This window comes from Harpia harpyja, chromosome 14, assembly GCF_026419915.1.
Source record: "Harpia harpyja isolate bHarHar1 chromosome 14, bHarHar1 primary haplotype, whole genome shotgun sequence".
NCBI classification, from domain to species: Eukaryota; Metazoa; Chordata; class Aves; order Accipitriformes; family Accipitridae; genus Harpia; species Harpia harpyja.
Window position 1 is genome coordinate 35,385,306 of NC_068953.1, and position 141,814 is coordinate 35,527,119.

Consider the following 141,814-nt stretch of genomic DNA (forward strand, 5'->3'; position numbering starts at 1 on the left):
TCAAACAGAGCTGAAATTCTAGAGAAATACTTAATCAGTAGGAGTATCTGTAAGAAACACTTACCCAGAAGACAAATAAAGAAAATAATTTCACTATTGCATCTTTACAACTTAGAGGTATTTAATGGCATGACACTGTAATATTCTGGTATTTCATTAACTCATTCCTAAAGGAATGGAATTCCTAAAGGAATTCCTAAGTAGGACCCTTATGCACTACAAAGTAAGGAACAAAACTGGAAGCACAGACAGGAAAGACAAACAGCAGTCGTAACAGAGCATTTGCAACTTGGAAAGGAGATTGCTGGGCTGAACAAACTTGATTGTGATGTGGAAATTGGGATGTTGACACAATTCCTACCTTGGATACACAACTGGTGAAAAAACACCAGTTTCATATATTGCTGACAAGCCAAAACAAGGTAGGAATTCTATAGAGTCACATTACTAACCAAAGACCTTCTCTTAATGCCAGCTCTCTGAGCACTCTGTGATGAAAGATCTATCTCTGCAGATGCAACACCTAACAGATTTTTCAAGTAGCTACAAGATGTCAAAGCAGGTTTGCATCTGTCTACATATTATTTATGCCTTTTTGCCAGTTTTCTATCAGGACTGTTTGGGGGGGCTGGGTGGGGCAGTGGTGGTGTGGGTTTTGTGGTTTTTTACTTTACAGAGCTAAAAAGGGCCTTGGAACACTCTCCCACTTGGTTTCTTTGCCTATTTGTGTACAAATACTCCGAGTCCTATTGCTTTGCTCTTCCCCTCCTTGAATGGGGTTATTTGTTCGTGACATGGTAAAACTTGAACACAGTTATGTTGATAAATTTTTTCAGCATCAATAATAAATTTTCTTAGCAATCCAATTTGTAAATTCAGTATATAATGATTACATTTTACTTACAGTATTATGTAAGGACAGAAGCATGTTAACAGTTTTCTTTAGTTCCAAGCCATTTGAGTTCCATCGAAGTTCTCTTAACATTACTGAAACATTTTTTTACTCTTCACAGACCCTAACTCTAACGTACCAGGTATAGAGGGAGGAAGGCTTGTTATCTGTCATTTTATGAAAGTACTAAAAGAAAGGTGAAGTAAACCAAGATGCCTACTTGGAAGCTGCATCAGGTTATCAGTTGAAAGTGGCAAACAAGACTTCATTATCAAAAGTTTGTGTCTTTTCCTACACAATAGGGGAAAAGCAACATCCAGAAGACCCTTCAGATTTCCACTGTGACAGCATAGCTCAGCTTGGCAAAAGGAAGTTAAGCAAAGTCCTGCAGCACAGTAAAACTGCTTACTTACCAGCAGCGGTATTTTTTTGCTGTTAAACTTCCATCACCCAGCCAAAAGGGCTAAATGACAGATCTAAATCAAACTTCCAGACCTGACCTGATCACTCGTTCACCTATTCTCTAGAGAATACTACTGTTCAAGAACACATTCTGCTCTTACTGGTCCCCTCTCAGCATGACAGGCATGCATTCCACCTACTGCTACCTTCCAGCTCTGTCAGATGAACCAACAGTACTACTGCTAGCTCCAGAAAGAGTGAGGCTTCAGCCAGTTAAAAGTAACTTGCCTACCTCTAGTCTCAGTGACTGGCTGTTTATCTTCTCTCTGTTGTAGCATGCCTACCTGTTTCAAAGGGCTATCCAGCTGTCTGATAGCCCAAAAGGCTAGGGGGGAGTGGGAAAAAGTGACTGGAAATACCAGAGGTGGTGGAGAAGAAATTACCTAATCCCAGGGTAAAAACAGGATGAGAAACAGGTATTATGGGCTTCATGAAGCAACAGCCTTATAAACCAGAGAGAGTGAGTGCTTCTTGAGAGTTACTTGAGGTGTAAGGAAAAGTTTAGGTACTACTCATGTACAGCAAAAAGTAAGCTGTTTTTCTCTAGTTATGCTTAGACTTTGACACTTCTAAGCTTACTGTGCCTCCATATCTCATATTAATTTGAAATGGGTCTAGATAAACACATTGTCACACACCTGTTCTTACCTCTGACATGCATTTGTTACCACTGATACTCCCTGCTTCAGTCATACACGTCCCATCCAATGCTGAAAGGTGGAAAGGAAATGAGGTATGACATTTGGAAATCGCTTGCAGTCCACCTTGCTACAGCCAACTCTGCCTAATGCAACAACGCTGCCACTGGAAGGTTTGCTACAAGATTGAGTTGCCTATTTTTTTCTTTAAATAACTGCACATATGACCTACTTATACTACAGAATGCAGACATACGCTAGTAATATTTATTCCCCTTTCTATATAGGGAGAGGTTTGCATACATAAAATACCCTTAAACTGACAAAGTCGGAACTTTCTCAGATGGTCGGTCTCCAACAGTAGGACATAATCGGTGCTGTACATTATATATCTTCACATGCAATTACGTATAAGAAGCATTATATAAGAAACTTGAACATGATTCCAGTCTCAGATGCCTCAGCAACAGAAAAATGTCAATCAGCAGGTTAAAAGGAATGTATGCACAATGTAATTATGGTGAAAAAAACCAGTAGAATAAAATAAAAATAATTAAGCACTTGGTAGTTTTAATGATGCTAAGATAGAATATTCAAAGGGCAAGCACAATCAATAAAAAAGTCTCAAATAAAGCAATCAAGCACAATCCTTTAATCAACATCAATATTCACCAGTATCAACATCCTCTTTCACTTTACTGTAAACTGCCTCCAAAAAGACGCTCATTATCCAAGAAGCCAACTGCATAGTCCATGCAAAACTGTAGGCACAGTTCTATTATTTTCTGTGCCTGATTTAAACAGACTGACAAATTAGTAGCACTAATTCAGACACATAAATGAAGTCTAGTATGCAATAATATAGGACTTCATATAGCAGTTTCCCCTTTTATTTGTAACCTTTTATTTTTTTATGTATTACACCTATAAATTTAGACCAAGATGTGAATATATTCCCCCACAACATAGTGATGGGACACCAAAATCTTCCAATTTGGAACCATAATAATGAGGCAGGAGACTAAGTCTGCATGATTTCAGAGCCCTGAGTCCCTCCTCCCAACACTGCTGAAAGCCCCCCTCTAGATGTTTCATGTTGCAGTCTGGTTCTTGGTCGTAGCTCAAGAACCTTTTGCCTTTTTCATGAGTCAACAACTAATCCTAACTGGAAGAACTTCACCAGACAAAACCCGGATCTGCAAATTTTTACAGCTTATCAAGTCAGCCCTTTGACCACTATTAACTGGCAGCAATATACCAGTTCCGTCTTGAACAACCGGGAAGTTTCCCTATCAATCCCTGCTAACATACAACAATCACATGAGGGAAAACAATACGAATTTCTACCCTCTTCTCCAGACTCTGACAGACCAGTCTTGTCCCAGGTGAGATCAAGTTAATAAATGTTCTCGCTAGTCCTCAGGTCCCACAGCATCCTTACCAAGGAGTTCAGTCAGAATGAGGTGGGGAAAAAAATCAGGGCAGAGCAGCAGTGACTTACCGGGGGACAGACTACCCTTTTCCTCAGCCTAGGTAAATCCTGCTTCTGAACACCAAGCAGCATTTGTAGTTTGACACAAATCATGTTTTTGATAGAGACACTGGGGAATTATCTATTCTTCAGCACTTCCCTAAGACACAGAACAAAAATTTCTTTGTACAGTACATTACTGTCCTAACCAAATATGAACATTACAGTGTAAGCCCCACCCTGCTGATCATAATACAATTACAACCGCAACGAAATGAGACCAAACACATGACATTTACTAAACCCAAAACTAAGAACTTATATAAAATCCATAGCCTTGACTACTACCCTGTCACTTTAATTTTTTGGTACTCTGTCCAGGAATCAACTATATCAATCTGTATATTAAAAAGGATTTTTTTTTTTTCTTTTTACAAAAGACTTAAAGGTTTCTGAGCCAAGGTGGCAGTTTGTTATTATTGTCAACAACTACTACTCTGGAGGAGAAAAATGTTTAAATGAAAATCAAGAAGGAACCAAGTACAATGTTAACTTGTATTGAAGTACGAGGAATAAATAGTGGTATACCCGAAAAAGCCAGTACCTCAAAGACATTAAGAATGCAGAGCACAGTACTACACATCAGATTCGTTGAAGATAAAACATTTTAAGATGCTTCAAATGTCACGTCCTGTCTAAACACTGTAATACTAGTTTCCTGAGACAAAATAGAAAAGTATGAAGACTGAGTAAACCAATCACAGTTCACAAATGCATACAAGCAACCAATTCTTGAATTTGCTTTATTTTTCTCTGCATAAGGAACCCTGCACAGGCAATTCAAATTAAAACAAAATAAATATGTGAATATTCATGTAAAACTGTCCTTGCTAATGAACAATTATACACAATGTACAACTCTTCATGTTCACTGGGAGGGCTTACAAATGTACTATTCCCAACAAAAATGCACCAAAATGTCTCCATGCAAACTTATCAAAAGTGACCAAAAAAGGAGAAAAAACTTACTGATCATACTTTTTTTGTATTCTTTTTCATTTTTTTCTTTTTTACAATCACAAAAAAATAAAAACGTCTAATTTTTTGTTACATTTAGAGTAACTAAAATGTGGCCACTGTCTATTAACATCTGGTTTTATGCTCCTAAAACATCTATGGTTACTGTAAAATTATGTCAACAACGAATTGGACTTAGGGCACTATTTGTAGTAAAAGGAAGATGATTTTGTTCACAGAATGTTAATAATCTGTGTCTGAGCCCTCTGCATTGTCCACATTCCGTGAGAGCATATAATTGTCCATATCTATAGACCTGCAATTATTGATTGCATAGCGCAAACGCTCTGCCATGATTAGTTGACTGGAGTAAGGTGGGAGCCTCAGTTGAAAGAAACAAGTCTGTGAGGTAGGCAAGCTGTCGTAAGGCTGTGGAAATGGATAAAAGGTGGGACACTGTTAAGTTGTGAATGAAGCGTAAAATGCAACATATCTATATTTCATTGCTCCCTCCCTTCCTTGCCTCTATCATTCAGCGTTTTCACATTCTATCTCCAAATTCCTTTTAAGCAGCAGACTGTCCTCCCTTGTTTACATCACTTGTTTCATCCTTGAGTATGTGCAAAACCACTGCTGTATGACCTGCTCTGTAAATAATTCATTTGAAAAGTTGATCGCACTACTATTTATCAACCCACTAGAAGATACCAAGCAACATTCAAATTACATACCATAGTGTGCCTTAACATGAGGCAATTTGAGAAACACCTAAACAAAGATGACAGTCAAACCACTGTTATCTTAGATTTTGCCAAGTTTTTGATTCATGTAGTTCACAGAGAATGTGCTTTCACTGCACAAAAAACAAAAGTAATGCCAAAGGAATGCATCCTGTATGTAAAGTAACATACTGTAAACTCATTACAGTGGTTTTAAGACCGTAGAGTTCACTAGTGGTCATATGTTGCCACTTAAACAGATTTAAAACTTAAAAAAAAAAAAAAAAGAATGAAAATTATCAAAGGAAAAAAGAGATTGGAACAGAAAATTGACTGTGGACAAGTTACAATACAAGACGATTTGTTTCTTGTGCAAGAACTTGTCTTGACTTCCAATCATGTAACTATAGTAAATGCACCAAATGAATTAAGATGCAATTCATGCAATGTATGTCATTCTACACAATTAAAATGTTTGGTTTTAACAGCTCAGAGCATATCCCATCCTATACTTCCTCTGTAAATTTACAATTATTGAAACCTGTCTCCTATTGCCAAAGGACAGATTATACTAGGCAGGAATTAAAAACAACCAAATGAAAAAGAAAAAAAAAAAAAAAGAAAAGAAAACAGGATCTTACCCTATCAACCTTCATTATTTGGAATCGCTGAGAGATATCAGCTGTGTTGGCTGGCAATCGAGATCTTCCTGACACAAACCTCATGAAAAGGACTCTCTCCTCATTTGAAAATTCCTCAAGGGTGTGCCAGAACCACTGTACTAGCTGATGCTGCTCATCAACTTCTCTGTATCGCACAACTTTCTTCAGAACTTCAACTGATATTTCTGGCATTCCACAGACCATTTGCTCCAACTGCTTGGCAGTCAGAAGAGACAACAAAGGAACTGGAACAATCCAAGACATTCCTTCTCTTACAGCAGCCACCTATTGCCCCAAAAAGAAGAGACATTTGAAGTGCAATTGTCTTACCTCTGCTACTTACTGTACCACCCAAATGCAAAAGTAACGTATCAGCTGAGAAATGGGATAAAGAGATAGAATTATAGAACATCTGCCAAGAACAACCTCCCACACATGCATCCCCCGCAAGGGCTGTATCCTTTCTCAAAATCCTGGAGAATAAATATTACAGGTATTTTTAATTGTAATTGCACATTGAAGAACATGTTTTGATACAAAACAGAACTTAAAAAAGTACAAGTTAGCAGCACAAATGATGATGGCTAAACCAAAAAACTGTGTAAATACCATACATCTAAGCTGGCACAAAGTCACGTTTGTAAGAAGTCCATACTTGTTCTAGAATACTTAGGATTTGGTACCTCTGATGAGAAAGTTACTTTTCTAATGCAGAAAATATCATGCATGCATCTGTATCTTGAGAAAAAGGAATTTTCCTAGCATGTGATTAGTATACTGCTTTCACAAGATTCACTATACAAATGACAAAATACAAAAGTATGCAAATAGGTAATTAACACTTCTCAAAACATATAATGAAATATTTGTAGTTTCTGTGCTAAAGGAGAAGAGAAATAGTTTTAAATGTTTGTCAATAATATTTACTTTCGCTAGTCTCCATGTTGCTATAATGTCTAATTACAGTGCACAGCATGCACCATTGCAGGTTATTTTCTCAAGTGGGGCTGACAGTTGCAGCGGGGCGACTCTAATGAAAGACGAGTTCTGATTTCTACACTCTTTCGTCAACTGAGCAATTACTAAGAAAAATAGGACTAATTTAAAACAAAACCCCAAAACAGTTGTGGGGTGGGAAGCCACAGGGACCCAGGCAAGAGGCAGAAAGCCGAGCTTTCCTTATTCCCAAATAAATTGTAATGGAAACTTGCATAAATCAAAAACGCTGTTTGCATTAACAACAGGGATAGGGTCACAATGAGATTCTTACCTGACGGTCCATTTCATGAAGTCTGTACTCAATTGCCCTCTCCACATATTCTTTCCTGTTTGAAAAGGTAAGTGGGATACTGTTCCCTCCAGGAATTATGGGAACCATTTTGCCATCAGCACTTTGGCCAACAAAAGAATCTAAAGGAATCATCTGTTATGCAAAACAGGAAATGTTCAGCGTAAGTCACTCTAGTGATCCAAGTTTAATATTTTACTATCAGTCACCTGGAGCTATAATAAGATCACAACTATTTCAAATGCATATGAAGTGCTTGTTATCCCAGTAACAGGAGACATTGAATTATATAAACACTGAAGTTAAGGTCAATCTGATAAAGTAACTGCTTTCAGAATAAAGCTAAAAGCTCCAACTTTCATATCTCACCTCATGGAAATTTTCTTCAGTAATCCCACTGTCTTCAATGTGAAGAATGCTGTTGAGGGTCTGCACATAGAGCAGATCTACCTCCTCCAAATCCTCCAAGATGAGTGGGATACAACAAAGTTGCTTCCAGACCATTGGAGCCAAATGAAGATCTAATGGCTTTTTTGTACGAATAGCTACACCCATGAGAATGCCCAAGAACTTAAACTGCATCAGATGTTCATCTAAACATGCTGAAGGGTTAAAGAGAAACCTGAAAGAACAAAGAATCAGTGAAAATACTCTAGTTATTATTTCTATGCTACTTCATTAGAAGTAAAAAACAAAACATTTCTAAGCACAGCATAGTAATTGTCAACACAATTATCAGCAAGGGGTGTCCAAATAAGAAGATTATTGTTCTCTTTAGCTGTTACAATAATGGAGGCTGAGATGGGCAGAACTAATTCTGACCACAAAGGCTGGCATTCTTGATGTTACTCTGAATTCTGCCATCAGCAATCCAGCAAGTTCATACTAAAATCGTGCCCTCTCCTCCACAATAAAGTAACATCACAACCTGAAGGAAAAAGTATACTAGAGACAATCGTGAAGTCTCATAATTAGATAAAAAACAGTTAATAGAAGATTTTAATTTTCACCCACTAACATCTGCAATAAAAGCAAATCCTGGACAACTTACCTATCCCTGTTGTAGCCTACTTCAGCTGTAGCATTTGGGGAAGGAATAAGCAGGTCTACTATTCCAGTTTCCAGTTCCTTAAAAATCAACAACAACAAAGCCTTCTCAGACACAAGGATAACAAACCTATTACAGAAATATTATGACATTACAGCACTACAAGACAGATTATTCCATTATAGTGGTGATTACTACTTACAAATTAATAGGAAACCTTTAAGAAAAAGTAAACATGCAAGGGATGATTTTTAGTAATAAAAATATGTTTATTTCAAGACCCGCCCTTACATCAGACTGTAATGGTTATTTTACTGTGACTGCTCTGTGATACATTCCTGGTACCTGTTTCAGAAATAATCAGAAGCCATAAGCTATGCACCCTACCGGTGCGGCTTTTCAAGAACCAAAAATGAAGCAAATTTTTCAGTAAGTTCTGTTCTGAACCCTCATCGCACCTCATATTTAATGTAAACTGCCTAGGAAAGAACCCCAAAATTATACCTCAAGTCCTTACCTGAATCAACCCTACTCTAGTCTTACAGGCTTCAGAAATTCCATTAATAAATGGAGTTCTTCAGTTTCTTCCATCCGGTATCCTAACTCTAATGCCAGCTCCAGGCCTATCTGTAGCTGTTGCCCTGTCCCAGACTAAGCAGATATACTAATTATCCTCACTAATCCTCATTCTTTGGGTTTTGAGGCTCCTGGAAGATTAAGGAACAACCAAACTTCTCCAGCCAGCATTGCCTTGAATCCTTCTCCTGGCTACAATCATAGTTGTGTCACAGGGCCAAGACACATCTTTAAAATTATAAGCAGTACACATTAGCATTGACCAGTTTCATCTTAGTGCTGGTAGTCTGAAGCCTTCAGTTCCCAGGGGAATCTAAAAAGACAGCTGTTGACAACAGCAACAATATCCTGGTTACAGACAGGCAAAAATGTGCACTTTCTTCCACTGATCTCCTTTCCAGCACTGAATCTGAGAGGTGACACGTATCTTCGGGTATGTGAGAAACACCTGCCTGAGGTGTTTCTGTATTGTATGCATGGAATGTACTGTAATCACGGAATGCAGTACAACTTCTCTTATAGAAGGTATTGGCTGGACAGAATGGGGGGGCTGCAAAATGCTTCCACACTGTGTAGGGGCCATCTCAGAATCCCAGAGGGGCTACTGTAAACACTAGTTATAGTGTGGCCTTATGGCATCTCCTTGCCACAATCTAGGAAGATTTCTTTATCCTCAGAGACATCCCTAGGTAGGCAGCTCTAGTGTTGTGGGCTCAGGACTGAAGCACAAGTATTTGCTATGCTGCACAACAGAAATTTGAAAATTAGTAAAAGACACCACAGAGAACAAAACCTCAACCCAGGCGTTTTGAAGTAATAGACTTTTCATACCTGACACATTTCTGTAATAGTGTCATCAAACACACCACCTGCATCATCAGCTCCTTCTCCAACCAGCTTCACTTTCCAGGCACGTGAAGGTAGGCGAAGGTCTGATGCATTCAGCTTTACCACTTGTCTTGCTATCTGTACAAAAATGGGCTTGCATTTCCGACCTCTTTCAAAATATAAAAAAAAAAAAGACACAGCCACACAATGTAACTCATAAACACGTAAAGGCTACCGAAGTCACTTGATTAACAAAGTTGTATAGAGAGAGCTCAGTATGCCAAAAGTTATGGAAAAAGGATGAATATCAGTATTCATTTGCAGTCTAATACAACGCCTGTGAATACAATACTGACCTGGTTGATATCCTTTTCACAGTGATCTGTGGCCCATAATTTTTCCCCTGAACCATAGTTTTCCCTATAGAGCGTACCATGGGGAGCGTATATACTCGTGGTGCTAGCAAGGGCCTTAGCTGTCCTTGAACTATTCCCCATGTTCCAGCATTGTAATGAGATGTACTGTTCTGCAATAAAGCAGTATGAGAATAAACATATTAATACAGGATATTAGTTCCACTCTTCACAGAATAAAAACCTTCATAGTAATCACTAGCACTTCAATGTTTCAGGAAACAGGTTAGCACTTTTTGTTTTTAGCTTTGAGGCTAATAAGCTTTTGGAAACTGAAACATTGACATGTCAATGTTAGCACAAGCGAAAATATGTAACAATACTTTGACAGAGTTTGGTTTAATCCAGGTTTATATATTTTTTATTTATTATGAAAAACCTATAGAATCTATTACTAAGATCCATCTTGATCTGGTCAGAAACTCTCTATTGACATGGCATAACACAACACAGCTGAGCTGGTTTTTTTTTTTCAAATGGAATTTTACCTGGTTATTGGGACTGAGGTTAAGTAATCTCCATGAAGAGTACATGAGGTCAGAAAAATGGTACAGCAGTCTGAGCCTTGCTCTTACTGTATGAATGCTCACTTCTTTCAGTGCCCCATACTGTGGTGGAATGGCATCAGGTAAACCAAGCTGTAAAGGCACTGAAACACCTACCACAGAAAAAGAAAAAAAGTGTTATTACATAAAGGATAGCTACAACTGCTTTTGGCTGGGATGGAATTGATTTTCTATGCAGTGCTTAGCTGCCTACTGGAGTTAAACCATGACAGCAGCAAAATTAAGAGACTAAGATAATTTGAAAACCTGCATCAATATAAAACAAAACAAATTTTGCTCCAAATCTTCAGAAGTACTTGTTGCAGTCATCCCCCAGGAAGCACAAAGACTAAATCAAATGACCATACAATCTCAGTTCTTTACCTGGAGCTCTTGGTGGAACAGGTGGAGCTGTCCAGGCAGCACTGTGGCAACGTCCTGCTGAAATTTGTCGAACGTTCTTTCCTTGCAGGACTGTTATTAGGGTTGGTTCTCTGACATGGTTGGTATGGCCCAGTCCAAGCTGACAATTTATAACAGATGTAAAAGGGACAAAGAAGAATTAACAACTGTGATGATATTTCTAAAACTCTCTAAGCAAAAATTCAGAGCAAATGGTAAGAAATAGTATTTATCTACAGCATATACTGGGATAAAAAATATTTACTGTATACATCTTTTATTATGCTAGCATTCACCTTTTATTTCGATAGAATATTGCATCCATATTCAGTGGCAGTAGCAGATCTAGGTGTCAAAGAGACTGTCGTGGTTTAACCCCAGCCAGCAACTAAACACCACGCAGCCGCTCACTCACTCCCCCTCACCCAGTGGGATGGGGGAGAAAATTGGGAAAAGAAGCAAAACCCGTGGGTTGAGATAAGAACGGTTTAATAGAACAGAAAAGAAGAAACTAATAATGATAATGATAACACTAATAAAATGACAACAGCAATAATGAAAGGATTGGAATGTACAAATGATACGCAGTGCAATTGCTCACCACCCGCCGACCGACACCCAGCCAGTCCCCCGAGCGGCGAATCCCTGCCCCCCACTTCCCCGTTTCTGTACTGGATGGGACGTCACATGGTATGGAATACCCCGTTGGCCAGTTTGGGTCAGGTGCCCTGGCTGTGTCCTGTGCCAACTCCTTGTGCCCCTCCAGCTTTCTCACTGGCTGGGCATGAGAAGCTGAAAAATCCTTGACATTAGTCTAAACACTACTGAGCAACAACTGAAAACATCAGTGTTATCAACATTCTTCGCTCTGAACTCAAAACATAGCACTGTACCAGCTACTAGGAAGACAGTTAACTCTATCCCAGCTGAAACCAGGACAGAGACCTTAAAACAGCTAGAGATTTTTTTGCAAGCTCTTTTGCAGACTGAGGAACTAATCTATGCTGCTAAGTCATCTATGTTGCATGGTCTTCCTCATGCATAGACAACATAGCTCACATGTCTCTTCTGTGCCGTTTAAATACCATTTTTGTTTTAGCATGTAAATTCCTAAAACAGTTTATGAAAACACAATCTGTGTAAAGAGAAAATTTACTGAAGCTGTTTTAACTTTGTACTGATAGTTTCATATCACATTCTAATTTTATATTCTAAAAGTGAAAATTTCATTTCATTCAGTGTATAATTTTTTTTTACCACCTCATATAAAAAAATTTTTTTGCACTGCAAGGAAAATCATATAAAACAGGTTTTCAGAATGAAGTTTCTCTAAATTTTTTACCCTGAGAATTTTTTCTCTTCCAGAAACACAAAGTAAGCACCCTATAAAAAGAAAACCCCAAAAACCGAAGAGGTTCCGCTTAGAAATTATTCTAAACAACTTGCTCAACATCCCTTCTCAAAAACTCAATCTTGAAATACCAGAGAACAAACTTTGCCAAAACTTCCTGAAACACCAACAGCTAACATATCAAGAAGCTCTTTCTTATACTTGTAGCACACAAAACTGTCAAAAAGCTGAAGTCCTTTCAAAAATTTGACTTGTACATGGGGTGAGGGAGAATGGACTTTTAAGGGCAGGGATAAAATTAGAGCCCCAAAGAAAAGCGAGAATTTATTATTTACTAATTTTTTTCTGACTTTAGCAATTATTCTCTAAAAAAAAGTTAATTTCTATTTTCTTTATGAAAGGCATCTAAAGAGTTCACAAATCTGACTGACACCAACCATAAATTTTACTATGTTGAAAAAATTGATGATAGCTCAAGAATTAGGTAAAAATCTGTGATTTTTTCAAAAAGCTTCGATTAAAATAATTTGGGTAGAATGTTTTAAGTGCTTTCCCAAACTGATACCATGTAAGAGCACAGGATATAAAAAATAAAATAACGGAAATGCCTAAAATGCCTGTTGGGGGGGGAGGGATAAAAACATAAAGCTTTTTTTCCCACCAAAATAAAGGTATTCCAACCACATCTGTAAAGTACAATTATAGCCTTATAAAGGTTAGAAATAAACATACCTGCCCTTCAGAGTTGCTACCCCAAGCATATACATCCCCTGTAGATGATAAAGCTAGTGTATGCTCTGCTCCTACAGCTATGTCTTCAATGAAGATTCCCGACAGTACTGGAACTTGTTGGGGTCTGTTGTGATTTCGAGCACGACCTTCTGGCAAACCTATCAGGCGATCTAAAATTGCAAGCACATGTCTATATATGTAAAGAACATTAAAAAGCTAATTTTACTTGCATGCAGAAGTCAGGGAGGGACAAAAAGCAATTCTACATACTCTTGGAGCTGGGACACAAGTGCAATAGGTTAAGGAGAAATCTAGTGTATGTTTCCTACAAACAGTGCTTCCTACAGTACTCATTAATACTGCTAAAGCTGTTATTTTAACTTTAGGTCTGAAACAAGATCAAATTCTATTAAAACAAGACTTCTAGATCTACATGTATGGTTTTTATAATACAAATGAATTAACTGACTTGAGAAGTTTAAACACGTTTAATTCAGTGCACTTGGAAATTCTCCTGTCCAGATTTTTAAACAACTTGTGTAGGCATATGCTTTATTAGACAAAGTAAACTTTTAAGTAAGCCAATATTTTTGGACATGTGAAATTCTATAAAGTTTTAGAAAAATGCTTTTTAAAAAGTAAATTAGTAAACTGAAAGGCTATTCTGAGATCAAACTAGACAGAGCTACAAATCTGGATTTTAGGCATATGCTAAAATTGCATTGTTGAAGCTGCAAAATTCAGATTAAGTCAGCACAAATCTAAAAAGTAGCATTAGGTCAGTGTTATAAAGATGTCTTAATATTCTTCCTTTTCACTTGCAATACACACGAACCTATAGATGGAAAGGTCCAAATACCAGATTGTCCTACCTTGTCCAAAAGTATATACATGACCATCTTTTGTCAGTGCAACAGAGAACTGGGTTCCACAAGCAACTTTTTTTATTCCAATTCCACAAAGAATATCCACTTTCTAAGGGGTAAGTGAAAGGAAAAAGAGCTATGGTATTATGAGGATATAAACAGAAAGCAGACATGAACTTCACCTGTAACTCCTGCTTCCAAAAAGAAATTTTATAATTCCCGCTGTGCGATGCATACATTGTAATTATTCTAATTACTGCTTGTAAATTAAGAGAGGAAACCGAGACAGTTTTCTCTTTTTCTTTAATGGAACTAACACCTTATTCTATGTACAATGATTCAAAACACCCTTTTTTATTGGGAGTGAGCAGAGAGTGGCATGGCAAGAAGTAGATGAGTCTGTAAACAACCCTCCCCCCAGATTCCAAAATAAGAAAGCTCTCTTCTTTAAGCTAATCCTAAGATTTTCACTATTTGTATTGCCACTGAGATAAGGTCAATATTATTTACGTGAAATCCTTGAAAGTATCAGGCTCAGCACAATGTATCATCAGAATTATTTATGCCAGATTGTATTAGAACAGTTTAGTAGATGGAATTAATAATTTAACTTCTGAAAATTACACACTGAACACTGTGCAACAAGTTTAACACCACTGAAAATTTATGCAAAGAATAATTTCTCTATAAATTCTAACCTGTGGTGAGGATTTTGCAGTGGAATTTCCCAAACCAAGTTTACCATAATCTCCATCTCCAAAAGCCCAAACCATTGAGCCATCTGTTGACACAGCTACAGTGTGATTGAGTCCACAGGCCACCTGGTTGAGAGAATTATGTTATTACCACAGTTTTTGCTAACTTACTACTAACTCAAACACCCCAACTACCTTTAAGAGAAGAAAAATCATGTTTTAAAAAATAAGTACCCTTTTAAAACTATTAAAACTTCAATTGCTTATTACAGTGTTTTAAAGACATTTACGACCACAGTAGTGTTTTTTAGGTAGTTGCTTCCTCTCAGCTCCTAGAACCAAAGGATAGTATTATGCTACACATACTCGTTGTTTTAAGAATATAAAATAGCTCATGAATTCATGCTTAAAAATGCCTAAATCTCAAAAAGTTAAAATGTTAAAAAACGTGGGCAGTTTTGCAGAAAGAGAATCCTTCAGGATCTTTCAGAGTCAGGAAAGTAATTATTTAAAAAATTATGCATAGTCAAATTCTGCCATCATAATAAAAAGCAAAGCCAAGGTTAAGAAAAACAGAACACTTAAATACGTTGAAAACATCAGCTTTAAACAAAGATACATTGCTAGTTTTAGATGAACCATGCCTGTCCAATCTGGTAACCTTCCAGCGCCGTCACTCTTTCTGGTAGTTTCTTATTGGAAGTATTTCCAAGTCCTAATCGACCATAATCACCGTTTCCAAATGTAAAAAGTTTGCCATCTGCTGTCACCACAGCTGAGTGTTTGAAGCCACATGACATCTGGAAACAAAATAAACATAATTTTTACACACATTTTAAATTTTGGGGAAAAAATTGTATTAGCTATTACATGTAAATATCTAATACCTCTTCCTCCCCTAAACTATATTCGCTTTATGAAGAGCTAAAATACAGATGTTTTAGTATTAATGATTTCTCCAACAACCTATCTCTTGCTCTTCTCAGTGGTAACATTGAGGAGGAGGAGGACAGGTGGATATTTGCATGAAGAAAGGCTTTCAGGTGTTTTATTTATTTATTTATTTTTACCAACTACTGTTTTCTGCAAGCAGATTGCTTTTGTTGTACAAATATTTTGTATTTTTATATGAAAACTCCAGTCAAAGCTTAATGGTTTGTTGCATTGCTATAATGCACACTTAGTACGTAGGAGGTGGTCTCGGTAACTAGTTTTGTAGGTCAAAGTCACTTGACAAGGACCAGCAGAAACTTCTAAGTCATGTCTGTATTTTGACAATCTTTTGATCATCCCTCTCTTCCATGCTCTTTCTAATTTTTAGTCTTCTCCAGTAACAACTGTCAATTAACATCACACATCAACAATGAGCTCTCTGATACTAACATCCTTCAACTGGAAATTATCAACTTGGTTCATAACGCTCAGAGAAGTAACAAGTTGCCTGTTTTCATTCAGTATATCAACTCAAACTGTCAAGACAGACAATGGTTCTGGAATGTTCCTAGCACTAGGTTACCACACCACAGTTTGTAGAAGACAAAAAGTATTTTGTAACCTGCACCACTTCTTCTCCTTGCAAAGCCTCTATTTGTCTAGGCCTGCGCTGCCTGTCGCTGTTCCCATGTCCCAGTTTGCCATAATCTCCATCTCCCCAGCTAAAGACTTCCCCACTTTCTGTTAAAGCCATGGAATGTCCATCAGATCCACAAGAGGTCACCAGCTGTGTTACAACAAAGCCTGTTAAAGAAAAACGAGAAAACAAAGTTTAGAATAAATTATAATAAACTCTTAAACATATGTTTATCCAAGTGCCCCTAGTAGTAGACAATTAAGTCTGGGGAAGGGAACCAACCACAATAACAGTTTTCTTGTTACAGCAATTTATTTATTTTTATTCTGAACAAAACCTTTGTCTTCTCACGTACAATGTATACTTTCTGGCCTGCCATTAGTTTTGAAATGAGATGTTCCTATCTTAAGCAAACACTTTTCCCTTTTTGAAGCCTTCAAAATTAAGGAATTTTAACATTCTACTACTTAATTCTTCAGGAAAAATGAACATCTAGTTTACTTGTTCGATTTTTTAATTAAAGACTACAATATTTTAATGTGTAAATCTGAAAAAATAGCATCAACACAAATGATTGTATTAACTACCAAAATACTTATTTGTGCTCTATCAATTGACTCATTTCGAGCCCAACAATTTTACCTTGCAGTGCTGAAATGACTGTTAACACATGAAGATCATCAGAATTGCCTTGTCCCAGTCGCCCATAGCTCCCTTCTCCACAAGCCAAAACGGTGCCATTAGCTTGAATGACAAAAGTACAGTTCTGACCACAAACAACCTAGTTTAAAAAGACATAAAGGAGTTTTAATGATTTTTGTGTTAGATGCAGCAACGTTGTAATACCTGCATTACAATGTACAATATCCTTTAAAATTTTTTTTCTTTGTAACTATATCAAGACAACAGACTCTTGTCACACTGCAAAATACTTTGTGACAACCCTATTAACATTAAGACTTCACTCACCTCATGTTTAACAGAGTTTTGTTACCCAATCACATCACAATAAAAATTACTTCATTGAAACTTGCCACTAGTCTTGGTAAACCTTCTTCCAGTGACAGAAATCGCAATATACTCCCACCTGAGATTTAGTTTTGATGTTCCCATCCAGAACGTCAATGTTATTTCAGAAAACAAAATTGGCACATGTATTACGTTAAAGCTGTGCAGGTATTTTCAAATCATGTTTATATCAAACAATTCTGTTTTGTCAGATTTCAGCGGCTTCTTGGTTTGAATTTGTCAAATAATTAAAGATTTCCTCTTTAGTGAAAACAGATGTTTTGGGGGTACTTCATAGTCAATTCAAACAACAAATTGAAAAGACATTTAGAGAGAAATTTTTACAAACTGTACAAACAATGCGTGGTAAATCATTAAATCATGACTCTTTTTAAGTGGTCACCTGCTGAGCCTGAGAGAATGAAGGCGCTGCTACTGGTATCATGACATTTCTACCAGCTTCTGCTAACTGTCCATGTCTTCCTGCTCCCCACAGATAAACGTCACATTTGCCTCCCAAGTGCCAATCCTATGGAATAGCATGAAAGAATGCTTTAGAACAAGAGTGCTTTCAATAGCTTGCAATGTTTAAAAAGAATAAAATAAAAAAAAAGAAAAAAACCAAAACCCAAACTATCAATTTTACTAACCTCTGGCCTTGATGTTGCCCAAGACATTATCTGTTCATCCATACCATTGATCCATTTACTGTTATCCTACACAAAAGCCACAGTTACCACATTCAGTTCAAGAGATGCACATTATTTTTCTGTTATGCAATACATATTTTCCTTTCTGAGAACAGTATTGACATTCAAATTATTCTAAATGGTATAGCAATAAGAATGAATGTGTGCAGACTCAAATACTTTAATTTTGTCCGTAGGCCAAGTTTATTTCCTTACTACACCTATCTAGCAATGACACTGCTATCCATGACTTGCAATCTAAATCAAAAAAAAGAAAAACAAACAAAAGTCATGATGAAGTAATCTTTTCCTATTTACTGATCCTTAGTGCTTTTTGAAGTTTTAATTGCAAACACTGGCTTAAAATGTTATAAGCTTGCTGATAAAAAATTCTTATTTTCGTTTATGTATCATAACAAGTTATAAGAACAATTGACACTAGCAAAATAATATGGTGTAGAAATGTACCAAAATGTTACTCTAAAAGTAGCATTGTAAAGGTCTACATTTCTTGGTTCTATCACATATGAAAACTACTGTCACACTTTCGGGTTGTTTTGGTTTTTAATATGCAGCTGATTTGCACTCATTACACACACAGAGAGCAATCTTTACAGTATATTCTAACCAGTTAATTAAAAAATAAACTTACACTTATTGCTGGTGCTTATGTTAATGAATATAAATCTTTACAGTTCAGAGATATTAACTGCATCATACCATATGCTCAATAACAACACGCTTCACTGCTGAGACAATATAGCACATTTTACCATTAGGAGAGTTAGCTCATCCTCTGGAACAGGCTCCAGGTCTGGAACAGTAAAAGATTCTGGGAACTCTGCTCCTTTGGCCAGGGCTTCAGCAGCTTTTATGGTAGTAGAGAAACACTCTAGCCAGGCCCATTCTGTGGGATTCCAGGCTGAAGGATCAGGGAGGCAGTTCTGGTGATGAGGTGGTACTGGAGGATTGCACAAGAGCTGATCTAGGTGAAGGCCCACAGCGAGTGATGCCAAGCACTGCATATAAGGACTATGAACAAGCTGGTCTCCACAAACAACATGGGGCTAAAAGTGAGGGGAGTGGGAGAGAGAAATTGAACATGCAAAGTTAGAAATATGTATTAATCAATTCAGAAATAGGAGTCCTTGAAAGCTAGTCCTGTAGAAAAACACTTTCCTCCATGCTTAATCAAAGTTTTTCTAATATTTGAAATGCTCTCAAATTAGGAGACTACTACCTTTGAGAATACTGAAAGACGTTTGCAAATAGGATGTAGGAAAGTATTCTGGGTTCTCTGTGGTGAAAGACTGAAATCAGCTGAGATTCAAAAAGCAACCTCACATCAGACATGAATTTTAAATATTCGCATTAGGTCTTCTTACCTTTTCGTAAGCGTACTGTTCCTGAAGCATTATTGGCAAACGTTCCAAGAAAGCTCGCATGCAAGGAGCCATATTTAATCCTAGAACTCCTTGCTGCTTCAGTGCAGTCCTACATGTTGCAAGGACGTGATTGGAAGATATCCACTCTGATGTACAGTTCGCTACCAACACATCCTGTTTAATAGCAGTCACAAGACACATTAGAAATTAAAAATTCATAAAGCAGGATTCCACTGCTCCACTGATTTATCACCAATCATCTTAGTTTCCATAGGGGCCAGAAAACACACAAGCTTGAACATTTTTGTCTCTGTTGGTGCTAACAAATGCTACACAGTAGCCATCTCCATTTGCCACTTCCTCACATTCCCATGGCAACACTACAATTATCACCCCAATGAAGAATGCAAACATGGTAATAAGCAGAGTTCATTTCAGTGAATGCTGTAACCTTAGTTTAGGATTTAGTTTAGGTGTAACCTCAGTTTAGGATTTGCCTTGTAATATGACCTTCGATATTTGGTCTGAATTCAGAGAAGACTTTCACGGAATCCCAAAATACTTAGAACCACATGCAGCATGACTTTACTAACAGGAGTCATAACTTGTGCCATATTTATCTTCACTCACACAAAATACCATCTTTTGGAATAATCAACTGTTATGAAACTTCTGTTCAGATGCCAGCAGTTCCTGACACAGCAAACACTGAAGTAAATTCTGTTGCTCCTTAAAAATTTCTGAGATTGAGGCTGTTTTAAATTAAGTTATATCACTGAAGCATCTTATTTGCTAGGGGAAATGAAACATTTCTTCATGCTGCATAAAGGGCAGTGGGGGGGTATAAAATCTGTCTTCTGCCTATCTTTATTGTCCACTTACAGCTGCTGCCATTAAACAGAGAAGCTGATGTAACCAGTGTGCAACATCCTTTATAACCACTGGCTCAGAAGGATTCCACCCTGCACCCCCAAATTAAACATGGGATACTATTAAAAAAACAACCAGTCTTTTTAGGGTCAGGTGATAGCTGAAAGCCAAAACAATGTGTCTTGAAAATATAACAGTTAGATAGATATTTCTATCTGTGTATTTAAAAAAAAAAAAAAAAAGAAAAAAAAAGAAAAATACAGACAGACAAATGGCATTTTCTTTTAGTAAAAAATTTGAAAGAACGTTATTTTAACACATAGTGTCACCTTGGATCTGTTAGAGCAAGCAGCTACTCCAACTTCAGGTATCCATACTGCAGTCTGAATAGCTCCAGAACCTATCACAACACTCTGTAATACTGAACCATCCTAAGGAAAGAAGTGTTTTGAGTCAGTGTGTATACACAGCTACTTTTCTGTTTAAATGCATACAATCACATTCCTAAGGGATGATATTCTCCTAAGCTGTTCAATAAGTATTTAAAAACTGAAATGTTTATACTAAAAGCAAAAAAAATCTGGCATTTTTATCTTATTAAGGAGATAACTAAGGATTTAGAATTGTTTAATAATCCACATTATCTGACTCTTGGAAAAGTTCTTGCAGTAAGAGAATATTGTTCCCAACTATAAAGACAGAGTGGCTGGTTCTGCAAAACCTAACTAACATGACCAAGCCTACAGAATGAATCAATAATAGAACCATAAAATATAAAATACTTCAATGTTAAGTAAAATTTCAATTTGTATTTTATTATTTATAATTTCATACCATTATTTTATACCATGCTTTCTCTGATGTTTCTAATGTACTGAGGGAGGGGGGAAGCTAGTCTGATGCCTTGACCATTTTAGATACACTAAAAAAAGATTTATGGGACGTCAAAGATGATCTTACCCGTAAAGACCAAATATTCATGAGACCACCAAGTCCACCAGATACTAATGCCAGTCCATCAGGACTGAATGCAACAGTCCGAACAGGAGTAATATGTCCTCTCAGTTGAAAAACACACTTGACTTCGACTGCTTTTCTGTATCCATCCTGCAAATTATTTCATAGTTATGGAATACTGAACTATTTACAGACAACAGAGTAGTGTAACAGCTTCTGTATTCTGCAATAAATACTGATCATCTGTAGAGATGGGGTATTTTCCAGAAGATAATAAAAAAGACCAGTACTATAATAATAATATCTTTGTCACGTTATCATCTCTTCTCCCCTTACAAAAGGCTGTCAACATTAAAGACCACATTGCAATTTATGTAGGAGAAATTAATCTTGACTTAATTTTATCTAGAAAAAATTTTAAACTCTTACTAAATTTTAGTATAAATTTATCAACTTTAAAAAAAATGAAACCAGATCAAAATATGATCTTTAGCCAAATAAAATTCATTTAAACCTTTGATTTTTCATTTCCTGGTCTGAAAATGCCTACGCATATACAAATGCAATATAAACATTTTTTAGCAAATCTCTTCTCTCAGGAAATGTTGAGATTTGAGTAACTTGCTCACATTCTTCTCCTCCCCCAATTTCAGAATGAGCAAAGAGAATTTCTTAAACACCAACTTTACTCCTTTTACCTTGGCACTTGTTTCTTGGTCCCACCATCCTTCTGAGCAAGTTGAGCTGGATTGCAATGTGATTACTATGTCCTGGGGAACAGTCCAGACACATACCAAACCATTGTGGCATCCTCTAAAGGAAGTCAGGATAAATCAGAAAAAAAACTAAAGGTTGGTAGGCATCAGTAGCCTGGTGTTACCTTAAAATATCAGTAGTCTTCATCACCTCCCTATAAAACTACATTGCAACAATTAATCTAATGGGGAAAAGGCATGCTCCTAACGGGTAAATGCATTTTTTCCTATTCTTCCCCCACTGTAGCTTTTCAATTTTTCCTAACAACATATTCTCAGAAAAAATATTTGGATGAAGCAAAAGAATTCCAAGCAGGACCACCACACACAGGTCTCATGGCATGGAGAAAACAGTCAGTAACATGACCAGAGCCACACTTTCCATTTGAGTTCTGAAGCCTCATGGATCTCATGGCAGCTGGCTTACTGAATCTGTGTTATTAAAAAAAAAGACAAAACTTTACTTTGCTCTGGACACTAAAGACTGGTAGAAAATACCTGCAAAAGAGCTATAGAAACAATAAAAAAAAATTACATACGTAGCTAGTAAAAGCTGCAACTTGGGTCCTTTCCCTGGAAGAGCACACCAGGCAATGCCATTCACAAGAGCTGGATGGGCCAGTGAATGCAGACGTCTCCAACATCCTCCCATATATCCCCAGAGTTTCACTGTTTCTTCTTTGGCACATGTCAGGAGAATCTTACCAGTTGGATCCCACTTCATACTAACAATCATATCCTATTGGATTTTAAAAAATTAAAAGTTGGTATGAAGTAACATGGTAAGAACAGAGAAAATTTAACTCTCAGAGCTAACGTAATGTTTAATTATTAATAACAAAGAACATTTTATTCTCAAATAAATTGTTGCAGAGACAGTGAGCTGCAGTTATTAAAAGCATAATGGTACTTTTCAGAACTATCAAATTAAAATAAAATCCTAGGTTCCTGAGAAAAACTAAAGGGAACACATAGAAAAAAAATGTTCTCTTTTCATTGCACACCTTCCTTGATTATTTTTTTTCCCCAAAGAAGTAGACAATTTTTCCTTCTTTTTCTATATTATGAAATTGTAGTATAAATTACATTAAAGGTATATGGCTCATAAACATATTAGGCAATGGGCCAGATGTAGCTTTGAGTCTGAGGGAGGAAAGGAGAACAGCCCATAGTGGAAAAGACAAATTTAGTTTTATTGTCACAGCTTGCTCACTTCTGTGACTACCATGCTCCAAATACCAATACCAGTTCATGGAAGCACTCAAGATGCTTTTACTACGCCTAACACTTGAGGAATTCTCCTCTTAGCCTAACAAATCATTTATGGACTATTAATGACTTATTATTACATACTAGTCAAGCAAAGGTTCTAAACCTTTGCAGCTGCATATTTAGAAAAACGTCTTTTGCTTTGCACAGTAACTTAAGCTTTAAAAAAAAAAAAGCGACATAACCAAAATTAGAATTTATTATGAGCACTTTTGCAAATTAAAATAACTTCAGTCTTTTAAATCCAGACATGCATAGCCGTGTCCTTAATACACTTCTGTCAATGTATGTATATACACTTCACAATCTGTAAGAGCAAAAAAGGCTATAAAATTTATTTTTCCTTGTTTTTTTTTTTTAATTTGGTAGACTGTTCCTTTAAAATATATTGTGTTTAATATGTGTATTAGAAATAAGTACGTGTTCTTAAAATAACCTGCACTTGACTTTATAAGTAGCTTTCAAATACAGAAAATAACTTTAACAGATCTTTACCTACGAAAATTATACATTAGTTCTAAAAGGACTAACTCTACCTTATGTGCATCAACTAGAACGATTCCTCCTTTTTCAAGTGGCTCCTTTGTTCCTATTAGCAGTTTTCCATCTGAATAGCCAACTGCAAATGGTCTGTCTTCACTGAACCAGGCAAGGCATGCAACAGACACTATGTAAACAGACAACACAAAAATTAATTAAATTTCACTCTGGCCAAAGAGGTTTTTGCAGTGCAATTGTCTAAAATATGAAGCGCATAACAACTTCTCCCACCACCAAGCTTACTTAACATATCTGTGGTCTGAAAATTTTCCTGAATTTATACGGTAGAGATAAAACTGAGTACCACTGTAATGACAGCTGTTGAGATTCTTTTGTAACAGTTTTTTCATTCTTCTTCTTTTTATTAAAATAACTGAATTTATATTCCTGACATGGCAAAAAGAACTAGGCTAGGAGAAAAAGTAGACTGAATCCTATACATGTATCTGAGATAGGGATGCTTCTAAGAAAAGCACTGAAAACAACTTGAGCCTTTCTTAGCACGTAGATATTACCTCACTTGATTCTGCTAAAAAAATCGGCAAATTTCCTGAAGCAGCAATATGCAAAACAACACAATGCTACCAAAGGTGTGCTACTTGATGTCCCCTGGGACTGGAACTATAAAGGAAAAATGGCAGTAATTCAGTAATTCAAATGACACTAACTACATGCTATCTGTAGACAAAGCAGACCCTGCAGGGAATCTATATTGATTTTGCAAGGAACATCAAGATTTGACTAGGTTGCTGCAAACTTTTTGCCTCTGCTGTAGGGGAATCAGGGTACAGATGGAGATCCCACAGACCTCACAGACTTTTCTCCTCCCATGAACGTAAGTGAATGACGCTTGCAGGTAAGGTACAAGAAGTCATATCCCATGAACAATAATACAAAATTGATATTATATACTTGCTTAATAAAAAAAACCTGGGGGAAATGCATAATTTTAATTTCTACTTAAATACTGATACAGTCACCTACCATCCTTTCTGTAGCAGTGTTCCAGTTCTAGCCGGTGCATGGTTGAAATATCTACAACTTCAATAAGACCAAGAGATCCATCCATACGACCAATTAATAATAATTCTGGAGCATCTCCTGTCCACGCTGCAGCTGGCCCTTCTTCTGGCCAAGCTAGAGCAGATACCCAGTGAGGCTGAAGATCTAATAATCCTTTTCCTCCTAGGAGCCCAAAAAGTCTTTTAAAACTACTTCATCTTCATAAAGAAAAGAAAACAACACAACAAAAATACTTTCCACAGGAAAATATCAAAAGATCCCATTTAGAGCTAGGACATACTACAAATTCACGTAAGTTACAAGACTACGAAGCAAGGGTCCACTCATCTACAAAAGACACAAAATCTAGCTAACAAATCTCAATTATCAGTCAAGTTACATAGTTTTGTCAAGGAAGGAAGCTAAATTCTTCAGTACTAAGTAAATTTATACTTTTCCTGTAGACTGTCTATTAACACGGGCAGCATAACTGGTGATTTTTGTACCAGCAAAACAACAGAATGAAGTTTCAAAGATTACAAATGACAAAGTGATTAACAGTCAATAGTCTTCCTCTCAAAGGAGTTCTAAAGGTATGCTGGATTAGTCAACTGCAGCACAAATGACACTGAAAACGTAAGAGAATCCACTCAACGGTGCTTGCAAACTGAACCATGGAATTGGAAAGGGCCTTCCCTGGATCAGATTCAGTCCCCTCTATCACTATGCAATCTCATAAATTTATCTAATTAATTTTATAGTATTTCTTCCCCAATTGTCACTCCTCCTTATAAAATACGAGATGACAATCTTTTGAACATTAGAGACTTTCTTGAAGTTATTTATTTACATTTCTTCTCGTGTCAACACTATCCATTTACTTACATAGCTGCTTTTTCTCCCTGAGCTTCTCCTAGAGTTTATCTTCCCAATGTATTTATTTATAAGCTTCTTCCTCCAAGACTCTTTTGTTCAAATGAACAAACAAAGCTCACTCATTCTACTCTCATTAGAAGACATTCCATCTAGCTGATCACTCTGGAAATCTTTTCCTTCACCCATTTCAGTCAATTTTCACATTCTCCCTATTGCATGTAGAAAGGTAATTTTTGCAGGCAATAGGAAGATAGATTTTAGACAAAAACTGCCAAGCGACCAAGCCTCACACCTAAACACTTCTGATTCAACAAGGACTTATATGCTGCTCAGTTTTCTACCGAATTAATTGTAAACCAAACATCCATTTGTGGTTAGTGCCTTCCTCTAATTGAATAGGTTCACAAGACATTATGGAAGATGATAGGAATTTAAATCAGAGAGCACACACAGTTAAATACTTGGGTAAACAAATACTCAATAACTTAGCAGCTTCCCGAGAAATACATTGTATCATAAAGTGTTCACAGGTAGTTAAGAGCATACCATTGACTTGCCATATGTTCACCATCTTTTCTGTAGCTCCAGCCAGATACTTGCCACTGATGCTCCAACAGACAAGAGACAAACTAAGGTCACTGGGAGACCCCAGACTTTCTTCAGAATCACCTTCCCTATAATAGAATGAAATAATGTGATTAAAAAAGGGCATTTCCTTTAAGCAGACAGGAAAACATAGAGTTCATGAAATAGCCGAGTTAAAATCTGGAGTCCTCTTGCCATCACTGCAGATTTACATATTAAATCTTTCCTGCTCATAGTTCTATATTCTATTTAAAACCACTTCAAATTACGTAATGAGATACTAGTTATTTCCACGGTAAGAAATTTGAAGTTAGGTTTCAATTAGAAAAGTACATTTGATTATCTTTAATTTTACCTATTTATGTCTCAAATTTAACATCTTTGGTGAGGGCAAAACTTTCTGGGAAGTCATGAAATGAAACAGAATAACTTGGACAAAAGAAATGAAAGAGGTACATCTTGCTCTCAATTCTAGTTTAAACTCTTCCTCCTGTTACAATGTTGTTACACTGTTCCAAAATTCTATTTTAAAGTTTGCTTTGACTAACTGTAACAGGACCACTGGTATATTTTACTGCCCTTAAGGTCATACACAACAGGCACAGTTTTTACTCATTTTAGTAACAAGAAAATGAAGGCTATAGTATTGCCAGGATGTATATTGTAGGCCAAATACTGTATCACCCCTGTATTTTTGAAGATAACGGGAGGCATACCTTTGGTGTGTTCTTGCTTAAGCAGGAGACATTTAATTTGTGAACAAAGCAGGTAATGGGATGTTCTATTATTAACAACACTAACTTACTAACACATGTAACAGTATTAACATAAAAACTTAACATAACAGGTCGTAATACTGTATCAGGGAATAGTAATCTAGTAGCATTTAAATAATGTTCCTCCAAACTCAGAAAAATGAAATGTATTCTCACAGAAAGAGGAGATAATTCTATCAAAAAGAAGGGATAATGCCTTTTCATCTGGTCATCTCTAAGGGCTAAAAAAATAATTCTACCTTTAAAGAAGAACTTGCACTTACCCACTGCAATAAAGAATACAAATAGAATTGTGTTGCATTTGTATTTAAAGTCATCATTGAGATTGTTAGCAAAGAAGCCCAGGAAAGTACCGAATTCTTAATCTGCTATACACGAAGCATACTTTTCTGCCACACAAATAATAGAAGATCTCTGTAAAAGGAAGATGCTGCCCTCATTACTATCTTCTGAAGTCAAGTCACGTCATTCCGTTTATTCTGTTTAAGGCAGCATCTAACAGTAGCAAGCAAACAAGAACTAAAACGACCACTAAGAAATCATCATGAAACAACCTTCTAGTTCACTACTGTTTCTTCATTGTCCCAAGTTAAACTACACCTAAGCTGTACTAAAGAATTAAGATTTTAATCTTTCCTTTTTCTTTCTTCTTTTTTGGACACATCCAAATGATACAAAAGTACTTCCCAGACCCTCTCATGATGAAGAATTGAGCTCAGTTACTCAATCCCAGAAGTCACAAATTCTTTTTTCACACTTGACTCAAAGGACCACACTCGTAATTATCGTTGGAACTTGTTACACATTGGAACTGTCCACTGGAACCCACTGAAGGGATATTCGCATTTTTTTTTTATATGACAGTCCCTAACAGTTTTTATTTTACCCATTTCTCATTATATGAATTAATGAAAAATATTTTTAAACAGCTTTAACACAATCTCTTTATACCGACTCTTATCAGCTCGGTATTTAAGTTCTGTTTTCAGTCTTAAGCTATTTACATTGCATGCCATAAATACAGGAACAGTCCCAGAGAAAAAATGAGAGAATGTCAGTGCAGGAGATATGGCAGGGTTGGCTCTTTTCATTATCTTGCATGATTACAGCTTAAATTAAGTATCTTGACTATTATAAAGAATCAACTTACAGCTTGTTGAGCACACAGGTTTGTTGCAATGAATACTGCTTCTTTGTAACATTCCACACTCTTATGGTGCCATCATTTCCACTAGTTGCCAAAAGTCCCTTTTTATTGCACCAAACACATGTCATGACCTACAAATACCAAAGAAACCATGGCAAAAATGGAATTTAAATCTAAAGCTTAGGTATGTTTGTTCACTAATATTAAGCAAACATGAACCAATGGGACAGAGCATTAGCTATATTACTGAAATACACAGTTAACAATCAAGATATATTTTTCTACTTCTATAGTATTGTGTACTGTAATTAAGCATGCTTTATAAGGATGCTACACTTCATTCAGACCCATGCTCCACAGGCCACTATTACACAGAATGCTGGACAAAGAGGTTAACTACTATGAGAGAAAAATTAGTGCAAATTAAGATCTAGCCTAAGAAAAGATTTAGGTGATTCTGCTGACTTTCATGTCCCCTTTAATTGAAGCTTCAAAGAAGCTAAGCATTTTTCTGCGTCAGAGGTACCCTCAAGCAATAACTTAATCACCAAAAAATTACTTCTTGTGGGAAATAATTTCAGTCACTATATTTGTAAAATAATAGTATTTTACTTTTTCTGTATTCTACAGAAGACATTATTAAAATTCATGCAATTTGGGGAGAAATGCTTACCCTGTTCTGATGAGCCTCTAATTTTATGAAGGAACATTTTCGTAAGTCTCCCCCCATATCAGCGAGGGTCTGAGGAATAGTTTGATTATCTCGATCATGTGCTGCAAGAGTTCGCACCAGCTGCTGAGCAGCCCACTGCCTATGCTGTGAAGATAACCTTGAAGAGAGGCAGCAAGCTGCTAGTGCATTAGCCAGCTCCAGAGGGCCTACAGCAGAAGGATCATAGGAAGGATGGGCATACAAATGGGCAATTAAACCTGCTTAAACAAAACAATGAGATGATGCCTAGATGAGTACCAAACAGAATTACAGAGATGAACACAGCATTAGCCATAATTTCCAGAAAAAGAAAGAGATTAACAAACATCTTGTAAGAACGTTGCAATCATGTTAACTATTAGAAAAAACACCCTTCTGATACTAAAAGAAAAATAACTCCCTTTAAAATTTCACAAAAACCCCTTAAGAATAGAATTATGAATAGCCTTATTCCCACCATATGGAAAACAGTTGTTCAAAGTGCAAGTGCCTTCTGAACAGGAAAATGCCTCCTCTTACAGAGATAAGCTGTTGCCACTGCTATGTCCTTCCCTCCCTTTAACGCAGCAACAGCCTGGTGTTGAGGCACAGCAGCCGGTTTTTGGCTCCCTGACCACTCACAGCGGAGGCAGCACAACTTTCTGCGTCAGAGACAGAACAGTACTTTGGTGGTGGTAAGCAACTGTTACTCCCCTTAACTTCATTAGGTGGCACAACTGAGGCTGAATGTCTTAGATATATGGCTTTGAATACACACCCGTTCACATTTTTTTTTAGAGTGGCAAAAGATGTAATTATGTAATAAGATCATATTTCTAAGTAAAATTTGTGTACTAAACTATAAGATTACTTTGATTAAAACAAGCTTTGTACATTTTTGAAAGTATATTTATTTATACATTATTCTAGCTAGTCTCTCCTTAAATATAAGTGAGGAATTGAAGATTTAATAATTAACATTTAAAAACAAAGCTGTATCGTACCTTTCTTTTCAATTTCTGCTTTATCATAGTTTGGCCTCAGTTTGGCCCCTTTGTCTGCCAGCAATGCTACGAGCGCTTGAGTAACCACAAAATTCGGAGATGTGACAAGTTTGTTTTCTTCTGCAATTCCTCTTAAAAAACTTGGCAAAAATTTTCGCTGAATTGGATCATCAACTGTTGTCAAGTTTACACCAGTTGCTGCAGAAATCAAATTCTAAAAATAAATAATTAAAGACAATAAATAACCAGAACAAACAGATCAATTTTGGAAAACATTTTTAGTTGAACAAATTATGCAGAGTTTTAAAGATTTTCGTATTTTTTTTTCAGAAATTCTCAGCTCCCAACCGCTTTTATTTTAACAAGTGAAGATCATGTACAATATGGAATTTAAGTCCTGTGCCCTGGGGAATACCTGGTCTTAATGGAACCAACTATTCAGATCCAGGGATTAAAAAAGAAAAAGAAAAAAAAAAAGTATCGAGTAACCAAGAATACCAGCAAGAACTAAGGAGCTTATAGAAGAACTTTTTATAAAGTTATGCACCTGGTAGTAGGATAAAAAGCAGTAACACATAATGAACTCCATCACTCCATCCAACACTCGTATTTCTGCACAATTATACTTCAAACTCAGAAGAACAGAACAATTACTCTGCTTAGAAGTTTCCCAATACATATGAAATCTACTGCATGTCCACAGCTGTAGATCATCTTTCTAAATATAAATAATCTGTGCTCCACATAGAGTTGATTAAATTAAAAAACCCAAAACTTTAACAGAAAAACCCTGTCAATACAAAAAGCACATCCATTTTTCTCCACTTGAAAAGAGTACTCAGCAAAAAAATGTAAAGTTACTTGATTTTTACCTACAATAAAACATACCCTTGTGTAAAGCCATAAACAAAAACTCTTAAGGAGATCCTCAAACTGAGGGCAGTCTCATCACAGTTCAGAAGCTAAAAGCACAAATTATCAATATGTACAAAATGGATTGCTGCTTCTCATATGTAAGTAGTATAATATAAATATTTATGTTGAAATAATAGTCCTACCTGTGTACATAACTGTACCAGCAGTTTTGCAGCACTAGGAGTGTTTGATGCCAAACAGCCTACTGCTGTACTCAGATAGGCAAGGCAAGATATAGGCTTGCTTGTTTTGCTGTGTATTCCTCTAGATCGCTCTGTTGAACTTGACACAGTGGATGGACTTGTGGAGAGGCCTGCTCTCCCTGCTGCAGCGAGGCACATTAAACGAACCAAAGTTCTGATATCTGTTAATCCCAATGATTCAAGACCAGCTGCCAGGCTACAACTGGAACCACTGTCAAAAACAAACGTAAGTGCTCTTGGTTTTGTTGGTACATTTTAAAAGAAAGTTATGTTTGGATAACACTATTCCCAAACCGTAAGTGAACACTGCCTGTTTGATTAGCTGAACATTGTTACCATGCATGGGGAAGGGGAAGAAACAGAAATGAAGCTGCAGCCCCTCCACCCCTTTTCTTTTAAACTGAAGACAAAAACACATTATAGACTTGCCCTAGCAAACATCCATGAGTTTACCTGGAATCACTTATAAACAAAGTTATATGGATAATTCATGTTTAGAGTTATACTATGACAACATACACATGTACATGTCAGATGTCTGTGATGTCTTCATAGTTGCACAGGTATCTTCTACAAGGCCAGTTTTTAAATCCTCATATCCCATCAACTCCTGCACTTCATCTTTGTTCCTCTAATGTTTACCTCTAAGTTCTAATACTTGCCTTGAACAAAAACTCACTGACAAACACAGCATCTTTACGTTCTGAATGGCTGATACTACTGGAGTCCACTTTCCACATAAGATGTATAAGTTTCTTTCAAAAAGGTTGAAGATAGGGTTCAAAAGAACAAAATTAACAGAATTTTTTCTCTTAATAGTATGATGTAAGTAAATAAATGAGAATCGCTTTCTCAAATAGCTTAAAACTGCATCCCTATTGAACATAACTTGATAACTGGTTTCAAATGGAAAGGTGGAAGTGTTGCCAAGGATGCCACAAACCTGACAGACAAAAGTGAGAGCGCTCTCATAACCATAGTTCTTGCAAGGAGGACTTGGGCAGCAGCTGTCACTCTTCTTAGAGCCATAACACGGTCATGTGGATTTACTAGGGCAGCTGCTTGTTCTCCTAAGGTTATCCTGCCAGAAGAACTTTTTTCTATAGAGCCGTGACAGCCTTGGAAATAATGATGATTTGCATTAGTGTTTAAAAAAACCCAAAACATTATCACATAGTAATAAGAACAGAAGCAAATTTGGCCTAAGTTTGCAAATTACTCATTAATTTTTCAACATTTCATGCATACAGAACTATAGTGATAATGACTGAAAGGAAAATACACTCCTGAAATACACTCTATAATTCAATTATTCCTCATTTTCAAAGATAGATAGATGAGCACAACTTGACAATACTCAAGTTAATGTTAATTTCTGTTTCCCTTTTCCATTAGAGGGGCCTACAAACTTAAATATTGATCCTGCATTTCAATAGCCTGGTCATTAAGTTGCAAATTAAATCCATGAATCCATCTTTGAGTTCTGCAAAACATGCTACTGGCATTCATTGCAGGACTACGGTCGCAGTTTTGTTAGTAAATCAAAGCTTCAAGCCTTCTGCCAATACGAATGCCTCACACTCCTCTCTCTAACTCCCCTATAATAAAATGACAATTTAGAACCTGTCTTCACTTCCTCATGGTGGGAGGCAGGAAAGACCGTCAAAATATTTCTGCATTGCCCCTATAAAATCACACCAAAGGGGAGGTATTTGTTCTTCAAATGAAACTCATTTAAAATTTACCTATTTGCATCAGTGTTTCTTCCATACTGTTGGTGGCTGTCACCATTGCAACTGAAGCACCCAGAGGGTCACTGTCAGGGAACTGTACAGGTTCAGGTACAATACGTCGATCATTTAACCCAAGAGGTCCAGCCAGTAATTCAAACTCCTCTTCTCCTGTCAGCTTTTCATCTTCATCTACATCTAACATATCCCAGTCTTCTACAATTGGAGAAATATAATTAGACTTGGTTACAAAAGGTAAAATATTAAATAATTTCAATTAATTAAAAAACCGAGTATAAAATGTGGATTCTAATCTGCAACATAGTAGTCTTAAAAACTCATCTTCTGATGTTGACATAGACACAACATAGTAAATCAGAAAAACAAAATCCCGCTCTCCATTAAATTTGATCTTTACTTCTACTGCAGAGAAGTTTCATGGAAGATTCTCTGAAGTATCAAACTAGCTGGTTTTTTAAAACACAGAAATGAGAGGTCATCACATCTAGCACAAGACAACTCCAAAACCTGGGATATAGTGAAAAGTGTAGACATACAGTTGTGCTTTAAATCATGGTAACAGGTGCATATTCCGAAGGACTGAATAGTAAGGACAGACACTAGAAATTTCTGGTCTTCATAGTTATCAAAAAAGTATGCATGAGTTCTTAGGTCATAACTGTATACCCAGGCTTTTGCTTTTCCTTCCATGGGGGGAGGGGGCAGAAAAAGCACTATAATTGCAATGAAGTTATGCATTCCATTCATTTCCCAATCATTTACACAGAAGTCAACTTATATTTAGGATCCCTCCTGCTCTATCTCACTCCCCATACAGTAGAATCTGAACACCTTTTATCTATTGAAAAATGGACTTGCCATTAAGTTCCGGAGCACTCATTTAGTCTTAAATAGACAAATGTGGTAAATCATACAATTGCGATCATACAAGCTACAGAAAGGCCCAGAATCAAAGAATCATCAGGGAAAGGTTTTCTACGGTCACTAGAAATAATCTGTTTAAAGTGAAAGCCATCCTCAGGACGCTCTCAGCTAGCACAAAGGTAGAAAAAGCAGGAATAAGCCTAATGGCAGACTTTTGAGACTCTAACTTATGTTAATTCACTCCTCCCACAAAGGCATCTGAAGAAATGTATTTGAACATAAGGCTTTGTACGTGCAGTTCTGGATATAACATCTACCCACAATACCTTATCACGCAAAGTTAGGTATTTGCCATTTCAGCTACTTGGATGAAAGACACGGGGAAAAAAGGTCACTGATTTTTTTTCCCATGTGAACTAAAAAAAATATTAAAATACTACATCTAGTCTGAAGAAGATTTTAAAGTATACCTTTGTGTGCAGTTTCATGACAGGTTTTTTTGCGTGGAAGTACCTTTATTGAAAAACAAAACTTGCACTATGCAAGTGCGAAGTATTTAATATCTTCAGCAACTTAAAAACATACCTTCATAGACACTGTCTTGTTTACCTATTAAATCAGGAGCCTGGCCTTTGTACCTGTATGAAAAAATAACAAAGAAAACAACTGAATGGCTCTAATATTTTACATATATACATAATAATTTTAAACATTAGGTCAATATATATATGATTTCTGGAAATAGTTAGTAACAGAGAAATAAATAAAAGGACTCATAAAAGTATCTGTGGAGGGAGGAAACATTTGCAGTACTAATGTGAGAAACATTCATAAAAAATACTGGAACTGTCAGACAAAATTGAAAAGGATGTTTTCAAAAGTCAGGAGTAAGCAACATCCCAAGAAATAATTCCTTATTTTTCATTTAAAAAAATAGAAATACCAAGACAACCTTTTTTCTAAATATGCATTTGTTGAATATAGAGAATGATTTTAAGCCTCAGTTAAAAATGAATAAAGACAAATTCTGCTAGGAATTTTGGTTTCTTCAATCAAATTCTTAAAAAGCTAGTGCTAGTGAACATTGTTAAGCCGTTTCCTTTCTTTACACAGAGTATTCCACTATCTTGTATTTCTGTACCTTTCAGAAGTTGATGTTTTAGATTTGCTCTTCAGGGCTAAGTACTTCTCTCTGCAGATGCCACACAATAAATAGTAAGGATTTCCGCTTCCACATTCACCACCAAACCATCCATCTACGTAAGAACCATTGCTACGATAGCCCTGGCGATTTGCACTGCGACCACAGCCTGGGTGGTTTCTTTTCATGTGTTGATTGAAGCTGACAACACTGGATTCACACAGTTCACAAACCACTACTTCTTCTCTGTCTTCAGATTCACAAACATGCTGTGTAGTAAGATTTTCACATGTTATTTGTTAAGAATAAATATCTTCATATTAGATATAAAATATGCCAATATTCTTAGGTGGATGTTCCTGCCCATTTCTGTTACACACACAGAGTGATATTTATATGGTTAACATGCACAAAAGCAAAGCAGAAATAGACAATTTAAGACATAATAGACAATTTAAGACATAAAAAAGAGCAGACCATCTCAGAACAGGAAAAACATTTGAAAATAAAGTTTCAGAGGATGCGATTTTCCTATTTCATTTCAGATCTGACTCAAAATTCTTGACAGTGTAACTTTTCACATACAACTCTGCTAGCTGACATTCAATGCTGTCTTTAAGTTATCTGGTTCTCCCCAGAACTTCACTGAGAAGAAAAAAGAATCCTTTCTTTTTCAGACAATTGGACTTTACATTTACTGAGCAACAATAATTACCATTTGTGTCAATAAATTCTGAGGTTTTATATGAATATAAAGTTCAGTTTTCTACAGTTACGTTTCTGTCCTAAGTCAGTAATTTCATTGTGATGTCCCAGTGAAACAAGCTCTCTGAAGAATTCAATATGCATACTGAAACTTGCTTCCATATCAGAGGCAGGTAACATCGTAATTAGGAGACGAAAGCTTAGTCTTGTGTGATGCTTGTCTAATTTGACATGGATAATCCAAGATTAACAAGCTGCTGCTGTTATATTTCTTTTCCACCTCAAATGTATTTTTAGTGGGCTATACAACGATAGTGAGGACTGTCACCATATCCTTCCCAGAGAATGAAATACACGACATGACTAAATTAAGAAAACCTGATTTAAGTGCAAACTATGTTGCAACAGATCAGATTATAAGGATGATATTATTATTATTATTATTACTATTACTACTACAACAACAACAACAACAATTTACAACAATGTTTGTTATCTCACACAGCTAAGCAATCTGGAACACCTACTTGATTTCTAAGTGATATCGAAACAACAACTATACTAGTTCTGTTCTCAACTTTCAGGGGAGGGAGAAGAAAAACTACGTACATGTAAAAGTGCAGAGCAAGAAACACAAGAAAGCATTATTCTTAATCTAAAAGTGAAGCCACGGAATACAAGAAGATTTTAAGCATTGTTGGAATTTAGTAAGATATTTTCAAACAGGTTATAAGCATGTGCATGTTACTTTAAATTTAAAAATATGAACATGCAAAAAGCAGTAAGTTAAAGCAGCCCCCGCTGCAGTCACACACACCCAGGTAGGCCAATCCAATACCTCTGGGATCCACATTCCCAGAATATCATTATCACTAGCCAGGTCTTGCCCAAACATAGCTTCCATTGCTTCATCATCAAGGTCAATTTCCAACTCCTCATCCAAGTTGAAGTCATAAAGCGCCCCTGGATCTTGCTGCAAAGATATCCCTTCTCTTCGACTCTGATTCCTGTGGGCCTGTACAGAGCGGTATAATCCCGCTCAAGTTAAAAAAAAAAAAAAAAAAAAAAAGGAAAAAAAAAAGGAAAGTAGTACTTTTATTTTGCATGTAATAAAGATGGCTGTACTTTCTGTTTTGTTTTTAACTTTTCTGCTAAACATAATCTACTTATTACCATATGAAACACTTAAATATACACTGATACACATTTGTGAAGGAGAGTCTTGTAACTTTCATGCTAAGTACCAATCCCCCTCCTCTTCATTTACTGGATAAGCGAAGGCCTTGGAAGTCTTTCAGTATACTTACCAGCACGTGCTAGCAATGTTCGAGCAGCTAAATCAAATTTGTGTCTTCTCGTTACAGCTGACCGACTTCTAGAAGGAGGTCCGCTTGCAGAAGCTGCATTATCCACATGATCCATATTATCAGGGCTACAAGGATTTGTAATTTACAGGTAAATCAAGTTTTAAACAGCCACATACAGTAAGTAAGCAAAAATACTAGGACAATATTTACTGGCATTTTTTTTCTTTCTTTCACGGAAGATAAAAAAGGGAATTTGGAAATCAAGAATTTTCAGTTCCACTGCAGCACCTATTTACTGTCTTTTTGACTGTGAGATTTACGTCAAACAAATTACATGCAGCAATGTCAACACCTATTCAATGCTTCCACAGTGCCTAAGCATTGCAGAAATTTTGGGAGAGCACTCATTTTATGCTGTCAATGTTAAATACAGCTCAAACTAGGTTTCTTCTCCTTTTTAAAAGAAATAAAATCAACATTTCTGTTGTTGCTGCCTCAGTCACTCCCCCTTTTGCCCAAAATTTTTTGCAAAACATGAATTTAAGTTAATTAGTAAGACTTGTTGCTTAGTTTATTTTTCCCAACTGCAATCTGCATGAAATGACAGTTTACCTGGGACAAAATAACCGAGAAAACTTAAAAATGTATATCTCAGGAGGATCAAGGAATCTGAACAAAACATTCTCAAAATACGTCTTGCAATTGTCATCCTCCCTATTAACAAAAAGGCTGGTGTATGGTTCCTAATAGGTGTCATTTAAAAATATAACCACTACTTTTAGGATTAAAAACAAAACAAAAGAAAAACAACCACCTTCCCTCCTTGTTTAATAGATAGTTTAGATCTAAGGTTGTGAAGGTGACTGAGAATGTAAACTTCAATTCAGTTTCATCCTCTCTGGACAAACCAAGAATTAATTTAAAAAGAAGAATGCAGAAAAATACGCATTCATGAATACACCGAAGAAAAAAAAATACTCCAATCAAATTCTGCTTTATTACTAGGTCTTTGAGGTAAAATGTAAACTCTATGCTCTCATTTTTTTTGTTCCTCTTTCCTCTTTTTTTTTGAAGGAAGGATGCTCAATTACATTCTTCCCCAGTTCTGTGTACAAACAGTACTGGAAAATAAATGCACCATGTACACCTAATTTAATCGCATCTTTGCTTTTACTCATGTTGTAACAAAATTCAAAAGTGGCATTACAAAGTAATGTTCTGTCAGCAACAATGAACTTGTGAGATTTTCAGTTTCAGCAACAGATTACAAGCAATTGGAAGAAAACTACATTTTACCTTTCACTAAATCCTTCCTCCATTTCAGTGGCATCAGCAGAAGGGATATCACCTGGTGACTGCAAGTAACAATGATCACCAGATTTTCCACCACTTCCAGAGACTATTGTCCCATGTCGTGAATCTGCAGTCCCTTCTGACTGGGGCTCTTCATCCTCTTCGTTTCCGGGGTGCTCTATCATCCACATGGCCAGCACTGTGATATTCTGTGCATCTGCTTCTCCTCTGGCACCTGAAAGCAGGAAAAATCACACTTTAGAATTGTATTATATCATCGATGGTGAAAAAAATCAATTCTTCCCCATAAGTGGTTATAGAACTTAAAAATTAAGTATTGCATTGGAAAAAAGTATTTCATATTTATCTAATTTTTCAGTTTGAACTGATATTATAGTTATTGATTACCTGTAGCTTCCATAGCTTTTGCAATTTGCCTGAGGGAGAACCCCATTTCTAACAATGGAACAGCAATGGCCGGAGGAGGAGGTGATGTTGAAAGTCGGCTGCTTGGATCAGACAAAGCTTAAAAGACAGAAAACATTAAATGTAAAGTGCATAAATCTTTCTTCAGTGTTACTCTACTAGACCTTACTTTGATATATTAGCTTCAAACAAGGGAATAATTGCCCTTAACAATTTTCCTCTCTACTACTTCCACAAAGTAAGATGCTTTCTGTAATGAAATCAGACAGTGTTCATTCTTATTGGTAACGTGTGTTACATAAGCCTCTTGTTAATCAAGCAGGATACTGATGATATTCAAAGAACTATTTCTTTTAAGATATTTCTAAGAAGTTTATTTCCATTTAATACTGTATCAAATTATCTATTTGATTTATATTTAGGTAGACTAAAGTTATCTTTGTCCGAATCATCAAGATTCCCAAACATTACGAGATCACACCAATCCACATTCCTCTTAAGGTACAGAAAGAGACCTCAGCTAAGCTGGTGGCGTATCTGAAAAATCTCTTTGCAGACGTTGGCTGCATTTCTGTGCAGAGTCTTTCAAGGGACTCTAAAAAGGTCAGCTGCTGTCCAAAAACCAGTGTCCTTATCATTTGCCATGAAAGTGAGATCTGATCAACGAAGGCATCAATAACATACTAACAAACATTGTTGTAAAGACAGTATCATGACTAGAAGCAAACCATCTCTCAAAAAAAAAAAAAAAAAAAGTGAAACTGAACAGACAAGTTGCTATGCAACAAACGAAACAGCTACAAGACCCAACTAATAGCATGGATATAAGAGCAAGAATAAAAAGTTCTATCAGTCAGGAATTTTAAAGCATGGACTTTGTTTCTCAGAACTGTGTATGAAATCTGGAGAACATACTTTAACTCAGCCTCTTCTATTCATTTCATACAAAACACATACATATGGACTTGTATTTTTCTTTTTAGTATTATCTCCTTTGCATCACGACACTCATTTGTGCTCTTTAGAAGCTCAAGATTCTCTCAAGATGCTCAACCTCCTAGCTATTCCATTCTGTATGTACACTGGAATAGAGCGAGTTTCTGTTCTGAGTAGTGCAGTGCAGGCAGTAATAGAACTTCTATGAACAGAAGCCTCCCATTACCTCCACATGATTCCAAACAGCAGCATGAGGAGCCCATGAAGGTTGGACAGCCCTCTCTATCTCATTGAACAAGATTAATTGGAAGGAGCTATGCTGGTGTATGTATCATAAAATACACCAATTCTTGTCTTCTGCATGGTATATGATCTAACAAAAGCTAGACAATCAGTGCACTAAACAGTGGCACGCAACCAGGGAAGCAAGTCCAAGGTGGATTAAAATTTTGAAGCAATTACCAGTTATACTGCATTCTCATTTTATACATGTAGTTAGTAATCCATTCCACAGCTTTTTAAAACCAATTTCATTTGCTTGATAAAGTCTACACCTAGACAATCTACAGCTTTTTGTCCTAAGATAGTCGTTAAAAGGTTTTCAACAATGCTTTGCATGTTAGGTTGCATTAAAAAGAAATCCCGTTGGTTTTCAATGTCTTAAAAAACTACACTGAACTTCTGCAAACTACTAACTTGTCCACATTTCTATCTATATTGACTATAAATTTACCTGTACGATTGGCAGGCCTCGCAGACTGGGAATCAGGAGAAGTCAAACTTTGTCTCCTTCCAACTTCATCTGAAGGAGATGTTGGTAAAGAAGATATTGGAGGAGTCTGAGCACGTCGTGCTGGAAGTACAGTCGTAGTAGGATAACTAGAGAACATTTGCCTTTAAAAAAGAACAATATACATTAATATTAAAAAGAGCTATGCTGAAAAAGGTCTGACACAAGAAATATATCAAATTAGAGTGCACTTGGCAAGTCATACTTTACAGCAATTGAGTTTTAAAAGGGTAAGGCACAAACATACATGGGGGGGCAGAAAAATCCTGTTGGAACAGCTTATTCCTACCACCTTTGCCTAGAAAGTTAAATTCTAAGCATGCACCTAAAAAAACCCGTCATAGACCAAGAGCTGTCCTAGGAGATAAAAGAGAAGTAAACACTCTTCCTATTCCTGGTAATAGCACATTGTTCTGGCTTTTGTCAAATTGTATCTGCAAAACCTTTAAGAAAAGAGGTCAGATACATCAACAGAATTAATAAACTTAGGACAGGACTCTATTCAATGTGAAGCAGATTTCCTTCTACATCACAAATAGCCTCTGTAGATTAACTAGTTTTATCTTACTTCCATTTCTGTATGTGAGGGTAGGATGAAATGAGGCCTTAGCTTGCAGGATGTTACCTACAAACTAAGATCTACTCTAGTTTGAGAATCAACAACTATTTGTTAAAAATACAGAATTTCAGAGATTTGTAATTTAAACTATACCAAATATATGTGAGAACTGAAGGACGACATAAGGAAGGTATTTTCTTCTGTCTTGAAGAATTCAGATGTTACATATATGCACAGTGTATATTAAAAGCTTAACAACTTTTTATTTCTAGTAACCCATGTCCTGCAAGGCAGAGAACAAATTAAACTCTGTCCTCTGCAGGGGCAGTTCTTGACAGTAAATACAATCACTGATATTTTCAAAAGCTTAGACAGCTAAAGACATATATTGTATAGAAACCACACAACTGGTTCCCTACACCCACAAAATCGTATATGCTGAAAATAAAGATATTTTACCTAAGAAGACTGAGAGGCATAACACCAGGTGATTCTGAAGCTGGAACTGTTTCAGTATCAGTTACCGGAGTAGTAGCAGTGGTAGTATCCTCCAGAGAGCTGCTCATGAAAGATGTCGTGCTAGAAGCAGAAGGGCTGGTTGTAACTGGTGTTTGGGCTTGCTGAGACTGATCCCCTTCTTCTACTTGTTGATCTACTTCTGCAACACAAAAAAGGACGTTACAGGAACATTAATATAATTGTGTAGAGCAAAATAGTAGCTGTGGGTAAACCTTCAAAAATAACTTTATTTAAAATTCCCCCCAAAGAAAGGGGTGTGCAGAAATGCACACCACGCAAATACTTCTGCCAATAACTCATGGACTTAGGTAAAGAAATCAGCCTATCGGCTCTTGCTGTTGTCATACTGATACAAGGTAAACAGTAAACAAGTCTCTCCAGATGATAACAGAAGTCATTTACTTGGTTAGATCTTACGATATTTAGATTTAGAGATTTAGATTTATGATTGTAACAGTTAGGATTATTCTCTTAGGCAAAAGGGAAAGAAGTCTCAGATATAGAAATAGAGCTGATTAACTAAAAAGCTATTTTTAACTCAGCTGTGTAACTAACAGATTTTTGAAGGGTTTTTTTGGTTGGTTTAGAAGAAGTCCTTAAGACAGTAAAGAACCAGATAGCGCAGTAATTAGCTTTAATATTTTAGATATTTTTTTTCTTTGTTTAAACTGATTTAAATGGTTTCCCTGAAGATGCACACTGTAATACACGTATTTTTAAGAAGAAAAAGAATGATACACATTTTCTTTTCAGCTTCTTTAGTGTAGTGACAAATATCTCGGAAAACAAAACCCCAAAACCAAAACCCCACAACTGATTTAGAGATTTTCACAGGCAGAAACACAGGTTACTTACACCCTGAACATACACATGCTCAACATTGTCTGTTAACATGACTGCATACAATCACGTTTAACAGTGAACTTTATGATTTACATCACATGTAAATCCTTCTGACAAGTATATACAGAACTGCTCATTTTTAAAAAGTATTAAAGACAAACTAGAAGCTCTTATATTTCTGTTTGACTGATATGGATTCACTTTTTATTAAAATAAGGAATCGGGGAAAAGATAAAAAAGTCAGTATTATTATCTACAAAACAGTAAAATATCTTTGTAAAATTTCTCTGTCCAATTAACATTCCTTCAAAGTATAATCACTAAAAAATTACAGGATTGTTATTTGTATTATAATTGTTACTATTAATTTTAATAGAAATAAAAAAATAATTTAGCACTATACTTCCATAATTTTGAAAATGTACCTTGTTTAAGTCTGCCACCAAACTGATCCTCCAGCAGCCCGTGAACCACTAATTTGTAGATCATGGCTTGTGCTCGTTCCAAATCTGCCAGTCCTAGGGCTCTTTTAATTGGTGAACGCATGACTGCCCGTTTCACCATGTGTCGCATCAGGAACTGCAAGGCAGCACGCATTTCAACATCTTCATGAACAACTGGAGAACTAGCACAATCAGAGTTGTGACCATTTTCTGCCAGGACTTTTGGTATTAACAGTAGTTCAGCATATTTACTACAACTGAGAAGAACACTAAGTGACTTCATAGCACCAAGATAAAGATAAGATAGCTGTACTGCTCTGATTTCCGACTGCACTATATCATGATTTCTTGGAGTATGTTCATGATTCTTTTTTCTTCCTTCAGCAGGCTGATGTTGGGATTCCATACCTAGTGTTGATGGTTCTAAAGAAAAGGAAGCAATTTCATTTTCCAACTTAGAGCTTGTAGCGCTATGTCCTTTGTTATCATCAGCATTTTGTCCTAATCGTATATCTGATCCAACATCACCCTCCATTTTCTGGTCCATTTCCCCTTTATCTTCAGATTCATGTCTGTGTTTTTTCTCATGTCTCTTGGTGCTTTGCTTTCCCATATCTTCATGAATACCAGTCAGATAGGTAAGGTCCAGCAACACAGTAGCTGTCAGCCCACGAAATCTTGCAACATCAAAAGGCAGTGGTTCGCAGGGCTCCAGATTATACAATGGAGTATCACTAGGCGACCAAAAAGTTGGGAAGCTTTAATAAAGATCAGAATGACACAGGAAAAAGCAAGTGAGGGAGAGACAGGAGGAAAGTACAGGAAATAATGTAGGCAAAGTAAGATGTAAAATATATTTAATAAAATAAACAAACCAATTCTAAAAATTAAATGTAAACAGGGGAAAATGAGGTTATGATCAGAAAATGGGGAGATATGGTATCAGAGTAAAGGCAACAAAGCATGCACAAGTTTTCAACAACAAGCATTAAAACCCAGAAGCATCATAGAAGCTATCAATTCTGTGCTGATAGAGGTTTCTGCTCTATTATTTAGAAATATGTAACAGAGTTCTACTAAGAAAAACTACCTTAAGCCAAATTTTATCATCGTACCTGAGCTGAATTTGTGAATAGGTATAAAAGCTTAGAAAGAAAACACTCCTAAACTTTTTTCACATTAAGGTAAACCTTTGATTGACCTCACATTCCTGTTCAACGATTCACCCCAAGGAGCATACTACTGATAGCTTATGATAATTCTGTCTCTGGTTATGTCAGGAGAGATTACCTGGAGAGAACAGTGACTTTCTAAAAACACAGGTCAGAAAACCCAACAGATATACATAGTATATGTCTGTCTATCTGTCCATCTATATTCAGTGATAATTTTTTGTAATATTTAGGACTGTTACATTTGACTAATTTTTACTCTAAGCAGGACAAAAATTCATCAGCCTGTATTTCCATAAATCTTGTATTTTCCATACATCCAGCAGATAAAGGACTTTTAAATCTTCATTTTATTATCCCAAAATGTTTTCCTATTTTACAATGTACACTTCTACCTAAAAATGAAAGCAAGCTTTAGCCTGGTTTTAGTTAAGAAGGTATATTCTGAACTTAATTCAATGCATTAACAAAAGCTTGCCTATGTTCAAGCACCGTACCACTTCACTCAAATAATATTTCAAATTATTTTAAGGGCACACTTACTTTAAGGCTCCACTGTCACACAGGCATACTTGAAAGAATTTATATCTGGAACTAAATTTGACCATCAATTGCACTTCACTATTTAGTTAAAGTGACAACAGCCTTTGCATAAAGACAAAATAGGCATAATGTTGCAACAGCGCTAAGAGGTGAACTGACCTCGGTTGTTTCAGAATGTAATTGTAACTGGTGGCAAAAAAAGATAATTACTGTTCAATTTCTCCAGAAGATTATGGTTCAACTATAGCCAGAAGGAGTTGAAGAAATTTAGTGAATCAAATCTTTTCCACACAAAAATGCAGGCAATTCCTGCAAGAGCACCGGAGAGCCCAGAGAAGCCACTAGCTGCACTTCAGAGTTTCCTTCCAAGTGCCTTTGCTTTGAAGGCACATCTGCAAGATAGGTGGAAAAAGGAGTATCTCCTTCCAGCCTCCTCCCCAATTCTCACCACCATCTGCAGAACAACTCTGGAGTATTATCATCTAATACAGGGGCATTCCTTTAGCTCTCTAAGGCAGGTCAGAGAATAAACAAACACTACTTCAAGGCAGCATTAATTTGAATATCATCATTCAATCCACCATTAAGAAGAGAGAATCCTCCCACCTCCTGGCCTTAACCACTCCTCAAGCCCCACAGAGCAATTTCCAGTCCCCTAAGAAGGGACTGACAATGCAGCAAAGATACCTGTTCTCAGCTCTGATAAACTGAACCAGGTCTCTCTTCAGAACCAGGTTGACCATTTACAACAAAAGCATGCACTACCCCCCAGTAAAAATTTGTGTTCTTTACAGATGTAATCAAGAAGCTGTGGTAAATTAAGACAGCAATAACGTTTTAGTTAGCCAATACATACCAAATCTAAAACAAGCAATGCTCAGTTGATATCTAGGAAAACTGGCAAGCTGGTCACATCCCAACTCTAAAACCTAGAGGCCAAATCTAAGAAGTCTAACGATGCTTGTCAATTCAAAACTATCAAATTAATTTTTTTACAAAAGGCATTTTATTACGAGATAGCATACAAAATTAACTCATAATATTTGTTTTAAAATGCCAAATTTTGAAGTCTAAGCTTAAAATAATTCATCGGCACGACTCTAATGTAAAATATATGTTACTTCTGAAGATTGCCAAGCACAAAACACCGCTAGATTGTGTGAAGTGTAGGAAATGAGCATACCTGATAGTAATTTCTGCTTCATCCCATTGGACCTTGGCAGATGTACTGCCTTCCTTCACTACTCCAAGCAAGGTGGCATGACGTCCAGTTTGCTTGTGTACACATCGACCTCCAACTCTAAGACCAGCATCAACTCCACCAATTACTGCTAGAACAGGCCACACTTCCACACAGAGCATCTTCAACTGCAGTTCTGAAAGGTCAGCCAGACCATGCCTACTATGTTTGCTTTTCTCCTCCTCTTTGTTTTCTTTCTCCTCTCTCACCTCATTCTCTTCTCGACTTTGAATTGAGCGACTTTTCTTCAGCTTTTGGCCTGCTTCTTTAAGACATGTTTTGATTTTATTCAGTCTTTCCATCATTTTTTTATTGATGCAGTGTGTCCAACGGTCTGTGCGATGAAGGATACGAATGAGTTGGATAGTGGCTTCTGCCAGCACTGCAGCAACAGGACTACAGATGGGGTCACCAGGTAGCAAATCTCTTGGTGTACCACGCATCTGCATATCACAGATTTTCACCTAAATGTTTAAAGAGAACAGTTTAAAAGTTATCTTCTCAACGTACCTGAAGAAGCTCCTTTTATAAATACAGGAGTCTCCTGCTGAATAGAAAAAATTACTAGCATTGTCTTTTTTTGCTTGGGATCCCTAGGAAATCCACCTTGTCACTAATCAAAACCTGCACCCCTTCAAACTCAAGAACGCTGAAATTATAACAGTTCATGGTTTCTCACGTAAGACTATCTGAAATTCCTAATACTACATTCTCCCTGGTTTCTGGGGAATGCAATTTTTTGTGCATAACATTAAGTCTGTAAATCAATTCTCAATAATAAAATACATTTTAAATTGACAATAGATTGCACAATATAGGAATTTATGAAAAGTCTAGCTAGTGTGCAAGTAATGTAGTGCTATGTATGTCATAAACCAAAATGAATAATCAGTGACGTTCTCAGCACTTATTAGCTACCACCCCCACCCCCAAAAAACGCAACATCCATAACATTTGACACAGAGGAGAACAGAAGGGAAAGGACAAACTTATGACCTCTTGTTATGGGTTAACCCCGGTAAGGCAGCTAAGCCCTACATAGCCACTCGATCACTCCCTCCATCAGGATGGGAAAGAGAATCAGAAGGGCAAAAGTGAGAAAACTCATGGGTTGAGATAAAGAAAGTTTCATAAATAAAAGAGAAAAAAAAAAGACAAAATAAAACAAAACGAAAAAACCCAAGGGATGTAAAATGCAGTTGCTCACCACCAGCTAGCTGACCAATGCCCAGACAGTCCCTGAGCAACAGAAACACCTGGCAAACTTCCCTGCAGTTTTATCGCTGTGCATAATATCGTATGTAATACCTCTTTGGTCACTTTAAGTGAGCTGACCGGCTGTGCTCCCTCCCAGCCTCTTGCCTACCCCCAACCTACTTGCTGGGAGGGACAGAGTGAAAAACCGAGAAAGCCTTGATGCTGTGTAAACACTGCTCAAGAACAGCTAAAGCACTGTGCATTATCAACACTGATTTGTTCATAAATCCAAAACACAGCATCATACAGGCTGTTATAAAGAATATTGACTTTATCCCAGCCAAAACCAGTACACTTATTCAAATCAACATTTAAGTTACCTTCTCTCCTGGATTACTGCTATAGAACATAACACAAGGGTATAACTCCGCTGCATCCACATCTTCAAAAGCTAGTTTTGGCTCCTAGTTAAAAAACAAAACAAAAAACCTCAAACTTAGAACACCTTAACAAGCAAAAATAGGAAACATGGCAAAGTTATACCTGTATTGTAATGCTTTTAAGCACTGAAACCGTCACGTCTTAACTATCAAGCTTAACTTTATATAAAATATCCATGCCAAATTACTATTGCAAAAAACAGCAAAAAACCAACTGATGTTAAATACCTCTCCATTTTTACCAAAGGAAATAGTTCTTGCTTCCATATCTAAGACGCATGTGATGAAATCTCCTTGGGTAAAGCTGGACAGAGTCAAAGTTTGTTCTCCATTGTGATAAAGGTTACCACTATAGGCTCTATATAGCCACATATCTGAGGTAGTGCGATGGTTAAAATCATGTACTGGCCAGCGAGAAACTCCTACGCATGTGCCTTCATTGCCTCGATTCTCCTTCACAATGTAGAACTAGCAGGCAAAACAAAACAAACAGGGCAAAAAAGTCAAGAATATACATTTTAATACAATAAAGCAATGAAAATTTACCTTACACATATTTATGTACACTTTTAACTGTTTTAGTCAGAAGGTTTTAATAAATAAAAAATAATAAGCTAATAAGCTAAAATCATGCTCTACCTCTAAAATGACATCTTGGTGTATAGGGTCAGTCATTAACAAGTCATTTAAACTTAACCTACTAGTAATTAAGAAAACTGTATGTAAATACACAAAGAAGTTGTGGGTTTTTTCCAGACTCAAAATGTACACACCCAGAAGTTAGGTTACAAGTGCTAAAATTAATATTACAGAAATAAATAAGCTTTATTTCTCACATTTACAGTGAGTGATTTACACAGATTCCAGTTAAAAAAGAAGTGAAAGTGTTATGCTCAAAGATGGTACTTACAAGGACTACAACTGTTTATGTATCTATATTCCTAAAAAAATCACTCCACATGTTGTATTAAAAGCTGGTCTTGTCAGTCAGACAGGCTGATGTGACTTTTTGCAAGAAAACAAAATAATTTTGTGAAGTGGTTTTCTAAAGGAAAAATTCAAAATTTACATATTATAGTAGGTAGCTTTTGCAAGACAACGCACATTTGTGCTGACTATGGATGTTAGGGACAAATACGATCACCTCTACAAATAGGCAACACATATTCACAGTCTCCGATCCGTGTACTGAGATACCCAAATGGCAGTCCTCAAAAGCAGCCACAAACTCTTTACTTTGGATTCAAAATCATAGAACCATGGAATGATCTAGGTTGGAAAAGACCCTTAAGATCATCGAGTCCAACCGTAAATGTAACACTGCCAAAATGTCATTTACTCAAGAAAGTTGTCATAAGGGAAAAAACATAGGTAGCTGTTGTTTATAGATCATAGTATATTTCCAAAAACAAAGTAAGAGAAGAAATACACTTTTATGCAACCTACCTTCCACTGGTAACACCCAGAAGTAACTCCAGTGGATGCTAAACCATATCCTTTACCTCCACTTCCATGAGTTAGAATCTGCCCATTCTCCACTATGCAGCACTGGGCTTTCTCAGGGTCAAAGGACACTTCCTGTATGGGAAGATTCTCATCTTCATCTTCAGACTCTCCTTGCTTCTATCAGAAATAGGACAAAATACCTGTGGTAAATGTAACTCAGTTGCATTCAGTTAAGAGAGAAAGTAAAAACTTCATTACCTGTAGCTTCATTTCTTGCTCTTTCTCCTTTATTTGAATTGCATGTTTAGCCTGAGCTATTGGAGTCTCCCACATGCAGTCAGACAGAAGTGAAAATAATCGTTCAACAACCTGGTGCATTAGAATATAATTCAGATAATTTTAAATCCAAGAAGAGGACAACAAATAGTATTATATTGTTTTTACTTTACTTTGTAGGCATAAATGTCAACATATTTAATGCTCTTAGATAAGCAAATATCTACACTGAGCCTCACTTGATTTGGATTCTGAACAAACCTATGAAACATTTAAAAGTTTAATGAAACTATCTGAAGAAACAGATGTAAAAGCTTATAACGAAATATAAAGACCTGAGCCATTTGATCATCTTCAACGCCAGATTCACAAGCAGGTAATACAGCTTCTAGTACGTGAAGTGCAAGAAGTCTAGTCCTCAAATTGCCAACCAAGGGAACTCCTAAAGATGCAACAATATGTTAATAATCTGAAAGTGACTTCTGCATCAGGCACGCACCTATGATGCCAGCTGCATGCCACTAGCGCACAATTCTCCAAAGCGTAACTTGTGTACGTCTACTGAAGTTAGTTTTAGTTGTTCGCTATGTAACACATGTTCTAACAGGACCTATTTTTAGGAACTGCACTACAGAGATGCAAGTAACAACTGAGCATATTTTGAAAAGATCATACCTGAGCAACACTTCTGAGAAGCAATGTTAAGAAGTACTTCCGTCCACTTTGGAGATGCCATTTTTGACTGAATTGCTTTTGAAGACACTACTCTACGTAGGAAAACAAGGAAGTCACCCAGGTGCAGTTCCGCTGCATGTTGCTTTCGGAGGGCAGCTAAGAAGTTAAATTTAAAGTTTTCATTTACAACCTTATTATTACAATGTTACTAGCAGTCCTTGTTACTGGCAACAAACTGTTCTGCAAGTAAAAATACAATGATCAGCTATTAAAGATAGCTGGCTGTTATCCTTGGCTGACTGATAGCTGCCCACCAAGCTGCTCTCTCACTTCTGCTCCTCAGCAAGACAGGGGGAGAAAATAAGATGAAAAGGCTCACTGGTCAAGATAAGGGCAGTGACATCACTTACCAATTACCATCACGGGCAAAACAGACTCAACTTGGGGAAGATTAATTTGATTTATTGCCAGTGAAAAACAGAGTAAGACAAAATTGAAACACCCTCCCCCCCAACCACCCCTTCTTCCCAGGCTAGACTTCACTCCTAACTCTTCTACCTCCCCACCCCTGAGTGGAGCAGGGGGATCGAGAACCTGAGCAGGTTGCGGTCACTTCGTAACACTTTGTCTCTACTACTCCTGCTCCACAACAGGTCCTTCCCGTGGGCTGCAGTTCTTCAAGAACTGCTCCACTGCGGATCCTCTTCCATGGGACACAGTCCTTCGGGAACAGACTGCTCCAGCATAGGTCCCCCACAAGCCACAGTTCCTGCCAGAATCGTGCTCCTGCATAGGCTCTCCACAGGCTGCAGCCTCCTTCAAGGCATATCCACCTGCTCTGGCAGGGGTCCTTCACGGGCTGCAGATGGACAACTGCTTCACCATGGTCTTCTTCACCGGCTGCAGGGGAATCCCTGCTCCAGAGGCTGGAGCACCTCCTCCTCGTGCCCCTCCTTCTTCACTGACCTTGGTGTCTGCAAAGTTGTTTCTCTCACATTATTCCCACTCCTCTCTCACACAGCTGCTGTGCGGCGTTTTTTACCCTTTCTTAAATATGTTATCACAGAGGCACCACCAGTGTTGCTGACTGGCTCAGTGTTGGGCAGCGGTGGGTCTGTTTTGGAGCTGGCTGAAACTGGTTCTATGTGACATGGGGGCAAGCTCCTGATTTCTTCTCACAGAAGCCACCCCTGCAACCCCCTCCCACTACCAAAACCTTGCCACGTAAATCCAATACACACGATTTTTTATAAACGTCCCTCTACTATAAAATGTAACCATTGGTTTCTAAGTATGTTTTTTGTTTTATGGGGATTTTTGATGCAAAACACCATACTTCCTCACATCCCTGATTCGTATTCCAAGGCAGTTTCAACAAGAAAATGTTTGTGGGAAGACCTTATATCCTAATTTCTAATTAACTAATTATCTAAAGAATTCATCAGCTATTGCATTATTTGTAAGTGAAGACAGTTATAAGCACAACCAAAACCATATGTATACCTAAAACTAAGCTACAATTAAAAATTTCTTCAAACATGCAATTTCCACAGAAATTCAAAATGCTCATTAAAGGACTGCAAATTATGTGAAGATATTAATAGTTCAGAAAACCTTTTGTTGCAGGTCTTTTAATATGACAGGATAGGGTCAACCTCTTCCCATCCACTCAGACTGCAAAACTGCATAATACAAAGCAAATGCAACAATTTCCTGAATTAAACTATATTTATTTGCAGTTTGAAATTTAGATAATTAAACTCCTATGACTGCATTTATGAAAAACACTACTACCAATAACTCATTTTTTGAGGAAAAGAGTATTCTTCTTCTAATTCCAAACCAGATGGAGCAATTCTTATTCTCAACCTGCTCCTACCTTTAAATTGCTTTACGTATCAAGTCTATATTAATCTGAACTGAGCACAGAATTATTTGATGACTTTGTTTAACCTAATTTACAGAGTTAAGGATGACCCAACAATAATCAAAATACAGTAGAGTGGGTGAGGGCCTCAGCATTCAGTGGTTTCTTTTATTATGTTTCCTGGTATTTCAAACTTGTAACAGAAATTATGCAAGATAATTACCTCTGAAGTCTCTCTTCTCATTATCCCCATTTGAATCTGCCTTTTTTGATTCTAATTCATCTTCCTCACCTTCGCCTTCTCCAAAGGAAGCCATAAGCATTACACCAGCTTGTGATAACAAGTTCTTCAGCTGACTGCATAATAAATCCAGCAAAGACTGGACCACCTTTGGGCTCAGTTTGTCAGCATAGGTTCTATACATACACAAAAAAAAGTAAAAATAAGAGAGCTCATCCAAGGAACAATAACATAAGACACAACTACAAACTCAGCGCAAGTGACAACTGGGCCTAACACAGCACTAATTCTAATTCATTGTATTGCAGCAGTTACTTTTCCTCATCCTCCACCATATGCTTGGCAGATTATTCTTATTTAAACCCTATTTTTAAGACACTTTAAAACTGTCCAATCTTAGGAATCAAAGGATACATTTCCAGTAATTCCTAGGGGAAAAAGAACAACTTAGTCAATTAAACACAATCCCACTGGAACTTCCAATGATGAGGTGTTGGTTTTGTGGGTTTGGGTTTTGTGGTTTTTTTTGGTGTGGGGTTATTGGGGTTTTTTTACATAACAGATTTGGCAGGTAAATGCAATTTGTTGTATGAACACTGAAACGAAGATGCATGTACTGAATATTAAATAATGCGCTTGTTCCAAATAGAAAATACTTTCTCCACTGCTTTTTTCTTTACTGAGTTAAACTAAATATTTAAGTGTTGATAGGATTCTGGATGCTGTTCTCTGGTCTAGCAGAGGCCAGTATTCCTCAAAAGGTTACTTTATATTCTGAAAAGAAGCACAATGTACTGCTCTGAAGAACTCCTACCGCATTATTGGTATGGCTTTTACACAAATGACTTTTACACAGCAACAGAAAGCCTCATCATATCAAATGAACAGGTCTAAATACAAAGCCAAACTAGAAAAACGGGGAATACTAGAATACAGTATTTACAGACCATAATGTTCTAACAATTCTGGTACAAACTCCTCACTTACAATTCAAAATTATTTATCAGTCTTATATGCATCTTTCTTATGAATAATGTGACTACTCTTCCCCCCCTTCACTTACATGCTTCTGAACAACATTTATTGTCGTAAAGAAAGCTCATAGAAAAGAAGAGTTATTTTTAAAGGGTGTTAAAAAGCTTAACGATTAAGTTTTCTGAAAGCAAGGGAGCATTCGATACTTACCCTGTGGTGATAGCAAGGATCTGAAGTAGTCTTGTACTGGCTACTTTCAAAGCTGTGCTGAGCTGAGAAATACCAGTTTTGGGCAGCAACTGCAGTGGCTGTCCTAACATCGTGTCTGTGCCACACAACTGTGATAGCACATTTAGCAGACCAGTGGAAATGGCCAAGGAGACATCAACAGGCTGATAGTGTACACTTAGAGCAAAAACTGTTACCAACAGAAGACGCTGTTGTGCTTCTAAGATTAAAATAGAGTTGTTTTTAATTAATAAGCCATTTAGAGTAAGAACAGTAAGACAGAAGAACAGCATATTATCTTTTAAATAAAATTTAATTAATTAAATGATCAAGTAAAGAGTTAGCCTTCGTTGTCAGACACTTTGAGGTAGTACTATTGTAGCCCCCTTTAACTCAATGCAACCTCTATACCAAGGTTGTCCAAGGAAGAGTATCATGTAGATCTAGTTTGTGATGTAGATGTTCTGAGGCTAACTCTCAAACCAGAAACTTCTTCCTAGGGTAAGGATAACTGGGTGAAATACTTAATTTTCCATTTGTACTTCAAGTTGATTCTCAAGAAGTTTCTTTCAGTTCCATTTTAATTGTAAGTGAAACAACAAAACAATTCAGGTAAGAATGCCCATTAGACTCTACCTACAAACTAAATTGCAGAACTCTCTTCTGTACTGAAGCTCTCAGTCAGCGCACATACAAAGGCACAAAGAGGTGCAAGAGTTCCAGCTATCCCTTAAGGACAGAAGCACACAGCAATATCTGGGTATAGAAGGACAGAAGGAAGGGCTTTCGAAACAGGCAAGATGCCCTGGTCTTTGGTTTTGAGTTTAAAGAAAGTTCACTTGAATGAAGGAAAGAGGATTGGAGATTTTTCATCTCTTCAGAAAACTGCTTATCCCTGAAAAACCTGAAGATCACTTTGAAGCGCTGAAGACATGGGAGGATTGTGGTATGTGGAATAGAAAGGCTGACAATACTTAAAAGTCTTAAAATAAAAAGGCCTAACACTTGAAGAAAATTAAGACAGAAAAAGGTTAAAAAGCTTCTCTCTCTTGCAAAAAGAAGTCAGACAGATACTTCAGTGAATTCTGGTCACTAATATCAAAGTCTGCTTTGTTAAACATATAAGCTGTTGTACTGTATATTAGAGAACATATTTTGCAAATCTGGTTTTCACTTACCTATGTGATGCTTATTAGCTTGCAGAGCTCTTTCTAACGTAGCAGATAATTGCTGGTAAATTTTGTGCACAGCCACCTGGATTTCAATTTGAATACTTCTCTTAGCTGCTCTGATACCATCCTGGGTCAAACAAATAAGTATTATAAGGACTGATACATTTTTATCACCCAGTTATTGAAACAGCAGAAACTACTGAAGTAGATACCTGGTAGTGATGCAATCTTACACTCTCTCCTTTGGCGCCCGCGTGTCCTACAGTGCCCAAGCCAAAGCAGCCAGCAAGAAACTGTAGTCTAACAGAAGTAAGCAATGAAGAAGACTGAAATCCTGGTACTTGACGACTTCCCATTAATGGCACACTGCCTTTTTCCTCCATCCCTGAGAGAAGCACTAAAATCTGATGAAGCGCTTCCAGACGAAGCTAAAAATAAAGGCAGGCAAAAGACAGTATTAAGTAAGCAGCAAGTATCCTTAGAAATTAGAATTAGATCATCTTCAACTGCAAGCAAGAATGAATGAGGTAGCTGTTTTCTCATCGACACTTCTTTTTTTTTTAAAAAGGGAATTCTTTCAGTTTTATTTTAGAGCTTAACAGAAGAGAGATTAAAAATGTCCTTAATAGACAGAATTGGACAAGGTTTTAAAAAAAAAAATCCATAAAATGAGCATAATGTATGAAGACTAAGAAAAGGTGTTAAACTGAGACTTACCTCAGCCCTCAACTGCTGCTGCTCCATTGCAATTATTGACGCTTGTGGACTGGTGGACATACTTTCCTCTGGTTCCTTAAATCCTGGCGAGTTTCCCACATCTCCACTTACAAAACTAACAACATTTTCAATCAAAGTATGAACTCCAAGGGATCTTGAGAGATCGAAATCGGACTCAACAAATGAGTAGGAGGAAGTATATAACCAATCTCTGCTGTGTTTTAGTCGAGCCCATGAGTCACTTAAAGGTTCCACTTGACTGTGTATTGCTCCTAAAGATATACACAATGAAGTCTCATAAATTCCAATTCACAAGGTAACACATTTTGACAGTAGGTAAAGACTGAACTGCTGCTATTCATACAGGTGGAAAATGGATATTCATGTTAATTATACCATGCATTAAGCAACTTAGAGCAAAACACTTGATTTAAATTTACAGCCATTTCCTTAAAGAAAAGGCTGTATTTAATTATGTCAAGCAGTACTGCAACACGCTGCCAAGTGAGAAAACAAAAAGATAGAAGCCACTCAAACTGCTCAGCTTAAAGCTAGAACACTGAATAAAAATGCTTTGCAGCTAAATGACAAAATAGTAAAGAAAAGATCTGCTACAACAGAAATTGTGCAGTTTGGATATTTATTTTAAGGTCTAAGCACAAAACAAGAGTGTTTTTAGGTTTTAATCAAGCCACTATATATTTCATAGTTTTGAAAAAGCACAATGTTATTTTGGATTAAATATTTACAGAATTCATGACTGCAGAAGGGAACAGAAAATTTTTATTTTAGACTATCAGAGAACATTCACTTTGTTATGAATCAAGATAAATAGATACATGTATATTAAATACTATCTACAGCATGTATTAGATCTATATCTTTGTCATCTGGCAATTTCACAAGTCTATTTTCAAGTATTTCCTATTACATCAGCATGTCATTACACTACCTGAAACTTTACCGTCACTAATAAGTGTACTTCTTCAAATGAGCATCAGTCATCAATTTGCAGCACTGGAACTTATTTATCACCATATATTTGATCTCATTTCCAAAAGAGTTTTGCTAGAACTCCATCCCTGGCACAAGTGAGCGCAATGTCACTAAAGTTATACCTTCATCAGTAGCTAACTGATTTGCATCAGTTAAATACACATATCAACACAGAAGTTGGTATTTTATTATTTTTGTAAATGCTGTTAGCCGATTTGGAGCTATACAAGGTATTACAAGAGGGTATTGCACAAAAGAACTTTCCATCTCTATAGATAGTTAATGTCTGGAGACCTATGTGGAAACCTAATGTATGTTTAAACTCACTTTGAAATTTTAGTTTGAATTATCTTAAATAATCTACATAGAATTTTTAAATATTTATCTCTCTTGTGCACAATGAGCTACAGATATCATTTAGAGAATCACAACTCATTCACAGTACTCGTACAAATCTACATTAACAATTCAGTTTTCAAAATCTGTCTCCAGAGTATCAGCCTCAGACATTATTAAACACAGCCATTTTCAGGAAAAAGTCACAAAAATTCATAGAAATTCATCTGTCGAAAGCTTGCTTTCATCAGTGAGGCTGAGTTCCAATGGTAACAGCTACATACTAGTTTCAGGACCTCCTTTAAACACTGCCTACCTGCAGCAGGTCTGTAAGCAGCTGCTCATAGGAACAAGGAAAGACAGACACATCAGTTTTTGAACTTAGGACAACTCTCCTAGCAACCATTCTACACCATTCTTTTCCTGAGGTAAAGGCAAAAAGCTATTATTCTGTCAACTAATCTGCACCTGCAGGTCACAATTTGCACATTCATGCAACTCAAATTTAAAATACTGTGAAATTTTGCTTTTCCTTTGTAAATTAGGTAGTTAGTCTCCACTTAGTTGCCAAAAAAATTAATTGTCAGGGCTATAAATTATGAAAACCTGTTCACATCCCACTTCCTTTTCTGTAAATAGTGTTCATGTGTGTTTGCATAGTATTCCTTACACTTGCTACTAAACATATTGCAATGGCTTCAGAAAGAACCATCACAGTACTTAGGTCATATTAGGCATTTGACAAAAATATACACACACAAATTTATTTTGGGTAATGCAAAGATTAAGTTTAAACACTACTTTTCAAAGTGCAATCTGATTTACTAATTTCAGCTGGTTTATGTAACACAGTGATATTACCTGGTTTACAGAGAACTACCTATTTTGCCATGTTTACTACGAAAGAATTTAAAGAAATTATGTTACTCAATTTTACAATTTCTACCTGGCAACAATATTTAAAACAAAAGTAAAGACAGATACTACCTTATCCTTAATTTTAATATTCATTCTTATAATACTTGTTTTAAAGCTCTCTATTAAAAACTAAATTATATGCTGAAGTGGCAGGTGAGAAACAAGATAAATAGGACACAGTAGAATAAAAAGGTGCTAAAATAGTTTCATGTAGGAAGGAGTTTCCTAGCATATGCACGGTGAACAGAGCCCAACAGAGAGGATAAATGAAGCCTCGGATTACCTATAGGAAGCATAGCTATTTTATTACCAAGCCCACAAAATGTTGCCTACATAGTAACAACTATTTCAAAAACCTCCTTAAGCCCTACAGTCTTTGAACAGCAGGAGAGCTTAAAGCACTCCAAAGTGACATTAGCTTCCTATCCTCTACCTGTCCTACACTACGCCACTATGAAACACAGCACAGAATCAAAGGATTTTTAAAGAAACAAAAAGCAAGTCCAATGTCTTAAATCATATGCTAAAGGATACCTTCCAAGGATTAACAGAACATCATGAGAAAATTTAGTTTTGATAGTCAACAAATCTTACAAGAAAAAAACCCCACCATATATTAATAAAAACCTAAACTATTTCATATTTGAAAAAAGATGAGGTCTTAGCTAATCATTTTAGTATTAAATGCAAGAACATTTAAATGTAAGAACAATTTAAAATTGTTTCAAATTAGGAGAAAATTCCAAACAATTATGAGATACAGATTAAATGCAAAACAAGACAAGTTATAACTAAAAGTATAGTTTAAAAACAAAGATATCAGAAGTCAAAGTAGTATACTTCAGAATTAAAAACATTTAAGGATTAGGGCACACAAATCTAAAACAAAGTAAATTTTTTTCATTGAAGATGTTAAATACCAACAGAAGAATCAAAAGTATGATTGTATATTAGAGCTTAGCTTGATTCTGTGTAATATCAATTACACAGAATTGATTGCAGCTTAGCACTTCCATAAGCCTCTACAATCACATGAATAGAATTGCACATAAGAATAAACTTTAAGCTTACAGTAAAAAAAAAAAAAAGTTTATTTGTCCTTATAAGCCAGCTTGTAATAATGAGTTTTCTAAATGAATGTGGCACAGCTGCAATACACACTTCATAAAACATAAAATATGTAGGGAAGCTATAGAGACAAAAAAATAAACATGCCATCAGTTACTTGCTTGAAGCTCTTCTTTTTTCTGGGGCTCAACTGGCCAAAAAGGAGTAAATACACTACACCACACAAGAATCAGAAGACAAAAGCAGACATTTGAAACAGAAGGTAACATATTCATAAAATCTCTTCCTCATATTATTCTTAGACTTAAACGATCAGTCTCTTCTCAATCAATACAACAATATATCAAGGAGCAAAGTCTGGGGAAAGAAAATATTTACTCTTGTTTTGAATTAGTACAGCCTAGGTAACAGACTTTCTAAATTCTCCACCTTTTTTTCAGGGAAAAAAAATATATTCCCTTTAACACAGTTATAAGAATACACCGAGACATGCTTACATCCCTTACTCAAACAAGATCTTTCAATTCCAAAATGCAGAACTTGTATTATTACAAGTACACAAAATTATTTCAATTTAATTTGGATTTTATTTAAGTTGCTGCTTTTTTCAGTTGCCCAGCTGTGTTAGTAAAGTACTACAGTACACACAAGCACACTGAAATTCACTGAATTAAAATTTATGTGAAGTAAGAAAACCCAAGACTAGAGGACTCTCATTTACCTGCCTGCAACTATGTTTATGACTGCACTGCTAAATACACATTCTTTACTGTTAAGTATCTAATGCAGTGTACAGTATCCTGCTGGTACTGTACAGGACAGGTACAACATTTTGAGGCATACTCTCTGGCTCTGCAAAATTGAAAAAGATTAATCTAAGCAACAAAAAAACCCCAAAGGGCTTAGATATTAGGGGAAAATAATAATGTGCTCATCACCCTTTATGGCAAAAGTCTTGAAAACAGACATTTTCTGCAGGAATGGAAGGAAAAGTTTACTAATTCAGAAATAACTAAATAATAGCAAAGCACAAGATACTCGAAGTAACCTCAGGCTGAAGTAGGAATAGCATAATCATATTTCTGAACAGACACAATAAATAGAGAAAGAATGCAATTAGATTAAAGATTGGACTGAGTGGCTAAGATGTTAATTGAGTAAAAAGAGAATGCTTTCTTTCCATACTCATCTGCAAGACCATAGGAACAACTTACAGTATCAGTAGTTTTTCTACTGCTAGTTTTCTACATTGCAACTTATGAATAGGAACAGCTTTCATAGCACAAAAATCAGACTATAACCAATAGTGAGATTTAATTATCAAGGAAATGTGATCTGAATTTGAATAACAAGTTGCTGCACTCAATAAACAGAAGTTCTAAAATAAGCCAATCCACTCCAGAGGGAATTACTCTCTTGCCTGTTACAAAAGAACCACTTACCAACACCCTATAAACACTACATTCTTTTAACAACTTTGCAAGGATCAAATACTCTGCATAGACTATAGCTGAGGATAAATTAACCCTACAAAACCTCAGCTAGAAACATCATGTGTGGCCACGGTTCTGTAAGAAGTAGTGTGGTTAAATTCTAGTCAATTTGTTAAGAAGAGACGGAAGGAACCTCATGCCCATATATTAAGGAACTTTTTTTTAGTGAAAATTACCTTTTAAGTCTCCAAAATAGCACAGCCTACAGGAAAAAAAGAATGGTGATAAAAGGAAAAAACCTTGCTTTCCGATTAGCTCTGCTTGTCAACTTCCTTCACAGAGTTTATGGAGACGCACTTAAGAGAGCAAATATTTTCAAGAGACTGCTGCAAACTGCAGTAAGATATTATTCTAAAATCTACATGTTAAAAGGAAACATGATTGAATTTTTTGAATAATAAACTTCAATTGAAAGAAATGAGAAGTGGTTCTTGCAGTTCCTATGGTTCTTCTGTAAGACTCCACTTGTTCTTTCCCACCTAACACTCTCAACTCTACATTCAATCCAACAAAAATTTGAAAAGTTCAGCTGTAAGTCCCTAAAAGCAACAATGGTTACCGCTGTTTTGTAGATATAGAGACAAGAAAAAACAGGAGGCTTTACGTTAATTGCAATTTGAGAAGTGTTTCCCACGTATACTTCTGCTGTAACGCAGAACTATCCTCTGCACTCAAAACAGAGATCTTCTCTAGCATCTGTATGGCATACGTTTCCTTCCTCTCCTTCTCCTCATTTAGAGGAACATAAAACCTTCCATATCTTCCACTAAAAAGCAGATCATATGTGGAAGTCCTAGGAGCACAAGGTACAAACATGAATATAGAAAGAACGTCTCAAAAAAACCCCTAACAAATAAAAATATGCTGTTTGTTTCTCATAAAAATGTCTAATGGTTGCTTCAGTGGAATATGACTTTGGTGGCACTTAAAAATCCAGCTGCAGAACATCATGAGGAACAATGCTGTAGTCTTCCGTAGGTCCTCTCTTCTACAGCGGTTTACTTGCCAAAAACAGGAAACTAGTCTTTTTTCTAATCCTTCAATTCTTAACAAATGTAGCAAATTCAAATGCAGATAGCTCATTCTGATTGAACTCCTTAATCTCTTTTGCCAGCAACTCGGGACAGAGCACAGCATAATGTGAATATGCTTTAAGAACTCAGATTTCTCCTGTTCTTCAAGCTGAGGTAACAGTGAATATAAATGTCCCCTCTATTAGTCACAGCATATCACAAGAATAAAGGTGAAACTGAAGGAGTTTTACCATTCAAAACATCCTTGATAGACACTGCAGTATCTCTAGCACTTCAGTGTGCTGGCTATGTTACAAGGGGTGGACAATCCGAAATGGCTGCAAGTTACATCTTCACCAAACACTGGGGCATGCTTCAGTTCTAGAAGATAACTAGGATTCACAAAACCAGACATTTCATAAGAAATGAAAGACCTTAAATAGCACTGAGCTGAATATAGCTCATCCACTTGATCACGCAGATCTTTGTAGATCTTTTCCTGACCTTGATATAATTATCAGGAATGTTTCCCTGTAAATGCACCCTGCATTCACTGGATTAGTCTGGTACTGAGTATCAACCAAAACTGTCATATATATCATCCAGCACAAGGAGAAAAGTTTTCATTATTGTATGTTGACTAACTCCCAGTTGCCAAAACCAGACAAAAAAAAAAAATCTTTAAGTACCATGGAACAGCAAATAAGTCCTCCAGTACCAGAAAACTGGTATCGGTACGTGTTGTCAGTGTTCAGTCTGCAAATGAGCTACTTGAGCTTCTTCAGGTTCTGGATAGATCAACTGCATTTACCCCTGTTTCTCCTCAGTGTTACACACCTGGTGCAGAACCTTCTTCTGTAATAAAAAGCTTCTATAGACTGGTTGGTTGATAAAGTCTGTTCTTGTGTTACTCCTCATTTCCTGGAGCCCGTGGCCAAAACAACCTCATCAGTCTAACCAACAGTTCAGGAACCATAAGTCCATAAGGTATATTGTATCTCAGATCTAACCCAAGATGATTTCCTGGATTACTTTTAGGATATAGAGAAACGCAAGTGCAGAGTTCTGCGTCAGATTAATGGCAAAGCTAAAAACGGTGACTTCAAAGAATATACTGCAGATCAGAGTGCTGACAGAGGCTATCAGATCTTCTAACACTGAGAATGCCAACAAACATCCTGCTGTCACTGTTGAACAGCTCTAGTAAACTTCTTTACTTGCTCAACTCGTTCAAGTGATTATCCATGTACAGTGAAATCCTTTCCACATTATTTAAAAATTGAAGTGTAATGGGTACTGCCACTGAATGTTTTACAGTTCCAAAAGACTTTAAAAAGGATGCAACCTCTCAGTACTCTGCTTAATGATGAAGGCTATTAAACAAGAACTCTTACGCTACCTAACGGTATTAAGGCTTCTGTAATTAAGGCATATCATAACTCAGCCTAATTCCTGTTAACCTCTTCCCAAGATTTTTACAGATACGAAGGACTTAAGTCATGATTCTAGCAGTGACTCTGCATCATCCAGAGTGAAGTGGGACTTTTTGGTCTCTGTGTAAACAAACATCCTTTGCTCCCTCCACTGCCTTCTGTGAAGAAGCTCATTGAGATTCCCCAGAATGAAGCAGCAACAAAAAGCAGTACAAAAGTTAAAAACCGGATTTATATTGGAGCAATGGCAGAAGTGGTTGCTTGGTTCTGTAGGTGTGCTGGTGTTGAGGATGCAGAAATTGAAGCTGTATTTTCTGGATACAAATTCTCCAAGTTCAAGCACATTTTATGGTAAAAGTTCATTGTTAGCACAAGAACAGAGCATTCCACTTGAACTTCTCTGTCAATTTTTTCTTCCTGAAGTCACGTGAGTGAAAACAGAGTGAAAGTTCCTAATTCACTTGACCTCAGAGAAATCCTCACTTGCTTCAAAAGGGCATTGCAATTCTAGAACCTAGGAAATACTATAACCAAGCCACAAAGCAACAGAACCTAGCACAACAAACAGTAGGTAATGATTATTTTAAATGTTATTTTTAAATACTCAGTTTTAACATCCTGATTGCCATTATGTACTGTATTTAACTGCAAACACATTTTAAATTAAGAAATACTAATACATTTATCAGGTCAATATTCACTAGGTAAACAATTAAACTTACCCCTCTTTCTGTGTGATGATGCCAAATCCAAATCAACATTTCGTCTTCCACTCTACATTAAAAGATTAATAAAAGTCTCATTTCTTTAGGTGAACTTATGTGGTGCATAATATTTGAGTATTTAAAATGCATCCTTTACCCATAAAAGTGAGAAAGTTAACAGAGCTATAATAATTTCAATTGGTTTTTCACCACCATTATTTTCTCTTAATAATGGTGGTTATTAGAAGAGAAACTAAAGTACTGAAACACGGTACTAAACAAATGTTTAAGGTGTACTTCCCACCTAAATATTACATTGACAATCTCTAAATACAAAATGCTAGTTTGCTTACCAGTGAATAACCTTCCTCATCTGATTCTGGCTGAGATAAATCAGATTCACTTCTTGACTTCATCAGTCTGTAGTTTGAGTTTGCATGGATTGAGCGACTTTCTGCAGTAAGACTTTCACTCCTGCTTGAGGTACACACACATTTGTGCGCATGCGTGCACACACACACACAGAAAGAAAATACTGGTATTAGGCAGAAGTAAGAGTTGGTAGTCAAATTTAGCAGGTACCACAGTTTTATTTGGGAGCAGACTACCACAGAACATCACAAGACCACACCAAAGAGGAAACAAGTGGTCTGATGGCTTCAATTATGCTTAAAAAGGGTATTAGTAAACTTTGTTACTTCTTAACACCCTTATTGGTCAACTGAACAAATGGCAACCTCAAATGACTGATCATTCAAGTGCCTTGGTAAGTATTACATACAATATACAGAAACACTTCTGAGCTGAGAGGACAAGAAAACAGAGACAGAGTAAGTGGGTGAAAAAGCACTGAACTTATTAAAAACCCACCCATAAAATGCATCCTAAAGTTGATATGCTGGAGATGAAAGCCACTTTGACAATGACAGAGGCAGCCACCCATGCTTTAGGGACTAGATTTCCAAAAAGAGGCAAAAAGAATAAAAGGGTACTGAATATATATAATCTCCCTGTGAACTCCCCATCAATATCTTCATTTAAAGTATCAGAACAGAGTTTCTGTATGCTAGAAGCTTAAGTAGACTCAGGAGTTCACTAGTAGCATCAGCTACACAATTCCTGTGTTATGTTCCAAGACACACACACACAAAGATGTCTAGAATGAAAGTTTAAAAGGGTCAAGTTTAGAATAAAACTGTGTTACCAAGAATAACTTGGCTTATAAAAATTAAAATACATTATGAAGTACTTACACTATTTAAATTATACACTTCTCCAATTCAATGAGCTGTCTGGCTTTAATTTGTTATTCTCCTATACCTAACAACAGTGTCTTACACATGTCAATATGTTAGAAATATATTTAAAAATCAATCATGAACGACACTTTTTTCATAATAGTCTTTGAAACTTTTGCTTTTAAGCATGTCCTACAAATTTTTTTTGGACACTACTATTTAGGACATTGATAAAGTTCAAGATAATACAAGTATGGTAATAAAAAAATCCAAACACATAAACAAAATTTAGGAAAAATAAACAATTTTTCCAATTACCTCAGATTATCTGTGTAACTGATGATCTGGACTTCATTACTATTTATCACTAAACCCAACTTTGAAAAGTAAATATGGTCCACACAGAATAAAACTCTTCTTAAGGTTTAGTTAATGTGGACAAAGAATATTGAGAAAAATCACTATTCTCAACAAAAACATAACATTGCTCTAGGCAAAAATCTTCTTTTAAAAAAAGTTCTAAGAAGCCTCAGAGAAAAACTGAGGTTATTTAATCAAATATAAAGGAAGCAGAGAAGAGTTAACTATTCTAAGCAGTCAGCAAACCCCACCTTGTCATGAGTCCAATCCCCTCAGAAGTAGCAGAGGGAGGTTGCTGTAACTGTCCATCCTCCCTTCGCTTCTGGAGCTCCTCGATAACAGGGCTTACTCCCAAGATCAACAAGGCACATCTGTGGATCACAGAGTTGCACGCAGCAGTATACACATCTTGACCTTCTGTCAGATCAGTGCTGATTCTTCGTTCCTGCTGAGACTGAGGAGGTGGATCATCAAGTCTAGTCCCTGTCCCAGTGTTCATCCTATCTCGATCCCGACTGCGAGCTACTTCACGGGCTGATAGGAAACATTGAAATATTTCTGTAACATGCAACACAAAAAGAAAGTCTTAACTTCTAGACAAAGCTACATAGAATGAAACATTCATCTACATCTTGGGCCAAAAACTGCCCCACTACAAAGAACAACAAAGATTTTTCCAACAATAAAACAACAGATTAGTAATACAAAGCTATAAAAGAAGTCACACAAACAGGTTGAACAAAGCATTTATACAATGTTAATATTAAAATGAAGAGGACAATGCTATTTGACAGAACACTAAACACTCTTTCAGTGTCTTACTGCAACCCAACTCCTGTTCAGATAGCAAAGAAAGAGATTATTTCATGTTTGCCTTTTAGCAGATGCATACAAGGTAATGCTTCTGTAAATCTGTATTCCAGACACCAGCATATCTGTAATTCAATACTGAAACAGTTTCAGGCTTTTATTTGTTTTGGTCAGTACAATGAAGATCCTATCAAAATTCTTAGCCTTCATGTTACTTAATTTGTCTTAAGTACCAGATTCTTCTTTACCTCTGTCCAAAGACCTGAAGCTCTTGACTTAATCATTTTAAAGTTCAGTTCTCCTTTGGAAACGCAAAGGTAATCCAAACACTTCCTTCACTGATGTTAATAGAGGCAGCAAGACATCAAGGACACAAACTGAACTCTGCATGTCAGGATCAGCATCTCTTAAGATCTTCAATAAGAGTCATCATCTTCCTACTTATTTGTGCACGTAACACTACTGTCTGTCTGCATATTTCTGGATACATTTCCTTTACTGTACCCAGAAACCCTGTCCAGGTAGAATTTGAGAACACTACGCATTTGCCTACAATAACTGCGTATCAAGCAGCAAAAGCGTATTGCATCTACTGAACAGGTAACACACGTACACCTTCTAGAACCATAAATCATCTCGTGATTGTGCACTTTAACTCCGTAGTACACTTTCAGCCAGGGATCAGGTTAGGAAAGCTAAAGCCCTGATAGAACTAAATCTGGCCAGGGACGTCAAGGGCAACAAGAAAAGCTTCTATAGGTATGTCAGTGATAAAAGGAAGACTAGGGAAAATGGGGGTCCTCTCCGGAAGGAAACAGGGGCCCGGTTACCTGGGACATGGAGAAGGGTGAGGTACTCAACGACTGTTTTGCCTCAGTCTTCCCTGGCAAGTGCTCCAGCCACACTGCCCAAGACGCAGAAGGCAACAACAGGGACTGGGGGAATGAACAACTGCCCGTCATAGTGGAAGATCAGGTTCGAGACTGTCTAGGGAACCTGAAGGTACGCAAGTCCATGGGACCTCATGAGATGCATCCGCGGGTCCTGAGGGAACCGGCAGATGAAGTGGCTAAGCCACTATCCATCATATTTGAGAAGTCATGGCAGTCCGGGGAAGTTCCCACTGACTGGAAAAGGGGAAACATAACACCCATTTTTAAAAAGGGGAAAAAAGGAAGACCCGGGGAACTACAGGCCAGTCAGTCTCACCTCTGTGCCTGGCAAGATCAAGGAGCAGATCCTCCTGGAAACTGCTAAGACACATGGAAAACAAGGAGATGACTGGCAACAGCCTACATGGCTTCACTAAGGGCAAATCGTGCCTGACAAATCTGGTGGCCTTCTACGACGGGGTTACAGCGTTGGTGGATTAGGGAAGAGCAATTGATGTCATCTACCTGGACCTGTGCAAAGCATTTGACGCTGTCCCGCACAACATCCTTGTCTCTAAATTGGAGAGATATGGATTGGATGGATGGACCACTTGGTGGATAAGGAATTGTCTGGATGGTCGCACTCAAAGAGTTGCAGTCAACGGCTGGATGTCCAAGTGGAGACCAGTGATAAGTGGCGTTCCTCAGGGGTCAGTATTGGAACCGGTGCTGTTTAACATCTTTGTCGGCGACATGGACAGTGGGATTGAGCGCACCCTCGGCAAGTTTGCCGATGACACCAAGCTGTGTGGTGCAGTTGATAGACAGGAGGGAAGGGATGCCATCCAGAGGGACCTTGACAGGCTTGAGAGGTGGGCCCGTGTGAACCTCCTGAAGTTCAACAAGGCCAACTGCAAGGTCCTGCACATGGGTCGGGGCGACCCCAAGCATTTAAAGCAGCCCAGAGGAGGACTTGGGGGTGTTGGCTGAAGAGAAGCTCAACGTGACCCAGCAATGTGTGCTTGCAGCCCAGAAAGCCAACCGTATCCTGGGCTGCATCAAAAGCAGGGTGACCAGCAGGCTGAAGGAGGTGATTCTGCCCCTCTACTGCGCTCTCGTGAGACCCCACCTGGAGTACTGAATATTCAGCTCCGGAGCCCCCAACATAAGAAGGACATGGACCTGTTGGAGCGAGTCCAGAGGAGGGCTGGAGCACCTCTCCTGTGAAGAGAGGCTGAGAGAGTTGGGGTTGTTCAGCCTGGAGAAGAGAAGGCTCCGGGGAGACCTTACAGCAGCCTTCCAGTACCTAAAGGGGCCTACAGGAAAGCTGGAGAGGGATTTTTTACAAGGGCATGTAGTGATAGGACAAGGGGTAATGGTTTTAAAGTGAAAGAGGGTAGATGTAGATTAGATGTAAGGAAGAACTTCACTGTGATGGTGGTGAGGCACTGGAACAGGTTGTCCAGAGAGGTTGTGGCCGCCCTTTCCCTGGAAGTGTTTGAGGCCAGGTTGGATGGGACTTGAGCAGCCTGGTCTAGTGGAAGGTGTCCCTGCCCATGGCAGGGGGGTTGGAACTAGATGATCTTTAAGGTCCCTTCCAACCCAAACCATTCTTTGATTCTATTACTCTTCAAAGCTTATTACATACAAGATTAACACATACAAACACAGCAAAAATTCTCTATATAAATACTGATGAAAACTCAGAGATCTACTGAATAGAAGTTTAGAGAAAGCAATATGAAACCTATTAGTCTTGTAGACAGTGCATATAAGAACTGTTGGTCTAGGTCAGATGCCCTGTGAATTGCCCAGAAAGGTAGTCTACTTGCCTAGTATTCACATTCCCTTGTATCAAAAGGCATTTCTGACTCAATAAAAGCACTACACCATTTTATAAAAATAAACTTCTCACAATATTTGTGCAGACAAATCTTTCACAATCTTTTAAATAATGTCTTCATTTTACCTTGGAGAGAAAAATATACTCTCCTTCCAAAGCATACTACATTATTGACACACATAACTAGTACTTACTACCAGCTGTCATAACTTCATGTTCTCTTTCCTCTTCTTCATCTTCTTGTTCTGGATGTCCTTCTTCTCTGTCGCGTTCTGCCTGCTCCTCCATTTCCGCTTCTTCATCAATTGTACGAGTAAAAGAATGTTCTTGAGTATCAATATCAGCAGATTCTTGGTTATCTAACATCTTGATAAAAAAAAATATATATACAGTGAAACTAATTCTCACCAAAATGAAAGATGAACAGAAAAGGACATAGGTATTTAATAAGGTTTTTTTCCTATCAAAAAGATACTTTTGATATTGTGTGAAATAAACAACAGACAGCTGTTTACATTCAAGGCTTTAAATACGTAAGTTGGAAAATTTAATTTTCCTTTAATAACTGTTCCTCAGATTATTTGCAGAAAAATGTCTCCTTGTAATGCTTAGACTCTATTGTCAAACTTGGACTCTTCAGCATCAAAGCCTTTAGCAACCATGTGCTGTTGTCTCGTAAAATCTTCTCCCTTTTTAAAGGGCATGAATATGATAAAACTTACTTTGATGGACAAGATTTTGTTACTTAAAGCGATACCAAATATGTTCTCATTTTTATTCTTAACAATCCGGAATTTGCAGTTCTTTTCCTCCCTTTTATTTCAATGAAATTAAACAGATGCATACCCTAAGATTAAAGATTAGCACATGAGGTGCACAAGAAGAATAATATTCTTAGGATTTGAATTTAAAAAATCTTTTTGATTGAGTGGATATATTTGGGTTGATGCTTTCCTTCAATTTGAGGACATAAGTGCTGACCAGCAAAATACTGACTACTTAATAGACAATTTTCCAATGCAGGAAACAGCTTCAGACAATCTGAAGAAGGCAAAGCTTTACATATAAATCATACTGTTAGATTAGAGGTTTTAGAATACTTCAGAAGGTAATTAATTGTACAAATCTTGGGACATACACATCCCACCAGCATAATTCATCTGCCCTCTCCTGGCAGTTTTCCTTTCCAAAAAACCAGAAGATCTTGGTAGCAGCAGATCATGGTCACCGTTTTTCTGGTGCCTCTTATTTGCTCTCATCATTCTACCAGTAAGCCTGTGTATACTGTGCAAATGCAAACTAGCTATTTTTTCCCAATAGTATTAAATCTGAGATCTCCCTGAAGCGGCAAATCTACTGCATACGTTTAGATTTGCTGTACTGCATCTGCCCAATAAGCTTGAGGATTTCCAGGAGTAATGGAACTTACTGCACACAGAGTACACAGTACCTGACTGTGAGCATACACAACAGCTACAACATGAACATGAAGCAACAGATTTATTACATGTGTACAAAACAACCACCCTGTGTATGCTTGGTAAACCAGAGAACCATGAAACTTAACGTATGTATACTGTCCTGTGTTCACACACTACATCCAATGCTTTCAGAAGTGCTGAATCTCTTGCAGATATTAGACCCCTACCACGAGAAAGGAACAGGCAAAGACATGTATCCCCTTGATATTAATTAAAAGGAGGACAGAGACCTACACAATTTTAAAAAGCATGACTAGTGCTTTACAATATTACTAAAAAGCCTCATAATCCTGATGTCACATGAGAATTTCTTGATTAAAAATATCCCACCTGTAGATTGTAAACAGCAACTAAAAATTCTATTGGATAAACCCTCATCCTACTTTAAGGACAACCTTGTAATGCCTAAAGTCCCCAGCCCTGAGTAACTCAATGAATACTTCCATCATCAATTCTGACCTGGCTTAATAAAATGATTCAGAATTTGCCATCATGCTAGTTTCAGGCCCAGTCCTATCATGTCTAACATTCATGCAGGGCTGCCAAGGACAAGTAGCCTTAAGGTAATGTTAGGATTAAGAGAAGAATTTGGCCAGGGAGGAAGAAGAAAGGGGTAAGGCAGGGAAGGGGAAGAGAGAGGTGCAGAAAGGGACAGAGATTAGAGGCCCAGATAACTCAGCTGGATTCAGGGATGGCAGCCAGACTAAGCTGTGGCCCGATCAACACAGCTAAGCAATCTACATCTAAGTTGTAGGCTTCTATGGTACAGCATGCTATGTTTACAGGTAAAACTATGCTTCAGGATGTGCTTGAGTCAAATATTGTCAGTCAATCATTTGCTTCAGCTGATTTAATATCACATGTACTACAGATTAATGGACGACTAATTATACATTGTCCACTTTCATTTAAAAACTCCTGAAAGTTTTTCAACAAGGTAGAACAAAAATGCCAGCAACATATATGAAACTAACATAATGTAATATTTTCTTAATACACAGTAAAGCCTGAAGAACTGAAAAAAGATTTACAGTCTCACCCATCTGTCTCTCGATGATGACCTAGTCTGAATAAGTTCCATGTTCTTGCAGGCAAGTAAGCGACTCCGAACTTTATATACACAACGGTACACTTCTGCCAAGGCTTTGCCAGGCTGGTACCTACAAAAAAAGAGACCCAAACCAGAAAAAAATCATACAAACTTTCTTTTAAAAATTGAAGTTGAACTTTTAAAAGCAGGTTTAAGTTACTTGCCTGCTCTCACCGCAAGCTTGGCTAAGTAAACTTGTGTGTTTCAGAAGCGCTGCAAGAACAAATCTGGACACAGTATCTAGGAGTGATTCATTACTTAAAGTTGCAGTATCCCAATCTGAAAATAGAAAGGGTTCATCAAAACTGGCTATGGTTTCCAACAAACAAATATATTTTCAATGACATTAAAAAAAAAAATCTTTATCCATTTAAGTCTTTCAATTTAGAAGTAGTTTTAATGCTTACAAAATAAGTTTAACATCAATAACACATAAGTACACTGCTTCAGACAAATGTGTTTTGGTCTGCTTAAGGCACTTCAGTCTAACAGCCAGCCAAGGGTATGCACACAAAGTGCCACCAGAGACTCAAAGAGCTGAACTTAGGGTGCAACCTCTCTTTAAAGCAGGGATACTGAACTGGAACTCTTCTCTTTACCGAGCCACTGATTTACATGGAACTTCTTTAGAAACACACCATATTTGAGGCTTTCTCCTCTTTTGCACGTGGTTGAAACCACATTCGAGAATTACTTCGCAGACTCACTTATGATGAAAAAGCCTTATCTCCAGTAGGAAAGCCAACTATTAACACAAGCACAAACTTAAGCACAAGCTTCACTGCCAATATCAACAAGAGACATTTCCAGGTCTCAAAATTAAGGTTCGACCAGTATATTCAGAAACTGACCTTTTCATTTCAAAATAGTTTTTCCCTACTTTAAAAAGAACCATTACAAAGGTAATACTGTTCTAGTGTAAAAATACCAAACTGCTAAGCAAACCTCCACAAGGCAGTGTAATTTTTCATGGGGGTGGGGGGCAGAAATTACTTTCCCACTTCCTTACAAATATCTCCATAATACCTTTTTCAATTAAATATTATCTATGAATCCTTGCAAACTGCTTTAGAAATCACAAAAACTTACCTGGCCACATACAGTTTAGTCTACCATACCTGCTCCTTAGCAAGTTCTATTACTTTGCATTTGATGCTATGCTAACCATCACCATACAACTTTCACTCACCTTGTATTGTGAACTGAGCAGAACCACATCGACCACATCGACCCAATTCCATAACCAAAATAATACAAATTAGCCTTTTCATCTCAGATTTTGCAAACAGACAACCAGCATTTTTTACTGGAATTCCTACTTCTGTGGAATTCTGCAACAGAATTCTCTCTGTTGCTCTCAACAGGCACAGAATGCCATTTGCTGTCTTGTTGGTCTGGCCTAGCTTCGCCAGAGCTACAGAAAACTATCTCTGGATCCAGCAGAGAGCTACAGTACAACTGCAATGCTTAGTAGATCTTATTAAAAGGAGACCTGGGAAGCTTGAGCAGGAACCCAGATTTTAGATAATAAGCATGAAGAACCATTAATAGTCTAAGACCAGCCTCCCAGAGACTTGAAAAACAAAATATGACTTACCCCTTCATGCCATTCCTAACATATTTTGCAAGTTACTTTGCCTTCCCCCATCTCCTCCCCATCAATTTTTCTTTTTAATTCCAAGTTTCACCCTGTTCTACTAGGAAAACAGAAACACCAACAACTGAGTAAGCAAACAAGAGTCTCTTTTTTCTAGTTTGGAGGGAAAAAGAACATTGAACTACATGTTTGCCAATCACTGGAATCAATGCCAAAAATAAGTAACAGAAAAAGCAAAAGAAAGATTGTGGAACATGACAATAAATTGAGTTTATGATGTTGCAGAATTAAAAGTCGTTGCCAAAGAAAATACAGGATTCTGCTAGGCATGTAGTTGGAGCATGTAATATGCTTTTAACACACACATGCGTGCACATACGTATTTTCAACATCTTACCTTTACTAACAGCATAGTCTTGCATACTGATCCAAAGGCTCCTTGCTGGCTCTTTTGTACAACCCAAGGCCAAATCAACATAGACTGTAATCTCAGGTCTCAGCTTATAATCAAATGGCTTCTGTTCTTCATTTCCAGATAGGGCCACTTCTAATAAGGAGCTCATGCATTTGTCTAACAGAAGGGAAATACCTAAGAAATTAAACTCTGAAAATTTTGAGGATTACATGCATCAATCTAAAAGCGTATAAAACAGCTTTCACTCTCCACTTCGTTTAAAAAAAGAAATTAAGACAACTCATTGTTTGACTACAAACTCATGTTAGATAAGGAAAAAAGTCACTTAGAATTACAATTTACATAAAACCTATGAAGATTTAGAAGCGTTATCCAACTCTGCTTCAATAGCGTAATTCTGTATCCTTAATTCTACCTGAACTATATAGCCATACACTTGCAATTATTGTATGGACTCATTTCAAATTATTATTTCTTGTAAGTCTTGAAGTCATCTACTCGGAATCAGAAGAAGAAGGAGGTATCAACTAAGAGCAACAGGCCACAGAGAAGCAGAAGCAAGCGCATTATTCAGATAGGAAGGGATGACTTGAAATACTAATGCCGAGTCCTGTTAGCACTTCTGGTAGATTAGAAGGATTGAAGTTTGTTGTTAATAGTATTATTTCTAATTAATAAAAATTCCACTTTGTAAGTAGAATACAATTTAAGATAATCTTTTTCAATAATTAACATTAACACTGGAGCCCCGGTGTGTCTGTTAAATGCTGAGCATCTAAGAGTAAAACACTTAATTTTAACTCAGTGAAGTCTGTGTTGCTTCTTTCACTAAGAAACTGCACGTTTTTTTCTTCCGCATGCATTTCCAAGACCCTTTGTAAACTGCAGCATATACTTAAATACCTGTTTTCCAACTTTTTGTATTACTACATAAATAAACGAGAATGCTGAAAGACAAACCCTAAGTACACAGACTTATTCAAACATCATCAGAAATTTCAAAACTGAACACAAATATTTACAATAACAATTAGACACTTGCATTTAACAGCTTACCTAAATGAGGAATATCCATTTCCACTCCGTCACTGAAAAGTGGAGTTTTCAACCAATAGGCTGTATCTTGTTCCTCAGGGGACACTGGAGGTCCTTGAAGCATGCCACCAAGACACCGCCCAATAAGCAAAGCTACAGTTCTCTCTAGATCAACAAGCCATACCCAAGACTGGGCAGGCTGTGGTAAGGGCACTCCAGCAGGATCAATTAATTCAGGTCCACCTAAAAGTATTAGCAATGAATAGTCAAATTAGTCACTGTTGCCCAGATGTTAAAAACAATTCCAAAATTAGTAAAATTAATGGCAGATCTTGTTAATATTTCCCAGTTAATAGCAGATTTGCCCCTCAGACAACAACCTTTAAACTGAAGAAACAGCAGTTAGGACAAAGAGATCGCTTAACATTACAACTTCAGCAGCAGCAGAGGCCATCACCATTCATGGTACAACTGTTCATATTCAATGAAGTAAAGGCTGTTTTAAACTCTGCCCAAGCACCTATTTTGTCCAATACATATTTCTTTGTGTTCTGATAAACATGTATAGATAACAGCACTCAATTAAAGCAGAAAATTTTGCCAAAAACATTAATGAAAAATGCAATGAATGGCAAATAAGTATAGCACCTCCTATCACAAATTTCAGTCACTTTACCTCTTTCTTTATATTTCTATTTCATTGGCACCAGAAATATCTGGTGGCACATGTTCAGGAAGTTAGCAGGTAATTCATGATTTTAAGTTAAAATTCTATTACACTACAAAATGGAAAGCAAAAGTAAAATTTGGAAATGAAAATAAATAGATCATGACAAAATTATCTATTAGCTGCATCAGGGGAAGTTCAGATTAGACATTATGAAAAGATTCTTCACTGAGAGGGTGGTCGGTCACTGGATCAGAGTCCCTCAGGAAGTGGTCATGGTACCAAGCCTGTCAGAGTTCAAGAGCTTCTGGGCAACGCTCTTAGTCGTATGGTTTAGTTTTAGGTAGTACTGCAAGGAGCAAGGAATTGGACTCGACTATCTTTATGGGTCCTTTCCAACTTGAGATATTCCATGATTCTAAAATCAGCATTTCTTTTACAAGTAAAGAATGGTATTTTCATGTATTACAAACTTAGTATTTTCAGTTCAATATATATATTTCCCATATTGCTCTTGGATTCCCACGCAAGTCAATATACATTCTGGGTTGACAGAATAAAGAAGTTTGCCTGCAGTTCAAAGTATTTCATGGCAAGGGATGTTAATACATTTAGGAATTTGAAAAGGAAATGTAGCAAGATGCCTAGCTTAAAAAAAAAAAGCCATCTTAAAGGGGAAAGTTAAATTTCCACTTCAAAAAGGTGACATGCCATTCTTTATTTTTCAGATTAAAAGTGCGTTAGCTATTACACTTACCATGAAGTGGCCACTGTAATTCCTGATCTTCTAAAAGGGCTGCAGCAGGTAACAGTCTATTAAGGCGATCTAAAGGTGGCAACAGATCTAGCAGGTAACTCAACAAAGGCCGAGCTACTGATACTGGTAGTAACAATAACGAGTTGACAATCTGAGAGAGCATACTACCAGCAGCCGACACATAAATCACACCTATAGAGGAAAAAAAAAAATAATTCTGAATTATAGTTACAGCTATACAATTATATTCCAAGCACAATTTAACGAGTCAGAAAGAACTGCATAAAAATCGCTTAGCTGTCTCAAAATGTCTCAACTGTACATGTTGAATTGAGGGGTTTAATAATTATTAATCCATTCCATATTTTACTTCCACACTTTTCAGTAATCTCAGAAAATATGTACTTTTAAAGAGAGAAATCTAGAACTAACGAAACTGAAACAATAATGCACAGAGACAATATCCTCTCTATTCTGTATTTTTCCTGTATGCAAGATGTTCTATCGAAAACATGAACCAGATGCTACCCTTGGGTAGACACTTAATCTCCTCCTTTGGGGGAGGCTTGGGATGTCTACTTTATTAGATATAGGGAAAATAAGGTATTTTATTATTCAAATCTAAACAAATAAGAACTGCCCTGAGCTTACGGAGCCACCATTACTGATTTTTCCATGAATATTTACCTCTCAGTTTTTCCCCAACACTACCATTCCAAGAGCTTTCCTTAAGCAGTGTTGCAGAACGGGAATAGATATCTGTAGCATGAGGCAATAAAAGCTGAAGATGTTTGTGAAGCAGTGCCACACTGCTGGAATTCTGGAAGGAAACAAACATACCTAAGAATAATTCTGTAAATGTATTTAAGGGGTTAATTATTTAAATCAGTTTAGCTTTCAAATATTCAGAAGATTTTCAACAGGGACCTTACAACATTCTGGTGCTTAAGCATATTGAATTAATTCCCCCCCCCCAAAATGATAAAAATAAGGGCACACACCTCACTAACACTGTTGATGTGGCAATAAGCCAGCAACTGTTTCTGCAGTGAACATAAAAGCTCATGAAGATGAGCAGGTTGGCTGTTTTCTGATGATGATGTACCCAGTAAAAATTTATCACTGTTTTTTTCCAGTTCTCCAAAGGCTTGGTCCTATTAAGACAAAAAGGGGGAAAAAAAAGAACAATTAATTCTGCCTTCGAATGCTATAATACTTTACTACAATCTTACAAAGAAGCTGTTTTTACTTCTACCATGTGCACCTGTAATTATCGAAGAAATCAGATAATGTCAAGTGAATCATGCGATAACCAAACTTGAAATTACAATAATTTAGAATATCACAGTAGTGATTGTGATAGCTGTCAGGTGACCTCTTCTATTCCAAAAAAGGGTATTTTCTGATGCAAAAATATTTTTTGTTCAACTCACCATGGATAACTGGATGAAAGAACTTACTCCCCACCCTGGCCCCCAATCACAGTATGTTAAAATAAGTAATAACCCTTTAGAATTTATTATGGACTGATACAAATGTTTCAGATTAGAATCCTTCCTTGCATTATCTAGGATGGCAACAAAAGGAGCAGAAGGTAGATGGCTGCTTGACTTCATTCTGAAATCTACTGAAAAAACTGAGTTAGTTTCAAGTAGAAAATTCAAAGCAGATAGCTCAATCTAAATGTCTCGTGGAGGTCTAGAGGAAAGAATAAAAAACTAGCAACCCTCACCATCAGGAGCTAGGGATACTATGCCAGAGAAGTAAAAATCTCCAATTTCTTTTCGCTGTTATATTTAACTGGCTAGTTAAATAAAAAGGGCGAGTCAGTTACTTGCTCTTACACTCCCCTAAACTTTCTAAGAAGAACAATCTGTTTGACACACTATTATGTATAATAAGACAGCTGACCTGTACTTGCTGCACTATTATAAGGTAGTTACCCTAGCGAAGTTAATTAAACAGATTCATGTTTCTGGTGTCTGCCTATCTTTCTCTGGTGGCTGAGATTATACTGACAAAAAGGGTTCCATACAATCTACTTGATGTGTTACATTCTATCTTCCAAAAATTTTTGAAGCCAAAGTAAGAGCAATAAAATACTTTAATGTGATATGAAACCATCTACATTTACATAAGCCAAGTTAAACAATAAATACCACTATAACAGTATTAGAACCATAATGTTAGAAATTATTTAACTGATTTTAGTCCACTTCAGGACAAATAAATATGGCGTTACTACTTTATCTAAACAAAAAGAGCACTGTTTTCTGAAAGTGGGGAAAAACTTTTAACCCTTCCAAGTATTCAAAATTCATTACCATTTTAAAAAAATAATAAATACAAGGCCTATACATACTGTATAAAATCCCAAATTTCTTAGAAGAGTCTTCATTAGGATTTCAGCTAGATGAGTATCCGGATGACTACTCTGGACAGCATATGTTTGATCAGAGAGATTTCCATAGCTGATACATAATGAGGAAGTTTCTGTGGCATCAGATGGTGAGCTATAGCCAAGCAGGGAAGCTACATGGGTGTGATCCTGCAAGCTTGTCAGAATAATATCCAATTGCATTCTCTAAAGAAAAATGTTTAGACACAAGAAACTTTCTTTGTTAATGAAGACAGAATAATGAGCTAAGAAGAAAAAAACATCAGGCGTAGTTATGCAGTAAAAATATTCTAATGAGATATGAAAATAAGCTGGAGGACTTTACAAAAAAACCCCCCATTTTTTTCCTGCAGATTTGTTATATTAGAGAACAGATAAATATACCAAATTAAATGACCATACCTAGTAAAGATCTGAGATTAAGAGAGAGATATTACACACTGGACCAAATGCTTTCTTCAGTTTGTTCTAGTTATCTTGGGGGGGGGGGGGGGCAATTCTAATCTAAACATAGGAAAAAGGAAAAGGGTAAAAAGCAGGAGAAGCATACATTAGACCAAGGGAGGTGGCAGATGCAGATAACAACCTTCAATTTCAGTATTGTTCCCCACTATTGCTGGTTATGAATCCTGAAAAATCAAAACTTGTTCTACCCTAGTAATTGTTGGGGGTTTTAGTTTGTACCGGTACTAATCTTCAGAAATCTTTAGAAAATTAGATCAGAAGATTCTTCTTCATAGTTTCAGTATCAGAGTAAACCAGTCTATTCCATAGTGTATGAAATAAAGGATTTGACCAGGATCCTATGTGTACAGAACTGAATAATAGTTTCTCTCATTTTTTAATCTGAGACTACTGCTGAAGCTTCAATTCCTACTGCCCTCAAGAACAGAAACAGATGTTCTTTGAATTTCTTTCCTTCCACTTTTAAGATGCTGGGCAAGTCTCCTAACCTGCATTAATTCCTGATCTTTACATTCAAGAAAGAAAAAGAAAAAAAGTAACATCCCAGCCATCTTTGCGAAGTAGGGTGAAATCCATGTAGGAAAAGCATTATACAAGTATTCTTCATAGAAAATAGTTAATTTTCTGTTACCAAGACTTGCTAAATCAGGCTAGTATTCAAAAATATCTAATCTTTAAACTTGTCTAGATACTCTAACACAGCAATTCCTAACCTTTCTGTAGTCAACCTTCACTTGAGAAAACATGTAGTGCTCCCTACCTCACTAGATTCTGATTTAGCCAGGCTACCTACAGATTTTGTAAAGTTGGGCTTTGCACTGCATCTCACCAATAACTTGCTTGCACTTTGCAAATGAGGTTCTCCTCACTGTTCAAAATGTTCTAGCAAAAGAAAAAAAAAAAAAAACCCCACACAAAAAAACCACACCGCAATTGCTTTCAAAGACAGACCTTACCTGTCCTTTTGATAAGCTTTCCCATCTATCAGGACCCTGGGGTAGAAGAGAATGTAGCAATTCCATTCTCTCTCGCAATGGAGGAAGTAGCATAGTTGCTCCTACTGAGAGAGTCTCAATTACAACCTAAAATTAGAGTAGCAGAAAAAACTTTCAGTGGCAGGGGGGAAAGCAACTCAACTATATCTTTAAAAAATGTATCAAACACGATATATCCAAAACATCCACTTAATTTCATTTAACATCAGAATTCTATCACACAATAGCATATTAATCTTTTATTCTGTGATGCAAAGATAGGCGGTACATTGAAGGAGTGAAACGAGACCAACATATTGTCAAAACAATAAAAAATTCTTTGTAAATTGCTATTTCCCATAAGAGTGCCATTTTAGGAGAAGTTACTCAAGTAAGTTAGTTACTCAATCCACAAGATTAACATTTTCGGCTCATTATTACAAGCAATAATAATTAAAATGTTACAAAATAAAAGCAGCTTTTTGAAATTCTTATGCAAACATTCGCCTCTGATTTCAGATCATAAAACAGTGATGGTGATTAAATTTTTTAACTTTAATGAGTAAAATGGGTAAGAATCATGTTCATCAGAGTGCCAAGTTCAGAAAGTCAGACAAATCTCTAATTACACAGTCAAAGAAAGAAAGAAAAGAGAGTAGTAGAATTTTCACATGTGAACAAAAGAAACATTACTTACTTCCTGAATTTCATCAGGGACAGAAGAGTCCATCAGTCTAAACAACAAATTTCGAAGAGGACCAGCTTGCCGGCCAAGAATGCTAGTAGCTACGCCTCCAGCCAGTGCAAGTGCAAGATGATTAGAAAGCAGCTTCAAACACAATTTAAGAAAATTGTGATGTTCCCTGTAAAAAGAAATACGTCCCTGTTAATCTCTTCTATTATTAGCCTTGCTCCCTTACACTTATTTGCGCACTAAGCTTTTAACTCTCATTTGATTTTGCTTAACAGAAAGATAAGTAAATTACAACTGGGACTTCAAAGAAACTCCTCTGAAAACCTACTGCCAACCTGCTTAAAAGAACAAAAAACAAACCCAGAAGAGAGAAAAGTGTCTTTGTGGACAATGGTTCCAAGAGGCATTCAGTTTAGAAAAGTATTCCCATGAATTAGGAGGCAAAATCATCCCAAAATACACAAGTAGGCAGACAAATATATTCCTCAAAAAGGAAAAAAACCCCACCGTTTAAGAAGTAATAAATGTAATCCTCTCTCAGGAGATTTAGGAGTACAATCGGATTAATCAGATTAAAAATGAGAAGTCAGGATATTAATTTCTAGTCTTCTTAAAAAAGAAAACTTTTGAAAAACTTTGTAACAAGGAAAAAAGATTCATAAGGATCTTTGATATTTATAGTGTTTTTTGCAAACATCAGTGAGGAAACATTCATGTTTTCGTATTTTATAGCAATACATTAAAAACGTCACCTTTGGTGAAAAGACTCAAATCTGGAAGCTGTAATAATGACTACTAATGATTTCTCAAGAGGCTGTTTCAGTCAACATGGCACTATCAAGATAAGCTTAGTTTTGTTGCATTTCATTTTCTGGAGCACCTTCCAGAAAAGACAAATTTGTGGAAATGCAGAAAGGCTCCCCAAATCCAAAGCAAGGAAAATGCTTCTTGCCCATATATTTCAAACCTAAGTGACATTTCATGTCTATGAATCTCACATTTGTAAAACTGCACTTTCTAAAACAATGGAATATCTTATCTTTAAAAAAAACCAAAGAAACAAACAAAACCCCAAACCACCACATGGAACTGATCATGAAATATCCCAAACTGTCCACCACTAACCTCTGTCTGTATCAGAAGCAAACTGCTGTAACTGTAATACTACGCCTCATTACAAAGTTCCACAGCCAATCAGTTCCTGAAAAAATTGAACTGCCTTTCTCCATTTTGTAACAGTTATGCTACTTGACATAACCTGAACAACAGAGTCATACATAACCTTTAAAAAAGTCTTTCATGCATTCTGAACAATTTCTAGTTCTCCAGAGGTGATCAGAGACCTTGAGCTGCAAGAAGAAAATAGCCCACCCCCCCATGCTAAAAACACTTGTAGAAAAATATCCTAATTCCTTAGATATAAACAGGGTTTTATCAGAGCATTGATCCCAACTCAAAACACAATGGCAACTATACACCTCCCGGTCTGAGCATCATACATGTGTTAGTCAATAACTGAATGTATGGATTGATGGATTATCACTTGAAGAGGGGTTTTTTTGCCTAAGATTATCAGTAGATTAGAGCCAGTAGCATCCACTCAAACAGGTTACAGGAATAAGAACTGGCAAAGCAGAAATAATGTACAGAAATAGTAAATGCATTTCAACTATATAGAAAAATGTGTTTTAAAGGATAACTGAAAGAAAATATTTATTTCAGTGTATAATTAAAATCAATTCCACACAAAAGATCCTGCTACATTTGAGGCACTGAAAAGCTCCTGTGTTATACAAACAAACAAATGGCACCTGAACGAGCAAATAAACCAGACTTATGCTTGTTAAAGAAAAGACTAACCAGGACTAAGCCATGCACCACTGCTGTAAAGAAAAAAAAATTTTTATAAATCTATAACATGCATATGACGTATATACCTTGATGAAGGAAAAGGAAGAGGGGGAATTTCACTGTTAATTTTGTCACAGTAGTGCTCAAGAAAAGAACGAAGATGCGAAAAGGTACTTTCTTCAAGGTCTACACAATAGGGTCTGTGCCACGCCACAACTTGCCTGGAATCAAACATCAAAGCAAGTTAACTACTGAAAATATTCTAACTGCTTTAATAAATTAACAGTTTAAGCAGGTTGTGTATGCGCTTGACCAAACCAATTTTTTTCTTAGAACAAACTAGTATGATTGAGGCAGACTAACTTCCTGATCCCTGAAGGTATTTTCTGCTCTCTCTTCTGTAAAGTTATTTACAAATCACTCTTCAGTTATGAACAAGAACACCTACAGTGCCATAAATATAAAGCCATACGTGTTTAATCTGATTCTTGCAAAAGCTGACCAGTACTCACAAAGCCGTTTTTAGTACAAATGCCAGATTATAAAGAGACTTTGATACAATGCAGGGAGAATTCAAAAGGAGTAGTACCACTTAGTACTGTTTTGAGTCTCACTATTTTCTTAATTGATTTTTATAAGGTTGCTCTCTTTAAAACAGGGCATTTGAAATTCTTCCTGAATTACCTTCCAAATATTAAGTTTTTCTATTCCTTTGTTTTAGTCCATGCATAAATCTGATGCTTACTGCTTCATTTCAATCATTTGCTCATGTCTTTGGTGTAACAAAGTATTATTTCAATTACTGTATATTAATAATCAAACTATTTATTTAGGTACTTTTTTTTAGTTTAGGTTAACATGTAACCACCCAGAAATTTGTAAAGATGTTTAAATCCACATCAGTAATTTGTCTAAACATCCCCGTTTCCCAAAGTCTTCTGCTTAGTCTACTCATTGTTACACTAAAGGAAACTGCCTAAGCCATAAAAAATCCTGTCAGAAGCACAAAATAAAAAATACTGAGTTGTTTCTCCTCCCACTGCCTAACTTGTCGATTTTTAGTAAACAGAGGTAATTTTTGTCTAACAGCAGGCAAGAAATCTTCATATACAAAGAAATTTGTATATAACATCCAAATCCTTGGTGCTGCTATATTTTCACTTGTAAATTTAAAAGGAAGAAAAGAAATTTAAATTTAAAAAGAGGAAGAGAAGAGAAGAGGAGAAAGAGAGGAAGAGAAAGAGAAGAAGAGGGAGGAAGAGAGAAGAAAAGACTTTCCAGTCCAAAACATTACAAGCAGAATACTTGAAACGCATTACATGGTTAACGCTTTCAGGAAAGAGTTAAATGTATCCCAAAGTGGACTTGTATAAAAAAAAATTTATACCAATGTCCTCCAACGTCATTGTTACCTGTCCCTTGGAAGAGCTGTCCAGGCAAGGCTATGGGACGTTCCTGCTGAAATCTGTTGAATTGCAACTCCATCTAAACCACTTACTTTCTTCGGTTTAGTAATGGGACCAGTAGAGTTTCCCTGACCACACTGTCCCATTGAATTGTTACCCCAAGCATAAACTTCATTATCTATAAAGTAGAAGACAAAACCTGAGATACAATTGTTTTTGATTAAGAGGGGGATTATGTATTTTTACAACTTATTCTTTTTACCATGAGAAAGTGCCAAACAGTGACTGTCACCAATCGAAATATCAACTATTCTTGTAGCAGCCAGTTCTTCAATAAGCTTGGGTCTGAGAGCAGTTGCCTCTGAAGAGCCACAGCCAAGGCATGCACCGCAGCCCCATGCATAAACCTAGAGCAAACAAACCACAAAATATTAGCATGTCAAATTTGTATTACTGGTGACCAAGAACAAACGAAATACCAGATAACCACTTGCACAATAATTGCAACTATGCTTTCAACGTGTACAGTACTTTCAGGACTCTAATGTACATTTCATATCATCTACATTTCTTCCCCCAACTACTCAGATCACTGGCCACAGAGCACATCAATGGAGAGGCTGTTGTAAGAAAAGAAACAGCTGCAGTAAACTTCAACATGCCTAATCCATACTTTTAAAACCCATTGCCTTTGAATCACAGTGGGGTGCGGGTGGGGGTCAGTTAGGTTACATGTGTAGAAATGCTTATTGTATTACATGTACATACATCATGCCAGTAAGGAGTCTTATTTACCAGCTAAACATTTCTCTCCAAGGTCTCCTGAGATTTTTCAGATTAGAAATAAAATTTTCAGTTAACACCTATATTCTAAAATACACATACATTTTAAAAAAAATATTAAATCACTTAACCACCTGAGTTGGTTAATGCATTAAAAATTACAAGCATTTCACTGCTTTTTTCCAGAACCCACTTTGCTTCCTGAATCCAATTTGATTTTGCACTGGTTATGTTTATTAACCTAAAAATAACTCATTTTCTGTGGCTAAACAAGACTCTTGAAAAGCGTACTCTTACATTATTCTTCAGCACATTTTTAATTACTCTAGTGCATTAGGATCTCGGTACTTTAGTCAATCTCTAATCAAGAGCTTTACTGATATTTAAGTACTAGTTGAATATTTTCTCAACAGTCAAATAATACATGCTGAAATAACGAACCCACACCATCTTCACCAACTCTCACCATTTGAGTGAAAACTTGTTTTTGCCTACCTGCCCTGTTGATGTCAAGGCAAGTGAAGACTGGCTCCCGGCACAAACTTTTCGAATAAACATTCCTTGCAAGGCTTCTATAACTTTAGGTTTATACACTCTGTTTGTATCACCATGACCAAGTTTGCCTACAAAAGGAGGGAACACAAGTGGAAGGTATTTTCAATACATAAACTATGACAACTAGAAGTACCCAAAACCAACTCTTTTTGGATTTCCAAAAGTGTCAGAGTATATATTCAAAATTAAAACATATTACAATTTTTATAAAACCTCTTCTCTTTCAATTGCAGTAATTACAGACTTTAGGAAATACATATTTATTATAGTGTATTTAAAAACTGAAATATTAATTCCATATATCTACACTATTCATTGCCTGCTGTTTAATTACTAAAGCCTTCCAAAGCACTAAACCTTTTCACATTCGGCAAAAAAAGATTACTTTACAAAGTGACTTGAAAAAAACCCATCTTTTCTGCATTTTTTCTAACAGCTGTGTGCATTTGTGTAACCATTAATATTTTTATTCCCTTATTGCTCCTTTAAGTTTCTCCTGAAAGCAGCTATTTCTCTCCACAACTTCACCATTTTCAATCAATGACCTCAAAAACAAGGACTGTCACTAGACCATGTCAGTGTGCTGACAGAAAAACATTCCTCAAAAGGAAGGAGAAAAAACAAAATCAAATGTGAAATATATTACAAAAACTGATAATTTTTACAAATGTTATGCTTTGATTCATGTTGCTTTAGCTTTCATACAACACTGTAGTAGCGTATCATTAATATCCGAAAGCCAAATTCTCTGTAATTTACTGAAACAGAAGAACAAACTCCAATACTTTGTGAAGATTAAGATGCCTGTCCTGCTAAAAAATTTTTCAACTGAAATTACAGAAAGAGGGAGACAGAGGAGTGGGACAAATTCTACATGTGCATGTCTGAGCTAGCTTTCAAACAAAATTCAAATTCCTACCCAGTTCTATTAACCACCAATTTGATTATGAGATTTCTGTAGTCTGCATTTTCCTCTCTTCTCACACTAGGCTAGGAAGCAATAATATAGCAATTTTAATCTGACTTTTAAATTTTATCTAGCAGCATAACCAAATTTAGCTAAATATGGTAATAATAGAAAATGAATGATTCTGTGTTTGACAAAGCGTCTACTGGCAATGAAGGTCAGAATCCCTTCATTTCTGAGATGGGACGTGTTTCTTCAAGAGGCAGTTTAAATGCAACAGTTTCTAGTATGTGAATACAGTTACTGCCATATCAAATGAGTGAGTTTATTTGAAAGTTATCAGCATAGCATTTTTTCCAGAATTGCTTATGCATTCATTGAGCTTTCTGCTCTGTGAAACACCTCTTCCTTCTGATATCCTTTCTTAAAGTCTATAATCTTGCAGTTAAACTTAAAATATTGTATTTAGGTTTTACTAACATCCTTTACTTGAACAGCTACCAAATGACAAAACCCCTCCCCCCCAAACTTCAAGAGTACTGAGGCTATGAGGTAGATGGAATAAGATGAAAATTACTACCATAATGTTAGTTTTACCTACCATTGTCTCCTCCTCCAAATGACCATACTGTTCTCCCATCTTTGGACAGAGCTATTGTGTGTGAACTGCCACAGGAAACCTCTCCTACATTGCTAATATCTTTTACTAAAGTTGGAATGTTGCGGCTGTTGCTGTCACCGTGACCTAAGGGAAAAAAAAATTTTTCTTTTTGTGAAGATTTAAGTTCTATTTATGGTTTGTAATTTCAGTAAGATTTTGCAAAACCTATATACATTGTAATCATCACAAAATATAATTTCTGCCCACTTTTTGGAAAGATTTGTAGTAAGATTTGGAAGAGATCTGTAGTAAGGTTAACAAACATATCATAAGACGTACTCCATCCATAACACTTGATCATACCTTACTGCCACTAAATCATAGGACTATTTTCTACCTAGTTTAAAAGAAATAAAAAGATTTACTAGCACAATTGCCTTTAATACTAGTTAATTAGGTAGCTACACTTCCTAATACTGGGCAGCAGGTAGCCTGAACAGCATGAGGAAACTAAAATGAGAGCATACTCTTACTACTGTCAATACAAGCATACATAATGCACAGACAAATAAAACCAACAAACTAGCTAGTTTTAGACAGTCACAATTCTAACTGGTCCTTTCTGCAGAAGCCCAATACATTACAGTATCACCTACTTCACAATAAGTATGACTTACATGTCTAAAACTACAGAAATGCTGCAGATATGGAAGAAAAATGGGGAAGAGAGGGGAAAGAATACTACATGATTGTATTGGTTTTGTGTGGCAAGGTTTTGGTAGCGGGTGGGGTTACAGGGGTGGCTTCTGTAAGAAGCTGGAAGCTTCCCCTGTATTTGACAGAGCCCATACCAGCCGGCTCTAAGACAGACCCGCCGCCGGCCAAGGCCGAGCCAATCAGCGATAGTGGTAACGCCTCTGTGATAACATTTTTAAGAAGGAAAAAAGTTGGGACGGCGGTATTCGGCAGCCGGAGAGAGGAGTGAGAACATGTAAGAGAAACAACCCTGCGGACACCAAGGTCAGTGAAGAAGGAGGGGGAGGAGATGCTCCAGGCGCCGGAGCAGAGATTCCCCTGCAGCCCGTGGTGAAGACCATGGTGAGGCAGGCTGTCCCCCTGCAGTCCATGGAGGTCCACGGTGGAGCAGATATCCACCTGCAGCCCATGGAGGACCCCACGCCGGAGCAGGTGGGTTCCCGAAGGAGGCTGTGACCCCGTGGGAACCCCGCACTGGAGCAGGCTCCTGGCAGGACCTGCGGATCTGTGGAGAGAGGAGCCCACAGAGCAGATTTTCTGGCAGGACTTGTGACCCCGTGGGGGGCCCACGCTGGAGCAGTCTGTGCCTGAAGGACTGCACACCGTGGAAAGGACCCATGCTGGAGCAGTTCGTGAAGAACTGCAGCCCGTGGGAAGGACCCACGTTGGAGAAGTTCGTGGAGGACTGTCTCCCGTGGGTGGGACCCCACGCTGGAGCAGGGGAAGAGTGTGATGAGTCCTCCCCCTGAGGAGGATGAAGCGGCAGAAAATAACGTGTGATGAACCGACCGTAAACCCCATCCCCGTCCCCCTGTGCCGCTGGGGGGGTGGTAGAGAATCCGGAAGTGAAGTTGTGCCCGGGAAGAAGGGAGGGGTGGAGGGAAGGTGTTCTGAGATTTGGTTTTATTTCTCATTACCCTACTCCGGTTGATTTGTAATAAATCAAGTTAATTTTTCCCCAAACTGAGTCTGTTTTGCCCGTGACGGTAATTGGTGAGTGATCTCTCCTATCCTTATCTCGACCCACAAGCTCTTTGTTATATTTTCTCTCCCCTGTCCAGTTGAGAAGGAGGGGGAGTGATAGAACAGCTCTGGTGGGCACCTGGCATCCATAACTGATTAAATGTGAACAAGTTACTATGACCTAACTAAATGCTACTTTTTAGCTGCACACTGGAACTCACCATTGCACACTCCAAGCTCCCCAAAGCACATAAAAACCCCACATTAACCTAAAACTCAATGAGAACATTTCCACAATTGAGCCCAAAATTGTAGGTTAAACCTCTAACCCAGTGTTCTTAACAGCAGGGGTAGACTCAGCACTTCCACTGATTACCTTGAAAAACTGTGAAACACTGTCCTCCTCTTCTGCCCCTGTCAAGTACTTGCTTTCACCCCTCTACTTGGCAATCATGACATTCAAAGCAAAGACAGCAGAAAGGAACTAAAGCCCAACTTGAAGCAATTTTCTATGCAAAAGCTGTTGGTTCAACTGAACCTGCTTGTGAAGGGTGGTTTTATATGAGGCATACCAGCTGTACAGCAAAGATGATGAAATATACAAGTGAAATTTAAGCATAATACTGTGGTTTTTGTTTCAGTTAAATGAAACTTTTTGGACATATTAAGATAAAAGGACATTAACCCATTCTGGCAAACAATGTCAAGTATCCTTATTAGTATCACATTAGAATCAGACCCTTGATATTATTAGCCAGTTATTCATGACTGCTCAAAGAACCATCCTACCGTCACTAGATTACGTTTATGTAGAATTCCAGTTTAAAATGTCTACCGTTTACATTTAAGTGACAGTGGCAATCAAATATAGTCTTATGAATGAACAAAGGCAACTTTTCCTGAAAAGAAAAATTTAAAAAAATAGAATCTTTGTAAAATTAACTGCATTAGAATCTTTTAAGTGTCTCTGCACTAGTTTTAATACAGTCAGTCACCTATATACACACACCTCTGCATATGTGTGCACGTGTATTTAGAGGGGACAATAAGAGAACAAAGAAAATACACATATAGTACCATTACCAAACACAGGAATTCTTGCAAAAGCATCTCATGAAATTTTAAAGTTACCTAATCTTCCAAAGTCTCCTTCTCCCCATGTATATAGCTCTCCATCTTCTGTAACAGCAGCACTATGTCTGTATCCAGCTGATACACAAACAACAACCTACATTACATGCAAAAATAAAAATCAAGCTTTTACACAAAATGAACAGGAAGTTTGAAAGTTTATGAAAGTCAAGTTTCAGAGGCATTCTATGTAAACTGACTTGTTCACTTGTGTGGAGCAAGTACATAAATTAAGCTTTGCAATCTTTTCTATTCAGTATTTGATAAAGTAGAAATCAGTACACAAAGAGACAAGTTTATATATAAACTCGTCGTAATTTATTTATCAAGCAAATTTAACATAATGATATCCTAGTCTTACAGCAGCAAAATGAAGCATCAGTGGATGTTTAAAACACTGGCCAAAACATAGACAGATAGGGAAGAGAAGGCCTTTAGGACAATACAAAGCCACTTATCAAATGAAGTCCCTGAAGAGTTGTATAGGAGAAGTCCTAATGTTACAGCTAACAAAAGCAACCATCTCCTGGAACGTCATCGCAGTTCAGCAAAAGCATATGAGCAAGTTTTACTCTTAAGACTATGAGAAGGTTTACTGACAATGCCATTGCCTAAATCGCATGCCTAAAGGCAATCATAAGTTTTAGTGCTTTGCTGAAAGCAAAAGCAGCTTTCAAGAGAAGTTCAGAAAAAACACAGAACTTTTTCTTAAGATTTTATGTATTCCAAATTTTACACATCACAACTGAACAGAACAAAAATAGGTGTTCTACTATACAAACCATACCTACCTTTCCTTGCAGAGGACCCTGAATAAGTTTGGGATATTTCTGAGTTGAACTATTTCCATGTCCCAATTTTCCATAGTCACCATCACCCCAGCTGAAGACTTCCCCTTCTGTTGTAAATGCTAAAGTGTGACCATCAGATCCTTTTGAAGATGACACTTTTTTAATAGACCTATGAGGCTCAAAAGTCAGTTTTTTCAATGTGGACTGATTATTGGAATCACCCAGTCCTAGTCTCCCGTAGCTGCCTTTACCGCAGGCTCTAACAGAACCATCCGTAGAGATAACAAATGTACAATACTGTCCAGCTTCAATCTATAAACAAAAAGGTTATGACAATAAAAAAGAAAGATTAGATAAATGTAAAATTCACATATAGGTCTAGAAGTCTGTATTTTTAAAAACAGAATGTCAGGTTTCTTTACATAACCCTTTCATATAACGTAATATAAACATTAAGGAGAATTTGCCCTTCAGCAAGCAGTACAATTCAAATTCCTGGAAAATACTTTATGAGTAAATCCATTTTCTTGAGGTAAAGGATGTAAATAGCAATTGATCTATTATTTGCATCTCTCCTACAGACTACAGAACTCAGGCTGCCTTCAGATCTCCAAGACTCATGGATGGAAATGGACAGTCTTTGAAGGTATCTTAATTGTTTTAAGATTAAAAAGACAAAATAACAGCTTGATAAAGCACTGTAGGTTTTGCTTAGTTTTAACCAGTACCAAGAGGTAACATTACAGAAATACGCCAAATGCTAAAAATCCACTACCATTTGAGACTATGCATTTTAATTACATAAACACCAAAGAAATAAGACCAAAAGTTTTTAAGAAGGAACTTGCCTCTATTGGAAAGTCGGCACACAGCTGAAGAATGACCTAATAGCAAACCAACTAACCCTGGAATAATTTCCTATAGGATTCTTAGCACACTATAAGTGCAAAGCAGGTCCAAATCTGAAGCATAAAGGCACTGCATGTCCACATCATAATACGGCACAAAGCAGGTGGTAGGCTGCACAGTGACAGCCCTATTTACTGTGAATTAACTTCTTCATATAGACAAATCCTACAAAGATCATCAATGAAGGTTAAAGAAAAAATTCTTTAACCCAGTGGGAAATCACATAAATAGGTTGTATGGGTGTATACCGTACTATTTAAAGAGTAACCCATTCACTCAGATCACTCATTCCACTCTTGTGTATTAGTGTTTTGTTTAAACAAAGTTTTTTGAATGCATAAATTTGCTTTATGATGCCTGGTCCTGCAGTCCATTGGCACATAAAATATATCAGTGACGTCAATAGAAACAATTCCACAAAATGTACCTAAATTGTCTAGTAACCAAAAAAACGCTTTTACTTAACTCAACACTACAAAGCCAATATAGTAACAGAAAAGCAAACCGTTATATTCTGTGTCACGCATCAACAGAAGTGCTCAGTTGCAACTGCAGAATCTGTGACTGAGAGCAGAAAGAGCATACTGTATATTGATTTTCAGAAAGATAATTTAAGGTTGCTGTGCCAGCAGTTAGCCTGGTTTGGACTTTTAAACTAGGCAACCTTGGTGTGAAAACCACCAGTGGAACAGAAGATTAAGTAGTTAAGATAACTTTTAAACAACTGTAAAAAAAATAAATAACTACAGGCAAGCAAATTCGTCTCTGCAAATGCATTTCATCCAAGTTAGACAATTCGACTGTTCTTGTTACATCGATATCAATGTCTGTATGTCACTAAAAATGAAGAAGAATGTTTTTTCCAGGAATCAATAAAAGTAGTGAGATACTTTCAGTAAAACAACTTCTGTGACTACTTCTGAGCATCTACTTCATTACAACTTGACACTCAGAAATAAAGTACTATTTTCCAATTTCATAGTGTAACTATGAAGCTGTTAAATGTTACATAATGTAACACTATAAATGTCACTCACTGTCTGTGCATCAGAAAAACTTGGAGCAAGCTTGGGTTGAAGTATTTTCTCTTGAGTTCCTTCTACCAGTTGATGACTACTGTTGCTACCCCAAACATAAACTTCACAGGTCTCGGAAACAATGGGAGCATCACCCGTTTGAATGCTGTCAGGACTGGCACATGTTCTTGAATAGTCTGACGCCATTCGACAAACCTATTAAAATGAGAGATTTATTACACAGTAGCATTTTCATTTCTTTCCACGTAGTCACAATGTTTAATGCAACTTCAATTTCCCTTCAATATGATTCTCTGCCTAAAACACAAATCATCCATCACCGTATCATTAGCTTGCCCAAATTACTTTGTTTCTCTACATCTTCATTTTTCACCTTTTTTTGCCTTCCTCTTCTACTTCAGAATAACTCAGCAGAGACTGGACCATACCCACATGCACACACCAATCAGATGTGTGACGGGGAAGTAAACTACAGTTACCTTAAAGTCAAGGTTCATTTCAAGACATACCTCTTCAAATAAACACAGAGCTGCCTCGTAAAGAGAACATAAGCCGTCAGACGTTCTAGTTGGCTCTCTCCATTGACTTCGATCAGCAGATGATCCCTACAATTTTTAAATGTTATTATGAGAAAAATACTTCCATACAGCAACAGTGCACCTGTACAAAATACATTAGGGATTTGTTCTTACAGTTAAGCAAAATTGAAAGCTCTTTCTATAAGCATATGTAAACTACCTTTCTCCCCTGAGCTATGGTATCTGCATACACTTCAGGATAACAAAAATGTGATAAGTGCTAGTTAAACATTCTTATTTATTCATTTTTGTGACAATATCTGGGTCTAGAGTTAATTTCTCCTAACACTGTTTTGTTCTGAAATGCATGTCATTTGTGTTGAGTTTAATGTGATTATTTTTTAAAAATGTCTAATCATAATTATTTTTGTGTTTATGTATCTTACATATTTTGGTCTCTAATTTTACGTCTAGTCCAAAACCAACAACAAATAAAGCTGCCTACCAGGACATTCAATCCAATTCGGATCCTGCCACTGCCATGCTCTTCTCATGGTCCCCATGCTTTAAATTTTTTAGTTTTTAAAATTTATGTTTATTAGAAAGCATTACAAGCCTGAGAGAAAAGAATGCCCACTTCAGGGAAAAAGTCATTCCCTGTTTCCGTCTGAGCCTATGAGGCAGAAGCTTGCCACAGCTTCTGACTGCATATTGTGATATCATTTCATACCTTTAAAAAGAACATTCATCTAGGACCAGAAGTAAGCACTCAACATACAAAGCAGTGTGCCATACTTCCAAACAGTGTAGCTCATTTTCTCATTGTATTAATTTCCGAGCAGTAGCAAAAATGCTAAACATCTCAAATCTTACTGATTCTCCAAAGATGTATAAGCAGAGGTCCAGGTTAAGTGGAGAGCAGGAACGTCCAACGTTAATAACTTTGATCAGGCAACAAGGCATACTGCAAAACTTTGAATTCTAAGCAAATTCAGCATAGCAAGCCTTAAAAACAGTTCCATACTTTCTAACTTTCTTGCTATGAACTTAAATGTAAAGTGCAAGTGGATCAAGTACAGCTTTGATTCTTTCCCTGGAGTTAGAGCATAATGCCAAAAGTGACAACACAGGGATTGCTTTGCTGTTTCATCTTTACCTATGAGGAAACAGGCGGGCAGGGAGGGAGAGAAAGAGATAGTGGGTAACAAAGCAAATACTGAAAAAAAAAAATTCACCCCCCCCCCTTTTTAACATACTAAGCAAACTATTGAGCAAACTGGCATTCAGTGTTGAGAAACCATTTAAAGTTAAGAATGCAACTATATTTGCAATGTAGAAAAAACAAAACTGGTATACCTACCAAAGATCGTCGCATCTGTGTTAATATACTCATAAAGCAATCAAAGCTGATCATCCCTTCTGGACTTTGCAGCAACTTCGTTTTCTCCATAGCGTTTACTACAGCTGAAGCACCTAAAGCCATTTCTATCCATTCAAGAAGGTATCGTAAGGAACCTCGTTGGGCAGCCAAGCCAAGAAGCAATTCAGAAGCTAATCTACGACCTAAAGTGTCTGCCCCAGAGTTTGGAATTGTTACTCCTTTAAGAAATGTTGTTACTTGTGATAAACAGTCCAACCCCATTGGTGGAATCTTGCTTTCATTTGCTAAAGATAAAGGTGGTAAAGAGCTCACAACTTCTATTGCAGTATGGATAACATCATTGCAAAGACTGAGGCCAGGTCCTGATGCCGGCATCATCCAACTTTGTCTTAGCAGTGCAAATAACAAGCTCAACCCAGTCCGAACTCCCATTTCTATAAGTGCATCTGTACTTGACCTAGGACGTTCACTGACGGAATGCACATCTGTTGATCCAGAACTGCTTTCTGGTGAATGCTGCTGCTGTTTCACCTTACCCTTATCATGGTATTTATTAGAAAGTGCATAGAAGACACGCTGCAACACAAGAAGACGTTTTCGAAGCGCTCCAGCAAATGGAGAATCTGAGCATACCATCTTCGCCAGTGCCAGCTGGCTGCTAAGAAGGGCATCCAAGTAGTGGTCCTGTTCATCACTAGATAGAGATTCCCGCTCAAAATCTGGTAACTGAGGTCCTTTGAGGCACAGAACCTGCTGGGGCAATGGCACTACTTCTTTATTGCTGACTAACTTAGCGTACAAGATAGAAACTCCCTCCCTTGTTGCAATAGATTCACTGTCTTCTGTGATCCAGGAGCTGTTGAGATGTTCAAGCCATTTCAGCTTCACAGGTGGGACCATAGCTGCCATGTTGGTTTACTCCTTTGCCATTAGTCCTGAAGATGAAAAAAAACTGTAAATAGGTGTGCAATATTATCTGCAGAACTTATTACTCACACTAGGACAATTCCTAATAATCCTTTAAGAAAGCAAGTAGCAAAAGATTAATCACCAAGAATTACCAAAGTTCCACCTTTTTACCCATGTAAGTGCTGCAACCTGGAATTCAGATCAAATACTAACAGAATAGTTTAGTAGTATAAAAAAGACGTTTTGCAGATTATTTTTTATCTTCCTTTTAAACAAGTACATACATGCATATGTGCAACTTCCTTAACATGATGTAAGAATTTTAGTGTAAGTCTGCATTTTCTAAATCCATATATGCATGAAAATTCACACAAAGCAGATGTAATTCTGCTATGTTTCAAAGAAAATACACTTTTAATATTCTTTAGAATAAATAATATTCCCTTTACAGACAGCAAAACTGAGGACAAAGACTTCAAAAAATGCACAAGATCATACACAACTGTGTACAAGTGAATGGAGTACCAGAGTAAACCTCCATTTTACAATAAATGGGACTACTAATTCAGACCATAACTAAGGGCTCAACCTACCAAACTCTAAGTCCTGCCATCACAGGCCACTCTTCCCCGTTTCTAAGCTAGAGATCTCCTTAAAATCCATGTCAATGTTAAATGGAAACCAGGATATATGGCTTCACTGCTAGAGTAGCACATTATATAGGTCCTATTCATTTAGTGGATAGGCTCTTCAGAGCCAAATTCACATAACAACTACTCCAAGTAAATTTACAGTATCAAAAATTATGTATTACATTACATTGTACACAGTATGACTTTGAAAGTATTCAAAACTTCCAGGACAGATATTTAAGGAAGGGATCTGTTGCGGACACATATTTAGCTAACAGTCGCAAGAGCGTTCCACATGCCTTTAGAAGGCCTTGAACAGAATAAACAAGACAAAAAAAGAAAGTTACCAATTAGAAGAACACAGGTCCGCATTCCACGATAAAGGGAACTTGGCACAAACAACCTCAATTCAGCAGTTTATCTTGACCAATTAGATTGAGACAAGTTTCGCGTGTTTTAGTTGGTATAACCAATTATGCCTTACGTTTATGCGCGTGTACAGAGTTAGTATAACCAATTATGCCTTACGTTTATGCGCGTGTACAGAGTAGTATAACCAATTATGTCTCATGTTTATGCACGTGGACACTGTATGCTTGCATGTGGCAACCAATCAGAGCTTTTAAGGAACTTAGAGAATTGTATAAGAATGATCTGCTATGCTCAATAAACTGGCGACTTTGATCATCATATTGGTGTGCTGTCGTCCGTCCCCGCACGGAATTTCCCTACATCTGGCGACTCCAACATGATCCGGTAAGGAACAAGAGGGGAACGCTAACGACTGAAAAGGCGGGGGAGATTGCCACGGATGCCGGTGGGCTTATGAGAAAGCGCCGGGCTGCTCGAGAGAGGCAGGAATCGTAAGCTTACGTGATAAAAGGCGGCATGGGTATCGCAGTATCTGCGAAGGAAAAGGCAGCCGTAAAGACATTTATGAGGCTGGTTGAAAAAACAGAGATGGGAGGATCCTGACTGAAAGACCGGCTGCCCCAGCTGGTGTGCCCATAGAGGCAGATAAGACAGCGCTGTCATTTTTTCACCCGTTGAGGTGAGGACTCGCCCGTAGAGGAGGTGAGCAGTTGGGGGAGGAGATGGGGTCTACGCTTTCCAAAGAAGAAGAAGCGGTAGTTAAGCTCCTCCAACATATACTCTCAAAGAGAGGCATAAAATATGATGAAGCTTGTTTAAAGCGGCTTTTACAATGGAAAAAGGACAGAAACCTTTTAATTAGTGTGGGTACAGCTTTTGAGCTTAGTACCTGGGAAGCTATCGGAACCTCCCTATGGGATGAAATTAGTGACGGGTCTAAAGAAGTTAAAGGTCTTGCAACTTTATGGAAATTAATTAAGACAACTCTGCAAGAAATGAAAGCAGATCATAAAGCGTCTGCGTCTGCTTTTGCTGCTCTCTCTCCCACCGCAAGCGAAGGAGAAACGCGGGGAGAAAAACATAATGCAGCGAGAGAGACTTTTGGAGCTTGTCCGCCTGCTCCTGTGCCCTTGATTTCTACTCCACTCCCTGGGACTGCCGATATTAATCAGCCATCTGACAGTTCCCAAGCCTCCCTAACCGTACGCTTAAAGGAAACCCTACAGAATCAGGAAGCGAGTAAAAATCTGCCTATGAGAAAACAGCCCCCAGAGATCGCCGCTCAACATGAACAAATTATACCTAGCATATACCCTCTGTTGCCTCCGTCTACGCCTGGATCGTCTCAAGAGCATGAAGAGGGGCCGGAGCCTACTTCGCAGCAGTTGCAGTCAGTAATAGAAAAGCTGGCACAGCTGGAGGCTGCTGTGAAGCAAGAAAAACCGCCAACCGTATCCTTTGATGCACCCCTTTTCCACCCCCCCCTCGCTTTCCTCCTCCTTGCTGCATTTGGCCTGTTATGGGTGACACACATAAGTGAAGAATGGATGATCCAACAACCAAAACAGAATGTATGGGTAACTTTAACGAACATAACGCATCAAGAAGCTATATGTCTTTCTGTCACTACCCCTGAAAACCCTTTTTCTACCTCTTTGGTGGGGTTACCTCTAGACACCTGGCCAGATCCAATGCCTGAATTTTCCCTTTGTACTAACCCACAATCCTGTGTCAATAATTGGGATGGTGTGTATGCACACCTGCCTCAAGTAATGCAAGAACCTCAAGAGTTAGAGTTGTTAGGATCAGTCATCATGAATGCCTGTGTGATGTTTAATTACACCTATAACACCACTCGAAAGGGTCAGAATGTAAATGCTATTTTGCCTGTATATAGAAATGCTACAGCTTGGTGTAACTATATCTATTCCAGAATATCACACTCTTTTTTCTATTCCAGCTGCTTTACCTGCAGGGATGTTTTTAATTTGTGGGGATAGAGCATGAGGGTGAATTCCATTGAAACTTAACGGGAGGCCATGTAGCCTCGGACAACTTACATTACTAACACCCGATATCAATATGATTCACAGTAAAAAGGCTCACGATAACTAACACAGGGTTAAGTGGATGGCTAGCAAGTTTGGGAATTACGGGATGGTTGAAAGATTTGCTTATGCATGGCTTAGTTATTTTAATTGTAATATTAGCAGTTGTAATGATTGTACCACGTATCATAAAAATAGTTGAACATATGATTACAAAAGCATTTCATGTAACTTGGCTTGCACAAAAACAAAAAGGGGAAATTGTGGGAGATTTCATGGAAAATGGGGGACATTTCTTTGAGCCTGATTATTTAGAGTTAGCATAAGTAGGCCGCAGTTAGCATGAGTGGGCCAGAGTACGTGACAGCTGCAGTATGAACGGACTTTGAACCACCAGAAAAACAATGGACATGAGGAACTTGGACAGTGGAGCAATTAATAAACAAGATAACAGAACTGCAGAGGCAAGAAGGGGCTGCAAGAGCTTTAATGCAATTAAGAAAGCTGTCATTTCGGCTTAGAGCATTTAACTGCGGGATGGGGACTTAGGAGGTGGTTTGTATCTTTGTTAAAAATCGGGGTTTCTTTTATTCTTGTGTATTTTATTAGGTATAATGTTGCTTTTACTGTGTTTAATTAATTGTGTTCATAGATCTTGTAGGTTACCTTGATCAACATGACAGGTCAAGATTCTTTGTGCATTGCAACCGCATCACAAAGCCCATGAACCAGTAGACAGGATGGCTATGACTTGTGCAGCGCGCCTGGCCAGTGAGCGCATGCGTCATAGGCTCCCCATGTCGCAACCAAGGCGGATTTTGGCACCCGCTGGCCACGTGTGCTGAAATCCGTTCCTCTGCAAACGTACAAATACCGGGATTTTCCGAAGAGCATCGGGCTGGTGTATGGCAAGGCCATCGTTGCCTCCGTGGGGACGCCCACATAAAGCTGGCACCTACCGATTGCTGGGCTGAGTTTGCGGCGCAAGACGGCACAAGAATGTACGGATGGTCCATCTTCCTCACAGTCCTCGGATGGATGTAGTCATGGATACCACCACAAGCCAAATAAAACATGTGGATAACCCTGACTAACGTGACCGGACAAGATTGCTTATACCTCCGTACAGCAACACCAAGCAATCCCTTTTTCACAGGTTTAATAGGGGGTTCCACTGGCATCAACGAAGTTTAAGAACTTATTGATGGAGACCCCTGTGCAGCAGGTCATGGACTCAATGGATGGGAATGCCTGGTTTCCACGGATCGGGCATTCACCCTCATTGCCACCCCGGGAATCACAAATTCTGGGTTCCCTGAATACAGATTGGTGTAGTATTATCTGATTTACTGTTAAATGTAGATAGTATTAGACACACAACCTTACAAAATAGAGCTGCTCTTAAATCATTAATTAAGATAGTTTTGATTTATCTCGTAGTGGTTTTTTGTATTTTAATTTGTGAGCCTTGTATGTTGCAATGTGTTTAAAAATTAATTGATAGATCAAGTAAGGCTGTGTTAATTGACAAAAAACAAAAAAAGGGGGAAATGTTGCGGACACATATTTAGCTAACAGTCGCAAGAGCGTTCCACATGCCTTTAGAAGGCCTTGAACAGAATAAACAAGAAGACAAAAAAAGAAAGTTACCAATTAGAAGAACACAGGTCCGCATTCCACGATAAAGGGAACTTGGCACAAACAACCTCAATTCAGCAGTTTATCTTGACCAATTAGATTGAGACAAGTTTCGCGTGTTTTAGTTGGTATAACCAATTATGCCTTACGTTTATGCGCGTGTACAGAGTTAGTATAACCAATTATGCCTTACGTTTATGCGCGTGTACAGAGTTAGTATAACCAATTATGCCTTACGTTTATGCGCGTGTACAGAGTTAGTATAACCAATTATGCCTTACGTTTATGCGCGTGTACAGAGTTAGTATAACCAATTATGCCTTACGTTTATGCGCGTGTACAGAGTAGTATAACCAATTATGTCTTATGTTTATGCGCGTGGACACTGTATGCTTGCATGTGGCAACCAATCAGAGCTTTTAAGGAACTTAGAGAATTGTATAAGAATGATCTGCTATGCTCAATAAACTGGCGACTTTGATCATCATATTGGTGTGCTGTCGTCCGTCCCCGCACGGAATTTCCCTACAGGGATCACTAACAACATGGAGGTAAAGAGAAAACTTAATAATGCAACAACATTGGTTTACCAGGAAAGTTCAAATTGGTTGCCAAACCAACTTGAAAGCTTACAACATTCTTTCAAATCAAAGACATCAATGAATTTGAGATCTTTTTCTGCTGACGGTTTTAGGAAAAAAACCCAACACGTTATGAATCATGACACTTTTACGTGGATTCAAACTCAATGTAACATTATGATGAAATTGCTACAAAATTCCTGGGAATCCTACAGTTAAAATGGCAATCCTTGCCACATACCACAAAGCTTTTTTTGGCTAGCACTAGGCCCTGGAATACATCTCTTTTGTGACTTTTGCACTGCCTGAACTCAAGTCAACTTATTTAGCTGAATGGAAAGATCCCTTTTTCTCATGTTATTCCCTTGAGAGACGCAGTAGGGTCTGACTGAGCTCTACACAGGTGGTCTAAAACCTCAGTTACAAACTCCATGTGTGAAACCTGAATGCTTTGATATTAAACCACTTGTAAGTTGGCTTAAGTGAAAAGTAGTTTCAAGGTTTACAATTAATAAGACAGGACTGCATTTTTTGTTCACTGTTTCAAAATTCAAAATCTAAAATAAATCCACAGATGGAAAGGTTACACTTAAATTACAGAATATCAGACCATTTTTGAAATTTAATCTGAGTGCATCAATTTTCAAACTGAACATGGCAACAAGTCCTCTTTGATCACTTTCAGAAGGGAGAATATAGTGTTGGAAAAGCAGATTATTTTCTCTACAAAGTCCTTCTTTCGGGATGATGCACCATAGGTATATGGCACGGACAGTATGGCAAATGTGCATATGGCCTTGTAGTTCCCCAATGCTCAGTCATTGCAAACCTCTTAACCACACTACTCAAAACGAAAGTGTAAGCCATTTAAAAAAAAAAAAAAAAAAAAATCACCAGAAGGGCATCTTGTATATTCAAAAGCATACAGTATTATTTAGGCAATTGATGCTGTAATAAACTAATTCCAAAATTAATGTGGTATAAGTTTACAGAAGAACTGTGTGTTAGGAAGACAAAATTTGGAGGTAAAACAAGGAAAAAAAATCAGGTTACTTTTTAGTTAAGCTTTGAGATCTTCTCTATCTTGAAACCAACAGTGTAATATGTTGCTTAATGAGTTGGTAAAACAATGACAACACATAGTGCAGAGGCACCTGTATCACTGTAGTATGTCACATGGGAAGAACCATATGTAGGTAAGAAGCAGTAAGATTAATAGCTTGAAAATTAATAGTAAAAGATACAAGCTTACACAATTATGGAATAAAAAGTTTTCCCATAAGTAGTGTATCTATTATTTGCAGATTCAAAAGTTAGAAGAATCTAGTGAATCACAGAAGAATCATGAGTCATCACAAAAGAAAATACAATCCTGAGTAGCATTAACAAGCATTTCCAGAATGGTTAGATAAGTGAAGCATTTTTACACAATTTTATAAAATTATAATCAATTGAATTAGCATCACCTATATCGTGAACTCATTAAAGACTGACACTGGATCATGCAGAGAAAAAGATTATTACTCTGAACTACCCTAACAGAGAATCTAGCCTGAAGGTAAGACTAGGAGTGTGGCTTTTCAGCACAGCAAATCAAAATAAATAAATTCATAATAAAAATGAAATAAAATTAAATCTGGTTTATAAATACAGCAGAGAAAAAAGGGGGGTGAGTGGCAAAATAAGCAAAAGGAGAATATGAGCATAAGAACAAATGTTTATGGGTAAGGATAAGAGGGAAGGCCAACAAGGCAGATATCGTGCTGGGAGTCTGTTACAGACCACCCAGCCAGGTTGAAGAGACAGATGAAACATTCTACAAGCGGCTAGCAGTAATCTCACAGTCATGTGCCCTTGTTCTCATGGGGGACTTGAACGTTCCAGACATCTGCTGGAAATAAAACACAGCAGAGAGCAAGCTGTCTATGTGGTTCCTGGAGTGTGTGGAAGATAACTTCCTGACACAGCTGGTAGGTGAGCCTACCAGGGGAGGAGCCTTGCTGGACCTACCGTTTACAAACAGGGAAGGACTGGTGGGAGGTGTGATGGTTGGAGGCCATCTTGGGCTTAGTGACCATGAAATGACAGAATTCTCAATTTTTGGTGAGGCAAGGAAGGTGGTCAGCAAAACCGCCACTATGGACTGCCAGAGGGCAAACTTTGGCCTTTTCAGGACACTGGTTAAGAGAGTCCCTTGGGAGGCAGTCCTGAAGGGCAAAGGGGTCCAGGAGGGATGGACATTCTTCAAGAAGGAAACCTTAATGGCTCAGGACCAGGCTATTCCCACGTGCTGCAAGACAAACCGTCAAGGAAGACAACTGACCTGGCTAACGGGGAGCTTTTGCTAGGACTCAAGAAAAAAAGGAGAGTTTACCATCTTTGGAAGAAAGGGCAGGCAACTCAGGAAGAATACAGGAATCTTGTTAGGTCATGCAGAGAGGAAATCAGAAAGGCAAAAGCTCAGCTAGAACTAAATCTGGCCACTATTGTAAGGGACAACAAAAAATGTTTTTACAAATATATTAACAATAAGAAGAGAGCCAAGGAGAATATCTATCCTTTATTGGATACAGGGGGGAACACTGCCACCAGTGATGAGGAAAAGGCTGAGGTACTTAATGCCTTCTTTGCCTCAGTCTTTAATAGTGAGACCAGTTATCCTCAGGGTACTCAGTCCCCTGAGCTGGAAGACACGGACAGAGAGCAGAATATACCCCCCATAATCCAGGAGGAAATAGTGACCTACTACGTCACCTGGACACTCACAAGTCTATGGGACCAGATGGGATCCATCCAAGAGTACTGAGGAAGCTGGCAGAGGAGCTTAACAAGCCACTCTCCATCATTTATCAGCAATCCTGGTCAACAGGGGAGGTCCCAGATGACTGGAGGCTTGCCAATGTGATGCCCATTTACAAGAACGGTCAGAGGGAGGATCCGGGGAACTACAGGCCTGTCAGCCTGACCTCGGTACCGGGGAAGATTATGGAACAGTTGGTTCCTCCTGAGTGCGCCCACATGGCATGTGCAGGACAACCAGGGGATCAGGCCCTGTCAGCATGGGTCCATGAAAGGCAGGTCCTGCTTGACCAACCTGACCTCCCCTTCTATGACCAGGTGACCCACTTAGCGGATGAGGGAAAGGCTGTGGATGTTGTCTACCTAGACTTCAGCAAGGCCTTTGACACTGTCTCTCACAGCATACTCCTTGAGAAGCTGGCAGCTCATGGCTTAGACAAGTGTACTCTTCGCTGGGTAAAAAACTGGCTGGATGGACAAGCCCAGAGGGTTGTGGTGAATGGGGTGAAATCCAGTTGGCGGCGGGTCACAAGTGGTGTTCCCCAGGGCTCAGTACTGGGGCCAGTTCTGTTTAATATCTTTATCAATGATTTGGACGAGGGGATCAAGTGCACCCTCAGCAAGTTTGCAGATGACACCAAGTTGGGAGGCAGGGTCGATCTGCCTGAGGGTAGGAAGGGTCTACAGAGGGATCTGGACAGGCTGGATCGATGGGCTGAGGCCAATTGTATGAGGTTCAACAAGGACAAGTGCCAGATCCTGCACTTGGGTCACAGCAACCCCATGCAGCACTACAGGCTTGGGGAAGAGGGGCTGGAAAGGTGCCTGGCAGAAAAAGACCTGGGCGTGCTGGTTGACAGCCGGCTGAATATGAGCCAGCAGTGTGCCCAGGTGGCCAAGGTGGCCAATAGCATCCTGGCCTGTATCAGAAATAGTGTGGCCAGCAGGAGCAGAGAGGTGATTGTTCCCCTGCATTCAGTACTGGTGAGGCCGCACCTCGAGTACTGTGTTCGGTTTTGGGCCCCTCACTACAGGAAAGTCATTGAGGTGCTGGAGCATGTCCAGAGAAGGGCAACCAAGTTGGTGAGGGGCCTGGAGCACAAGTCTTATGAGGAGCGGCTGAGGGAACTGGGGTTGTTTAGCCTGGAGAAAAGGAGGCTGAGGGGAGACCTTATCACTCTCTGCAACTACCTGAAAGGAGGTGGGTGCTGGTCTCTTCTGTCAGGTGGCTGGAGATAGGACGAGAGGAAATGGCCTCAAGTTGCAGCAGGGGAGGTTTAGATTGGATATTAGGAAAAATTTCTTTACTGAAAGGGCTGTCAGGCATTGGAACAGGCTGCCCAGGGAAATGGTGGAGAAACCAGCCCTGGAGGTATTCAAAAAACCACTTATTTCAGGCTAACAAAAAGATCTTCCCTGAAGAGATTTCTATCACAAAAATAAATCCTAAGTAATCTGCAGCACAAACACAAAGCGACGTCTGTTCCAATTTTGCAATACGTAGAGCCATAAAGTAAATTCATTGTTTTTTAAATGTATTTAGCAAGTGCCTAGCACTGTCTTAGTGACTGCTCTCTCACAGACAGATGAGGATGTATGGAGGAATACTGTTCCATATGAATGCAGCAACGCATGACATTTCTTCTTTGTCATGATAGACATCTCACCGTAATTCACTTCTTCCCAGTACTACAGAATCGTACTTTAATGTTAGTAACCACAGTTTTAGTTTACCTTGTTATTATTTTAAAAGTACACATGAACAGCATTTATTTAACAGACAAGGTAATTCAAGATTTAGATCTGAAGAACTAAAAAGTTGCAGAATTGATAAGCGTATCTCAGCATTATGATGATTTATGTCTGCATTAAATTATACAGTGTATGACCCTGCCCTCATGTTCTGGTATTTTATAAGGAGGTTAACCTAATGGGGTAGCTTTTCTGAAAAAAACGTAAACTGCTGAACAGTCCACATCTCTCCTGTAACAACAAGAAATTCCATCAACCAAAGAACAAGGAAATACAAATGACGGCACTCTCCCAAGACTAAAGCAATGACTAGAAGTCCTATACTATACATGTTGTTTAAAGCTCAGAAATGGAAGATGTTAGTATTCTTCAAGAAATTATTCTAACCAAAACCATTAATGTATGCCACTGGTACCCAAAGGCAAGCTGCTGCAGAGACCAGTGTTTGCATGGTCTAGAAGTGTTGGCCTATGTGAGACTAACCTGAGATACAAGCAAAGGTTGTATTAGGATAGCTTCTCAGAAGGGCTTATTAGCTCAAGCACAGCACCCTGTTGATACAGTCATACTGTTTTACTGGATCCAAGCTGGTTCACATATCTTGCTGCAGCATGTGTCAAAACTGTTCAGTCTATTTCTTCTTGTTTTTAACTTTCATCTTGCAATTTCAGGCTGTTCTGTCGACACTTAAGACCAAAAAAAAGAATGCAATATGGTTTTGGAATAACTAACTTTTGGGATATTCAGCTACTTAAAAATGAAGTGAGGGCTTCATTGCCAGATCCTATTCATAGTTCTGGATCAGAACCCTGGCATGAGCAAGAGGAATCTATAGAAGAGCACAAATGCAACGTACATTGAGCATTTCACATTTATATGCGTCCCGCAGATTTCAAAGACTACTTTAATGTCTTATTATTTTTATTGTTCACTTGCAATCTAGCAGCATTTTAGTATTTCAGTGCTTTGCAGCTGGATTTAGGATACTTTTTTACTGACTTCAATTTCTGTACTCCAATAAAATAATTTTTTATGCTTGTTTTTCTTGCTTAATATTTTACCCTCATAAACACACTATTTTCAGTAGACAGCTTTTGAACTCAACAGCAAAAACATAAAGCACAGGAACTACATGCATGCAAAATAACAATGAAGTCATTAAAATCAACGTTTCTTACTTAGCATTTATACAACATTCAAGTGCTGCAAAAGTAAAAGCATTGATAACGCAACAAAAAAACCCCTAATTCCAAAAACAAACACTGAGTTTGAAAAACTTCTCACATACAAGAATGCAGAATGATCACAACTAGTTGAGCCCAGGGTTCTTCTAAGTCTCAGTCTGAGAAAATTTTTTAAAATTAATAAAAAGAACAGAACACTCTCCTCCCAAAGAGACACTTGAGTTACTAATTTTAATGCTGGTAGCATTTAGAACTCCAGTTTCTTCAAGAGGATTCTTGACGTCAACTGTAAATTCTGTCAAGCTAACTTATAGCTTAATATGCAAGGAGGCTTTTTCAAAGCAAAGGAGTGTTTTCAAACTGCTCTTTTTTAAAAAGAGGTGTTGGGTTACCTAGGTTCTGAATGATCAGTTTCTGTTCGCTGACCCTTCAAGTTCTATTGTACTAAAATTTCACCAAAAAGTAATAAAATATTCTGAAAGAGAGCCCTGCCTGATCTAACTTAAAACTAAACCTCTGGGAGGTGGAGGGAATCTCTCTGCCATCTAGTGAGAGGATGTGCTTCCTACAGCTGTAATGCTTGTAGTGCAACGGATAATGTATAATGCAACTTTGTTCTCTGTCTTGGTATTTCACACTTAAAAAAAAAAATTAAAAATCAGAGACCTATACTACAGCTCTTCTGCCAATATAGCACATTTTGTGCTATTAAGCACCTACTTTTATTCCAGCCAAATTTTCTCTAAAATAGATTAGCACCTTCATCAAAAGTCTTATTTGAGCCTCAGTGAGCCTTGCCCAAGTAACTCCAGTAGACAAAATCCTTACACGTCTATCACACAAAAACTGGAGCCACAACTGTTAACTACCATTCAGAGGTAGTGAGCATTCTTTGCATTTCATACTAGACAGACCTTCTGTTTACTCACACTACAAAACACACCAACAGCTCAGCCTCCAAGTGACACAGATAGGTATTGTTACATCCAGGACCTTCTTCACAAAGAAAAGGCAACATTTTCTCATTTGTCAGGAAGGATTTGTTGACTACTGTTTCATCTGAATTGCAACTGTAAGGCCAATTAATGCAAACTTCAAAACTCTGTTCTTCAGTAACAAAGTTAGCGCCTTCTCAAGAGACAACACATGGGGATCTAGCTACATTAAGAAGTTCCCTGAATAAAGACTCATTCATTTGCTTTATGTTATGCTTACACCAGCTATTCTTCATTCAGAAATTTCAAAACTTGCTCATTTACCTCAAAGGTGCAAATACTGCTCCTTTTCCTGAAACCCAATAGATTTTTTCTCTTCTCCTTGTTCACATCTCTAAAAATAGAGACTGAAGCTTGAATCTGAGCTCTTAGTAGTGACCTACTCTCCCACTGCAACTTCCAAAAGAAATACGTCGGTCCATCTTGAAAATAACGTTTGGTTTGATACGACAAGTAGCAGTCTTTAACCGGACGCACTGATGGCACCAAGCCGATTTGATACAACCCTGAAAAAGCTCTCTGAATACAAGTGTAAATTCTCTGTGTGGAGTATAAGCATAGCGACTACGTATCACTGAAGTTAAGCAGAAACTAGGCAACAATGGCTAGCACAGTTTATAAATAGGGTTTATTTCCTCCAGCTCATTGCTGAGGACCACAAATGTAAGGTTTATAATTCCTCTGGAGCATGGGCAAGGACATTTCATTTTTTTCTAAGTGCAGGCAAAAAGAAAATATGTTTGACTTTGAAAGACCATGTGAATATACTCACTGATGTTTTACTACATCTAACCACTACAAGATCAGCTGACCATGTGGAAGGTACCAATTCTGCAGCATGGGTCAGCGCGTAGTCCCACCAACTTTCCAAACAAGCTGATCATATGGCCAAGCACAAAGGGAGAAGGCACAAACATGTGACAAGCAGTGGAGAAAGGAAGTACTTTTCTTTCAGCAGCAGCAGCATAAACCAAAAACAGTCTAAATGTATAGCAACATTTTTATAAAAGTATTTCAACAATGGAGCACTTAAAACACTTTGAATTCAAAGTTCCAAATTCAAAGTTCCCAGAAGTTTCTTGGATTTCTATTTGAACAAAACCAAAACAAAAAAAACCCCAAAAACCAAAAAAACCCAAAAAAAGGCAACCAAAAGATCTTTTTGAAATGGCAACAACTGTTCCTCCTTAAAACCAGCCCTATCACACTTTGTTATGTGTTTATATTTTCATATTTTGGGACTCCAATTAGAGAAAATATTCCTTTCAGCAATCTGAAAATAACTTATCCTACTGTCAAATCACTAGCCAACATTTTACATGCAGTAAACCTCCAAATCTTCCAAGTGAACAGCTCTCACTGGTTCAAAAAAGCTATGATTTAGCCAAGATGATGCCTTAAACATTACCTATTGCATAATTTCCAGATACATAACCAAGTTTTTAAATTAGAATTATTAGAGAAAGTTTTGATATTTTACTTTATATAAAAACGCATCTGTCCAGCACCAGGTGGAGAAAAATCTATTCACATTGACAAAACATGCACTACAAAAGCCTACCTCTCCACACCAGGAGAAAAAAAAAAAAAAAAAGAAAAGAAAAAAAAAAGTAGTAAATAGGAAGAATTTGCAACACAACTCATTTGTCATATCTTTTAGAACCACAGTTCCTGTTGGGCAAATAGCCATTTTGGGGGAGTAAATGCCCACATATATTTTACTGTCACTGATCAGTAAGTCAACTAAAATGGACTTAAAACTCATAGCTGAACAAGCATTACAAGACAGTCTTACCAGATTTAACACCTATTTCAAAAGCTTACTCTAGGAAACAGTTAGGACAAAATGAAAATATCAAACCCTAAAAAACAAGTTCTATGTATCCTGGATGTAGAATTTTTTTCAAAATAGCAGTGGCAGCAACTTGAGCTGCAGTAGAACAAATCTGAAGGTTTCTAAGACTGCCTTCAGAGCTTGTTTGCTAACTTAGAATTCCAAGTTCTTTATAAAAAAGAAAACAATATGGAAAATCTCCACCTACGAGTTGACTCTCTGAGAAAAAAAAAAAATTCAGGAACACATTTAAGTGGAAACACTAATCAAGCGTAGCCGATGAAACTTCGTTACAACAGGAGTAAACAAGAAACATGAAAAAGTAAAACAAAGATACAAGCATGAGACTACCTCCAGCAAAACCCTGGGCAAGGTCAAAGGTCAACTGCATTCCTTATAAACATTATTTGGACAAAAGAAGTTGGGTATTTCTTATCCAACTTAATACTTGCCAAGAAAGTGGTTTTCATCAGCAGGTGAAAGGCAGAAGATTCAGAAACCTACCAATACTACTGGCAGTTCCAAAAAGAAAGAACTGCTGCTGAACAGAAGATGAAGGAAAAAGCATTTGTCCACCACCCTCTTAGAAACTAGTGTTGAAGCTGGGGAAAAAATGATGCTTCATAGCTCTGTGAGTCACAGACAGTGCTGCAGACTCTACAACTGAACTGAAGAAAAAGCTCAGATTCATCAAATACTCTACTGGAATATCTGCAAGCTGTAGAACAAAGCAAGCTCTTAGTTACCCCTCACTTCAATTAGGACACTAACTGCTGTTTTTTTCTCTTACAGCATATGAAAGAAATGAGAACAAAAGAACTTTAAAATGAAACGTGTGAAAACAAGAGGAGCATAATCAAGGGGGGAGGGGGGAGTCTTGAGCTAAGAGGAGAGTAGAACATTTAAATAACAAAAGAAAATACGCTTAAGAGAGCTCTCTTAATGTTATAAGAAACATGAAACTTACCTGCAGCACAGACAAAGGTTCTTTTTCCCTTTATCAGTCCACCACTTAAAATGCACCCAAAGACAAACCTACAATTTCCAAAGCTGCATCTCACAGCATAATGAATGATCATTCCCCTGTGTTTCAGATTCTGTGTTTTCAAGCACAAAAGTACAAAACAGCTACCTCTTCTGGTGTGTTCATGGCTTTCCCCATTATGTAAACAAACTAACACCAAATATACAAACTACCTCATGCTATTATCACTCAAATTCTAAGCTCGGGATGAAGTCTTCACATCTTGCAATAATTAGTAAGCATAAAAAGAAGATAATAGGATGCATTTCAAATTCAAATAAATCAACTTACAAGCAATTCTAAGCATTATGAAATTATAATAATTAAATGGTTGGCACGCATTTCCACATGGCCAAGAACTCAGAGAGAATGAAAGTTCACAACAAATTTCATTTCCCCTTTTTCCACATATTTCAGTTTATCTATTTACTTATATGATGATTTTAAAGAGGTTTTGGTTTAGACAGCGTTCCCTGCATCTAGGAAAAAAACAAACACAAAACCAAGGGCCTGCAGATGTTTGTCACCAAGACAGAGTAAATGCTAATAACAATTAATACATTCATGTTCCTCCCTTTTGAGTTAAAATATAAAGAAAAAGAGGAAAGTTGTCATATTTCAGGAAGAGAATGCAGTCTTTAGTGTCCTAGCAAATACTTTTAAAGAATTTAAAACATTCTGTGTTATTAAAGAGTTTGGTTTTCTTAAATAGGAATTAATTCAGCCTGAAACCACCATCTACTTCTTACAGATCACTTAAAACATTCACTTTTGAGATGTAAGCTTGTCTAAAATAACTAATAAATCACATGTATTAAAATGTGAAAGGCCTGTTGGAAGTAATCATTAAGTACAAATGAGCTTTCAATTAAGATTAAGTTTCTATCACTAATTAAACAGGAAACAGTAAATGCTTTTACTGAGGAAAACTGGATATTTTCTAAGGAAGTAAGAACTATCCCTGTATCTTAAATAAGAATAAAATAAGAGACTGGAGATGCATATAACTAAATTTACAAGTTATTTCCATGAAACGGAAATAAATTATGAAGTGATAAACTATAAATACTGTTCCTTTCTTCTCTCTGTCACCATAGCAATTTAAACACTCAGAAACAGAAACAGGAACTTGATCTTGCAATTATTCCCAGCTTGTTTATTTTATATATACAATACCAAGCCACTGACTGCAGGGATGCATGAGGAATACCCTGATGTAAAACTCACTAGGAGATATAACAAAATAGGTATTCCACTATAAGTGTTTCAGTATTTTTTAAGATATACACAAATATATATATTTCAGTATTTATAGTATATACTATAAATATTTCACCATTTCATGTATATATGTCTAAAGCATGAGTAACTTCTGTGTAACAATTATTTCTTTTCAACAGTAGAGTAATTCTTTCAAAATATCACAGTTAACATCAAAGTGAAATTATAGGGAAAAATTATGTAAAATGTATTTTTGTGTTTATATAATCTACCATAAAAAAGGTAAAATGGGACTGGAAAGTAACAGTAAGTTTTCCAGCCACTTACCACCACCTCCTAAATTACCTATGGAAAATGCAGATTCTTCTAGAAGGGGAACAAAGGAAACACTAAAGAGTTCTCATAAATCCACTTGGTTGGCTCAGATGTGAAGACTGGCAAATCTCTAAGAACAAATTTTTTGTCAGATTTTTACTACAGCTTCTGGAAACCACTAAGTTTTTAGGTCTTCTCACTTTGAGGTAAGTGGGACAGCTTTGATCAACTTCAAATGCAAGTATAAGAACAACTCACTAGAGGGAAAAAAACATTACAAAACAGGTTAGTAAGAGAAATTCTCAACTTCAACGCAGTCGAAAGACTTCAGAATTTGTAAAGTACAGCAATTATTCCTATATTCCAAGGGGTGGGAAATAATAACAACAACAACAACAACAACAACAACAACAGGACTTTAACATGGGGTTGAAGGTCAAAGCTTATAAGGTTATAAAAGTCCTTTTTCTGAGCTCAGCAGGAAACATTGGCCCTGGACAGAATGTATACACAACTTCCCAGAAGGAATTTCCATAGTCTTCCCTTTCCATGTCAGCTTGGAAACTATGGGAGATATCTGAATTTGTCACCAAAGAACTGCTTCCACGCAGCTGATAGTTTATCCTAATGTAAGTAAACAGGAAACTCCCTTCTAGGGTTTAGATTTAAAAAAATAAAATATTACTGAGAAGGTGCTGTGTATAGATCTAAGAGGAAGATGGCTGTGATAAATTAAAGGAAGGTAGAGATGGGACAGAAGCTATATAAAGTGATCACGGCATACGCTGTAGCTTCTTTTTCAGGGAGGAACGGGAAGATAAGGAATAGCTCTAGGCAACCCCAAAGAGATAACTCTAACTTCCTGCAAGAAGAGATTTAAAGCATGAGAGTCAAGGCAAGAAAAAGTAGAGGTTTTTTTGTTTTGTTTAAAAGAAGGTTGTACAAAAGATCATTAACAAGTGGAAGACAGGAAAATTATCTTACTATTTTAAAAAGTAGAGAGTGTAACAGCACAGTTTCCCCACAAAGCGTGTTTTGTTTTTTCAGTCCTTAGCACACACATTCAGCTTATCAACACACAGAAAACACTGGAGTGTGTGGAAGGGAGGAGGTGATCTTAGGGTTTTTTAGTTATTGTTTGTTTGTTCGGTTTTTTTAAAAGAATCATGATGTCCAACACAGTGGTTCTACCTCATTATCAAATGCGGTTAATCATTGGTATTCCATCAAGAATTTCAATTATAAAAGCCCACAGATAAGAAGGAAGAAGGCATAACTGCTGCCCAGACTGCTAAACAGAAAAATTGAACAATCAACTCAGAAATGTAGCTAAATCTTCAAGTACAGTGGTTTCCCATTGCTTATATATACCTGAATCTTCCTGCTTAATTCTTATTTAACAACTTTGTGCTTTCCTCCCTGTGTACAAGGTCCAAACAGGTAAACACTGTAATACAGGGATAACTGATCTTACATTAAGTGTCATCAAATGGACACAGTAAAAGAGGAAAATATATTTTCACCTAGTCTTTAGGCATCACTTGTCACAGTCCATGGAGATTTTCAACCTTACAAAAATCATTCTTCAACTAACACAATTACAAGTTTCAAAGTTTTCTATTACTCATGAAAGTCTACTCCTCTGCTACTTTTCTCTTAAACAGTAATAATACTTCCCGGTAAACATGCCTGATTGCATTTTTGCAGTCTGGCACTCAAACAGAAAAAAGAGCATTTTTTTTTTTTTTATTTTTTTCAAAATAAAAACCAGATTTTTAAGATATTTTGCCAACATTTCTTTATGACAATCAAAAATACTGAAAACACTCTGTCTTGTACAAGGTCCATCTCTGTAACACAAGTATCTCATCATGACTTTCACAATTGAGGAAGGTTCCACTATAAGATCATCATCACGAACTCCTACAATTATAAATGTATACAAAACCACAAAAGCCTCCTGAAGATTTGGAAAACGCTGTCATATTCTTCTGCTCAGAAAAAGCATGGCATGTCAGCCAGAGAAACAAGAGGAGAGAATTCTGTGTTGTAGGAAGCAATATTATGACTCAACAGTAAGTTAGGACAATGTTTCTGGAGAGAAAAACCATAGATACTATCACTTGTAATTTTAAAAAGATTTGAGCAACGCTTAGAGTATTAGAAGAATGAAATTTAACATTCTATCCAAATTCTACTTTAGCTAATTTTGTTTCTCGCTACAGTGTCAACTGAATAAAATGTAGGATTATTCACTCCCTGTGTAAATAATGTATTAGGTATGAAGCAATTAAAAACAGCTTCAACAGTCTACCCCAAAAGCTAGAAGATATGTGGGAAGAGCTAGAAAATTACTTTAGTAATTATAAAGGGTTAAGTTGTAATATCCTGTAGGAAAACCAGGATTAACTTTCGGAAAAGTGAAAATAAATATTAGAAAGGTAATGAAAAAAAAATTTAAGTATGGTCCAGAAGCTTGTCAATTCTGGAAACATGAAGACAGCACCACCCGATGAACCACAATCTGAGAATCAATATGCATAAAATGAAACACAGTATCTTCAATCAGTATGAAGAAAATACGTTTTCTTAAATCCAGCACACACACTGAAGACAATAACAAGGTCAGAATTTAACGAAGCTACATACTACCACATTTTTCTTTAATTTAGTCTGACTACAGCAGAAATCAAGCACAGACAAAAACAATTATTCTGACAAGCTAAGTGCTCAGACTCTTAGAACGGCTACAGAAGCAGCTGAAAGCTTTATCTTCTGCAAAGGTCTTGCAAAACTGCACCTATAAAGCTGCAAACATTACATGTCCTAAAAATCAAAAGTTTTCTCAGAGGAAAAATAAACCTCACAAGCACTCACTCTCTCCCTCTCTGCAATTAGCAATTTCAGCAGCCTTTGTAAGATGCTGACTACATGTAACTTTATTTTATGGGAACCTAATTACAAAAGCTTGTAACACAAAAAGCTGGAAGTCTGTACAGTCAAATCAAAGGCAGGAAACACCAAAACTGAAGAACATGCATAGAACTGGTTGTGAAACTCAGACGTCTGAATTCTATTTACTGCCCCATTGTAATGTTGTACCACCTTTCCCCAATGGATAGGTAAAGATACTTTCTAAACCCACTGCAAAAAAAAAAAAACAAACTTCAACAAATAAGCAAAACAAATAAGCAGATTTGTGTACTTCCAAAGGACAGAGTTCTTCAGCGTGTGTTCACTGACAACGATCTTTCTCAAGTTCACAGCAGTTTCATTTACTATTTTCAACATGACTGGTCCTAGAGTAAACTGTGCTAGAGGTACTTTAAGCATGTCACCTAGGCAGTTTCTGGAAAGGATTAGAAAATGTAATATTTAAACGGATGGCAGCCAGGGCACACTACAGCTCTTAATATTGCTAAAAGTAGTTAAATCTTTGTTTGCAACAGTGAGAAATAATTTCTGTGGATGTGCCAGAAAAATCAAGCTTTTTGTGGCTTACACAAAACTCAGGAAAGATTTCACAATCAGAATAATCAGGTAATTCTACTAGCTCATTAAGAATATAATTCAATTCATTCACTGCAAGTGAGACTGACTATTCAAAAACTTTTTTCTGTGATGTTATTTTAGATAAGTTCTTAAGAAAGCAGAAGTTCTATATACATAGCTGATCATGGGTCTGGAACAGTTAATTTATTTGAAATATGACTGAAAACCTGATGCAATATTGTTGTGGTTTAACCTCGCAGGCAGCTAAACACCACACAGCCATTTGCTCACTTCCCCCCAGTGGGATCGGGGAGACAATTGGAAAAAAGGTAAAACTTGTGGGTTAAGACAGTTTAACAGGACAGAAAAAGAAGGGAAAAAAATAATAATGATAAAAGAACATATAAAACAAGTGACACACAATGCAATTGCTCACCACCCGCTGACTGATGCCCAGCCAGTCCCCAAGCAGCAGGCTACCACCCCCCCAGCCAACTTCCCCCAGTTTTATTTTTCAGCATGACTTCATACAGCATGGCATACCCCTTTGGTCAGTTGGGGTCAGCTGTCCCGGCTGCGTCCCCTCCCAGCTTCTTATGCACCCCCAGCCTACTCGCTGGCAGGGCAGCAAGAGAAGCTGAAAAGTCCTTGACTTCGTGTAAGCACTGCTCAGCAACAACTAAAAGATCAATGTGTTATTAACACTCTTCTCATCCTAAATCCAAAATGCAGCATTACACCAGCTACTAGGAAGAAAATTAACCCTATCCCAGCCGAAACCAGGACAAATATGTTTACATTTACTGTCTCACTGTGACAATAATACTACAATTCCATTATACAAGTGGAATCTCTTCAAAGTTGCAACATTTTAGTTTTGTAGTATAAGCACTTAGAACCATTATAAATTATTTTGTTAATTCAAATAAATGTAACATTCTTACCAGTATACCAAAGCCTTTATTCTGTATCTAAGTCTGCTAAATTATTATCTCGATGTTCTGTCCAATTCCTAATACAACTATGACACACAAAAATGTGGTTATTTTATTTCACCTCTGCAGGATCAACTGAAACCAAAGACTCTCTCTTTCCACAGAAGCATTGCATACCTTCAATCATCCATACCACATTCCTTTGCCTTTTTCTTAGCTCCCCTATTGCTATATGATCATCTATAATGATATAATGACCTACCTGTAGCACCAGTATATATATCTGTATGTTCATCTGTATGACTCCAGAACTGAATGTGGAATTCAAGATACAGATGTACCTTGAATTTGTGCAACAGAAGGACTGTTTTCTGGTTTTGCTAAGTTCCAGGCCTCACAGTTCCTAGCATTCCATAAAATGACATATTACCTGAACTTTTTACCATTCCAGTCTTTCATACTTCTTACAAAGCAGGCACAAAGTCCCAGTAAGAATCATGCTCCACATGCTACCAATTGTTAGAATTGCAATTTTTGCAACCCTTACTAAAATTTTGCGATCTGAAAGTACAACTAAAAGAAAAGCAAAGTCTTTGCTTTCCTTTTTTCATAAAAAAAGGGTTGTATATATGTGATTTTGCAGCAGATATGAGGGCTCCAAACAACATTTACAGCCTTTTTCTTGAAAGGTTAATTTAGAAACCAGGAATATATAAAATTAATTAAAATCCTGCCTTGTCATCGGCCAACAATGTAAAACCTACAAGCAATGCAAAACCCACAAGTTGTTCCATATTACTCATGGCCCAGGCAAACTATGACAGTTAAAACCAATGGTAACAGGACATAATGTTGCCTAAGAGAGTCATTTGTTCAATATTTTACTCATGGCAAAAACCACTGTAGATCACTGTGCAAGGTAATGTTCCTCAGATGTTCTTTTTGGCCAATACATTTAGTCTATATGCAGTGTCATGACAGATGTGAGGTGAATGGGAATCTATACAAAACAGTCATGGGAAAGAAAAAGAGAAAACGATTAAATGAGAAAATACTGACATTGCAAAGAAATTACTACAAATTAACAGAGAATTGAAACTAAAGAGACAAAAAGAGACATTAGAAGCAGAAAAAAAGGGAGAAGGGAGAGGTGCTGGATAATAGGAGATGGACAGTAAAACGATGCAGAAAAAATAAGCCATGGTCTCCTACAAATCTGGAACAGCAAGACGACAAGCAAAAGGAACTAAACCAGAAAGAGCAAGCAAGAACAGCAGCAGATTGTTCTTCACTCATAAGAAAAACGTTACAGTGAAATACACACTAACATTAATTGATTTGTGTGAACATCTGTCTCCATTGGTCACATCATCCACTACCTTTCCTCTTTGTATTAGCCTTCTGCTCAGCATACAGAAACCAAATTACTGATATCCTAGTTCAGATTAATTCTGCAGCCAACTATCAACTTTTCTTTCCAAACATTAAATTCCACCTAGCTTTATAATATTTGTCAGGTAAGCCATGCTGAGGTACTACTGATATTCTTCCAAATTTAGCCTTCCTCCATGATTTTAGGTTCCCTTAGGATTATTTATTCATTATCAGGTCTACTAATGAAACCAATATAACCCTACGCTTTCAGCCAGTCATAACTGGTCACTCTGAAAATCTTTTGGGAGACAGACAAAAGGATGACAAAGTTATTTTTAAGTTGTTAAGAAGTTAAATTTCTTTGCTCTTTTGCCCTTATGTTTATAAAGAAAATGATACAAAAACCTAATAATGGTTTGTGAATGTAAACCCTTATACCCTTTAGTGCTGTACAAAACCCACCCAAGCAGAACAGAAATAAAAGTTTATTATTATTATTCAGCAGAGAAACTTACAAAAATCAATTTAATCCATTACTTCTTCAGATGCGTAAAAGTATACTGAAACAAAAGCAGAGAATGTAGAGATGGTCCACATACATAACCATCAAAAGCAGTTAGTAAAAAGAGGAGCTGAGAAGCAGACATCCCGATGCATCAAAAATGTTCCAACAAATTGAGGAAAGAAAGGTGCCTGATCTGGCATTGGGAAAGGGCTGAAAACCCTGGCGAGGTTTTACCACCATCACTTTCCCCCAGAGGTACGATCACTTGTACTTCTACTAACTTGTACTACTACTAACCATGTCGTCGTAGTATTTCCAACCACCGTTAAGACACAGGAACAGACATTTTCTTGTAAAAACTAGAAAAATTATTAAGATCTATTACTAGTAATCATGACTTTAAATTGAGAAAGTCAGCAATGGATAGGAGACTGCAAAATACGCATATGTATAGGTATTCAAAATTCAACCAGATCAGGGATCTCATTTAACTTTCAAGTTAGCTCTGATGTAAGCAGAGAGGTGGACTGCAGCCTTCCTATATGTATATATGAAGGGGGCATATAAGAAACATGGAGAGAGACTTTTTATCAGGGCCTGTAGTAACAGGACAAGGGGCAATGGTTTTAAACTGAAAAAGGGTAGGTTTAGATTGGATATTAAGAAGAAATTTTTTATAATGAGGGCGGTGAGGCACCAAAGCAGCTGTGGATGCCCTACCCCTGGAAGTGTTCCGAGGCCAGGCTGGATGGGGCTTTGAGCAACCTGGTCTAGTGGAAGGTGTCCCTGCCCATGGCAGGGGGTTGGAACTAGATGATCTTTAAGGTCCCTTCAAACCCAAACCATTCTGTGACTCTATGACTGTATGACCTCCAGAGGTGACTTACAACCTAATTATCCGATAGTCCTCTTAGCAAGTTTTTGAATCCCTTCCCTCTCTGGAATACAGTGAATAAGATGTAAGTAATTCTACTTTAAAATACAATTGAGCCCATTTTTGCTTTAATGTGCAATTTCTCATTTCAAAGAGTAAAAAAAAAAAAAAGTACTACTCGAGCAAGACTGCAACTTAAATGCAGAATGAGCGAAGTATACGCTTTGTGTTAACATTTCCATTTCTTGACTCAGAGTACTCCCAGTATAGCTAACTGAAAAAGAAACTTTTGTTGTATAAAATTTGTGTATTTGTAAGGAGATGTTTGAGAATAAAACTTCTGTATTACGCAGTGCTGACAGCAAAAAAAATTTATTACTAGCAAGGTGGACTCAAACCATAGGCTCTTCTTTAAACAGTAAATTAATTCCAGCTTCCAGCAGAGAACATGATTGCTTGAGCCACCTGAACATACTCCCAACTAGCTTGATGACATCAGGTCAATCACAACAGGCAGTCAAGGCCAGAGAATATACCTGGCCAGTTCCCAGGCCACAATTACACTTGGTGTTGACTGGGAAATTCCATAGCCACTGGGTTCCAGGCTGATTTTTTTTTTTCCCCTCATCTTCAAAAATTAAAAGGATTACTGTGAAGTTACTATGATGCACAGTAAGCAGCTGCAGCACACTGCCAGTTACCTCAGCAGCCCTAGGAAAGTACAGCTTCATTTTCTGAGGGCTACTTTAGATGTTTTTAAAGAGAAAACACCTACTAGATTTGAATGTTCCACATGACTGTCAACCACTACAGGGAAACAGAAAAAAAGAAAACCTGTCAGCAATTTCTGAGTTTGAGTACTTTAGAGAACCGATCATGAGAAGAAACATAACCAACACAGTACACACCATTTGCTAAGATGACTTTGACACCAGGAAGTCAAATCAGCCATAGACGAATGCACCCTACATTTAACTAAAACATACTAATGCAAGATAAAAATCTTTCAAGTTACATAAACAGAGGAAGATTATCTGTACAGTACCTAAATGAAGACCGTTGTATTGAAAGCAAAATGACTTCCTAACAACATATGAGGAAAACTCAAATGCCCGCTCCACCATGTCTTCCTGAAATACCTATATTTTTTGTCTCCATTACTTATTTCTAAAATAGGGATAAAAGGGCTTCTCTACCCCATGATAATTACCAGAATAATTACATTAAAAATGGAAAAAAAGATCAGAATACTAGAAGTGAGTCTTAAAGAAAAGTATTTAAATGCATATACTCCTAATTTTACTACCAAAATACAAAGCCTAATTTCACATGTAGCTTTTCCCATCCATAAAATGGTCCCACTCCAGTTATCACTGATATTTTAAAACATGCGGAGCACCCCTGTACTGTTTTCTTAAAAAAAGGAAGATTATGGCTCTCTGAAATTGGTAAATTAAAGACAAAAAAACAACTGATATTTTATTCAGGCCACTTAAATCCTTTCCTAATCAACTAATATCCATTTAATTCAGTTCTGAAACAACAGAAGAAAAAGCTTTCACTAGAAAACTATCTTTCAGTTCAAAAATTAAATGAATAAAAAAATACTGTTATATTCTTACTATACTAAGCAGTCCTTCAGCAAAAATAAGTCAAAGACTTTATATTCCTATTATTCTTAATTAATAATTAGATATCAATACCTCCTTTACACAGCTTGCAGGAAAAAAAAAAAAAACTTCAACACCCCTACTCCCCCTTGAACTTACATACTTCTAGCCACAAAAACATGGTTATCCTTAACATTAAGACAATGAACAAAACATACACGATACATTTAAATAAGAACACAAAAGCAGAGAGGAAAGCCTCAAACACATACAAGTTTGTTTATACTCGGAGACAAGGAGCCATAAGATATTTCATTCTGAGACACAAATACTGCGTATAAAGCCGCCTAACAAATTCCTTATAAGTGTAAGGATACAGGAGACGGGCAATGCCCTTCTTCTGTCCTGTTGCACATCATCATGGCACAGCTTTTAATCTTTCATGCAAAATTAATAGATTCCTCTTAGAATATTAGGAAGCAGTAGCAGGCTGACCAGGTATAACGATCTACCTTTCCAGATTAAACATCTGTTATATTTTTCCCCATAATTATGTGAGACTCAATCCTGAGGTCCAAGTCCTCTGCAGTCCCACATCCCTATGCATTGGAGATGATGTAGCTTATATGGGGCCTCTAACAAGGAGCATTAAATTCAGTATGTGTAAATTTATAGCTTTGAGGTTTTGTTATGAAGTAACAGCATAGAACACTTTCCTGAACTACAGATCTCATCAAGCTTATGATACAATACGTACATGTATATATACACAAATATATAATATGTATGCATATATATAAAGCACATGGTCCCAGCTACAGCAAATTAAACAGTCCACAAAGCAACCATGAGCTTAGATATGAAGAACAGGTCTAAAACAACGGAAGATAAAGATGTTTCACCAACTGCACATAAACCTCTCCTATATACACTGTGAAAGGGAGAGAACATAACAATAGGGTTCTGTCCCTAAAAAACATGAAACGCAGCTTGTATACAGTAACTTCTAAAAGAAATTAACTGTATGCAGTTAAAAAAAAAACCAAACAACCAACACAACACCCCACCGCCCCCAAAAAAACCACAAAACACCTGCTAGGACATCACTTCAGAATACACAATAAAAAAATCGCTGAGAAAAAGTATTCGTATAATTTTTCAGTACTGGAAGTAAGAGCCAGCAAACAAGCCACGGGGAGACAATGCAATTCAGATGACAGGTCTGGAGATACATGGAACATCTCCAGTCACACACACAGTTGATAAAGGCCAACATGACAAATTTCAGACCGAATTTTGTGACACCAGCGAGACCCACCTAGGACGCACACAGCCAGAGACGCATTTAACGCTTAGGGGAAGAATGCACGGCCACGCTACAACCGCATTCATAACGCTCAAGGGGAAAAGCACAGGCTCCGAGGATCTCAGCCGAAGCACAACGCAGATTTCGTACGGCTTACACTGCTCCGAAGCAGCACAAAAAGCCCCCCTCCTCCCCTCCCTACAAAGGAAGAAGAGCTGCCGGACGCCCGTCGTTCTCTCACCCTCAGCAACAGGGCATCGACATCTGACCGGCCCCACCTGCCTCTCCCTTTCCTTCATCCCCACCTGCACCTTCCCCCCTTCCCAGACGCCCGCGGCCAGACCCGCGGCCTCGCCTCCCCGCACCCGCCCCCCCCACAAGCCCGTCGGCGGCACAGGGGGTGCAGCCGCCCCCGCATGACAAGGCGGGGGGGGCCGTGCCAGGGTGCAGCTGCCCCCCCCCCCCCCCACGGCCGCGCCCCGCGAGGCGGCGGTTTGTTTCGGTGGGGAGCGGCGCTGAGGAGAACCCCCCCCCTCCCCCGCCGGGCTCGCTCAGGCCTCCCACCCGTGTCCCCGCCGGGGGCCGGGCTCGTCAGCACCCCCCCCCGCAGCCGAGCGCTCACCGGGCAGCGGGGGAGGGGGGGGGAGGAGGCGGCAGACCTTAGTCCGGGTGTTTCGCGAGGCTGGGGCAAGCGGCAAGTCCCCGCCGGGAGCCGCGTCCTTTCCTGCGGCAGCAACGGCGACGGCGGCTTGTCAAAGAGAAAACATGACGCGGGCGGGGAAGGGGAGGGAGGTGGCGAGATCTCGCGGGGCTACCGCGCCGGTCTCGCGAGGCGCCAGCCGCTCCCCGCCTCCGCGCGCAGGGCCCGCGAGCGGCTGCCGGCCGCGCCGCGGGAAAGTTGGGCGCGCGGCCGCCCGCCCCGCGCCGCGCCTCGCTTCCTCTGCGCGCGCTGGCCTGCGCGCGGTTCGCCGCGGGGCGCGCAGCGGCGCGGCCGTGACCAGCGAAGGCTGCGGGGCGCGCGCTCGGGGCTCGGCCCCGCCGGCAGCCCGGCTCCGCGGGCGAAGGGGGGGGGGGGGGAGGCACGCCCAGAGCCCCCGGCCGAGCAGGCAGGCTTCCCCGCCGAGGGGCGGGCGCCGGGCCTCCTCTCCCTGGGTCGACTAGTTGCAAAGCAACCCCCGAACCGAGGGGACTGCCGGCAGGCAGAGGGAACGCACCACCTCACCCCAGCGAGGCCTGCGGCAGCCCAGCCGGAGGGACGGGGGCAGGGCAGCTGGCTGCCCAGAGCGCCCGCGGTGCGGGTGTGCGTACAGCACCAAGGCAGCCGGGCTGCACTTCAGGTGCCCGTTGCTGAGCCGACAGGAGCTTGGCGAGGCGAAGAGGCTCCCACCAGAGAAACCGGGAAACGAACCGTCGGCGTGCAGAAGAAAGAGGAGCCCAAGCCCATTACACAGCGCCGGGCTGGAGCAGGGGCAGCACGTCCAGCGGGGATGGCTTTTCCTCAGTCAAAATGGAAGTAGCATGCCGGCATCGGGAATGAAAACATGACCAGAGCAGTTGTTTGTTTTCTTAAAGTGCAAGGAATAGCAGACAACTGGTTTTGCACAAGAACAATCTAAAAAACAGGTTAGAGGAGTGAAACGCCTGATTTGGATGAGGAGCGAAACATCTAATTTAGATGAGGATACCGATCAAATAGATGTACTGGAAAGTCAGTGAAAGGAAGAGAAATGGATGCTGCATGCAGGGATAGAAATTGTGCAGAAAAGGCAAAACAGGTCACAGTAGTGGATGAGCAGGAGTATATTGAGAAAGAAAGCTTTGGCTTAAACAAAATGAACAGGATAACAACAAGAAGTAAAAGCATCACTGGGGATTGAAATTCTGGGTCTAAAATAGGAAAAGTGTACTGTCAAGACTGAATTACAGGCTAAGATGATGGCAGCAACAATGACGTGCCATGTAAGATCAGTGAGGCCACACTAGCAAGAAACAAAACTGAGAAATTTCACTTACGCCCACGTCAATTGGTTATGGTCCGTACAATGGTAGGGATGTCATGACTGAATTCATATACATTGTTCATGACTTTCATTAAATAAATGGGAAAACTGAAAAGAGAGGCAAGAGAAAAACTCTGCAAGGAGCCACTGCATATGTTTGGATATGTCAGCCTAAGGTAGGAATATAAAAGAAGCTTACAAAGATTGGTGACATGAAATAGGTGAACAGGGAACGATTGTTTACTGTCTCTTCCAATAGAAGAGCTAGAGGCTAACGAGTGGAACTAGTAGATGTCAAATTCAGAACAAGCAAAAGAGCGATTATTTCTTCACACATAAGTAAGCTGTAGAACACCTTGCTGCAGGACACTATGTAGCAAAAGTTTACCTGGACTCAAAAAGGGACCAGAATAAAACATGAAAGGAAAAAAAAAAAAAAAAAAATCCATCACAGATTACCAAAGAAACCTCCTCCAGTTGAAAAACACCCTGACCCGCAAAGTATTTGGGGACGCATTACTGTGTGCTTGCCCTTGCCTTTTCTTCCCTAGGCATCTGCTGATGGCTGTCCTCAGACATACGGTATCAAGGGGCCAGTGTTCCCATCCTCACGTCCTTGTCCTACAGCCCATCTTTACTGCATGTCTCCTCAGTATAAGCCCCCCTCTCAGCCCAAAGCACATACCCATAAGAGTTTATTCTGAGGTATAAAGTGGTTAGCGGATTTACTACAGGCTCAGCTCCCTGGAGGGGCTGTTGCACTTCATGGCACAGGTTCCAACCAAGATTAGATCAAATGACACTGGCAACTTTGGAGGCAGATCCCAGCTATTCACTGCCCTTTATTCTGTCCCCCTAAAAGGCTACTCATGGGTTCATAATTCTTTGCAGCAGAATAAAACCCAAATGCCTTGTTTTGAAAATAGTCTTTGACCCAACCAAGCTAAAAAACACACACCAAAAAAAAGTCTCTGTTAGGAACCATGTAGTACCAACCCACAGAACAATGGTCAAGACAACCCATTTTTGTTCAAGAAGTCTTTTAAGTTTTTTTAGTTTTGTACCCCTAACTGCACCAGCTAATCTTTTATCTAAAGCCATAGTCAAACTCTGCTGTGAATCAGCAGCTGCTTTGCTGGTGAGATCACCTTTGCAAACAAACATCACCAAAAATGGGGTAAACCATAAAAACATTTTAAAGCATTCTTTAAGTATTTAAAATATGCCAGCTAGAGGATGCTGTGTAAGACATAAACTTAAAAAATTCAACAGATACATCAAAATACATTCAATTCAGAAATGTCCAGCAGATCTGCCATTCCACAGAACAGAAAGCAGAATAAACACACTAAGCAGTGCTCTTCAACGTGTTAACATGCCCCACACCCACGTACTTATGTTAACCGCAGCATGAAGACAAACCTTATCATTAACTGCAGGTTTTTATGGCTTGCAGGCTCCACCAGCAACCAAGTGTTGTACAATTCTCAAGGAATTTCTTAGCTTTGCAAACATTTAATGTTTTTAAGTTACATACACTTAGATATTAAGTTCACAAAGCTGCAAGGTTTTCTTGGTTTGTTTGTCAAGTCTTGACACAGCCCATCAATCACCTTGCAATACTGAGAGTCTAGGACTTTCATCTTGCAATTTGTCTATATGCAGATATATCTGTCTGTTTCCACAGAGGCTCGTTGATCTCAGCATCTAAGTTACACCGGAGACATTATGCAGCCACTCTCCAGACTGTGACCTGAGGTGCCAAGAACATGAGAAGAATCAAGGAAGCAAATTAATAGGAGTGTTCTAAATTTAAAATCTTCCTATCATTTTAGAATATATATCTTTTTAAACATACATGATGACTATAATATAGACTGTTGTAATCAAAGTACCTAATTCTCTAAGACGCCTTGAAAATCATTGCTGTGTAATTTCTGATCATTACTTTCGCGAAATAGCATGCTGCCAACTAAAGGTGGGGGTAAGAGGGACAACAAAAAAAAAGGAAAATCCACTTTGGCGTACTCAACCTTCATAAGGTTTTCAGCCCACAGAATGCTTCCAATGTCCCAAAGGACCATTGCAATTTATCTTTTTGAATCCTCACATGAAGTTTGTTTATTAGATAGCAACAGTTAATATTTTATATTAACTGCAATCTTTGGTAAGTCTCAAACAGCATCTAGAAGTCAAGTGACTTCCCCAGTTTCTCTGGGACCCCAGAAGGGCTCTTTCAGAGCTGGAGTCCCCACTCACTAGGGGCTACACTGCCTGAGCTACTGTCTGCGATTACAGCCAGCTGGCACTCGGGACCCCCACCCTGACTCAAAGCAAACCCAGGATGGCAAGTGATGCAGGACAAGGAGGCCTATTCCATCTCCCTGTACTAAGCAGGCAGGTATCGTCAAAATTCCTGAGTACCCAAATGAAGCCAACAGCATCCTAGTCTACAGCAGTACCAGTAGGTCTAAGAATAAAGACATAAATAAGGGGAACAAGACCTACATTTGCTCTGACGTTGCCTATGGCCGTCACTAGAAATCAGCCACCTCATTTGAGAGTCAAACTATCGTTAAATGAAAACATAGCACTGCCATCCCCTGGAAATTGCAGAGGCTCCTGAAACTCTTTTGGGCATGCAGACACATCAGAGGAAAGATTAGCCCTCCAGCCATCTGCAGCTACATATTAACAGGGAGAAAATAACAAAAACAGTTGAGAAGAGTTTTATAGGAGAACCCCAGACATAGGCCAGGAAAACCTGAATCACAGCTTCACAGTGGGCAACATCATTCATCTTCTCCCCCTCCTTCACAGCAAGCATAAGCAGAAGTCTTCAAAACCTACAAATTTCTAAAGTTCGGCAGGTAACGCCCCTGACTGCAGGATATTCAAGCTCAATTTCTATTTCCAAGACAGTCTTCATCTTAGCTTCAAAGCATAGAGGGAGGCCAGGAGAAAGCCCATACGATGTGTAAGTTTCAAGGAAAAGGAGGCTGTAGATACCACCTCCATTAGCTCTGTGCTCCCACCTCTTTTTTTAAAACAGAAGTAATCCCTGCTGATGACTACAGATCTCTCAAGTCCCACCCCCTGGCTTTCCTCCTTCCAAGCTTCACTTGGACTAAGGCAGATTTCTTCTAGCATTCAGCTCTACAAGACCTGTTTCGCACCAATGATTTCCTATTATTTTATACGAGTTGCTGCATTATTTGTTAATTTTAAATGTACTGTTATGTAATCCCATCAAATGTACTTTTAATCTTAGGCAATGATGAGAAAGGTATGATAATGAAAGAACAATGCACACATTAACATCAAGACTTTCTTTTTCTAAAAGTGTTAGTAATTATCCTTTATTTTTAGTAACCACATTTAACTCTATCCTCTTCTGATTCAGACATTATACCAGGGCTAGGACCAATTCCACTCTCACTACTTTTGTAAGATCTTTTTTTGTAATGCAGTGCCTAGGACAGGACCCAATATTCAGCATTAGACTATGCTGTTTATTTAGGGGTTGTTCTTAACTACTTCTCCACAATGCAGGATAATTTTGGATCATTACAGAAAAACAGATTTATATATTAAATGTCTCAATAAACTCTGTTTTGCTTTTACTGACTTTTTTCCAGCAGACACTGCTAACATTGGCATGCCTTGCTGTTGTCATGGCAATGAAAGGAGTCTATATGTTTTTGGATGCAACTCAGAAATCATTTTATACAGAAATGGGACAACAATTAGAATAATGGACACCGGATGTTTCTGTGCCACCAGTTAATAAATGGTCAACGGGAAAAAAAGAAAAAGCCGAAACAGCAATAAAAGACATTGAACATAAGCTCCTTGATTTGATACTAGACACCAAATTGCTACTTGTGACCCCATCTTGCAATTAGGGCTCTGTGGGTAATGCTTTGTCACTCTCGAGTGTTATTAAAATCACAGTGATCTGCCTGCACAGTTACTTAACTAGACCAGACCCAGATTTACCCAAATAAATGTTGCTCTTAATGTTCAGAAATACATGAGAAGAGTCTTGTATTGTATACTCATCCCAATAAAGAAAGGTCTTGAAAAAAATCATTTCTCTCTGAGGGCTCAAATGCAAGACACTTCTCTTGGCCAATGAGTTCACAATTTACATGAGGCAAAAGAAAAAGAAAAATATTTTAGAGAGGCAAATTTACCAATTAAAAGATGAGGAAAGGAGCTTGTGTCAGTCACTGATCAGGCATGGAAGAAGCAGTTGCAAGCACTAAGAAACATGACTGAAGCCAGCCTACACCAATCTACGAAGTATACGGAAAAATTGATTGCCAGGCTAAAAATACCATTCACCTATGTCTTCTATATGTTACTCATCACAACACTAGCTCTTTTCCTTTGGATCCAAGGTATATGAGGGGAGCTGTTATTAGAACATTTTGCCTGTACAGGAATGCCAAACGTGGAGGCATTGAAATATATGCATCTGTGTCAGTCGCTAATTTCATCTTCTGACTCATGTTCTGGAGTGACAGTTCTTCTGCATGGCACTTCCCGTTCATACCAAGCTGAGCCATACTAACTGTTATTTATTAGAACGCAATCTAAAGCCACTTCCACACAGCCAGCTGGCTCTTACCCCAGTACAAATCATCACTGCCACATAATCAGCACTTTCAGAGCTCAGGATTGCAGGTGGCTGTGTCAATTCCCTTCTACTACTGTTGGATCCCAACACACTGTAAAATTATGAGTAGGAACCAGTCTGAAGTAACCCCAAATTTAAGATCTCATTCAATCTGTCACCATCTCTCCCTTTAGCTAGCCAGTAACTTTTTCACACTGTTACAAAGCCAGCCTGGGTGAAACAGTGTTCTGCACCTCAGAAATGCCCTTGGGCAGGCCAAAACAGGAAACATGCCAGAGAACAAATGAGACAAACACATGGGAACAGGACAGGTTTGCACTAGAAGATGATGAATGAGAACATAAAGGGGAAAATAAAAGGATTATACATGAACAACTAAGTAACAACTAAATTCATACACAAGACGAATTCCAAACTAATCTATGCATGGATACAAAACATTCTGAGCATATGTAGCAAGAAGGTTATTAGAACTTCAGAATGATGAGTAATTCACATTAGCTCAATATGACAGCATCCAGTGCACAGACAAAGTGCAGCTTAAATATTGTGTCATAATTATATGCATAAAGATACTAGAAAGAATTAATAAATGACCAATGGTCAAAGTACCATTCATAGGATTGCCACCCCCCCAGCTGTACTCTTATCAGTTGCTCACAATACCTTTAGGACCTTAGGAGTGAGTTTTAGTCCTCTGCTTTCTTTTAAGAACCACTGTTGTGCAATCCTGCAGTTGTGTCCCCACTTCATATCCCTTTAGCAATACAATTAGGAAAAGAAAAGTACTTGTCACAATTGCTCCCCTCCAGCCCCCCGTAGCCTTTCCTACTCAGTAAGCAAGGCAAACCAAGACTTCTGGATGGAAACACAGAAAAGAGACAACACTGAGCTCTAACATCACCTTTGTGCTTGCTACTGGAGCACGCAGATGCAAACGAACTGAGACTAGTTGTCCCTTTGCATTTAAAGTGGAGAGGTTATCCAGCTATCATGGCCCTCGAGCAACAGAAGCAAACAGACTGGTTAGTCTTGGCAGGACACAGGGGGATGTGCTGAAGGACTGCCAAATATAGTACGCAAGAGATGTGTGCCTGTACACATTAACTTAATGCACAGTAAACTCACTGCTGTTCCAAAAAGGAGTAGCCACAGTATTTCACGAGTTAATATTTACGAAGAGTTGCATCATATGAAACTGGACTCTGTAGCAAAATCACACTTGAGCTGTTTCTAGCAAACACCAATATTCTGGTTTGCTTCAAGGAAATTCTGGAGAGGAGAAAAATTTAAGGAATAAAATTTGAAATTAAAGTTTATGCAGTCATAAGCACAGCACTGATCCAGTCTCCATTTTCATAAGAAGAAAAAAAGTAATACTTAAATAGTTTATCTAGATAGCTTTGGTTAAGCAAAAAGCTTCCATTTTTTTCATTGAGGCCATCTGACCTTGAGTAAGTTCCCTTCCTATTTTATTCCTCTCTGAAATGGGCATAATGCCACTAGTTAGATGTATAACTTGCTTTCAGATTGCTCTAACTTTTTGCACAAATGCAAAATGTTACTATACTTTACCGTAATTGTTCCATGCAAGATCCCCTATGCATGATTTCTTTCTGCAAAAGGCATTTAGTTTTTTAAGTCAGAATACAGCATTAATTTTATAGAAGTCACTAATAAATATTAAGCCTAGGAAAAGCAGCACTTTATAGTTGTGATTCTTTTATTTTTTCTTCACAGAATACAGATGCATAAAAATGGTAAAGCTATCCTCAAAACTAACAACATCCAAAGACCACGGTTACACACAATACTCAGGTAATTGCACCACATGAAGCCTGAAAGATATTGGAAAACATCTTGTCTGTACAGCATATTCTAATCCATTGTTTAGCATTCTTATAAATAATGACTTCTTTTTTTTATCTGAGGGATGATCTCCTAGAGGAAATGGAAGATTTTCCCAAAAGATCTTTTTTGGGAAAAAAACCCACCTTTATTTTCATTGCAGAATTCCTCTTCCTGAACTTGAGCTACAAAAGCAATTAATTTTTCTCTATCATCTTTTCCAACTCTGACAGCTATGTCACTTCCTTGCTCATGCTCCATTCCACCAGTTCACTAAACTATATTTTTTTTTCCTCTTTTCCTATTAGTTATTCCCCCAGTCCCCTACCTTTTTTTTTTTCCCTTTGGTTTCCATCAGTTCATTGATGTTTTTCTAGTCTTTAACTGGAAGTGAATATTCTAACTGTTGTCTGAAAGCTATACAATGAGGAATTATCCTTCCGCTTTCATGAATCAATGACTACTCTGTAAGGCTAAAAGCAGTTTTTCTCTTCCCATTGTTTTCATGTTTCCTCTCATTCCATTTGTTCTTGCATTCATTTTTTCCAGCAAGCACCACAACACAAATAATACCCTCCCGCACCTTTCAGTTTGACATCTCAAAATGTTTGTCAAAAGGAATCATCTTTCCCTTAGATGGGGAAAACACAAGGTATAAATAGGATAATTATCTCTTCCCAACATGTCTAGCACAGGTTGTGTTCCAGCTCAGCATGTTACCTAATATTCTACTTTTACAAGAAAACCCCTGCTCATACTGGTCTTTTTAGAAAGAGACTGGTAAAGTTCAAGCATTGCTTTTTTCTGCCCCACGTAGCTTCTTGGGCTGCTACCACTACAATACCTTGCTGCTGCTAGGGAAAGAAAGTGTCCACTCACAAAAGAAGCATGGAAATATAAAGGTCACTTTCAAAACAAACACTGGAAGGAAATCTTTCACATGAAGCACTATCAACATCTTCATTTCAGAGAGGTAAAAAATGAAGCCTAGACAGATGAAGCAACTTTTCCAAAGCTATTATGGCGTTTCAGGGTATAACTCAGAGCAGAGCCAGGAATACAGCTCCAGGCTCCACAACCCAATACTAGTGTTTAACCCAAAAGCCCAGATGTCCTGCCCACAGGCATCTGGATCTGTATGTGCCATGAAGTTCTGGACTCAACAGACAAAAATCACAGAGCAAGCAACAGACACTTCCTCTTTGCCGTAGCTAATTCAGCCCTAAATCATCTAGAAAAAGGATTAACTAAAACATTTATATTGTGAAACACTAATAAACACTTCAGGCAATTAACAAGTTAGTAAAAAACCAATACAGCTGTGCTGTCTGTCCCAACCTACTTATGCTGATAAATGACTAGGATGGATGCCACTGGCATCAATACAGAGGAACATTATTTGCATCTTCTGTTCTTGCACAATTGGTTAAAGGCACATGGCGCTCTCTGTAACTGCACTTATTAACAAAACTCCCCCCCCAAAAACCACCAAAGCCCCACTCAGCCGTAGAATCAGGCAGGCAACAATTTGAAGTCAAGATGAGCCTTAGCATGCACAACCTGAAGATATTAGTTCACTTTTTAAATATTAAAGGAAAACAACTGGTTTTCTGGAACTAGTCACATAGCTACCTGCAGCTATTTCCAATCTGTCCTGAATCATCTGAATTAAAGATTTAACTCAAGCCTGAATAATCATCCAGCTGATAAAATCATCAGAAATTGAGCTGGGAACCTGTTTATTGCTTCTCAAAAATGAGTTGAGGTGTGTTTTTGAGGGTTTGGGGTTAAGTGTTTCTGGTCTTCTGTGCGTTAGGGATGTACAGAAAATGCACATTTGGGTGGTTCATAATAATGGGATTGGGACGGGAAAAGCCAAAGGGACAATTTTCTGTGGATGTGCCTTGGAAAAGAAGAACACATGCTCTGAAAGACATATTCTGTCCACTTAGCTGAGGATGCTAAATTGCAATACCTGCTCATGATGGATAGTACTTTTTGAGGTATGACCAGAGAGAAGTGTTCTGCCAGGCTATGAGAGAGGAATAAGTAGCAAGGAGGAAGAGGTGAGAAGCCAGTCAATACACTGTGGCAAACTCCTGCACGCAGGCTACTTCATGGCTGAGACTTTTTTTTTTTTTTGCCCAATTTTTCTAGGAGTGAAGCAGCCAATAAAATCCCATCATAAAAATTTTTAAGTAGGTTATAGCAAGTAAATGGTGAAACTTCATTCTTTCTTTAATTGTATCTTCTCTTGTAAGAAGTGTTTGCTCAGTCACACATTCAGGATTTGGTATAATCAACCCCCATACCCAAATGCTGTGCTAAGGGGCAAACACATACAGCTGGCTACACTCTATTTGATCTTCCTCCTCACCCCTCCCTCAGCATTCAGCTGATTACTGAACAGGTTTTTCTTGCTGTTATTTTTAATTCCCTCAAGCTGCCTATTTTTCCTCCTTGCCAAACTGCAGGAGTATTCAGCTCCTTAAAGGCCCTGAATAGCAGCTGGGTGCTGCTGGCTGGGATGCAGGCCCTGAAGGTGAGAGCGAGGCAAGGTGTACAGCACAACACCCAGCCACAGGCACCAGAGCAGTCCGGCCAGGACACACAGCAGTCAGTGAGTGGGCAGGCCAGAGGGCCCAGCTGTCCCACACAGCCTACGCAATCCATGGTCAAACGTCCTTACATGCCGCTTTATGGCCAACCTGCATACTGGCCCACTTGCCCCCATCCTTACCCACCCCTTCCACTTCCAGGCAGATTTCAGACACATATTTCTGAACAATATGTAGGGTCCAGTCAGAACTATTTCTCATGCCAGTTTTTCCTTCAATTCATGGGGACAAGCTGCTCATCTCAGGGGATTCTCAAATTTCTCAAAATTCCCCTCTCAAATTTCCCCTCCTCATTTCAGAGGGGAATCTCAGAGAAAGCACTGGCTGGACTCAGTGTGCTAAAACCAGAGCCACAGTCTATCTTCAGAGCCAGCCTCCTCGTATCAGATCTCACCGGCAGCTGCAGCAATGCATACTTGGATCAACGCAGGTCAGCAGCTTCCATCGGAAGAGTACAGCTATGGTAAGAGGTCTGATCTAATACAAGCTGAACATAACTAGAATAGGTTCTTAATTTTGTGTGATGTTTGGTTTTAAATGTTGCCATAAACAATGATAAAAATTAAAAAAGAATGTAAAGATTTCACAAGGGAAATTATGAAAACAGATAGGAGCCAGCAAAACTATTAAAAAAAAAAGGCAAAGTAAAAAAAGAGCAAGACAAATACACAACGACAAATTCAGTTAAAACTCCATCCTACACTTACTTTCGAATTTTCTCCAAATGTACTATCTTAAGCTCTAGGTAGATAGTGCTAAATCAATTTAATTACATGATCACACAGAAAATAGCATTAATAACCTTTCGCTCCTCTCCCCAGGAACGGAATGGAACTATTGCACAACACCTTACTTTGAGTAGCTGTCTTTTTTTTGTTTGTTTAACAAAAGCCTGTAATTCTTCTAACAGAAAAAAATGCCCAAAATAGACGAAAGTTTTGCTTTGAAATGAAAAGCAGTTCCATTATATAGAAATCTTTGGCTAGATGAATAGAAAGCTCTGCCCATTGCACAGAAAGGGCTGCAAAGGGCATCCTATTTAACCAAGCTGGTGACCTGAGGAACAGTCCATCAATACATCCTCTGGGTAATTTGCACATTTAGGATGGGATGCAAGTTATCCCCATCTGAACTTTCTGGACACTATTTCTGTACTTGGAATGTTAACAAATTGCTAACAAATAAAAATTCTGTGCATAAAGCAACTCACAGGTGTGGAATGTGATTTTTTTGTTTGTTTTTTACAAATTCCAAGAATTCAACAAAAACCCAAAACTCTCCCTTCAACCTGTTTTCTTAGAATATTCAGCATAACTTGTTACAAGGTGACATTTCCCTAGAAAAGGTCACTATTAAAGCTGTGGTTCCTCCAGTGTTCCAACAGTTCAGTACACCATTTTGAAGTTTCCCTTAAGCTTTATCACCTGAAGAAATATTTAGGTATTTTCAAGCCCTCATGCTTGAGGAAACTGGTATAACATCAGTTTTCAGTTAAATCACAAGATGTACTGTCATTCACATTCAGACTAGAAGAGCCTAGTTCTGCAGGCTAAAATTGCAGCTTTGATCAGTCAGTGAAAAAAAAGAAGTTTTTATAACAAATATAACATAAATATATTCACAAAATCCCATGTGTGAAATTCTACCAGAAGACAACAGTTTGCAGTAAACCCAACAAAACCTCAGATCTATGCTAGCTATTTCAGAGCCCTGAATACCATTGAGACACACACAGAACAAGACACTCCCTAATACACCATGACATTCTTCAATAATTTTTCCTCCTTTTAAATTCTCTGTATACCTTCCAGATTTCTCTATGTTCCTATTTCTGAAATACTTTCATTTAAGTGAATATTAGAGAAACCTCATCAATTCTTGATTTCTGGGTGCCAACCAAAGAGCAGCCTCTAACTCCTTGAATAGTTTAGTTCAGTGTGTTATGAACTAAGTACAGAACACATTTTACATTAAGCAGCACCCTCCAAACTTCAGTAAGGAAGTTTTATTAAAGACAGAAATTAACCCTTGGAGTTTGCATGAAGTTCCAGCATTGCCCAGCTGCCCAAGATATAATTAAATAAGGTCTTAGGGAAATTATACAATACTGGGTCTCATTCCAAGTTTTTCAGTCCTTAAAAAAAAATAAAGGTATGCAATTAGCTGCAACAGTTGAATACAGCCTCAAAACATCCTTTAACATCAATTGATAAATAACTATAACATCTTGTCATTTGTCCATGGAAAATGCTAACAAGGTAGTGCAAATACAGAACAGCTGCATTTGTTACTGTATTTGTATGTTATTTTTTCTTCTTTCAACTAATCAGCACTGTATTCACTAAAAATGTCACTAAACTCTTTTCAGTTTAGTAGCAAGAGGCTGGGTTTGCCCTAGCTTAGATGTGTCTATCCCTTATATAGTGTTTTGTCAACGATAAACAATGGAAATGACAAAGAAAAATGATCCATTCAGGTGATTAAGTGCATGGGAGAATCCATGACCTTCAGTTAAACTAAACTGGTTCAATAATGTAGCTAATACTCAAAATTATCATTTTCCTTTTTCCTTCTAAAGGAATTAGCTAATAGGGCAATTTAATTCATTTAGATTATGTTGTGACTTAGCAGTTTTGATTGGGCTTTTTACAAAAGCTTTCTGTGTTAGGTTGCTTCATTTTATTACTCTGAAGATTTATCTTAATTTTTAAAATATAGCCCTGTTTATGCTGCACATAAGTAATCACAGAAATTATTATTGAGTAGTTTCTAGCATGGAGAAGATAAATCAAAGACAACACAATAACATAGTACTGATTAAAGATTCCCCCCTCCCCCCATATTTAAATAACCAGCCAGAGTGACAGAAAAGGACACATTAATAGGGTGAAGGAAGCACCAAAAAGGACAGAAAAATTCTGAAAGGAGCATTTTTTGAGTGAGCTTAGAAATTCACTGGGTCAGTTATCTTTTCCAGCTGAAGCACTCAGTAAGTTCATACTCTCTGCTATCACATGTAGAGTTTATCATACTGATGTACAATTACATACCTGACGTGCAAGCCTTTGAAATGGGGCAGACGCTTTAAGATCCTTTTTGGTCGTGCTCTCACATTCGTATTTCAGAATGAGGTTACGCAGTGTTGAATACTGCTAGGATCAAAGTCCGAGCTACAGAATTAAACATACTAACATGACAAGTACCAGGATGGTTAGTTTCAGCATGGTGATGTGGGAATGGCAGTAGACATCTATTTTCTGGTGCTATGGGGTGTCATAGAAATAAAAATTCCTATTGTATTAGAAGGTATCAACCAGGAACATGCCTCAGGACAGCGGATGAGCCCACACCCACTGCTGCCACATACACCTCCCTAAACTTTGCTCCCCCCACTACGCAATACAGTGACCCTTCCCTACCTCTCCCAGCTTCTCCTCAGTGTCATTCCCCTTCTTCCCTCATCCACAACCCTTTCTCCCCTTTTTAAGTACATTGTCCAATTTCCCCTCATGGCCATCAGCATCTGAGCTGGCCCACCTGCACTGCGCTGCAAGGCCAGCCAGCCTGCAAATGCACTTTATTCCAGGTGGCCCCTGCTCAGTCTAGCAGCCACTGCCTTTCACTCACTGGTGGCGGGGGGTGCCTGTTGTTTAGGCCCAGCACAAAGGAAGTCTAGTGGAACACTGTGTGATCCAGCTGCTTGAAAATGCAGTATGTCCTAATTTAATGCTAGCTAATGTTAGCCTCAAGCAGAGGAGATGCTCCAGCATCAACTGGGTACAACAGAGAAGATGGGGGAAGCATAGGAATGAGTTAGCTTGGTAGCTTGGTCTGCAATATTTTCAATGCCTGAAGTATAAGGTGCCCACCCTCAATCACAAGCCTTCTGTAGGATGTGTAACTGTACAGAACAGAGAGCAAACTATTCTAACACTTGGAGATGCCACTCCAATAAATGTCCTTAGCTCTGTCTTCCATGTAACTGGTGTCTTAAGAAACATACACCAAGGACCAAAGGAATTAAAATTGAAACTGATGTCACCCTTTCGTGCAGCAGTTGAATAAAACAATACAAATTAATATGATTGCTCAGGTGCTGCGGGAAGAATAATTTTTTAAGTTCATGATTGAAAATAATAAAAAAATAGTCATTTACCTTGGTCACAGTTCAAAAGGGATGCAACAGGCATGATCCAACTAAACCAAAAGCACCAAGGCAGTTAAAGCAATATGGACATTTTCAATCATGCACACTTCATGTAAGGGTGTCCTCCTTGAAACAAAAGGTGAAATGATACTGTGAAAACTAGGAATCAACACTACAGGCAGGTAATTCAGAAGTAGTATTTGCAGCAGCAGTTTTGCAGGAAGGCTATTTGGGACATATGGATTGAGAATGCTGTCACCAACAGAGGAAAATCCTGCTCACACTATTCTTCTTACATTGCTATTGCTGCTAGATGTCAGGAGCACCATCACCGCAGACACAGCCGCACAGTAACAAATCACAAGCCTACAGCTGCTGCCTCACAAAAATTCTATCTATGACTTTAAAACATTAATAAAAAGGAAGAATGTAACTTGAAATAGATGGTAGCCTGAAGAAACATTCCCGATCTTGCCTCCAGATTTCAAAGGACAAGGTATAAACAGGAATCATGTAACACATGATACTGTAACAGTGACCAATTTTTATAAATACACCAGCATCAATAGTGAAAAATAGTGTTCGCCTATGCCACGCCTGTCTGAAAGCAGAAATATAGTCACAGTGGCCTGGACAAAGAGAAAGCTCCCTGACATAATACATACTTCAACACAGAGTATTATCTGATTATTGTTTTTCCATTATTGGTAAGTCTTGGGGCAGAAGCACTGTGACACAGTGGGGACTGCTAGTGATGCTCTCTAGCACCCCTCTGCCAGGACATGCCCTTGCACGCGCCCAGCCCTTTGGGTTTATTTTATGCTCCCACTCCCTATTAGGGAATTACTGGGATGAAGCCGTGCCAGAGTTGAGCACTGGAGAACAGATTAGGCCGTCATGCACATAGAACAGGGAGACAATAAGGCAAAACAATAGTGAAATAACAGGGAGGGCAGGAGGGATGGTACCTGCCTGTCCACCTTTCCAGGCACTGATGTGGGACATTTGAAGCTTCAAACCAGTGCTCATTCCACTCCTGGCTGCTCAGACGTGCCCCAGGATCAACAGCCATGCCTAAATTGAGGCAAGACAGGCAGAAAGTCTACAGCAATGGAAAGAGGACAGAGAGGGGCTCTTCCCTTGAAGCAGGCCGCTGAGAAGGATTTTCGGGCTTTGCAAAGAAGGCCAGGGATGCTTAGATCTAAATGAGGAGACAAGAGCAGCATAGGTCAAGGATCCTTTAGAAGAGCAACTGGAATAGATGCATCATCCCATCCTTCAGAGAGCTGAAGGTTAGGCTTTTAATTCAGTTCTAAATGTTCTTCTCTATCTGAAAATAATGGTTTTTACAGCATGAGGAATCAGGCTGTGCTGCACAATAGTTTCACATACAAATGTGACATGGGAGCATGACTACAGGACAATATAGGGCAGGAAACAAAAGACAGACATTGCATCTCATTGAAACAGCAGGGCATATCTCAGGGATGCCAAAAACAATTACTGAAACGGGAAACTGGCCAGCCTACCACAGCCAACAGCTATCCTTACAAAATAGCTATAGGGCATCTGGACTGCAGCTTTATATTGTTTCAACCATGGGACACCTCCAAACACACAATGTCACTTAATATTTTAGGATACTGAATCAGAGAACAAAAATAACACCTAGCAAATAACCAGCAGCTTTCCATAGCAGTGAATTCTGTATCTTGGCTACAAAGTGATCAGATGCTTAACTTCTCCTGAAGTTACGGTTCAGTAAGTAGTTAAGAAGATTTTAAGCCCACATTTAAAGATAAGCATGAATGTAAGTCTTTTCGTGAACATCAGTGATTTTTCTGAGCAAGAACCTAGGTGGCAAAAAAAGTCAAGTTGATCAGTTTCTTGCTAATCCTTAGAGAATATTTCACACCATTATGAAAGCCATCCGTGACTAGAAGGTGCTCAGATACTGTGGTTACAGTCATGGTATGAGATTTTAAAAAGAATACTATAACAAATTTGCTAGGTTCTTTTGTGGTTTAATTAGGTAAGACATTGGAAGACCAGACAAATTTTTAACATGTTATGTCTCTGTTCCACTGATCTTTAGCATTTGGATCGAAAGAGATCTTGACTAACATTTTGTAGCTGTACACATACTCTGAAGTAACTGCCCTTAAAAAAACAAAAAAAAAAAAACAAAAAAAAAACCCCAAAACCCCACAGTCCTATTTACATTTTACTGAACAAAAATCAAAAGTAAATGGTGTGTCACTTCCAAGGTACTTAAGAATTAGCATTCAGGTGCAAACCACGCATCTGGTATGATCTGTAATGCCTAAAAAGAGTTTAAGTAACAGACTATTTCAACAGAGCATATGAAAGGTCCAGTAGTCATTAGAAAGAAAAATTGTTAAGGAGAGAAAAATCTTCATGCAGTTAGAACGATACTAAGACATTAACGTGACCTTTCTTTTGGCTAGCAATAGTTGTACATAGCAATTAAGTACAGGATAAGTCTATTGTACATAAACACCATGGAAGCTTGATTAAAAAGGTGCTGCATAGCAAAAATTGATTTGAAAAGTACATAATATTTTGTAACTTTTCATAATTTTCTGATTTTTGCAAATTTGGGGTTTTCATAAACTTTTTTCAGACAACTTTTACATAATCTTTTGTTCCCTGGTTCTCTAGGGAGTTGATAAGCAAAGCAGCTACAAACACAAAAATGCATTAAAAGCCAGGGAACAAAAATATGGTTGAAAGAGCATTTCAACATTCTTAGTTTTCCTTTGTTACCAAATAAAACATCTTAATTTGATATTAAATGAACATTAATGTTGATTCAATATAGAAAACTGGCTTTTCAACTGATTCTAAGCTTCCCATAAGAATGCTGGAAGTTCATTTTGCTCAATTTCAAAACAGAGTTTCCATTTTTTCTGAGATGTTTTACTCTACATTCTGAAGAACCAGAGAAAGTTGAATACATGATCTGTTCAGAGACCATGCAGAAGCATGAATCCAATGTCACACCTGAAAAACAGGTAATTTAACATTCAGTGTAACAAAACGAGCACGTATGCATACACAGTATGAGACTCCCAATTGCTCCTAATCTTATTTTCGCTACTTTTTCCTTCAAACTAAGCAATTAACACATTTTGGTTCCCAAGCAGTTAAGAGGCTTGAAATTTTAGAAAAGTTTCTTCTAATGTTAGCAACAACTACAGTACAAATTATTTTAAGAATTCAGAAACAAGTGTCCCAAACAAAAACCTTCTCAACTGGACACCCTGCGGAAATTAGAACTCACTTATGATATGTGTGACCAATTCACAATGAAGACCTCTTCTAATATTGTGCATAATATAAGGCTAAAACACACTTTTTTTGTCACGCATTACAAATACACGAGTGTAAGCAAGTAGACCACTAAAAAAGTATGCATCTTCTTACCGACGAAAACTTTTACTGTATCCAAATACCTTGAGTTGTACGAGTATGAAGCCTCTGATAACAACCCTTTAATAAGTCTGAGTCAGACCATTATCCTTCTTCTATATGCTGATCTGTAACAGACTTAATTTCCCACTGACTTAATTTTTATGCAATCCTTAAAAAACGTGTAAAGTGCATGCTGCACAGCTGTAAAACACTATCAGCACAAAGGGAGAATTCTAGTCTAGAAGCACTTACTCCCATTTTGCACAAAGAAAGCAACTGTGTCAAGGTGTATATGGTAGTCAGAAGTTAATTCTCTATTTATTTGCTGACATTTGTTGTATGAACCCAAGTTATAGAAAATACTTAGCATCCCCTCAGCTCTAAGTGATACAAAGTATACTGTGGGCTATGTAGTTTTACCAGACTTGGAGGTGGGGAAAAAAATGACCAAACCTAAAAGGAAACAACCACACGGACATAAAGCTAGGACATTGATTTCAGCTGTACACAGTTAACCACCTCAGGGTTTTCTGCCTCGTACCCTTATCAAAGAAAAACAAACAAAAAAAAAAACCCAAACCCCAAACATGTTCCAACAAGCTGAAAGCCCATTCAAATTCAGAAATATCAAAGATGCATTCCCACCATGCTGGCTGGCCAGCATTCACTTAATTACCTCAAGAGCCTTGGCTTTGCTGCTTTACAGTCCTGTTCAGTGTTTCTAAGTACAGAGAAAACAATTGTAAAGAATGAAGAATCTACCAAGTTTATAAATTTTATCACATCAGAAGCCAAGCCTTTTCACTACCAAAGAAACTGCTAGAATAGGCTTTCTAAAACTGAAATTCATAGCATATTTCTAAAGAGGGTTTCACAATCATGTCTAAATGAACTAGGCCTTACTGCATCCCAATATCCAATATAGGTTTGTTGGTTTTATGATCAAAGGCTTTCAGATCCAGTCTTATTTTCTAATGAAAGACAGATTTTTTTGTTATCGCACTGTATTTTTTTCATTACCACTAATCACTTAGACCACACTCGTCAACTTTTATAAGAAATTGCACTGAAATCAGAACAAATCACTCCTGATTCTCACGTACTTGTCAGGTCAGAAACAACTCCCTGTCCACAACCAGAATACTGGGTACAGTCACATCAGAATGCCTGCCTTCCCTGGACCCAAGTTTTACTGTAGAAAGCAGTTATTTTTGTCAATCTTAACTTATTTTCACCAGGTGCTGTTTCCTCATCACAGTCCCAGAATGACTATACACTGCATGTCTTCTGTCATTTGGCATGTTATGGCCCCAAGCCATATGTGCCTATGTGGCCTATATTTTTCTTAATTACTGCACATCATCTTGGGTAGGCTTAATTAGTTTCAAAGTAGTCTGAGAAAAGACACTGATACTACACAAGGCCAAGAAAAAGAACATTTTAGCTACCTCTTAATAATACTTACTATACAATTGCTTAATTAAACTCCCCAACATAAATAACAAAATTAAAAATTTGTTAACTGCCTTATCAGTCTTAAATTCCGGTGCTGAGATTCAACAGGGAAAGCGCATCTTACAATCCACTATCAGGTTTTAGTACAGGTATAATAGTATAACAAGCGTTGCCATGTGAGATGTATTTACTTGAGCTGGTACCATCTGTATTACTCATGAGCAATGGAGTGAAATGCAATCAGATTGACTTACAGTCATTTAGGGCCATGTGTTCTATCAGCCTTCCAAGAAAGCCTCACTAAGCTCATTTTATGCTCAAGTAGGAGACATGAACAAAGATATTAGACTACCTGTTTTGGGAGGTGCTTTTTGGTCCCATATAACACAGCCTTTTTTTGAGGAAAGTTTGTCTGCCACAGCCTCAGAGAAAGGTTTTTCACCAATTCTTCCACTAGGAAGAGAATCTACTTCTTTTCACAGATGTTCCCTGATATCTGGGTGCAGCTTTCTCTGCACTTGCAGAAGCACGGACATAGCCCAAACCCTGCTGGGGACTGTTCAGCAAGTATCTGCCTTCAGTCACCCTTCTGGAGCCTGAAGGATTCCCTCAAAGACAGTCAGTCCTGTTATCTGGTTGAACTGAAAGCCCCATAGCTGGAGGCCTCCTGTCAGAGGACAATGCCATTTGGAGTGACAGGAGTTTTATCACTTAGTGTTACCTCCAGGCTACATTTTACAGAAGTGGCAACAGGAGAAGGAATCATTACATCCACCACAGCCTCAGAAGAATATCTATCTGCCACTTGCAGATATGTAATACATTGTCAGCTGCTTCCCCTTAAATGCACTGTCCATTATACATCCTTTTAGGGGGCAAGAAAGCTGCCTCCCTAATAAGCACCACTCAAACCAAAGGCATAAAGTGGCTTCAGCTGTATGCAATGAACCACTTACCTGAGATATATACAGCAACTCCTGAAGAGCTGTCAGCAGCCCCCAGAACTCAGCCCTCTGATTTTATGCATGTTTTCTAAGAAGCTCCAATGTCAGCAAAAACACTATCAAGGACAGGTCAGTCATCTTCCTTTCTAAAATGCACCTGCTGGGGCTGGAGTGCTGATCTGTGCCTCCCAGATGAACAGTTCTTCCCAGGGTCTTTGAAAGTTCCTGCAGATCATGTGCTGCAAAGTTTATTAAAGATCAAGCATCCCCTTATACATGAGCAGTAACAACAGCTGACAAAGGGAGAGACAGACACTTCAGATCACAGCAGGTCGTAAGTATTTTAATTAACATTAATTACAGAAATTGCTTGAAGCTCAGGCATGACAGATTTCCAGTGCAGATTTTGTCATGAAAAGCATGCACTGCCTGTCCAAAAGGCGCCGAAAGTCACATCCCAAACTCA

At 38.0% G+C, this 141,814-nt stretch overlaps 1 protein-coding gene and 1 long non-coding RNA gene across 3 annotated transcripts; both read right to left on the reverse strand.

Annotated features, from left to right (window-relative positions):
• Nucleotides 1-4,239: 4,239 nt before the first annotated feature.
• HERC1 (HECT and RLD domain containing E3 ubiquitin protein ligase family member 1) lies at nt 4,240-121,064 on the reverse strand. Its single transcript, XM_052807552.1, has 78 exons — nt 120,919-121,064; nt 92,839-93,794; nt 91,470-91,565; nt 90,961-91,155; nt 89,015-89,326; nt 88,224-88,320; nt 85,374-85,517; nt 83,806-83,933; nt 82,790-82,934; nt 82,534-82,705; nt 81,208-81,342; nt 79,274-79,439; nt 78,559-78,684; nt 77,102-77,323; nt 75,741-75,893; nt 75,427-75,559; nt 74,740-74,931; nt 73,337-73,558; nt 72,263-72,436; nt 70,433-70,547; nt 70,218-70,338; nt 67,892-68,063; nt 64,424-64,730; nt 62,928-63,048; nt 62,593-62,644; nt 54,614-54,885; nt 54,109-54,324; nt 53,903-54,023; nt 52,707-52,944; nt 51,504-51,697; nt 49,414-49,569; nt 49,074-49,180; nt 48,721-48,831; nt 48,463-48,639; nt 47,245-47,484; nt 46,957-47,040; nt 45,323-45,843; nt 42,407-43,182; nt 41,079-41,277; nt 40,004-40,164; nt 38,317-38,433; nt 37,912-38,143; nt 36,616-36,740; nt 36,126-36,346; nt 34,604-34,872; nt 34,048-34,100; nt 32,593-32,793; nt 31,791-31,965; nt 30,788-31,058; nt 29,730-29,943; nt 28,708-28,913; nt 28,038-28,165; nt 26,073-26,200; nt 24,633-24,833; nt 23,645-23,775; nt 22,379-22,578; nt 21,783-21,897; nt 21,088-21,234; nt 20,457-20,558; nt 19,258-19,431; nt 18,646-18,939; nt 17,834-17,899; nt 17,587-17,712; nt 16,818-16,956; nt 16,161-16,342; nt 15,250-15,405; nt 14,609-14,731; nt 13,917-14,019; nt 13,045-13,214; nt 10,944-11,082; nt 10,503-10,672; nt 9,958-10,127; nt 9,605-9,770; nt 8,201-8,277; nt 7,519-7,771; nt 7,132-7,284; nt 5,841-6,146; nt 4,240-4,909 (listed from the first exon to the last, which is right to left on the reverse strand). Exons 2-78 carry the CDS (start codon nt 93,766-93,768, stop codon nt 4,724-4,726), a joined length of 14,592 nt encoding a protein of 4,863 aa, XP_052663512.1. The 5' UTR covers nt 93,769-93,794; nt 120,919-121,064; the 3' UTR covers nt 4,240-4,723.
• Nucleotides 121,065-123,682: 2,618 nt separating this feature from the next.
• On the reverse strand, nt 123,683-127,860 carry LOC128150860 (uncharacterized). Of its 2 annotated transcripts, XR_008238212.1 has the most exons (3): nt 127,806-127,860; nt 127,568-127,658; nt 123,683-124,012 (listed from the first exon to the last, which is right to left on the reverse strand). It is a non-coding gene; the product is annotated as an uncharacterized LOC128150860 (long non-coding RNA). The 2 variants fall into 2 exon arrangements; XR_008238211.1 differs by lacking the exon at nt 127,806-127,860 and having other exon boundaries at nt 127,568-127,798.
• Nucleotides 127,861-141,814: the final 13,954 nt, after the last annotated feature.

Excerpts from the sequence above, each read along its gene's own strand:
- HERC1 (XM_052807552.1), bottom strand. The coding sequence starts at position 93,768 with ATGGCAGCTATGGTCCCACCTGTGAAGCTGAAATGGCTTGAACATCTC. Across the intron at positions 73,559-74,739 it reads ATTACAGTGGCCACTTCATG|GTGGACCTGAATTAATTGAT; the intron begins GTAAGTGTAATA and ends TAATACTTTTAG. Across the intron at positions 41,278-42,406 it reads TGGTGGCAGACTTAAACAAG|AAGTAGATCAACAAGTAGAA; the intron begins GTACATTTTCAA and ends TTTGTGTTGCAG.